The following is a 143,242-nucleotide window of genomic DNA, read 5'->3' as shown; positions in this document are numbered from 1 at the left end:
TTCATAAGCCAATGACTTAGCAAGCCTCCAGAAAGTCTCTTGGGTTTTGGCATCACATGACTGATTTTCAGAGGCATATTTGAAATGGACGTGAAGAGCTGCATAATTTTTCCATACAGCTGATACCACTCTAAAACAAGAAACCACCTGATGTACTGACAGAATTGTTCCAATCTTGTTAAGTTGTACACTAAGTTCAGAGTCACAAGCACTAAGTTCTCATTGATTTTTGGGAGATTGGCTGTAGAACGAGTGTACCTTGTCCATGAAAATTTTGAAGTGATTTATTCTTCCAATTTTTTCAATGGTAACCCCAATGCTAAATTCAACTCTGTGACATAGACAGAGATTTGATGAGATTAGAGTAGTCATTGGTTAAACTAGTCCACTTTTATCCTGACCGTGATGTTAGCACCATCACTGCATATACCTACAAAGTTCATACTCAAATATTTATTGCAGTAATCATGTTTCACTAAATAAGCTTTGATTGCCTTAGCAATCAGCCCTGCTTCACTTCCTTCTAATTCAATTAAGTAAAAAAACAAAAACAAAAGATCCTTGGAACAAATAACTGAATGTAATAGACAATCAGCAGTGATTCAGCTGTTCTGGAATTAGGCACCTAAGTCAGGTCAGCTACTTAGCTAGTCCATTTACTAGCAGCCAAAACCATCTCTCCCTCTGTCTCTTGCTCACACTCAATACCTCTTTCACAGTCACCCTACAATTCCCAGTCTCTTGTGTGGCTCTCTGGTGCCACCCGCCCCCACCAGTGGCCTGCATCTGGCCCTCCTTATTCAGGGGCTAGCAGTTAATAGGTGTTAGGTGTGCTCAGAGCATGCCTGTGGAATCCAGACCCACTGGCAAGATAGGCATTACCCAGTCTAGTTTGAGAATCCCGCTTTGGAGCTTCCAGGACATCAACTTGAGCTAGGCCTATGAGCAGATCATTAGCTGTGGGGCAGCTTCAGTTCATGAGTGACTTAGTGAATGCCTACCAGCAGAAACTTAGATGAACTGGGGACTTAGGCACCTGAGGAGTTATGTGACAACTGAATGGCTCCTTTGAAAATATTGGTGGCACCTAATTGGTGCTTAGACATCTGAAGTGGTAGATGAGCACCTCAGCACCTTTAAGGAATATATTTACACTGCAACTAGGAGCAAGACTCTTAGTCCATGTAGATATACTCACACTAGTAGGTCTTCAGCTAGCACACTAAAAATAGCAGCATGGACATTGTGGCTCAGGTGGCAGCTTGGGCGCTCAAGCCCACCCAACCACCTGGGTCTCAGCCTGAGTCTGAGTCTCTGCTGCAGCTGCAACACCCACACTGCTATCTTAAGCAACCTAGCACAAATCTGTCAACCTGCACTGGGAGGCTTGCTTCCAGCTGCAGTGTAGATATAACATGAGTAACTTGCTGAAGATCACACTGGGAACTGAACCCAGGTCTCTCAAGTGCCAGGTTAACTCATCCTTCCTCTCTCAAAGCAGTGCCTCTGAATTTCCTTCATAATTTTCTTTCATCATTTCTACACACAGAGCTGTCATAACAGGTGGCTTTTAAAACAGAGTAAGAGTTTACCCAGACCTTGTGCAAATGAAACATGTGTTGCATCATATTCTCATCCTAAACCATAATACCTTTAATCACAACTGAGTAAAATACAGATAGGCTTTCATTTACACAGGCTTTTTTATTCTTAAGTACATTGTTTGCTTTTCAATCATTTTCCTAGATATGGTATCCAGAAAAATAGGTAGGTACACAGGTTTTCTTAATCTATACATTTGCTTAAAATCTGTATTATTTACCTAAAATCTGAAACACCTCCTTCAGAAACACTGATGTCCCATGAAACCTGTATTTAAGCAATTATTTATATTTCATATTAGTTAAAGCACTTATTCACTTACCAGTAATAATACCTAGCTCTTCAATACCACATAGATCTCAAAGTACTTTGCAAAGGTAAATATAATTATCCCCATTTTACAAATGGGGAAACTGAGGTATAGAGCAATTAAATGACTTATCGAAGGTTACACAGCAGAGCTGTAGCCATGTCAATAACAGAACCCTGGGTTTCTGTCTTCCAAGCCACTGATCTAAGCACTAGGCAATGCTGTCTATTCATGTATTGAGTAAGCAGCATATCCAACTATGAAAGCTGTCCAAGGCCTTGAACCAGCAATGAGCATCACAAGGCTAGAGTTTCATTTACTTCAATGGGGCTTGACATGGCCTCAGATGTCCACCCGTGCCAAGCTGATTGCAGGGTCAGGGCATAAATTAAACATCATACATTTTCTTTTAAAAGTCCTACAGTTCTGCATTAATGATGAAATTCAGCCCTTGCTGTATCAGGACTGAGTTAATGGGCTTTCTGCAGGGAATCCTGTGGGAGTGGAGGATGTGATGCTGTATGGAATCTGGGGGACACTTGAGGATATCAATACTGTAAAATTGCAATGAGTTGTGCCAGATAGACCATATAAGGTATATGCAAAAATGTTATAATTTTCCAGAGATTATAATCTCATTTATGTGTTTGTATCACCTTTGTATTATAAATTATAGATATATATGTATGTCTGTATTTCAAACTTGTGCCATGCTTCTGGGTGACACCCCCAGACAGTTTGGCATCAGCACTGCCTAGCCTGCTTGGTAACCCATTAAGGATCATCATCTATACAATTGACCCATTGAGAGAAGGCAGATACACCTTTTGACTCAGCAAGGCATGCCAGGGACATGCCTATGGACAGAACTCTAAGGCTTTCAAGCCATGTGCTGGTCAACTAGTGTTTGAAACAAAAGAAGTACAGGCCACATGGCAAAAGATTATAAAAGGCAGCTGCATCTTTTCCATTTTGTCTTCAGTCCTGCTTCTTACCTCTGGAGGAACTTTGCTACAAACTGACGCTCTGAACAAAGGACTGAATGACCCATCCAAGCAGTGGTTGTGTTCCAGAGGGACTTTCAAGCCAGCAAAGTCACCAAAACTGCTAGGAACCTGATATATGGACTTTAAATCTTTGTATGTATGTGAATATTTTACCATTTAACATCTCTCTTCTTGTTCTTTTTTCTTTATAATAAACCTTTAGTTTTAGACACTAAAGGATTGGCTGGCAGTGTGGTATTTTGGCTAAGATCCAAACCTATACTGACCTGGTAATATAGCTGACCCTTTGGGGTCAGAAGAACACTTTGTATATGTGAGCAGAGTTTTTAAATAACTTTTCACTGTGCTGGACCTAGGTGCTGGTTGAGAGCCAGAGAACTTGAATGCAATAAGGGGGATATGTGATTTCTTTTTTGCTTCTTGATGACCAGTGTGGGGGATCAGAAGCACAGTCTGTACCGGTTAGGGAGTTTAACTTCAGGGTTACCCACCAGTCTTGGGAGTATCTGCTCTCCCTTTTTGCAGCCTGCTTTGACCTTGGGATTCCCAGTGAGGGTTGCCCAAGGCACCATGGGTCACAGAGGAATAGAATAGACAAGCCGTGAGCAGATAGTCCAGGGCTTCAGAGGCTCCTATTCTAGTCTGTGCATGGATTTGCCACCCCCTCTAATCTTCCTATGAAAAGGTTCCTTGTCACAGGATCTGCATAGTTATCAATGTAATGGCCTCTTCCAAGCCCTCCTTGATGCTCCCTCTAACAATTTATTTATAGCCAGTGGAGACCTTCCCTGAAAGTGCAAAGACACCCAGGAGTGGCTGCTCAGCTCGCGCTCCTCTCTTGCAGTGATGCTGCCCCACAGATGGGCTCAGCTGCTACCAAAGGCCTCCAGGAGTCCTCTGCTGTGAGATGAATTTTCACAGCTGGGCCTGCAACCCCTCACTTGTGCCTCGTTTTACATGGTCCAGTAGCCCCCTGTGTTTGTGGGATTGGACCCTAAGTTAGAAGATATTAGGCAGCAGCAGGTAGAAAATTGTTTGCCTAATCTTACGGTAATTAAAATATCAAACAGAATGCAGCACCAGAAAGTACATGGCTATGGTGCTGCTTATTTTTACATGAGGTAGCTAAAGCTTTCTCAACATCCAACTGACTCATTCGGTTATTTGTCTTACATCTTTATATATGTTTAGTCAAATATGGTGAACACAGACAAAGTCATTTTCCCAGCAAAAACTTCTTTTTGAAAAGAGAGACAATTCTGGCTAATAAATAATGAATTCAGATACTGTGGATTATTTCCTAAAAAGCTAAAACTGAACCAGCAGGAAATACAAGGGCAAGTATCTCCACGTGTCTAGATTTGAATGTGTACGTGGTTAGAGCAGCTTAGGAAACTTGTTTCACTGCCTCACCACAGGAACCCAGGCTGCGCTTTCTGGTGACAGAACGTCTGCTAGAAAGTCTGGGGCAAAGGGAGAGCACAGCACCACAAGCTGCTTCCAGTTTCACCTGGCGGCACAGAGCCAATCTGTGGCTCCCAGAAAGGGGATGGCTACACAACTGCTGGGGAGGTGCTTCCCAGCATGGGTAGACAGACAAGTGCTAGCTGTGCTCAAGCTAGACTGCTAAAAATAGCAGTGTGGCTACAGCAGCCTGGGCAGCAGCTTAAGCTAGCCACCTGAGCACAAACTTGTCTGACCCCCCTGGGTACTTATTAGGGTGGCGAGCCTGAGCCGCTTCCCATGCCATTGCATCCACACTGCTATTTTTAGCACCTTAGCTTAAGCAGGGCTAGCGCATGTCTGTCTATTCACACCGGAAAGCATGCTCTCCTCTGCAGAGTAGACATACCCAAAGTGGGAAGGGGAGGGTATGTGGCCAGTACATTCAGGAAATGTGCTCATTCAGCACAGCACATATCATGAACAGCCTCTACTGTAAATTAAAGCAGCTTTCTACTTATGGAATCTGGTGGGAGGAGATGCAAGGGTTCAAAGTTGCACACTCCTGCACCTGCAGTGCTGAATCAAGCCAAGCCTCTTTGCAAGTTTTGTTACAGTTATCTGTACCTATGGGATATGCCACTGATTCACTATGTTATCTTGGACAATCACTTCAGCTAAAATCCTGGACCTGGTAACTGGCCTGGATAGTGAAGCTAGGCATTTGGTAGCTGCACAGGAATGGGCAAGGGCTGGGGGCGAGAGGTAAGAGTTGATTGAGAGGATGCCATGAAGTTGCCAGTGGCTAAAGTAATCTACATGGGGGCCTTATATCTCTGTCCCTCACACCACTGTGTGGAATGTACGGGGGATGAGAAACAGGGTATCTGCTCAGCAACAGACAGCGGTCCCACACTCCATGCCTGCTGTCTCCCTTTTTCCTTGCAATGCAGGCCAGAAAACTCACAAGGAGCTGAACTCTGTGGGGTTGCACACCCGCTGCATAGCCCCAACCTCCAGTCCCCCCGTCTAAACTCCTGCATAGTGAAATTGACACTGTTTCAGCAACAAAACTCTATGAGCCCAATACAGGGGGCTAGATCTGCCCCTTACAGACAGATCTTCAACAACGCATGTGCACTTTTTCATGTGGCCAGCTTAGGCAAGTGCAACCTCAGACATGAGTTCATTTTGGCCTTGCAAGCTAGACCTTGAGTAAACATATTTGCATACAACTGTGCAAAGCTCAGCTTACACACACACACAGGTATTCGTGTGCCCTAAATCAGGTGGCCAGGTGCATGTACACCTTTGAAGACTTAACCTATCCATGTGTGCTGTGACTATCCAAGTGTGAAATACATATTATAAAGGAGATAAAATAGGAGTGATGTCATGGTAAGGGTCTACTATAGATCACCAAATTAGAAGGAGGAGGTGGATAAGGCATTTATAGAACAAATAACAGAAATATCCAAAACACAAAACCTGGTATTAATGGGGAACTTTAGCTACCCAGATATCTGTTGGAAAAGTAATACATCAAAAAACAAAATGTCCTAACAAGGAAGAATTGGTTGCGAATCTGAAGGCTAAAGGCAATTTAGATGAAAGTGACCATGAAATGATAGATGTTATGATTCTAAGGAAATGAAGGAGTGAAAGCAGCAGAATAAGGACAATTCACTTTAAAAACCCCAGACATTAACAAACTTAGAGATCTGGTAAGTAAGGTCCCACGGGAAGAAAATCAAAGGGAAAAAAGAGTTCAAGAGAGCTGGCAGTTTCTCAAGGGGACAATATTAAAGGTGCAATAGCACTATCCCAATGTGAAGGAAAGATAGGAAGAATAGCAAGATGCCAAAATGACACTATCCGGAGCTTTTTAATTATTTGAAAATTAAAAAGGAATCCTACAAAAAATGAAAATATGTATAAATTGTTAAAGATGAGTACAAAAAATAGCACAAGCATGTAAGGACAAAATCAGCAAGGCTAAGGCACAGCATGAGTTACATCTAGCAAGGGACATAAAAGGCAATAAGAAGATGTTCTATAAATACATTAGGAGTAAGAGAAAACAAAAGAAAGTGTAGTCCTCTACTTAGTGAAGAAGGAAAGCTAATAATGGATGATATCAAGAAGTCTGAGGTGTTTAATGTCTATTTTGCTTTTGTCATCATTAAACTTGTAAACTGTGACCAAATACTTAACACAATTAATATTAACAACAAAGGAGAAGGAACACAAGCCAAACTAGAGAAAGAAGTTAAAGAATATTTAGATAAGTTATGCCTTGTCTACACTGGCAAGTTTCTGTGCAGTAAAGCAGCTTTCTGCGCTGTAACTCCTGAGGTGTACACACTGCCAAGTCACTTTGTGCACAGAAACTTTGCAGTTGCAGCGCTGTAAAAAAAACACCCCGATGAGAGGCGCAGAACTATCTCCACCAGGGCTACAGGTGCCATAGTGCCAGTGTAGACACCCCAGTTGATTACAGCCCTGCAATTGGCCTCCAGGAGGTGTCCCACAATGCCTGTTCTCACCCCTCTGGTCATTGGTTTGAACTCTACTGCCGTGCCATCAGGTGACCAACTGTGAGCCCCACCCCTTAAATTCCTTGGGAATTTTGAAAGTCCCCTTCCTGTTTGCTCAGTGACATGTGCAGTAGTCTCAGCGAATCTTTCCAGGTAGCTATGCCTGCTCCACACACCAGGCGATCCCCCGCTTGGAGCAATGCTGAGCTGCTGGACCTCATCAGCATTTGGGGAGAGGAGGCTGTGCAGACCCAGCTGCGCTCCAGCCGTAGGAATTATGATACCTACGGACAGGTTTCATGATGCATGACAGAAAGGGGCCATGACTGGGACACACTGCAGTGCAGGGTCAGAGTGAAGGAGCTACAGAATGTCTACCACAAGGCGCGGGAGGCAAACTGCTGCTCCAGTGCTGCGCCCACAAGCTGCCTTTTGTACAAAGAGCTGTATGCGATACTCGGTGGTGACCCCACCTCCACTGCAAAAGCCACTGTGGATATGCCAGTCGAGAGTGGACCAAGCCAGGAGGAGGAAATCTTGGACAAGGATGTGGAGGGATATGGGAACCCAGCGGCAGAGGACGACTTGGTGTTCAGAGATGCATGCAGACAGGAACTCTTCTCTATCCTGGAGGAGGCTAGCCAGTCACAGTGATTGGAGCTTGGCAAAGCACAAACAGGAAAGGAGGCCCCTGGTAAGTGGCTTTAATTTGGGGAATCACTGAAGCAAGTTGTTGTGGGCAGGAGGGTTGCAGAAAGCAGGCTTCTGTCTGTATGATGCACATACCACCACATGCCTAATCTGAGCAGCAGAACAGGGTGTTGATTGACTCCCTCACTTCAGGGGAATCTGTCTCAGAGATCTCCATGAAACTCTCATGGAGATACTGGGCAATGCACTGCCACAGGTTCTTTGGCAGAGCTGCTTTGTTTCTTGCCCCATTAATGGTACCACTCTGACATCACAGGGTGGGGAGGATCATTGGTGCACACAGGCAAGCCGCATAAGGGCCAGGGTGGAAGCCACAGTCTTGGAGAAGACCCTCCTTTGATTCCCTGCTCACCCTTAGCAGCAAGATATCTTCCATAATAAACACAGAGTGTGGAAAATGTGGGGACAGGCCGCCTCTACACTGCTGGCTCTCCCCAAGACCCACATGTCAAGTGTACAGTACGGTCCTGGAACACTGATTTCCCTTGCCCCTGCGATTATTCACCCTTTTGAGTAATGCACTGTACTCCAAAGGACAAGGTTGCATATGATACCTGCACATACACAAATCTGCGACCCCACCTCCTCCTGGCAGCCTCCCTTCCCCATCCCACTCAGTGCCGTTGTGTTTTTTTTGTTTGTCTCTCTCCTCCGGTTGTTGTTTTTTAATAAAAGAATTGTTTTGGTTTGAAAGCAATCTTTATTCCTTTAATTGAAAGCAAACAGAGCCCTACAAAGCAACAAGCAATTTTCTTACACCTTCATAGTAAATTGTCTGCACCAATCACAATCATCTCCTAGCATTACAAGCACTGCACTCCTGAGCATAGTAACAAATTTTAGTGGCTTTCAGTTTAAAAATTGCTGCCTTGAGGCATCCCTGATCCTTATGGTCCTGTGCTGTGCCCCTCTAATAGCCCTGGTCTCTGGCTGTTCAAATTTAGCCTCCAGGCACTGAGCCTCAGCAGTCCAGCCCTGAGCAAAGCTTTCACCCTTCCCTTCACAAATATTGTGGAGTGTATAGTACGTGGCTATAAGCATAAGAATATTGTCATTGGCCAGGTCCAGCTTCCCATATAGGCAGCACCAGCAAGCCTTTAAACAGCCAAAAGCACACTCAACAGTCATTCTGCACTTGCTCAGCCTGTTGTTGAACCACTCCTTGCTGTCAAGGTGCCCCGTATATGGCTTTATAAACCACAGCATTAAGGGATAGGCAGGGTCTATCAGGATCACAGTGACCATTTCGACTTCCCCTACTGTGCTCTTCTGGTCTGGGAAGAAAGTCCCTGCTTTCAGCTTCCTGAACAGGCCAGTGTTCCGAAAGATGCATGTGTCATGCACCTTTCTGGACCAGTCTGCATTAATGTCCATGAAACGTCCATGGTGATCCACAAGCGCCTGGAGAACCATAGAGAAATATCCCTTCCGATTAATGTACTTGGTGGCTAGGTGGTCTGGTGCCAGAATTGGAATATGTATGCCATCTATCGCCCCTCTGCAGTTAGGAAAGCCCATTTTTGCAAAGCCATACACAATGTCAAGCACTTTGCCCAGAGTCACGGTCTTTTGGAGCAGGATGCAATTAATGGCCCTGCATACTTCTGTCAACATGAGTCCAATGGTTGACCTTCCCACTCCTAGCTGGTTAGCGACCGATCAGTAGCAGTCTGGAGTAGTCAGCTTCCACAGTGCAATCGCCACACGCTTCTCCAACAACAGGGCAGCTCTCATTCTCGTGTCCTTACACCGGCACTACCAGCATGGGTAGACAGCTGGGGCGACTCATCATACAGTGCCATGAATGTGGCTTTCCTCATTCAAAAGTTCTGCAGCCACTGCTTGTCATCCCAGACGTGCATGACAATGTGATCTCAACACTCAGTGCTTGTTTCCCGAGCCCAAAAGCTGTGTTCCGCTGTGGTCAGCACATCCATGAATGCCACAAGCAATCTCGTATTGTAGCTACTACATGTGGCGAGATCAATATCGAACTCCTCTTGCCTTTGTAATTTAAGGAATAACTCCACTGCCGCTTGTGATGTGTTAGTGTGAGCAGCATACTGGTCAACAGTGCGGGATCCATTGCTGCAGACCAAAGAGGCAGAGTGCACAGTACACAAACAGCTGAAAGATGGCGCCAAATGCAGACAGAATCACAGGGATTGCTGGGATGTGAAGCAATGCATTATGGGGCATTGGGACAGGACCCAGGATGCCCCACGCCCCCTCCGCCTTCCCACAACTCTTAGTGGCAGAAAAGAAAGAGGTGCTCTATGGGATAGCCGACCAGAGTGCACTGCTCCAAATACCGATGCAAATGCCGCAAATGTGAACACACTATTGCGCAGGCAGCTGACATTCTGAAGACACAAAAGCAGTTTCCCTTCAGCGCTCTCTGAGCAGTGAAGTAACTGCCAGCAATGTATTTCTGCCAGTGTAGACATACCCTTAGATGTATTCAAGTCAGTAAAGCCTATGAAATTCACCCTAGGGTACTTAGGGAACTAGCTGAAGCAATCTCAGAACCATTAGTGATTATCTTTGAGAACTCATGTAGAATGGTTGAAGTCCCAGAGGACAGAAAAAGGACAAATATATTACTTATCTTTAAAAAGGAAAATAAACAAGACCTGGAGAATTATAGACCAGTCAACCTAACTTCCATACCTGAAATGATACTGGAACAAATTATTAAACAATCAGTTTGTAAGCATCTAGAGAACATAGGATTCTAAGGACTAGCCAATAGGTATGTGCCAAAAACAAATCATGCCAAACCAATCAAATTTCCTTCTTTGACAGGTCTATTGACCTAATGGATAAGGAAGAAGCTGTAAACATTGTATATCTTGATTTTAGGAAGGCTTTTGACATAGCCTCAATTGACATTTTCACAAGCAAACTAGAGAAATGTGGTCTTGATGAATTTACTATAAGGTGCGTGCATAACTGAATTGAAAGACCATAGTCAAAAAGTAGTTATCTGTGGTTCGCTGTCAAACTGGGAACAGGTATTTAATGGGGTCCCTCAAGAGTCTTACCTGGATCTCGTATTTTTCAATATTTCCATTAATGATTTGGATAATGGAGTGAAGGGTATGATTATAAAATTTGTAGATGACACCAAGCTGAGAAGGAAGACAGGATTAGCATTCAAAATGTCTTTGACAAATTGGGGGATTTTTCTGAATTCAACAAGACGAAATTCAATCAAGACAAGTGCAAATTATTACACTTATGAAGGAAAAATCAAATGCACAACTACAAAATGAGGAATATCTAGCTGGGCAGTAGATTTCAGAAAAGGATCTGTGGGTTATAGTGGATCACAAATTGAATATGAGTCAAAAATGTGATGTAATGGTGAAAAAGACAAATATCATTTTGGCGTATATTATCAAGAGTGTCATATGTAAGGCACTGGAACCACCTGTCCTGTTCTACTAGGCACTGGTCAAGTCTCAGCTACCAGTAATGGTCTTGGTATAGTTAGTCCTACCTCAGAGCAAGGGGTTGCACTAGATCAGTGGTTCTCAACCAAGGGTACATGTACCCTTGGGGGTGCGCAGAGATCTTCCAGGGGATGCTCATCTAGATATTTGCCTCATTTTGCAACAGGCTACATGAAAAGCACTAGCAAAGTCAGTTCAAACTAAAATTTCATACAGACAATAACTTGGTTATATTGCTTTATATCACACAATATTTAAATTCATAACTTAATGTTTCTAACCACAGTTCATACTTCTTTTCACACACCAATCATTCTTGCAGCTCAAAATACATTAATTTGCTGAATATGATACAGTAAATAAACTGGTATAGACATGCATTACCTGGAAATAGCATCTGTGCAATTGTTTATTTATAATCAGATGCACAGCATCTCAGGGATTTAAAAATATGTGTTTTTGAGCTACAACTATGACCAGATTAGGGATTCCAACTATGTAATTTTTCTTTCTTTCTTTCTTTCTTTCTTTCTTTCTTTCTTTCTTTCTTTCTTTCTTTCTTTCTTCTAAAATGATTATTGCTACCATTCAAAACTGTACATTACAAATGCCTGAGTTATGTGCATGCCATTATGAACAAACCAATGCACAGATGCTGTTTCTAATATTGGAATATGAACACAAGTTCATTTATTGTGCATTGTATATGAAGTAAGTAAATAGATATGTACTGTATAGCTCTATGGATAATGAATTCTACAGTTAATACTGAATTTCAGTTTCCATTTGTAATATCTGACTTTTTCATTTGCTCATACTTTTTCAAATACATTCCTATTGAATTGAAATTTTCTATATTTGGTCTAAGCCCCAAAGTTGTTTTTTTTTAATAAAAAGTACCCTTCCAGCTGTTTTTGAGATTAGTAAGCATGAAAGAGATATACTTTCCTCATATGAAACGTTTACACCATTCTAACTCAGAAATAAATGAAGCTAAACATTTAGTCTTGGCTTAATTTTCTCAGCTGTCCACATTGAATAAGGAAAAACAGTCCCAGTTTGAAGAAAATTTGCTCCAATATTTTAAATTTTTGAACACTTTTGTGTGAAATAATCTAGCATAAACATTAAAAAAATTTTCCACAAAGTTTAGGCAGCTAGAACACTTTGTACCTGTTTGACCTCTTGAACATCAAGGAATCTGGCAAATTAAATGTAAAAAACTAGTTAATTTCATATTAAATTTGAGAAATCAACTATGGGATTTCAGGATATGAAAAATGCTAATGTTTCTAATGCAGGATTAATTTGGCCACATCACACATATGAAGCATTTTCCACTGACTTTTTCTCTAATAAATGTAAACCTTAAATTATGGTGAAATTCACCATTGATATGACATGCCTCCCCTCCGCCCTCCACACTTAAGCCCTCTCACAGAGTTGTAGGCAAAGTTTTCATACACTCTTGCAAGTAGACCAGTGTATAAGTACGTGATCTTGTCATGGAAGTTATTGTGAACTTTACCGTTGATTTCAATGGGTGCAGGACCAAGCCCTAAGAGTGCTTGGGGTATGTACCAAAGATAGTGCCATAGAATTTGTGGTTACGTGGACTGAGAGGCCCAGAAGTCATCACTGTTCCAGCCAGTGAGCTGAAAAAGCACAAGAACAAATCCGCACAGACACACCCCTGGAGCCCCGACCTGGGGTATTCTATCTGCTACCCAAGATCCATAAACCTGGAAATCCTGGACGCCCCATCATCTCAGGCATTGGCACCCTGACAGCAGGATTGTCTGGCTATGTAGACTCCCTCCTCAGGCCCTTCGTTACCAGCACTCCCAGCTATCTTCGAGACACCACTGACTTCCTGAGGAAACTACAGTCCATTGGTGATCTTCCTAAAAACACCATCCTAGCCACTATGGATGTAGAAGCCCTCTACACCAACATTCCACACAAAGATGGACTACAAGCCGTCAGGAACAGTATCCCCGATACTGTCACGGCTAACCTGGTGGCTGAACTTTGTGACTTTGTCCTCACCCATAACTATTTCACATTTGGGGACAATGTATACCTTCAAATCAGCGGCACTGCGATGGGTACCCGCATGGCCCCACAGTATGCCAACATTTTTATGGCTGACTTAGAACAACGCTTCCTCAGCTCTCGACCCATAATGCCCCTACTCTATTTGCGCTACATTGATGACATCTTCATCATCTGGACCCACGGAAAAGAAGCCCTTGAGGAATTCCACCATGATTTCAACAATTTCCATCCCACCATCAACCTCAGCCTGGACCAGTCCACACAAGAGATCCACTTCCTGGACACTACGGTGCTAATAAGCGATGGTCACATAAACACCACCCTATATCGGAAACCTACTGACCGCTATTCCTACCTACATGCCTCTAGCTTTCATCCAGATCATACCACTCGATCCATTGTCTACAGCCAAGCGCTACGATATAACCACATTTGCTCCAACCCCTCAGACAGAGACAAACACCTACAAGATCTCTATCATGCATTCCTACAACTACAATACCCACCTGCTGAAGTGAAGAAACAGATTGACAGAGCCAGAAGAGTACCCAGAAGTCACCTACTACAGGACAGGCCCAACAAAGAAAACAACAGAACGCCACTAGCCATCACCTTCAGCCCCCAACTAAAACCTCTCCAACGCATCATCAAGGATCTACAACCTATCCTGAAGGACGACCCATCACTCTCACAGATCTTGGGAGACAGACCAGTCCTTGCTTACAGACAGCCCCCCAGTCTGAAGCAAATACTCACCAGCAACCACACACCACACAACAGAACCACTAACCCAGGAACCTATCCTTGCAACAAAGCCCGTTGCCAACTCTGTCCACATATCTATTCAGGGGATACCATCATAGGGCCTAATCACATCAGCCACATTATCAGAGGCTCGTTCACCTGCGCATCTACCAATGTGATATATGCCATCATGTGCCAGCAATGCCCCTCTGCCATGTACATTGGCCAAACTGGACAGTCTCTACGTAAAAGAATGAATGGACACAAATCAGACGTCAAGAATTATAACATTCAAAAACCAGTTGGAGAACACTTCAATCTCTCTGGTCACTCGATCACAGACCTAAGAGTGGCTATACTTCAACAAAAAAGCTTCAAAAACAGACTCCAACGAGAGACTGCTGAATTGGAATTAATTTGCAAACTGGATACAATTAACTTAGGCTTGAATAGAGACTGGGAATGGATGAGTCATTACACAAAGTAAAACTATTTCCCCATGAAGAAAAGGAGTACTTGTGGCACCTTAGAGACTAACAAATTTATTAGAGCATAAGCTTTCGTGAGCTACAGCTCACTTCATCGGATGCATTTGGTGGAAAAAAAAAAAAAAAAAAAGTTTTTTTCCACCAAATGCATCCGATGAAGTGAGCTGTAGCTCACGAAAGCTTATGCTCTAATAAATTTGTTAGTCTCTAAGGTGCCACAAGTACTCCTTTTCTTTTTGAGAATACAGACTAACACGGCTGCTACTCTGAAACCTATTTCCCCATGGTATTTCTCCCTCCCCCCCCCACTGTTCCTCTGATATTCTTGTTAACTGCTGGAATTAGCCTACCTTGCTTGTCACCATGAAAGGTTTTCCTCCTTTCCCCCCCCTGCTGCTGGTGATGGCTTATCTTAAGTGATCACTCTCCTTACAGTGTGTATGATAAACCCATTGTTTCATGTTCTCTGTGTGTGTGTATATAAATCTCTCCTCTGCTTTTTCCACCAAATGCATCCGATGAAGTGAGCTGTAGCTCACGAAAGCTTATGCTCTAATAAATTTGTTAGTCTCTAAGGTGCCACGGGTACTCCTTTTCTTTTTGCGAATACAGACTAACACAGCTGCTACTCTGAAACCTGTGTAGGGGCTGTGACACAGTCCTGTAGACTGCCTGTATTGTGGAGGCATTAATTTCATCCCCAGTGGAGATCCTGCTAAAAGCCCAATTACTCAGACTTTGCGTAGGGGTGTGGTAGAGATGAGTTTCACCAAATGTTATTAAGGACTCAGCACTAATGTCATCCTTCAGGTAAAAATTCCACTGAAGTCAATGGGAATTTGGCCTGAATGAGGATATACAACTATACTATATACAGAATATGTAACATGGATGAATTACTATTACATTAAACCACAACTCTTTCCTAGAGTTTGGATAGTCCTGAAGACTAGTGGGAGTATAGTTAGGCCAAAGCTGAGTGCTTATGAAAATCTCACCCTTATGCCACACCATATCATCATGTATTGGGAGTCTCTCTCATTCTTTCTGAGGCAGGGACAGTGTTAATTTAAAAAAAAAAAGAAAGAGAAGTTATTAAGATAAGTAAATAGTCTCCAAATCACCCTAGGATCAGATGTGAGATTGGTGCTCTTACAGAAATGGTAGGCATATTGCACCATACTTATTCAGGTCAAAAATGGTTTTGCATGTACTGCAAACTGTCTGTAGTTTAAGGTTTTTGTTTATATTAAAAGTGAATGTGCTTTGATTCAAAGAGGAATTAATTACTACATCTTGTGATATACTGGACGTCAACCTAGATTATCCCTTCTGGCCTTATAATCTATTAAATGTATTAATCTTTCTCTCTGCAGGTGTAATACTGATTGATTTACAAAAAATAAATCTTTAGTTAGAATTCTTAATATCTGAACTTCAGTACAGGACAACTGCCAAGATACTATAGGTCCATTTTTAGGTCTAGTAACATAGTTACTTTACAAAATGTATTAATTTATGCATTATATTCTATGAGTACGTTTTAAAAGGACCTTGGAAATGACAAGCCAGTGTTCTGTGTTTTAACCCACTCAACATCTTTACTCTGTAATTCATTATTTATTGTCTTTAGCACTATAATCTTGCAATATTGTGAATTTAGTATCTCACAGCAAATGGGGGATGTGCTTTGCTTCTCTGGCTATGTGATGCTCTATCTGAGAAAAATACCTTCTAACATCTATAAAGGTTTTGATAAATAGGATGTGCTGCAGGATTTTTTTGATGAAGAAAATCAAGTGAATTAAAATCATTTGGATAATGTTATACATAATTTACAATAGAAAATGTGATACACACACACAAAAAGATTTAGGGTACAGAGTCTGGCAATTTCTTTAAAATTTCAAACAAGTCTAGACAACAAATGGATGGTACTGTTAGGAAAAAACTGGAAGGCAAAATATAACCCCCATGCCACCTGAACAATGCCCCTGCTTATCTCAGGCTATATTTTAGATCAACTTCCAAAGTACTTTTCTAAATCATAAAACTCTCTTGAGCTCTATTTCCTAAAGACAAACTGGTCTGTAAAGATACATCAGTCGAGCAGAAGATTAATTCCTGTTGCATAAAGTTGTTTTGGGCACAAAAGTCAATATTTAGAAGACAGAAAGCAGTTGTAGTATGCAAGTTAGCAGAGTGCATAAATCTTTGCCGCAGGTTATAGCAAGATTATGGTACTATCCATAGGTAATATGATGGAAGCATTGCCTTAGCAGAGCCTTCCTAATCGTGGTCATCCATTTAACAGTGTGAGCCAAGTTAACGAGGTCATACTGAATCACTTCTTGTCACTTTCCTTTTGGATGCAATCAGATCAAATATAAAACAGTAATATATTAAAAGAGGTCACAAAACACAGTAGTTCTGTAAAGAGTGGGCTGTCTGTATAACACTGTGAGACAGATTTTGCCTTAGATTAAGCAATAGGATACACTGGCCCTGAAAAGCAGAGTAAAACCCCAGAACCTCGGAAAACTATGTTGGTAAAATAACCTTGCTCAATCTGGCTATTTCACAAAATTCCGGTTAGGTTTTAAGGCTCACCAAGCAACAAAGTCTGCTTGGGGAGGAGGTACAATTATTTATTTAATTCTACAGATTCAAGTTACATTGTTCTTTTCTCCTATTTGCTTTGGCTAGACTTCTTGGCAACATTTGAAATGGTAGCATCAAGGGCATCCAAAAGGTTGAGGTGAGACCGCACTGTCAAAAATTCCAGCCAACTTTAATGCTGCTAGAGCAGTGGCTCACAGAAGGGCTTCTTCCCCAGAGCTAGCAACAGGTGGCCCTGCCCTTGGAAGGACACTTTGTTTCCATTTCCATTCCTCCAGTCCATCCCTCAAACCACGCCACCTTGCAACCCAACTAATGGGACAGCTGATAATACCCATTACTGTATTATCAGCCAGGCTTTCTTTTGACACAGGTTGGGCCTGATCTAAAGTCCAAGCCAGCTGGCATTTTTTCATTGGTTTCAATGGGCATTGGCTCAGCAATGTTGGGGGACTGATGGAAATAGCTTTCGTTTGATCTAAGTCCTATTGACAACATTAAGTCAACAGCAGAGGCTATTCTTTAAGGCCCTATCTTTGTGCTGTGATGTGCCTTTGGGATCAATGTTAACATCATTCCTCTTCCCTTTTTCAAAAAGTCACTGCAGAGAGACAGCACAGTTCATGTTTAAGTGGCTGGACTAGGAGTCAGGAAACCTGGGTACTATTCTTGGCTCCACCACTGGCTGGCTGTATGACCTTGGACAAGCCACTTTGCCTCTCTGTGCCTCAGTTTCCCCATCTGTAAAATGAGGACAAAGATCGTTACCTTCCTTTGTAAAGTACCTTGAAATCTTACATATGAGCTAAGTATTAGTATTCAGGATCATAGAGATCACTCTTTCCCCCCATTCATAATTTGCCTTTTTCCGTTGTTGAAACAAGTTATATATACCAATGATGTCAGATATCATTCTGGTAGTGCATTATCCTAAGGGCAGATTAGGTTTGACATGCAAAGTTACACCAGTTCCACTTCTTCCTGGACAACTATTTAAAAAAAACAGCCCACCCAAAAACATTTACTTGGCACCACTCAAATGAGTGAAGTTACTTACATGCCTAAGTATACGCACAATTGGGCCTGTAATTCTTATTTCAAGCAGAATTGCTGGTGTCAAGATACCACCTTTATTCTGACATTCAGAGCCATCATGCTTGACAAAATTAGGTACATGATTTTAGGCAAAGATGTTAGAAATTGTACATTTACTACATGCAGATAAATGGTCAAGCCTACTTGGCAAATAGGAAACAAAATGAAAAGATGTATGCCCGTTTCATAAATTTATCAGTACGAATTTACCTTGCTTAATAAATTCCACCATCATGATAACTTGTTTTAGGCCAAGACCAGAAAAAGCTAGCAAATATGAATTTCTTGAAATAGGAGGAGAAAAGAGGTCTACGTGAAATAAACAAAAAAGTGAACATTCAATTTTCTTGGCAAGATTTGCTTATATTGTTCATCAAATAAATGTACATTATGTCTTGCGCTGTTACTCAGCTGTGATCTTATAATGTGTTCTCTGCATCCTGTCAGACATATGATCTTTTGTCCCATAATAGACCCAACTATCTCACAACCAGCTGAGCTCAGGGTCATTCCTGGGTCATGCTGGTTAAAGATGGCTGTCAATTCACTGCCTGATTCTCAAATGCACTTTAAATCACCTTCATCTTACTTATGCTGATGCTTTCCAGTGATCGGTATAGACATAGTTACAACATCCATATGCAGTCCAGGGAAATGATTTGCAGAACTACTGAAAACTTATCCTCATATATGTTTGTGTAAAGTCCAGTGCAGCCAGCATTAGTTTAAAATGCATATTGCTATATTATATAAAACAAGAGCTATTTTAAATACTTTTCCCATAAAGTAAATAAACCATTATGGCTCTCATCTGTCTTGGAAATATAGAAGATTTTAAAATTTTGCAACTATCCTTTCAAAGTGGAAAGATAATTATTATTCAGTCAAAAATATGCAGCAAAAAGAGTAATTCTATGCTAAGACATTTTAACTTGGGTAATGTATCACCTGGTGTTTTTATTGTGATAAATACCTCTTTCAGATCCAGGGGCCTATACAACTTCTTAATGTTTGTCACAAGTCTCTATGGTATAGAGGAAAGACAGGCTTTAATTGTAAATTTACACGTGCTTTAATGCCAGTGCAGTGGCATGAACACATTTAACAGGATTGTCATTCCAGTTAATTACACTGATTTTGGCATGTACCTATCACATATAAAATTAATAGTGTCTTCAGATCAGTTGGAACATTACAATATGTTACATCTTTCTGTCTAAGGTTAAGAATATTAGGGAGTTGGAGACTAGCAGAAGACAAGAGTGGCTGCATAATGAATGAACGCTGTTTTTAAACAGCAAAATCTTCTTTTAACAAACACTTAGATCACTCAAAAACAATGAATTACCTGCATTTTTACTTTGTGCTCTTCAGCCCCACCCCCACCCACAGGCAAAGACAACAATCTTCATTAGGCCAACCAATCATCAAAACAGTCTTGGACTTTTTAAAAATCCTGGCCAAGTTCACTGCATGCAAACCTAGGCACCCAAGCGGACGGTAGCACTTACTGGCAATGCTGAGGAAGAGGAGAGGAGGAAGAAAATGGGCAACCATTGGAAGAATCCTTTCTGACAAGGTAAACTACCAGCCTCTATGACTCCCCTAGAGCAGAAGTCTGAGTCTGTGAATTCTACAATGAATGATAAGCGGGAAATGAATGAGATGAAACAAATAGCAAGCCAGTGTGACAGGAATGGCTATCAGTTCTCAGAACCAATCTCCAGTTAAAAACTATACCGTTCTGGAAAGGCAGGTAGAAGTACTGGAAAATTAAGTGTTCTGCTCCCAATATGAATATTTTGGGCATTCCAACAGGGAAGTGGAAGGAAGCGTGCACATCTTCCTTGATTCATAACCACAACATACAATTCTTGTGTTGTTTTGTTCAGGGTTTAAAAAAAAAATCCTATGCACTTGTGTCCAAAACAAAAAAATCCTCCATTTTCTATCAACCTCATCATGTGATAAAAGGTACCTTTTAAGGAAAATCAACCTTTAGCCACACAGGGTTACAGACAAACCACATGTGCATAAGACAATGTTTCAAAGGATTCAAGCTAATAATAGACAAAATAGGAAAGCATTGTTACATTACACCTGAGAAGGCTAGTAGGGTGCATCAAAAAAGGAATTGTAAACAAGACTAAGGAAAATAAATTGTTGCAAAAGGCCCTAGTGATGCCCCATTTGGGAATACTATTTCCTGATTTGAGCACTTTGCCTTCCCAGCAATTTCAAATTCTAGGTAAGTTCCAGAGAAAGCATCCTAAACTGATCAAAAGCAATGAATAGTCTTAGCTATGATGATAGTCTGGAGAACTTAAGCTGATAAGGGTTGGAGAAGAAGACACTACTGGTGAATCTTATCGCAGTGAACAAGTGCCTAAGGGTATGTCTACACTGTCATTAAAAACCCACGACTGGCCTATGGCAGCTGACTCAGGTTCACAACATGGCTCAGGCTAAGAGGCTGTTGAATTGCGGTATAGACATTCAGGCTCAGGCTAAAGTCCAGGCTCTAGGACCCTGCAAGTTGCAAGGGTCCCAGAGTTCATGCTGCATCCCAAGTCCAAACATCTACACTGCAGTTACACAGCCCCTTAGCCTGAGCTCCAGGAGCCCAAGTCAGCTGGCATGGGCCAGTTGTGGGTGTTTAACTGTGGTGTAGACATACCCTAAAAGATTATCTCAGAGTTGGCTGAGGATTTATTCATACTTAGTGGCAGCTGGAGAACATGTGGACACGCTAATATTTGTAAAAAAAGAAACGTGTAGGTTATATATAAGGAGAGCCTCTTTATTTATTTTCCCCTAAGAAGGCAATCATAACATTTGCCATTCTTTGCCTTGGAGGTTTGGGCAGAATTCACCTAGCTATGAGTCAAGAAAAGGTAATGTTTCCAACAGCAGCAGTATTTCAGAGTACCAAAAAGGATTCAGTGATTAATTATGGTTATTCTTATTCATATGCCCAGTTAAATTGATCTTCATATTTGAGGTCTAAATAGAATTTCCCCGGATCATATTGCGAGGGAAAGTTGGGGGAGGTTGCCTTCCTTTGGACACTGAGCAGCCATTGGGATCAAATGGCCATTGGTAGACCTCGTTCCTTTCTCCCTTTTTCTGTCTGAGCTCAGATTGTGTCTGTCTCTTAAGTAAATAACTGTGCACCAACTTCTGCAGTCCTTTCTCTGGCAGTTTTCTCACTAAAATTAACGGGTCTTCTGACTGAATAAGATTGGCAGGATTTGACCTTTAGTGATTAAAGGAAGTTTTTTCTTTGAAAGTTACTGGAGAACTTTATATCAAATATTAGAAAGTATGGGGAGCCTGGGGGAAAATGTACTTTTGACCATGATAATAATAATCCTCTTTCTTACAAACTCCTTGTTATGATAAGTGTACAATAAAGTCTGGATTACTTAATGTGTTTCTAATCACAGTTTACTTTTATTCATTTTGCTTGTGTCATCTGGTCTAATTTTTGGAGGGTTGATATTTATCCCTCACTCTGGAGAATACATAGAAACAAAAATAGATGTATATTTTAAAGTGTATAGAGGGCAGAGTTTGAGTCTGTTGGTTTTTGCATTGCTCCTTCAAAAGGGGTATTGATTGGAAAGTGTAAAAAAGGGCCTGCCTTAAGTATTAAAAACAAGAACATATATATGACATTCTCATAATCTTAAGAAGAACTGATATATACACTGCACACTTAACTTGGAAGTTTCATACATTTTACCATTTAAGGTGATCTTCAAAGGTGTTTAAATTGGGGGGGTCTTGACATTTTATTTAGTTCTGTAAAGTGATAGCATATGAATTAACATCATCCTTATCTAATTGGCATTAAATATATAACATGAATATACTCAAACACAATATACTGTATGTCTCAGATCTCCCATTAATCTATTGATGATTTTTCCGTCTGTCTGAGGAAAGGAGGACTTAATGAAATAAGAGACTACGGGTGAAAAGTGAGGGAAGCCTTCACCCATTCTGACTTGCAAAGCCCACAAAGGAGCACTGATTACACCCACAGCACATGCAAACATTTGTTTTGTTCCTAGATGGAATGGCTTTAGGCCTGATCCTGCTCCCATTGAAGTCCCTGTCAGATATGCAGATATCCTCAAGGCAAAAGAAATCTAGGAACAGGCTGAAATGTTTGGACATGCTTGTGTATTCACTGAGATGTTTACTATACATGCTGCAAACCAGAATACCAAGAAGAAAGCAAAAGAGCATCTGCTTTTGGACTGATTAGTGCAAGCCAGCTTTCCACAGCTTCATTAACAACTTTTTTTTAACTGAAAATTGTCATTTAAAATATTGTTCAAAGCTTTTCATTTTGTCATTCATCAGATTAAATCTGCTTTGTTGCAACCAAAACATTCTATTATGCACTTTAGCCAAAGTTCATTTTGTCTTTCAGTTAGGACTCATCTTTTAATACAACAGCAGGGGACTATAGAGTCAGTGCTTAAAATCAATATAACTATAAATTACATGTAAAAGGAAACATTGGCTTGAAACAGCAGATTTATTAGCAAAGTAGGTAGCTTCATATTGCTAGAGTACATTAGTTTTATCAAGTAAGAGAGAAAGAGACAGAGAGATCAATTACAACGTGGGTTCACTGTTGCTTTTAATGCTGCATTTTTAGTAACTACTTCTCACCTATTATTTTAACTTCTTGTAAAATGTCACACTGAAAAATAGATAGTCACTACTGAGTCCAGGCCTGTAGTTCTTTCTCATACAAATCTCCTGCTGACTGCAATGAGTAAGGACTGCAAGATGGATCCCTATTATAGATTATAATTATAACTTGGTTAAGACTGGTTATTATGGGGCCTATTCCTATTGCTGTTGCAATGAAAAGGACCATAGACTAAGACTGCAGCTAAGATTAGCCTGAACAATGTGCTCAGATACAGAAGCGGTTGATGCAGGTAAATGAGATGCCCTGGGGGCAATACATGTAGTTTGGTAATTTATTAGCTGAATATTGTGTTTGTGTAATTTGTTTTTTTATTTCAGTCAGTGCTGTAAGAGCAGGCAACAATTCTGGAAATGGAGATCAACACAAAAAGGGGCAAGGAATCTCCATACATGGGTCTGCAGTGGGATGAATAATGCAATACCTAAGACCTTGTCTATACTAGAAAGTTGCACCCCTTTAATTAAATTGATTTTAAACCTAAACAAGTTCAGTCCCTTCATGTAGATGCATTTAAATTGATTTAAATCTTGCTAATATCAATTTAGCTCACAGATCAAAAGGTTTAGATGCAATTACATCTTTGTATTATGCCTACAACCACGGTAGATCACACTCAGATTTGAGCCTATGGTTACAAAACGGGCCAGCTTCCCATTGCCAGTGGGAGTTGGCCTGCCTGTGGACTACAGGACTGCAAATCAGAGAATTATGAGTAAGGGCAAATTCTTTTCTTTAAATCGCATCTTTAAACCTTTCTCTTGCCATTAACTTGACTCTCTCTGTAAAGCATCTTGTGATACTACTCATGAAGGAAGGTATATACAAACAATGCAACTGTACTGTACCTTCTATGAGTCCTATATTTTCTTAGCAAATATATGACAGTTAGATACCAAAATATACAAAACAGAAGCTATTTTTTTAAGTCTATTGGAATCTATAACAGAATCACTTCTCTTTGACTACACAGGAGTATTCTGAGAATGACCATACATTTATTAGTATAGCCACATTTTGTAGACATTTAGGATTTAATCCTGCTTCCACTGAAGTCAGTAGCAAAACGCCAATGGGAGCAGGATTAGGCCCTTAAAGGCTAATGTTTCATTGCTTGAAGTGATGTCCCTCCAAGATAAGATTACTGTATAATGAAATACATGAGCACACTTTATGACATGCATCTCAGACAGGATCACCTTTGGGTTCTAGTTACAATTAGTTTTTACCCCATTTCTGTGACCAGGATGAGGAACTCAACACTGCCTTAACCCATGTATTTTATTTTACAATGGATCTGTCCCCAGATCCATGGATGAACCCTGGTCTTTTTGACATTCCAGGTCAAATCTGCTGGGATTCATTCTCAAGATGGACCATTGTCAAGATGGAACAATAGGGTTGAAGAGAATAATTTCCCATCATTTTTGCTTGTGTCTGAAAGAGTACTTTACAACTATGCTGAGAAACTAATCCTAGACTATGGCTGGATCTTATTCCTATTAAAAATAAATAAGCCTGATTAAAGGTCAGGATGCCATTGTAGGAAAAGCTTTGGCTCATTCATATTTCTGACTTGCAGTGAAAGCCAGGTATGAATTCCCTCCCCAATCTTATAAATTATCCCCTTCCTGGAGCCACAACCAGATTTCTTTTCATCAGAAAATCTTTTGAAAAAAGCACCTTATTAATTCTCTGAGAATCTTTCCTGATGTATTCTATTTATTTAACGTGATTTTTCCAGAAGTATTTTTTCAGAATTTACACAAATGTAGTTTGCAACTTGATGCCTGTGTGTGTCCAGGAGGAGGTAACCCCCACCCTCCATCCTTTCCTCCAGTTTAAGAAGAACCTGGTTTCCTTGTGTTTTCTCTGCTCTTTATTCCATGTCACCAGAGCTGAATGACTGTTGAAGATGAGAGAAGATGATCAGTCCGAAGAGGGAAGCTTCTTTCTTTGGTCTTAGCTGGAAGAGGGATGATGAAAAACATATGGGCTATGAAAAAGTCCAGTCCAATTTTCTGTTTACTAAGCTCGCTGTAAATGTCAACATCTGTCACCAAGTAACCCCAAAAGGTCCGCCCCTTTGCAGGACCCTGATGGCATGTCCAATCCCTCTTCTCCAGTGTACATTGTTGACTTCAGCAGCGTTGACAGAGAGAAAAGGAGGTTTTCCGGTTTGGGGTGATCGATTTATTAATAGACAAAGGAGATCAGAAGTGATCACTTTAGATACTCCATTAATCTGCCTGGGCTTTGTAGCTATCATTTTGGGGAAAGCGGAGTTTCTGGATGAAAAGCAATCATGCACCAATCATGAAGCCACCAATGAAAGCTGATGTGAACCCTGTTTCCCTCATCCCCCATATGGCCCTAATCACCATAGTATCTGAGCAGTATCATCCATAAAGTATGTCTTGTCCTTAATTCTATCCACTCTTGAGCTTCGATCATTAAACTTCAGATACCAGGGTCTGATCCTGCTCACACCGAAGTTCATAGCAAAACTCCCATGATTAATGTAAATAGCAGAATCGGGGCCCTAGCTTCAGCTGGCTCTTGACTACGGACCCGCATTTTAAAATAACTCCCCTACCTCCTCCCCACCCCCCAATTTAATGAATTGGCACAGGGCCTTGGGGAAAACAGCTGCTTAGAAAGGACCTCTAAATGTCATCACACAGTGGCCTATAAAGATACAAAGAAAAAACCGGGACTACAATACACTTAACCTCTCTGCATTAGAAGGTGGGTCTTTCTAGCTCCTTTCGGCTTCAGCTCTGAAGACTGAAATGATGAACCACTTAGAAGATGCTTCCTCATTCGTTTTGTTTTTAAGTGGTCGCTACGGGGACTGTGTGGCTGAGCACTTTCCTCCATCACTGTGGGCCAAGGCCTGTAGTCTTCACTCCGGCAGAAATCCCACCGAGTCCCTGAGTCAGGGCAGCAGGATTCGGCCTTATGAAATCAATGCAACGTGTGTCTGCAGTAGGAGTCTACTCTAGGAGTGACTATAAAGCTAGACTGTCTAAGGTTTCCCACAGGCAAGAACACCTTATGGCAATGATCAAGCAGCTCACTGCAGAGGGGGTCTGTGTTTTCTCAAGATTTTGCGTCGTAACAACTAGAGTCCGAGGGCTCCGAATCTGCTCCCACTGAATGTAATCGAAATTTTCCATTAGCTTTAATGGGCGCAGGATCGGGCCCTTGCTGCATACCCGCTCCAGTCATCTTTTACTGTGGACGCCACCCTGCATATCTTGCTCGGCTGCTGCTCCTTTTCACTTTTTTTCCGTGCAGAACCCTTGTAGAATCTGAGAATATCGGCCGGGTAATATTTACATTAAACAATGGGCACCTCCATAAACCAATTTGAAAGTTTACATAGGTGTGTAATGGTTTACAGCCATTCTAGGTTTGTGAAGTTTTATTACACTTAGAGCAAAAAAAAAAAAAAAAAGGCGGCGGCGGGGGGGGGGGGATCACTGTAAGCAAATAAACTTGAAAGGAAAAAACTTGAAAGAAAACCAGCGTAGTGTATGGTATTAAAAACTTTTCGCTACCTTCATGGTTTTTGATGTTTGTAAAGGCGTGTTCCTGGCTGGAATTCTCACAACAAAAAATAACACTAGGGGTACATAAAAGAGTAACTTGTAATAAAACAATTTAAATCTATGATTAAAAATAGATTTAATACATGCCTTCATCTGAATAATAATTTTAAATAACAACATATATTATATGAATAGTTGGAACTCAAAGGCTACACTACAGTTATTGATGTATACATGTTTAAACACTGGATGGTATTACACTTTAAAAACACGCCTTAAGATAGTACTTTAAAATAATCTTTTATGAAACATCTGGAGTTAACACGTCATTCGGTCCCAGTTAAAGTAAAAGGTGAAAATCTCATTGACTACAGAGGCTGCAGCCCAGCGCCTGAGAGCATTAAGTCAGCTAGTTATTATTGTGATTACTGTACAAAACGAAATTTCGTTATACATGTCATTTTGTATGATCAAATTCAAGCCAGCTGTACGTTCCAATGAGCTTTTTAAAATATGCTCACAAAGTATTCCTTCAAAGCAGGGTGGGTTTTTTAACTTTTATTCATTTTTTAAAACCCCAATGATTAAGTTCTGCTTTTTGTTCGTGCAGGTTGTTCGGAATAAATGGTCCAGGAAATGGAAGCCCAGGATATGTTTTAACTTAAAATCTATGTGTGAAGAAAAGCATAGCTCGTTAAACTAATGACAACACAGATTGCTAAGGAAGGAAGCCCCAATAGTAAAGACGGCGACCGAAGTTTGAGACATACGTCGCGAGTTCTGATAACATAATGTGTTCAGATCTCCACCCGAATCGTGGTACAACTGTTGCACCCAAGGTTCCCATTGGACCACACTACCTATCATATGCATGCAAACGGTAGAACAGCAAGCTATATGGATTTCCTTCATGTCGTTTGTTTACCATCTGTCTGGGATGCTGTTTTTCTTGAATTTCGGCTAGGTAATTTTATACAGTGTATTCATTTCATATTTTAAACTGAACTCCTACGAAGAAAATGGTATGTCCATGGATCTCGATTTTATTATGGTAAAGGCTGATTGCCAGCTGAGCACTTCTAATAATCAATAATCCTGATTACCTTTCCAAAATTTAGATATGCACTTGCAAGGAAATCCAAAAGTGATGAAAGATAGTTTGTAAAATAATAATTGAAATACCATGTACAGTATGTGAAGTAAATGCTTAACTATGTTACCAACCTATAAAAATAGCGCAGATCCCTTATTCGGGCCAAATTCTGTTCATATTATTCATGCCCGTAATCCCTTTAAAGTTATGAGGCAAATAGGACTACTCACGTGATCAAAATAAACCGGTTTTGTCCCGAAATTCTTAACCACAAAGAAGCACATCGATTTTATTATATTTTGGCTCTTAATTTTTAGTTTATTTTATTGAAAAGCTCTCTTGACTATAACAGGCGTTCTGTGCTTGAAAGAAGAGTACCTCGCTATGGCCCGAAATATTTTATGAGACATATGCCATAAAAGAGGAATCTAAACAGTGAAAACCAGCCAAGTAACATGCCGGGAAAGATATTGAATGTGTGCTTTTCAACGACAGAAAGAAAGAAAGAAAGAAAGAAAGAAAGAAAGAAAGAAAGAAAGAAAGAAAGAAAGAAAGAAAGAAAGAAAGGGTTAATGTTATGATACATTATATTATTATTTATTCAATTATTATACATTAAAATATTGCTGTTTTCGCTTCATTTATTTATCAATGTACTTAGGCTATGTCTAGCCAATTTCTAAATTAATACAATAGAGCTATTTTCGAAAAATATTATGAATACTTTTTTTTCTGAAACCAAAATCATGAAATTCTCTGTATTAACATCTATCTATCTATCTATCTATCTATCTATCTATCTATCTATCTATCTATCTATCTATCTATCTATCTATCTATCTATCCTCCGCTGCCATAGTGTTAGCTCCTGAATAAGTATTACTTACGCTGTGCTTCTGTTTCGTCATATAAATATATTATTTATACGATGTATATCTTAAAAGAAACCAACATGTCAATTTCCCGAGTTTATGAGCGATAATTCCTGAGAACCAATACCCTCATGGAAACGCTTTCAAGACTACATCCAAAACGTGAGCTGCCATTAGAAAAGGGCTAATAAATTCCTATTAAGTATGCATTTATGCAGTGATTACGTGAACTTTGACCTCTGAAGAGTTGCTGCAATTAGCCGCAATGTCCACCACTTTCCTCCTGGATCTATGTTTTTTTAACTCTTTTATTATTATTGTTATTATTATTATTATTATTATTATTATTTGGTAAATGGTGGACCGGAAGAGAATAAAAACACACGGTTTAGACAAATTAATGTCTAAATTAATTCTGAAAATTCCTCCTGCACGCTTCCCTATAGATAGCTCTAGACAGATATTAAAATCCCGATTCCATTATTGAAACACAAATGTTCTCCCATTCAATCTTGTGCAGTGTTTTCCCTGAAAGATAGTCTCTGAAAGACCTTTTTAAAATTCATTATATCTTTTAAAGGGTTTATTTTAAGAATCTATGTCAATCTATTTTAATAGCTACAGTATTTGTGGTTTTACCAACATTACGGATAATTGACGGAGAGACCGAAAAAGAAAGGTGGCGGGGGGAGCAAATTCTCAGCAAAAGAGAAGAAAATGTTTTAAGTTTTTTGTAAACATCGCTTAGCAAAAGAATAATCGGAAATTTGCCGCTGTCGTAGAGAGAGGCTGAATCTGTAATTGTTGCCTTTACCAGAGCCCTGAGATAAACCATTGGGACTCATTCTAAAGTGACCCATCACTGAATGCATTTCTGCTTGAACTTTCGGTGAACCTGAGATTAAACAGGGGTGAGCAGCTAAGCAGTTTGTTGTTAGCTGCCTTTTCAACAACCCTTTCAGACTGAGTAAATATTGATCTGTTTCAATCTGATAGCCCCAGAGGAAAACACCGAAGCATCTCAACAGCCTCCAAAAGTAAACTTTAAAGGTGAACGCCAGTATTATAGAAAGATGCTAAACTTCGTTTGACATTTGGACGCTTAAAAAAAAAAGACTATAGTAAAAACAAACGAATTGTAAGAGATTTAAAAGAAAATGAACCTCCTTGTCAGGTTAAATCATGCTTTTATTATTACCATGATTTTATGTCGTCCTCTTTACTTTCAGTTACAAACATCGGGCGTCGGAAGTCTAGAGATTTTCATTCCATTTTTCTTTATTAACGATTTGTTGTAGGGAAGCCCAAGATAAGACTTTGAAGCCGAACCTGTTAGGTCCCCTTGATGTAATCTATTTGGGCAGCAAAATAGATACCCAGGTTTTCGTTGAGGAAAGGTAAAGGGATCTTTGGAAATGAATCGCTTGCCTGCAGATTTAGGCAGTGACAAGCAGGAACTGCTACATTTTGTGTAGAACTTAGTGCTTGCTATCTTTCTGTTCCATTAAGCCATCGCCGGGGAGCCAGGTTGCAGAACCAAATTCCAACATGTTTGGATACAGTTTTAGATATTGAAATCACCTCATTGGCATGCAAATGGCACTTTAACACATTAAAGGATCGGGAAGAGAGCCATCTGTTTTACTTTGTAGCCTTACACTAATAAACAAAAGGTAAAGTATAAACCAGGCGGGGGAATGAAAGAAATATCTGCCCCTGCTTTGAAGTTCTGCTGCATTCACAGGGCCCTTTGGAGACAGCCCTGTGCTCTTGCAGATCTCTGTGCTCTTGATATGGCCGACGCGCCTGCAAATCAAGGCTTGTCTTTTTTGACACTGAAGTGAAGAAAATGTCGTTGACGCTCTATAGAGCCTCCAAGCAGAGTCAGCCGCTTTATGGGCAGCCCAGCCTTTGTAAAATTCGCCTCCAGATGTGCAGGGGAGAAATAAGATGTTATTTGTTTGTTTGGACTGAAATTCAAAAGCTAGCATCAATTTTATACCTCACATGTCTAGCTGAACATGTCTGTACTCAGCCCTGAAATAGTCAATAAAAAGAGGGAGGGGGAGGGGGAGCTTTCTTTTAATCTGCAAACTGTATTAACTTGAATCGAAGTATTTCAGGATTTCCTAAAATTTGCCTGAAAGAACTTGTTTTATGCATAGTGAAAGCATCCAATCGGTGTAGCTTATTGGGCTTTTTGGCAAGAACAAGTTGTGTGTATCACCTAGAGGTGAAATTCTCTTTGAAATAAGGGGCAAATGTATAGCATTAGAGTTCCATCTCCGTAAAGAAGAAGCATCCAACTTGTCGGGTTGTTAACGTCTTAAAGATGTCACTGGCAATGTAAAGAGGAAGGCGAATGAAGCTGCATTTCTTGGGTCAGCTTTATACTAGCGATAATGAAATGTGAATCTCAACTTTTGGCCTACGATGTGAAGAAAGACTGGCTGAAGACAGTTTCTGCTTTTGAAGACTGCTCTGTTTATAGATATGTCAACGTTCAGTTGGGGGTGAAAAGGTTAGCACTTGAACCAGGAAGTGCTAGTATTTGTGTTTCAAAAATAGATCTAGTTCATAAATTCCCTCGTGCTGCAACAGAGAGGGGAGTTTTCTTATAGTGTCTAAAGATAATATTGGTGAAACATGAAAAAGGAATCAGGCTTGTGCGATGGGGCACGGTTGAAAGGAACTACTGAGTTCTGACCTCAGCACACTAATGATTAGGAGAAATTACTTTTTATGAAGTAGCATATCAAAGGCCACATCAGTGAAAATGAAGAAACTGAAGTGTTGAGCTAAGTATGATTAACAACGGCCCAAAAAAAGTACCCAAACCAAGTATACCTGAAACTTGAATATATTTATTACAGACATTTTAAGACCCGTAAATTCTGCTCTGGATTCATCACTTACAGAATCTCAGAACCTTTAATGATTGTACAGAAAATCAGGAAGATGGTTTGCTCACAAATGACAACTGATAAAACTCAGTGTACCTTAAGTACATCAAAGCACTGTGCATCATGCAAAGTTCCATACACGAATCACATAAAATATACATTCATTTGGCCATTCATCACATTTACGATTTGGTTGAAAAGACATCAAGTCCAAGGAATGATTAATATGAAAATAGGAGTAGGTCAGGTCTTTTGGATAATATACCCTTAGGTCCAATATAATCCAGCACAGATGGGGGGAGGTGGGGTGGGAGCACACCAAGCAAAGTTTACAAAACCTAGTGCAATTGGAGCTTTTTTCTTCTATTTCATTAAAAGAAATGGTGCTATTATCTGAGGTATCTGATTGACATTAACAAATTTAGCTGATATGATCATCAGTTGTAACAATATATAATTGATTCCAACTTTGAGACTGCACCTACCCTATTTAATCTGATTATCTAAACATCGTTTCTAGAAAATCTGTAAAAAGATAAATCTCTTGGACAAAGTATTTACAACCAGCAAACAAATACACATGAAAAAGAATACATTAAATTAAAGGATGAAAGTTCTATAATTCGTGTAAACACTTTCAATAGTGCATCTCTTCATGAGGTTATGTACTCCATATATCCTGTCTTTATGTAAGGAAAAATATAGAAATGTCCTTGCAATTTTATTCTACTGAGAACTACTGAGAACTCTTTTAACTGTGCCAACAAATCTTCTGTAGCAAATAGCAGGAATTTAAAAAAATATGAATTTTGAATAAATGATCATCAGAAACCTGATTATGGAAACCACTTAATTGTTTAGTTCTGCATAGACTAAACAGCTGGGGAGCCTTCTAAAACCAAATTCTCTTGAAACAAGTTGATTGATGTAAAGATGAGGTAAAGATTAAAATATACTTTAAATCAATACAGCTTTGCTAAAGATGTGGCTTTAGAGTGGGAGTCATATATCTAAAACAGAGGGGGCCAGAAATATTTCAATTTGAGGTAGTTAGAGTGTCTGAGGTAGATGAAGCTGGTGAAGGGGTACATGGGGATGAACTGGACTTTTCTGATGATTCCTCTGTTTTTTCTTCACTTCCTGTCGGGGTAGCAGGGGAAATGGGTAGCAAGCCCTCTTTCTCTCTTTTCTTCTGCTTCATCCTACGGTTCTGGAACCAGATCTTCACCTGTGTTTCATTAAGTTGCAGTGAAGCAGCTATCTCCACCCTCCTGGCCCTTGTCAAGTACTTGTTGAAATGAAATTCTTTCTCCAGTTCTGTGAGCTGCTTAGTGGTAAAATTGGTTCTAACGGTGTTGGGCTGACCTACGTATCCGTACTCTCCAGCTTTCCCTGCAAAAGTATATGAAAAGTTCAATAAGTGATATATAGGTGACATAATCAGTATGTGTCTACAGGTAAAACGATATGGAACAAGAACTTCTTAAAAAGAGGGTCAGTGAGTGATGGAGTGTGAGGTGCTAACATAAAATCGGCCACTAGTGTGTATCAAAGGAAATTTGATAAGTTGTTTACCAATTACAAGAAATATTACCACAAAAAAACCCAGCATGGAACTGCCATTATATCAGGTGGATGAACCTGTCCATACTCAGTGGTCTCAGCTCTCCTTACCCATAAACAACAAGGCACCTGTACACTCTAGGTCAGAAGGCAGAAGGGTTTGGTTTCGTTTTGTTTTATTAAAGAAAGTGAATAGGAAAGAAACAGTCCCCTGCTCTGAAATCACGACTAACCTGTTTTAGGCGGGTTTCTTTTAACTTTCATCCAGTCAAAGGTTTGTGCTGGAGGCGAGGTCTCTGCAGAAGGAGAGCGACAAGCTTCTTGATGGCTGGCATGGAGAGGGGATAAGGAATTACTATAACTCGCTAGAGTCAGATTCTGCTGCTCTTGTCCGTATGAGGGGTGAATGTACTGAGCGGGACCCACCGTGCCCCCAGCATAACCTTGGTGGGGGTGGTGATGCTGGACCATGGAAGATGAGACAGTTCCAGAGTAAACGGCCGGGGTGCATGGGGGATACCCTCCACTTACATCTGCTTCCTGATTTAGTGCGTAGTGACTGTAACCCGCGGTGAAGTTCTGGGTGCCATATCCAGAGCTACAGCTAGAGTGCGAGTAGGACATGCCCAGGTTGTTGTGATGCTGGAAGGCACCGGTCTGGTGATGGTGATGGTGATGGGGACTTATCTGGACCCCCCTGCCAACCATAAAGCGATCATCCCCGTTGCAGTTACTGGCAGTGACCGCACAGGACTGGAAAGTTGTAATCCCATGATCTGGGGGAGGATAGGCTCGGGAAGAGCATGCCCCGGACTCTCCGCTGAGGATGGGGTAGTCGAGGAAGGAACTCATCCTCGCCGTGTCCATTTATCACCGAGTGACCGGGTCTTCGGAGTCCTGGGTGACCGTGCCAACTTTCTCACTTCCTCCATGGGGCCAGGAGAAAAATGATATGAATGTACAGTGAGAGGGGGACACGTGAGGACGGCAGCCAATGGCTGAGCCCCCTGCTAAAATTTCCCTGCTCCTGTTGGTGATGGATCACCGTTCCAGTGGCATTTAAATTCCGAGCGCTCCTCCATCAAGGTGACGCGGAGCTCCCACCACCTCCTCTCCCCCCCCCCGTCCTCCTCCCCCTTCCCCTGAGCCAGTTCATTGGGGCTTCAGAGCCGGGGCCAGAGAGACAGTGTGAGCCCAGGCGCTCAGCCTGCAGCAGCTGACGCGGCGGCGCCTCTGGAGGGGGGTGGAGGGGGGTGCTCCTGCTGCACGGATTACAGGGCTCGGAGACCCCGCCGGAGGAGCCCAGGTAAGACAGGCGCTCTCACGCTTTCTGCTCGCAGAGCAGTTGGTGGCCGCTCCCTTCCCCGGAGCGCGCTTGCGAGGATTTGGGCCGCCACCCGTGAATCGCCTTCACGGATGGCTCGAGAGTGCGGCGCTCCTGCTGGTGCAGGACCGGTCAGGACAGCCCGTTCCCCCCCCCCCCCCGCCCTCCGGCTGGCCGGTCCTTGTGCGGGGCCCAGCCGGGCGGGCAAGCGGGCTGTGCCGAAGGGAGCCCCGCGCAGCCTTTCGGGGCTGGGGGCATGCGGGGGGGGGGGCGTGGGGGGTGGAGACCGCGCCTGGGTTTCCCCTTTCCGGGAGCCTCCGCGGAGCCCCGGGCTCGACCAGCCAAGAGTTAAAGGGGCTTGTCCATCCCCGTCCCCATCGCGCCGATGTTATTAGCATGGAAATGAGGCGCTTTTGTAATTTAACCCCATTGTGCTGCAGGCAGGCGGGCTCGTCCGGCTTCTGCCACCGAGCCCAGGCGTGGGGCGCGGAGCGGCCGGAGCGCTGCTGCCTCGGCCCCTATTTGGGGCTCTGCCCAGCTAACCAGAGGTTACGTGAGCGCAGCCGGTTTCGGGGCTGGGGGGAAGGGGGGGCAGGAAAATGGATGACGATTGCAAACGTGGGCCAGGCTGGAAGCTTTTCCAGGTTCTGCAATCCATCTGCTGGGGTCCCGCGGCGCCTGTGACACACACACACACACACAGACAACACACACACACAATTCCTAACGATAAACACACCCAAGCACCGGATGACATGCCCAGGGGTAAGGGGGAGGGGGAGAGAAAAGGAGGTGAAGGGCCACTGCAGTCCCTAACTCTAATTCATTCTCTTTGTCACTTGGTGGCTCTCTTTGTCACTGTATACTCCACCACAGAGTATACAGAGAGTAGAGGGGAGAGGAACCAGATAGCTGCTGGCAGAGGTGCCCCCCCACCACATACACCCCCTGTGTGATCTATCTCAGAATTTACTAAAACTTTCTCTTGTTCCAGACAAGGAAAATAGGACCAATGTATAGAACAGCATGGATGATAGTTGGTATTTGGCATTTGATTTCACATTCACCTTATTTGCTCAGACAGATACCGGCAGTTACAGAGCCAGTCAAACATGTGGAGCCATCCACGTAACTTGGCAAATAGTTTTATTCTTGTCTTTTTCAGCCTGGACAACTGTGTGTGGATTTATGCAGATGCACTTCAACTTTGGCAGATTTTGCATTGTCACCATGCCCGATTGATTATTATTTGTATTTTAAAATATAAAGGGCTATTTCCCCCTCGACTCGCCAGCCCCCTCCCTCCAGCCACCCAGACATACTAAGTGCAACATCCTCTTCCAAGTGATAAGCTACCAGAAGTGTTCGAGGCTCCAGCTGGGCCACCCATGTATCCATTTCACCTCCACAGCCCCCCTGACGCCACCGGAAAACGAATATATGTTCCCCCGCCTAAGTTTATCCATAAAAAGATTTGTCCTTCTATTTACATTTTACAAACATGCCTAGATAACAGCCGTTTGAAAACGCTGGATTTCTTAAAATTCGTGAGTGGGGGTGGGAGGAAGTTCAGCAAACATATATGGAACGATGCTCACCCTTTTTGGCTGCAATATTGTCTTTTTTAATTCTTGTTAATCAGCTGTGATAACTGCTGTACAAATCAGGTGCGAACACAGGCTGGCATATCTGTTAACTATAAAAGAGATGGCTTTTTCCAGTTTTTTTTCTTCACTACTTTAACGATTAGCAAAACTATTTATTATATCGTATATGTATAATTTATTTATAAACATCGTTGATGTTATACCATCATATTAAAAGAACAGAATTGTTTACTAAAAGAACAGTAAACTTCTCTCTATTTAAAATCAATCTATTTGCAAATCTATCGGCACATATAATTCTTCTCTATATATTTACCCGTAATTTTTGCCAAATAACAGCTCCTCTGTTACTCTCCTCTGTTTCCTTTAAATCGTTTCCCTTCATTTCTGTACCATTGTTTTGAAGAAATCCGCGTCTTTTGTTACATTGTCTCTCTTCTAATGCCTCGAATGCTGCTGCCATTACAGAGCCTCAGTGCAACATAATGGGAAGGGGACACACCAGGGATAAATGGCTCTTCATCCCCCCAACGAGAAAAGTTGCCACCAGACACGGTCGCAAATGCACACAAAATTCAGAGCTGTGCTATTTTAACAATCAAACCTTTCTGCTAGCCCTCACCCTGCCTCCTTTGTGGGTTCGATCCATCGTGGTTTGCAGAAAGTCGAGTTTGCATCTCCAGCAATTCAAGCCTTTGAAGCATTTCTGGCGCCTGATGCACATTCTTGGGACATTCTCCAAATAATACTCTGTGTCTCACACTCACTCAAGATTTAGGGGTTACAATGAGTTTCTTAGAGGAATTCTATCTCAGGTAGATTTACAGACATTGATTTTAAATATATCTTGAGAGACTTTTACTGGTCTTTTACTAAACAATTCTGTTCATTTAAGAAGATGCTATGACATCACTCTGTATATACATCATATATAAATATCTAAAAGCCAATCATATATTAACAATTAAATCCCATTGGAACCCTGTAACAGGCGTTAAAATACTCGACGAAACTGCCCTCTTACAAAAGCGAAAGTGCTGAAGCAGCGAAAGAAAAGAAGGAGGCCCGAGGTTTTTGCGGCATCCGCAGTTTAGCCAATCCGTTGTTTTAAACGAGCAATAAAAATGAATTATGACTAAACGCCTACTAACTTAATGGTTTTAGAAGGGGATCCTCGGCTCCGGCAAATACGTAAGAGGATTTTTATTTGTGCATGTGTTCCTGCCATTGATCTCTTTGATGACATTCTCATTCATAGAAAGAGTGTGATTTATGAGTGTAGGAAGAATTGCATCCAACCCCTTCCAGCTATTGCCCACGCATCTCAGCTCTGCAACGTGTTGCGGATCAGAGAAACAACACACCTCAAATGAAATGGAAACAAAGTACTTGAGACAAATGAATCCATTCACTGTGTTTCAGATATATTCCGGAATACTCAAAATCAAGGGCCGACGGATCTGTGGGCAGCAAAACTACCTGCTAGCATCTGTTGCTTGATTTTAGCAGAGTAAAAAACGCTCACCTTCTGAACTGGGTGATTAATATCGATAATATTCTTACCAATTTAGCTGGAGTTTTTAATGAGCTTCTTTACTGCTGTAACTGAGGAAGTAACACATTTTTGGACAGTGGGCCGCTGAAGTGGTTCAATTGAAATTTAAACATGTTAACCATTAGCTTCCAGTTTTAATGATCAACCCTTGGCACCGCAAACCGGTTTAAAAATAAAGAGACTTTTTTTTGTTATGGGACCCCCGCAGAAATCCCCGAAAGAATGGCACTAAGAATTTAAGCCCGTCCTAAATGTATTTTTACAGATAATAACTTTTTTTATTTCCCTTCTCTTTTAGATTTCTTTTCTTGGGACCTTTCAGCACATGGGAGCTAATCCGAGGCGTACTTTGTTAGCATTTTTATTTTTAAAGAAGTGTTTCAGAAAACGACTTGCTGGACACCTAAACGTTGAGTTATAGAAAAAAACGATGCTTTAAAAGAGCCTTCCACCCCTGTAACGAGCCAGGTTCTATAGCAGGCACGTTCCCCATTTACAATAGATGCTATTTTGTCTGTAACGGCTAAGCCGCATATGTATGGTGTTTGTCACAGTTTAGAAAACCCAAGACATGTATTCACACACAGAATAACGTGTTATGTGCACATTAAAAGGAAGAAATCTTTATGTGAGCTCTGTGGGCGTTTTAGTTATTATTTTTGTTTGTGAGAATCATCCGGTACTTTGACTTGATTTATGAGAACCTTTGCAATAAAGAATTTAAATGTGATTTTTTCTCTCTCTAATAAATATATTAAATTACCAAAAAGAGAGAGATTGTGACCAGAATGTCTTAATTTCATCTCTGAAGTTAAATAAAGAGAGCGGGGTGGGGGGAAAATTACCACTTATGGTCTGAGTCTAGAGAGAGAGAGAGAAGAAAGCTACTTGTAGCAAACAAGAATTTATTCTACCAAAAATACTTATGACAACGCATCCTAATGTAATACAAAAATAAAAAGAAAGTGAAGATACAATTCTATATGATCACTTTCTTACAGGCCTCATATATTGCTTTCATAGAGGGACCTAGAATGTGGCTAGGTTAAACTGAACACAATTAAAACTTCATAAGAAACAGTAAAAATGGCTCTGGAACACAGTAAAGGGAATTAAAAAACAGAAAATACTGACCAGGAAAAGAAAAATAAAAGAAAGTAATTTGAAACAAGCCATAACCCTTGGCGACAGGACGTCTTTAATTTCTCAATAATTCAGATGCTGCAAGTCAATTGTAGTGAGTGTGTCTGTAAAAAAGTCAAAACTGTCAGCAGAAATATCTACAGGACTGTCCAGTGATCCTGGCAAACTGGGTGAAACTGCATCTGAAAGCTGTAGGCAGGAATCTGTGGAGAAAACGTTAAAGTCCTGTAAAGAAGGGACATCTAGGGCCTCAGGACTGTCATTGTTCAGGCCAGCTGCACAGTTCTGGGCCATTGTTGATAGGCAGTTTTGAACAGTGGGTGACTGATGCTGAAAATGTTTCAGATTTTTCTCATTGCTTGTTAAAGGCGAAACTGGGAAACTTTGGGACTCTCCATTGTGTACATTCTGAGCCTGCTGCTGAGATAGTGCATTTTGTTGAAAAGTGTAACCTTCCCTTTCCAAAAGAGCGCCTGAGACATTATTGAGGGTTTGCTCAAAGAGCGATTTCTCCTCCTCCTCTTCTGCTTTCTCGCTGTCCTCCAGACTCTTAAATTTCCCCTCACTGTTTTGGTTCTCCTTACACTGGGTCTGTCTCTTGTGCTTCATCCTTCTGTTCTGGAACCAGACTTTTACTTGTCTCTCAGTCAAATCCAGCAAAGCTGCGATTTCAACCCTCCTTGGTCTACAGAGATACTTGTTGAAATGAAATTCTTTTTCTAGCTCCAAAAGCTGGGTGTTGGTATAAGCCGTCCTCAGCCTCCTAGATCCACCGTTCCCACTTTCGGGGATTTCATGAGACTCTGTAAAAACCGATAAATGCACAGTTTGAATTTTAGCATCCCAGCATATTCCACCTCAGAGGGGGGAAAGATACATGTATATCTATAGAATAAAATATCAACTGCAACAAAATGGCCGCCCTTGGCTGCAGTAGATCCATTGTGTTGCACTCCTGTGCTCCCGACACTGTGGACCCCTTTCCACCTCAATACAATTATTGCATCTAGCTCCCAAACCTACCAGAGCAAACTTTATATTAGCCATACTACAATTTATAATTAATGCATCAGCTGCTTAGCTGAGCAGGAGCAATCTATCACTCTTCATTACTGTCAAATATCCTAACTCTAGGACAGCAAGACGAGAGGAGGTCAGCTCCAACTCAGATAAATCATCCCACGTTAAACAAGTTAGGGAAAGTCTGGGGTTTTAATAACACTGTGGAGCCCACCAGTTTATTTCCTCCTCCTCCTCCTCCTCCTCCTCCAAACCATTTCCATTGAAGTTGGGAAAGTAACAATCCAAGGGAAAGAGCTAGCTCTCGGGGAAAGTTTTTGAACTGACCTTTGTGGCTTAGGCAGGCTGGTCCAGTGGCTGAGGCTGACGCCGAAGCAAGCGGGAGGGTAGTTTTCTTGGAGGCTTTTTTCTCTTTCATCCAGGGGTATTCCGGAGGCTGCAGGGCGCCGGCTGGCACCGGGCTGCTGCTGCTGACATTGGGGCTCTGCTTGGGTCGGCTGCTGGTGGTGTGGCGAGGGTGGCTGCCTGGGTTCAGGCTGGGGATGGTCTGCTCAAAAGGAGGAGGAATCAGTGTCGAGTGTGAAAGCGTCGAGTTCTTGATTGATGAACTTTGAAATGTATCACCGACAGGGGGAAAAGATGTCAGGCACTCAGCAAGCGATGGCTGACTATTGATAAAACCAATCTCTCGCTCAAATTCGAAATTCATGGCCTTCAACTCGCAGCCCCCTTGGAGAAAAAGTTTCCTCTTATTGAGGGTTTTTTGGGGGGAGGGGGGAAAGGCCCAGGAAAAAGGAGAGAGAGAGAAGAAAAAAATATATCATAGAAGATCGCTGGTGGGGTGTTTTTTTTCTAATTCACTGATTACAGCCGTATGGGGACCGTGCTACTATTAAACTATTGAATTCATGGAGACAAGGTTGAAATTGGACCGAATTGGCTGTCACATGATTGCCTCTGCCCAATGACAATTTGGGCTTTAATCAAAAGAAGCCACTGTCTGTTTGATTGATCCAAAAAAGTCGGGAAGGAACGCCTCATTGGGGGCCAGAAAGGCTTTATTTACACTTTTTAGGGGGGAAATTATATATCTGTATCTATCGGCTTTGCGTCCTAATCTGAAATGATCTGTGCGTGAGTGTGTGTGTGTGTGTGTGTGTGTGTGTGTGTGTGTGTGTGTGGTTGCTTGTCCTGCAGACTGCTGCCCCTCTTGTCTCCTCCCGCACACTCATCTCATTGTTTGGGACTGTCAGGAAAACGCTTTGCACCTCGCAAATCATTTAAGCACCTCAATCTGACGCTTTGAGTCATTAACAAAGTAATCCATTAATCTTCAAAGTTTTGACACCTAGGGCCCCCACATCTCAGCCACATAAGAAGTTGCACCCAGACAGGAGTTACTGGCAGAGAGTCCTGCTTTTTTCCCGGGGAATAGCACTTCCCCCTAAGCTAGTTTACTGCTCCCGAATTGGCATCTCTATGCCACTTTTGCTTTGGGGGGAGAGAGTATGTACAGTATGGAGAACAATTGGCCGCCGATCTCTGAGCCCATTGTTTAGCAGGATTTTCCGCAGCAGCCTTGCTCCTATGGGAAGAATAACATAGAAACAGCTTTATGGTCATGATTTTTCACTGCAGTTGACTTCACAGAAGTGCACTATAATATATCTATCTATCTCTATCTCTATCGTATGGATATAGATATACTGTAAATATTCTAAGCAATCTAGAGCATTAGTTTGTAAACTACACTCGCGTCTGCTGACATGTTTTGCTTAGTAACCGTAGTAGACTGGGTCTGGTGAGTATGTTCAATTGCAGGGAAATATATTGGAAGGTAGTGTCAGATATGTATATAAATATTAATACGTCAGGGGGGAAATGCTGCAAGGATTCTAACTTGAATAACTGTGTATGATCCAAAAGCATTTGCTTTGTTTACAATGGTTTTGATTTACAACTTACAAAGCTATTAAACTACTGAACGCTGATGCTTTGAAACAACCTTTCCAATCCAATCGGGAAGAGTGGTAAAAGTATGATGCTAATGGCTATTTATTAATAATTATTTATTATTAATTATTATTATTATTATTATTAATAAACACAATGAACACATCCGGAATTTTAGTTTCCACAGCACGCAGGCCATATCTGTTTCGTGTAGCATTTTGTATGCAGATGAAAGACATCATTGTTGTTCTTTTTTTTTCTTTTTTTTTTATAGTCTAAGGAAGCCAAATCAGACTTGCGCTGGCAATAGCTGCTCTACTTCGGAATTGCATTGAAAGGAATGGCCAGAATCTTTGTAAGCGGTTCAAATAACAAACTGATCATTAGACCTCCACTCTATCCGAGACTGACCAAAACCCTTCGGTTTGAAGCTAATAAATCCACAAGATGAAGTATATCTGGGAAAGGCTGGGAAAGGAGGAATGGGGTTGGGGCATTTTAAAGGGGGGGTTGTTTTGTTAGGTTGTTTAAATAAAATATAGAACGAGACTTGTCATTTAATACCTCAAAAGGGATGCCTTATAAATATAGATGCTGTTGGAAAATGCTGGGGGTTTAATTTTCTTGCTTTTACTACAAACAAAGCTCTGGTGATGCCTGCCCGTGATCAATCTTGTCCGCCAAAAGGTTTGACAGCTACTGGCCCTTAAGAACACATTTAAACCTTCTTGCTCTTTCCAAGATCAAATGTGACCGAGCAAAGAAGGAGAGCAAGAAACGCAAGTAAACAAGGAAAAGGGCTCCTTTTAAAATGTACTGCTTCAGGGTTAGTCTCAGTACTGTGGGAATATACGTTTCTAGTTGGCTTGGTGCTGAGGGTTATTTTGACTTTAAAATATTGGAATTAACAGTAAGATGAAAAAACAATAAAGGGAGAGAAAGAGGGAGATTTCGAGTGTAACGAGCCTTTGTAAGTAAAAAACGTGTGGGTGTAGGTATTCTGCGCATTTATTTATTTATTTATCCTATTTATTTTCTTGTGGTCGGTGTAATACAAAAACCACCTGGAACAAAAGGTTTTTCTCTTCGGACAGTGAACTGCAAAATACTTGTAAAAATCTATTATTCTGCCTTTATAAATATGTGTTAATCAATAGATTTTTTTAAAAAATCCAATATAGAGATTTAAAAATGGAAACAAACTAGCTGTATTTTTTCTGGAAAGAGTAGGGGAAACTGCGCTCATATATGTATTTGGAATGAGAGAAAGGGAGTGGAAAGCCAAATTCTTTCTAATATTTTTATAAATTTAATTATCTGTGCTAAAAGATGTAACACATGAAGAATTAATAGATTCTGACATTTCCTCTGATTTTATTTAACCTGCCTAAAACAAGAGTTGTTTAAATAAACAGAAACATTTCCTAAATAATCCTTTCTGGATTTATCAATGGCCAAAAGATACTTTCTTCCTCTTCACATTAATGTTCTATCCTAGGTCAGTTTTGAATATATATTATGATTCAATGAAAAATATCAGACAGATTCTAGGCAACCTCTTCATCAGTTGAGGTATATATATATATAATAAAATAAATACATACAAAATCGCTTTCTTTGACTGAAATATTATATATATTTTTTGCAGAACACTTATATATAGATTCAGGGATACATTATAATATTTTCAACAAACTTCAAGCAAGGATGATTCTCAGAACAAGATAAAGGCTCACGATTAATAATATTTTAGAGTGAGACCAAAATGGCGACATTTTTCCCGTGCAGTAAAAGACACAGATACTGAACAGCATGGGTTAATATCTACATGGCATATGTTTATGTCTCTATATACATACATGTGTATATTTCACCCAAATCTATTAAGGTCCATCCTGATTTATAGTCTGAATTTTAAAAATAAGGTCACATAGTATTATGAAAGAAAACTCTTATTTTAGTATGTTGATTCGCTTCTCTGGATTCCAGTTAATACAGATTTCTATCGGAATAGCTTTGCATGTGAATAGCTTGCTAATTTATTATCGAAAGCCATGCAGAGAGTAAGTATTTTGCAATATTGCGTTTTTTTAAAGAAAGCTAGAGCGCTCTTGTATCCCCTCCCCCACCAGGGCCAGAAAAGGGAGGAGGTGAAGTGGGGTGGGAAACCAGATTAACAAAAATGAAAAAAATACTAAATCGGGTCATTTTTTTAAAATCATAGCCGAATAGGAAGCAACATATTGAGAAGAAAATATCCCGAACTACAGTGTAATCCTGTTTATGAGCCTGAACAGCAAGCTTTGCTTCCAAAAAGTGTACACAAACCTAAACAGCTGGTTTATTCTGGTTTCTTCTCTAGTGGGGTGATGAACTGTATTTATCACTATTAATTTTTTTTAATTTGTGCCTTCAAAATATCCATGTACATTATCTTATTTTTATTCTTAGCTCTCTTTGCTTTATTTAATTTCCCCCTCCTCCCAGCACAATGTAACAGGCGATGGATTGTCCGTTTTGACCCTGGGAGGAAAAGTGTGGGAGTAAAAAGCTCCCAACTTTCCAAAGGTCCCTCCAGTGCAGAGGCGAGAAGAGCCTTTTCCATATGGACGGCTGTTGGTGAAGTGGGTTCCTGCAGGGGGGAAAAAAAGCCCAACATGGCGAAAGCCAACATCTCTAGACCAAGGACCAGCTTACCCTTACGAGCACTGTCTCAGGAATCACTCTGTTCGGCGCGGGCACCCGAGCTTTATGTGGAGCAGTGCTGTTTGCGAAATAAACGTGGTTTTGTTTCTGACCCAAATAAATATTATTCAGACAAAAATATCCTCCCAATAGCAGTGCCTCTAAAGCATGCCGGCAGCTCAGCACCTAGCGTTATGGACACAAAAGGCGGATCGTTTGCATCCTTGGTATTTTCAACGCTGAAATTGTCACAGCTCATAAGACATATTGGGATTTGCCAATTCACTGCAGTTTTAAAACCTTGATAAGGAAAACAGAAGGGGCTGGAGGTTATGTGGGTTGGGTATCGGATATTTGTGTTTGTGTATGTGTGTGTGTGTGTATCTATATCTGTTCACTTAGTGATCACATGGTTTGGGTCTTTTTGAACAAATAACGGTTTCTTAACTCTTTATTATTCAGAATAAAAACTTTATTTTTGTCAGAATGTGAGCAGCAAGGAATGTATAACTTTCAAAACAAATCTAGTCTTTTCAGGTTTACACATTTTCCATTTAGCTGGATGTTACAAGCATAAATTATTCAATTTGTGATCAATTTTTCAAATTTTATTGCATTATTATATTTTTAAATAAAGGAGTAATAGTTTCCTTTCAAATGATATTTCCTACTTATGCCAATATGCTATCTAACATACGGCCAGGTAAATACCTCCTGAATATTCATGGTACAGAATTTTATATATATATATATAAATATGAACAGATGGGGATAAATAAAATTTTAAACACTTAGATTATTCAATGTTTTAAAAAAAATATAAATAAATCTGAATGTTCACCAGCATACACACATTGAAAGACTTAACACGTATTAATAATTGTCCAGGGAGCCCCTGTTCAAGCGCCTTTGATTTCTTTCTCGCTATTTAAAAGAAGTGCAGTAAAAAATTGCTTCCCCGTGGGATCAATCATGTACGAACAAATTCACATTTCAGAATTATTGTTATAGAAAATTTGTTCATATACCCTGTTTTGATAAAAGTGTAGAAGTAAAGTATAAAGCCTATGTATACTCCCAAAGCGAGACACAAGGCTACAGTTCAAGAAGATAAATATCCACTATTGAAACTATAGAGCAATTCAAGCAACAAATATTGCTACGTCACGTAAACTATAGAACGCTTTACCAAACAAAACAAAACAAAACAAAAACAAAAATAGAGGGAGATGGGAGGGAAGGGTGGGAAGTACTTTTAAAAAGTTGGGGACTTCATTCCACTTAGTAACTCATGTCTGTTACAGATGGGTGAGTTTGGGCGCTTCCTGAATTCTTCCCTGAGAAGGATGATGAGAAGTAAGGTCTGTGTATGTTGGGTGTGGATCACAAGATCCATGGTGGTGATTGTTGCCCATTGGCCCAGTCCCACTGTAGTCCATGTTGGCAGAGGAGGGATGAGGGAGATGAGTTAGACCAAAGATGGAAGGCCCAGAATTGGTCATGGTGTCCACATAGTTGCCCCCCACATAGACGGGGCTTCCCTGTATATGTGGATTTCCATAACTGTTGCCTTGAAGAGGATGAGTATCATATTCAGGAGTAACCGCTGCTGTCCCCGTGTATCTCTTTTGAGGAGGCGGACAATTATTGAGAGGAGCCGGATATGATGCAGGGATGCCATAGGCATTTTGATGAGGCTTGTTAAATGATGGAGGAGACTGGGGCTCATAGGGAACACTGTTTACTAAAGAATGCATAGAGTTTAAATACCCCCCAGGAGCTGGAGGCACAGGACTTCTGCTTGGGGACTGTCCTCCTGAAGAGGTCATCATGCCCTTTCCCTTTTGATCCTTTTTATATTTCATTCTGCGGTTCTGAAACCATATTTTGATTTGTCTTTCTGTGAGATTGAGCAAATTAGCCATTTCTACCCTTCTTGGCCTGCAAAGGTATCTATTGAAGTGGAACTCCTTTTCCAGTTCTACCAGCTGGGCACTTGTATAAGCTGTACGTGCTCTTTTAGAGGAGGCTTGCCCTGGAGGGCTTTTATCACCAGCACAGCTCTCACCTATGTAAATCACACAAAGAATACAATCAATATGGTGGAACCTGAACACAGTAACCAGAAACAATAGAAGCCATGGCTAGGATTAGTGTCTGTAGATCCCAGCTCTCTGGTATACAAATATCCTAGTGAAACATACATATTTCTTTCTATAACTAAAATATGCCAGGCTAAAAGCATTGAAAGGCTCACCATTATTTTCCTTCACATTTGAAGTGTCACTATATGACTATAACTGCCTCAGTAAACACAGCACTAAATATTGTAGTTTACCTGAAATAATCCTTATACAAGAAGAAAAGATTTTTAAAAAGCGAGTCTTATGAACTCTTTAATGCAAAAGTCTGATTAAATGTTATATATTATTGTTGGTTTCCTCAAAGCAGTCCAGAGGATTTAGATATTTCCATGAATGGAATCCCCCAGAATGGTCTGAAAATCTCATCATACACACATGAACTCTGTGTGTGTGTTTGTATGCACACTCACACTCATGTGCATATGTCCCATATGTACAAACAAAAATATAAATATAAACATATACATGTATATATACACATAAATATAAATATATATGTAAACACACATTGTTTTTATGAATAAAATAATACATGACATACAACATTGTAAATGGTAATATTATTAAACCATAAGAAATACATGAAAGAAAAAATTTGCTAAAGTTTTGGAATCTATTTCCACAGTACACAGGAAATGTAGGAAGTGGTAAATATAAACAAAATGCCTGGGAACAGAAGTTTGTGTTATCGATTTAGGTGTACTTCTGTAATAATAGTGTCCATATATACTATAATCCACCAGTAATATTTTTATGGACCTATCTTTATTTTATTCATAACTGATCTTTGTTTACCAGACTTGTAACTTTGCCAGTCTGCTAAAATAAGAATAGGTTTTGAATATAAGTAAAGCATTGATCCTGACTGCACATGATTATGAGCTATTTTATTCCATTTACAATTCAGCAGGGCTAGGTCACTGTCTTATTATTCTAATAGCACTATGCCAACAAAATATTCAGGATGTGCCTCTGGCTAGAGGCCTAGGCCTCTAGATGTTGACATGATTTAATAGAAGAAAGAACATAACCTGTGGAATGGAATGTTATAGACTAAGAGGTAAATAGAACATAGAAGCACCTGGAAACTAAATAACTTAGAAATAATTTGCAAGGCTGAGTTTAGCATTTTATCAGTCACTTTAAAGCGATCTAAAATACTTTCTAGAAGATACATGGTTAAAAAGTTATATTTGAAATAAGATTACTCCCACAATATTTCTTTAAAATATGACATATCTCAGACAAACTACAAATACTTGATCCCACAATTTGGCCTGCCAGACTAAGTAAGTCACTTATAATGTAAATACATTTCATACCTGAACTGGAGCTGCTGTTTTTCTGTTTTGTATTTTGTCGAGACTCTTTCATCCATGGGAATATTTGTTTGGACATGGTGGGTGAGTTAATAACTGGGCTCTTGGTAGTGTTAGCTGGGGCAGAATTGCTGCTGGCATTTTGAGGTGGTGAGACAGAGGGTGGAGGTGGAGGTGGTGCCTGCTGGGTTGGAGGCTGTTGCTGCTCTGAAATAACTGGGGGCTGAATGGGTTGGCTAGTGATGGTCCTCATGCAACTCTCATTGATTTCATTGGCCTTATGGTGGGACACAGAACTGCCAGGTGACTGTAAAGAGCAAGCAGGTCGATGATATTCAGTTTCCACAAGTGATGAAGATGGAGGATATTGCTGCTGACTAGCATTATAAGTGAAACCATTTGCTCCTTGGTAGGGGTAGCCACCATAGATTGCAGAGCTGTCGTAGTAGGTCGCTTTTTGCATTTCGTTGTTTCCCAATATTTATTTCACAAACTGACAGGGTCTTGACACCCTTAAAGAATAACATTGGCACCCCTCTGTCACGTGACGTTCTTCCTCCAATGGCCTCTCCTGGTAGACCTAGGGTGTAGCGAAAGCACACTAGAGTGAAGAAATAGTACAAATCCATCTTACTTTCAATAGCTAAGTGACATGAAAGCCATAAAAGAAAAAGTGGTCAGCAATATTTAGCAGCATGACTTGGCCTTAGGCTAAGAGAATTTCGATATAAAAGCTGCCTGAATTTACTGGCAGCTACAAATATGTGGTTTACTGCACCAGGAGAGGAGTTTTCCGGGGTTTATAACACCATGAATTGTTTTATCATTTATCACACAAGAAGCCCGGGAGGTTATTTAAATACAATGCTTCCAGATAAGGGTGATCAAGGAAAACGTATGTTACGCTAGGGGAGTAGTTCTCTCATTCACTTTCACTGCTGTCGGAGAGTAATAAACCTTTCTCCTGTACTTCACCGTAACCACTGCCATCTTATTTTTAATATTTATATTGTGGTTACAGTTTGGATAAGACTTTTTAAATATATATCACGTGGAAAAGAAAAAACTATTCAAAGCCTTTCCATTCAAGAACATCCACACGCACGCAGTTTAATGCATATTTTGTTTGTCTATAAAATACTTGACAAAAACAATACAAGCTGACACACATTAAATGGAAGAAGCGGTACTTGCAGATTAAGCTGGTACTACTTTAGATATTTAATGCCCTCCCCCCCCCATGCACATAAATCAGTTTTAACTGCAGTGAATTTAAACTGGGACACAGATTTAGCCACCAGGACCAAACAGCTTTACAAAGCCATCAAAGTAAATAATTTGGGGACTGCTCTCCAGTTGTCACTTGGGAGTTTTCTCTTAAGTGAACCTGGTAGAATCAGCCTGTTTGGAATTTCCATCTCTCATGTCTTTCACTTTTAAAAGAATCCCAGAAATGGATTGTTCTCTAGGAATGACGATTATAATCAAAAGTTCGTAAGGAATCAGGACACTTTTTATAGTTATTTTGGAGCTACTTCTTTTCATAGAACTACCAAATTCTACCTGTTAAAACATGATGGATTGGAAAAAACACCAGGAACCTGAAAAACCAGCGTTCATCTCCATGACCACGGCTTGAACTTTCCTTCCAACGTAACGATAATAGGTTCTGTCTTTGAAACTGCTATGTAATTTGATGTATGAGGGTCATTTGGCTGGAGAGAGGGGATGGACACACAAACCATAAAATGTTCCTACAGCCCGTGCGAATCTTTTTTTTTGTTAACTCATGCTGTTTACCTGCCTGAGAATAACCAGTTAAAGATGTGTCCTCAATAATGGGAAAGGAGATCTGAATGTTATCTCCAATCTAGGAACTCTTACACACACATTATTGTCAGAAATTAAAATCCTTTTCTCCACCGCCACCCACCTCCCTGTTGCTGACAAACAGCTACACCAGGTCAAAAATAGTGCTCCTGTCCTTTGATTTTTTTTCCCCAAGGCACCTAAAACCACATGACCCTTTGGGGCGAAAGTATTACACAATATCCACCAATAATTACAAATATATGTATTTCAAGTGAGGCAAGTTACTTAGAAAGAAATGGTCCCTTTGTTTTATTATAGACTAGTTAATTTAATAAACCCCTAAAAGGCGTTACCATTTGATTTTTCATTAATTGAGACCCATGGATGTTATTGAACTAATAAGTTGGTCAAGATCTGTAACACACATACTGTAAAGAAGATACATATAAACATATTAATTTCCAGTTCCTCAATTATAAAGCACAACCTCCCCCCCCCATATACTGTGCCTGATTCTTAGGCCCTAAAGTAGTTTTCATTTAGTTCCCTTGAAGCACACAGAGATATGGGACTCACACTCTCAGGAAAACAATATATTAATAAAATAATAGTGATCTTAGCGTCATGGTCGCGCATTTAAAATGCTTCACTTTATATTTGACATTTTAAAGTTTGTTACATTGACTAACATGTCCAGGGGGATAATGCTGAGTAGAAAGTCTGGTGGAGAATATTTCCAGAGCTCCGCAAGGAGCTAAAACAAAAATAAAAAGCAACTTGATTTTGAGAGAGAAATATTGTAGGTTCTGGTAAATCTCTTTGCAGACAGATCAACTCAGGTTTTGGTTTGCAAAGTTAAGCAGCTTCTGTAAAGTTATAGAAAACTGGGAAGCTGTGAGTACAACTTGGCCATTTCTCTTTTTTTAAAAGTGCCAGAGATATTAAAACCAGGGGAGGACAAAAGATTATCACTAAAACCGGTGCCTGGGCTGGCAGAAATGTTTCTCTTTTACTCGGTGAAGACAAAGGGCCTGACTCTGTCCTCGGTTATGCCCGTGCGACCCCACTGACTTCATTGGGGTCGCATGGGAGTGAAAGCAAAATTGGGCCCCAAAATCTTGGAGTGACCCTTACGCCGACAAGATTAATATTTGTGCGTTAAACAAGTGCCACTTTAACAAGCTCTCTGAAAGATAAAGAAGACACAGAGGAAAGTTGCCTTACTAGGGCAGGTCCCTCACTTTTTCCCCATTTCCCCATTATTCCCCCCTCCCTGATACATCTGACAAAATCCCTTCCTTCCAACCCCATTCCCCCGCCCCCCCCGCAGCCCGAACTCTGATCCAGGAGAGAAAAGCAGGCAGCCCCTAAAGATTTCCTGACAGATAAAGAAAAGTTCAGGGAAGAAGGAGAAACTGCCTTCATGCGAAGTGTGAGGGTATCAGTCACTGCCTGGGAGGAAGCTCCCGCTTGTGAACTCTTCTTGAACCGAGATTTAAGTCTATGGTCATAAATCACTGGGACATAAACTCCGCCATTCACAACTGATAGCAGCGTATTTGTGGCCTGCTTACCTTAACTTCTGACGACTGAGGCGGAAGCCAACATGCTCTTTGGAGGCTCGGCGACACACAACCCTGGGAGCAGAACTTTCCCCCAGCCAAGTCCCTTCGGCTCCGGGATGGGCACCGGCTCAAGTCATCTGCTCAAGGAACCCACCAGCCAAGACTGGAGGAGCACTCACTGCTCAGGACTCGCTGGTTCGGCTCGGACCCCCTCCCTCTCCCTGCTCAGCCCCCTAGGGCAGAAAGCGGGTCCCAAAGATAAGAGCTATCAAGTCTCAGGGCTTCCCTCATGTAGTGCCACAGAAAATGGGTATGTTTCTTATGAATATTACACGCAAAGGACGCCTGGTGGGGGGAAAAAACGCAGCCGCCTCGGGAAGTCCGGGGCAGGGTGGGGGTTGAGGAGAAGGAATGAAGGAGTGAGAGGAGAAAGGGGAGTGAAGGAGTGAAGCTCCCCCCGCACCGAGGCGTCACTAAAGTCCAGGAAAATTATGCTAATGAAGACAAACGGCGCTCACAAAGGGTCACTCTGACCAGTTTTTTGTGTGAATCGGTTTTTGGTAGATATGGAATATTCTCTACACGAGCTCCTCGATGCTGAAAGTTATGGAAGACCTAGTCAGTAATATTCGCAATAATAACAACAATAATAATTAATAATCTGTAGTTTATGTCTTTCATCCAAGCAACTCCTATCAGATCTGGGCTCTGAACAATGCTTTTAGTGGAACGAATGAACTAATTATAGTTAGTAATTAAACATGCATGCTTGAGAATACACACACGCAAGTAGAGATGTACACATGCGCATACACCCATGAAGATATCCACACATATATGCACAGACTGACATATTCACCTATGTGCAGATATGGATCTATGCATACATACACATAGATATACCTATAGAGATATCCACCCATATGTGCATGTGTATACTTTCACGTATTCACACACATACATTTGATACACACGCTACGCCTGTGTTGGCACACCTATCTGTATAGATTGCTGAGGTGTATCTGGGGGGGTTATGTTTTTAGCTTCAGTGTTTTTTTAAAAAATAAAATAAAATAAAATAAAATAAAATAAAATAACCCAAATTTGACAACAGAAATATACGAGCGTCAGCAACAACCGTGGAATTCCTTTCGGGTACATTACAATTCGAATCAAGTTTAAGACTATAATCCCGCATAAAGGAGCCGGTTTGGGTGAAACACATTAAGTGGAGATTTAGAATAATTACAAGGTGTAAATTTGTCGTTTCTTCGTTAATTAAGGTGCTAAAAATATAAATAGTATGCTTAAAACCGCAAGGGAGCACAGTGTCACCTTAAAGCAAAAACAAAGCAAACGACAAATAAAAAGCACTATAAGGCCAGGGTGGCCTCTTATGCATACCAATGGTTTTTGTCATTTATGGCTATACAAGATTTATGGCTTCATGCACCAAAGCTGTAAACAGAGCACTAAAACAGAAAACACTTGCTCCTTATGGCATATTGCGATGGCACAACATGAAAGAGGAAGTCGGGCAGCGTAGGAGAGGAGAAGAGGCAAAAATTCACTCGTATGCATTTTGCTTCAAACAGCCCCTTGAATGTTGCATTTGAAGAAAAGCTTCTTTAGTCAATAATCAACCCCACACTTTTTTTCTGAAACTGCTGATTTGTCTTTCTCCCTGTTTCCAGCTAACATAGCAAGATGCAATCAAAGAAACCCCTACAGAACCCCTACAGAACCCTCCTAGAGCAAAGAGGGGAAACCTCCGGACTCAGGAAACGGTGACGATTTTGGGAGCTCTTCAGGATACTTCGGGAATATTTGATGTTTTAATATTAGCGCGTTTAAAGTTTGGACTGAAATATGTATTTTGTTTTGGAAGGGGGAGGAATAAGGGGAAGACTCTTTGTTCTAAATCGTGGGAATTGTCAAGGTATTTTAATTCAAGAAATTAAATGGTTTATTGAGCTACTGCGATATAGTTTTCCTTGATACATTTTACTGCATAAGAAAAGAAAGTTACTTTGCAATAACTCTAGACAGGTCCTGTCTTTCTCGCTACCCAAAGATGTAATTTTAAGGTGCGCAGGTGATTTTTCTTTGTATGACTGGATTTGAATTTGATGTAACATATAATAATGCGCATATTTGCACTGCATGTTATACAAAGATAAATGCATGTATCTTTCACTAACAGAGGGCCGAAATTCCGTCCTTCCCTAATACCCCACAGAAGCCAATGGGACTGCAAGGGTTTAATTTGAGGGAAGAATTTCCTCTATATTTTGGTTAAATATTTGAGATTTGAAATGTAGTGTATTTCTGGAGAGTTTACATTGTATCGGAGTTCTCTCCACTCACGGAAATGTTGTCAGTCTCGGTGTAAAATAGCTAACATAAATCTTTACTGGATCCGTTCTGGCAGAAACGCCTAAGATTATAAACGATGTATAATTTCGGCATATTTTAGGGGAAAGAATATTCTACCTTCTTCAAATCGGGGAAAGGAGAGAATTGAAGAAATTACTGATAAAATGTACATCCAAGTAATTACACAGAGAGAAAGGATGTGAGTTGCCTTAGAAAATGAGTTCATTATCAAATATTGGAGACAAGCCTGTTTAATCAGCATTACCGTTTGTGTTATCGAACACCATAAAATCGCAATTGACACTTCATTTTGTATTTACTCAACACTCTGATTATTTACACAAGCAGAAAGGCTTTCGAAATATCCATCTACACAACTGTTCTTGGTCTTCCACGTTTTATATTGGGACTTTTTTATTTATGATTGTTTTAACTGGGTCAAAAATGCACTAGAACTAAGTTGTAAATCATCAGAAACGATGACAAGCAATAAGGCTGCAATTAAAGCTTACATTTTATTTTCACGACGCGTTTCGGCCCGTTTAAAATACGGTTTGACCTACTTTAGCTTTAAACACACTGTTGGGAGTGAAATACCCCTCCTTTAATTGCGTAAGAAAAACACTATGTCTAATAAAGAGGAACATGCTTCATTATGTGTGGGGGAATTGGCATTTCTTTGGGTCAGTTCTGCTCGGAGTGTATCTGTTGGCTGCTAAACCCAAATTCTACATTTCCGCTTTCTGGGACCGTGCAGAATGGCAGCGAGTCGTTCTAAATTAAACTCTGTCTTTGTGTTTTAGTAAAGAACGTTTTGTCTCTAATAGTTCGATTTTTTTCCATGACCCGCTCATAAATTGAGTAATTACAACTGCCCAGTAATTTGGGACAAAATGACACAGCCGCATCTAGGCGAGCACGCTGCCCCAACTCACTGGAAACATAAATCAAACCTCAGCACTCTGACCTTTCCCAAAGCTGGAACTCACTGGTGGATGTAATTTTATATAACATTTGTCCCCTTGTAGAACACAAAGAATCCCTTCATTTTTGGGTTGTTTGAGGTGCATTTCCCTCTGCACGATATATGTAGTTATATAGCGCAGGTTATGACATAGTGGTAGAGATAAGAAATTTAGTGATCATGTAAATCCTTACAGAAAGGAGATTATCCCCTCCCCCCTCGCTTTCCAGATCCCCCATTCAGAGTAAAACAAATTTCCAGAGGCTTATTTATTGTTAGAATCGGTGGATGGACATTTGTTCATAGCCAGATAATTCTTAGGTAAATCCAGGTTTGGTTTCACTAAGGAAAGAAAGGCAATCCCTTCTCAATTGGAATTGTTAACCTCAATACGGTAGAGAGCTAATCCAGCCCTGCTCGCATGGTAAACAAAGTACCACTAAGCATCATAAATAAAATGGCAGCACAATTGCATACTCATCGATTTTCGGAGCCGGAATCGGCAAAAGAAGCACACAGAAAACAAAACAACAATAACAACAGCCACAAATCGAACCCCGACTCCATTCCAGGGGTGTTTCTCAATCTCCTGAAATACTCTTGTATACACAGATATGTATATATTTCAAGAAAAATAAGATCCTCCCAGTCTCCACTTGATCATAAAAGACAACAGTAATGTAGCTTTAAAAGAGATTTAACAGAGGGAGATCCCTATAAAAGAAAAACAGAATCTCTAGGGGGAAAAATAAGAAACTCTCTGGTTTCTTTGCTGCGAAGAGAGACCTGAATATTTTCGGCAGCAAATTGAAACAAAGGGAGAAACGAAGCTTGATTTGGATCCACGCACACCCTTAAGCCTTTTCTACTGACCTTTGCCTCCACCAGCAATAACTCACCACATAAATGAACAATCAACGGAAATACCTTAAAATAAAATCCATCCTTTTTAACGAAGCATTCCGTCCTATCAGCTCGACAATAACCTTTCCATAAGGAACGAAAGCTGCAACCGAAATGGAAAGCTCTTGCAGGGGAGAGGGAGGGAAAAAATAATAGAAAGCAGTGCTTGCTCTGAACAGAAACTGGAAAAGCGTAATCACAGACGAAGCCAGCCCGGGTCTCCACTCCAAATGCCACAATAATGCGCTGTATTATGTGCTCACGTGGTCATACGTCAACTTAAATCCTTTTATTTGAAATAGGGAATCATTGAAGGAACAAGGTTTCTAAGCGCAGTCCTCTGATTTTTAAAGCCTTAACCAAATACATTAAGAAGAATTTAAAGAAAAAAATCAGGAACCGGAGATTATTTTTTCCCCACACTTAATATTTCTTTACACAAAATCACATTCAAGGTAAGAGGAATTATTTTCATATTATGTGATTACAATGAACTTTTATACTAAACCTAATTAACTGGCATTTCCCAAACAAAACCGCCACACTGATCTACATTTAATGATGGCGTGTTTTGCAATCCAATAATAAAGTCAAATCTTGATACTATTATTTCAGTAAGGAACTCCTTAATGACTGCTCTGATTACCAATCTTCCCTACAGGCTCCTCTATATTGCTATTGTATGGCGCTTGCTTAACACCCACACTTTACAACAGGGCAGCTGTAGAAACTAAAAAGACCTGCAATTACCTGACAAAGGCAAAAAGAGTCTCCTCTAATAATGTGGTTGATTTTTGTCGTTGTAACACCCTATGAAGAATGCGCCTGGCTTCAGTGTGGACGATCTGAATTTTGCAAAATCTTCTGGGACCTTCCTGTTAAACCTGCGCTTACGCATTTCCTATACAACTATTTGAGTGATGCACAAAATTATGGGCTTCTAAAGATGAAAAATTTAGAAACAAAATGATCTAACTATCCAGGAAAAAAGGAACAGCCCTTATATACGTCCCCTGAGTTAACCTATGAAATGACCAAGTTTCTAATCTGAATGAAGTCTTCCCTCAAAGATTTAGTTTTTCGTATTTACACAATCCTACCACAGACACAAGACATCACAAATTCAAAGAGCTCTTATAAAGATAGTTGGGATAAATAACATATTTCACACTTGTATTGTGCTACTGTGCCACTGTGGTGACTTTTACACTCTGAATTTCTTACCACTATTGTGCATTTTACAATATATCATTTGCCTCAAACCTTTCCCCACTCTAGCATTTTTACAGAAAACTTTTAGCTTACTTTTTATATTCTTTTATCACTTCACCAATACTTTATTGGCGATAATAAGATTGTATAAAAAGATTAATTTTATCGTCTACAGACTTTATGGTCAAACTGTATATAATAATCTCGCTTTGATTGTAAAGTGGAACATAAACGGTTATTGGAAGTTAAACCCATCAGTAATAGTATAGATTAGCAGACATTCCAACAAAGTCAGCGTGACATTAAAACAGAAGAAGAATTTGCAATTTTTCTAATGGAAGTGACTTTGATAGCAGTAGAACATTTATATATTATCCTCACTAAGAACCTTGAATTTAAAAAAGTCTGGAAAATATAGCATCTTAGACACACATAACAAATGCAACTCCAGAACTCTAATGCTCTTTTTAGCTGTATAGCAGAGTACTACATTTAAACCAAGAGTGAAATTTACTAGGGATGGATTCATGGCTATTTTAAATAAAGTGATTTTAGATTCCATAAAAGAAACACATAAAAAAGTTCTTCTGAAACAATACAACTGGAATTAATGGATAATGGAACAGATGCTGAAAAAGCACAGCAAGTCTTCCTTGGGTCTGTTGTAAAAAGTTATCGACTGCTTTGCGCCAAAAGCAGAAAGATGGCTTTAGAACTTGCAGTCCTGAGCAAATAGAAACTACAAAAGCAATAAATCACAATCATAAGTCAGAGGTACAGCTTAAACTTAAATGCCTTAACGCTAGCTATGGCTATAGGCTTAAAAAACCTATTTCTATGAACATATTTATTAGTATTAATGATCAAGCTAATGTTAAAACTACAATTTAACAATTAACTTATTGTATGTAGTGGATAAACTAATTAATTATTAAGAAAAGTAACTTCTTGATTTATGAATTACTTCTTCAGGATGTGCTCTAGAAGAATGGGGAGACTTTCTAACTTTACCTGGTCCTGGACCGCAGCTGAAAATAATTCCCTTTCACCGGTTCTGGAATTCATTTTCTTTGGTCAAGTATCAAGATTATGAGTTTTCAAACACAAATTCAAATGGACTTGAAAGTAGCAGAGATTTGATTTGCCTTGCATCCAACATATTGCTTTGTTCCTGGAGACTCAACATTGTTTTATTACCTCCATGATTTGGAGCCCTGAAAAGTTTGTTTTAAGAGCTGAAAACCTTACGTTTCTCAGAAGATTTACTATTGATTTTTTTATGCTTTGTGCACATGGCTTTGCGTTGAGATTCCAAGCAGCAATATCAACAAGCAGCTGTTTTAAAATGTGTGCTAATAAAGAGAGCCCCTTTGTGATAGATTTGAATCCAAATATTAGTATTAATAGTCCTTTTAAGTGGCTACATAAGTAGATTTCGAAATATTCTTGCTCTCTGTCTACCTTTCATTGTTATGCTTATGTCACTAGTTAAAAGGTAAGACTATCCCCTTATGTGAATGAAGAAATGAAAACACTATTTGATATACCGGTAGAATTTTTATTTCCGTTCTCTCCCAGTTGAAATTGACAGGGCAAAGTTGTTTATCTATACATATGTGTTTGTTACTGATGAAGTTAGTTCAACTGAATTTTGACAATTCCTTTTCAGGTTAAAAGAAAGAATGTATTTAAAAACGATACAACCTATTTAAAGACATTTTTATTGAGATCGAGTGGAACTTGTGAATATATGGTTAATTTACAAATCACAATTATTTCTGGACAAAAGTATATATGTGGGGCATGCGGGATAAAATTATTATTCTATTAAATAATGCTTTCTTTTCCTTTTCTTAAAATGGGAATGAATGGATATTTGCCGTGTCTCTTTGTAGGAAGGATTTCAACAGGCTATTAAATCAACACAAGTAGCCCTTGTAGCCCTATAATTTATGGCAGCCTTTAAAAGGTAGTAAACTACACTAATTATGTATCAGCATAAAAAATAAGCAGGTAAAGCTGGCAAGAATTTGAAACAGTTCTATATAATCCTCTCCTACCATTGCCAAAATAATATTGTCACCATGAAGAGCATTACATTTATTTGCACACAATGCAGAGAAGTCCAAAATATACAAAACACATAAAACCGATGCTCCTCTGGTGTATTTTGTGAAGCAAAAGCCAGAGTTTCTAAAATCAGAATATTTATTTTTATGTTCCTAATTCCAAATCACACAGGAGTCATTGCAAAACTACTCAAGGGAACCAAACAAAAAAACTACGAAAGCCACTCAACACTAAAATTGCTTCAACTACCTGTCTCTTGCTTTGAGACTTCGATTTTGGACGGAACTAAGAATGGACAAAGAAATTACCAACTTCTTTCGCTCTTTAAATTACTTTGCATCTTTCCTGTTTCAAATGCCTCTATGAGGACTGCTATTAATTCTGTTCCATATATTTCTTTGTCTGTCGAGACACTCGCATTCACCAGCCATAGAAGATGAATGGATTCAATCCGGAAAATTCCAACTCGGTTAAATATTTATCACAATAAAATCTCATTGTAACAGCATTTTCCCCCACATATGCAAGCACTAGGAAATATGAACTCTACACAAAACTATCCCACGACAGATTTTATTTTCCGAAGTCCTTACCTCCTAAAACTTCTAACAGTGGACTGAATTATTTCCTGCTGTTATCGCTCAGTAAATCGTCTTTTTCGGTGCACTGGATTTCTGTAAATAAGCAACAAACAAAGCCTGAATGAGAATCAGAAAGGAAGATATTTATTCATACAAAAATATGTGGCTTGCTTAATTCTTTTAAAAGACTAAAGTCGTGGATGTGCATAAAACTACTGAAGGGAATCCATTGATTGGTGTAATGTGTAAAAGATTATTTTATACAACAATAAAGAACTCTGGTATCTGAACACGCCTTTTGTGGTAGACTGCTATGCCTTCTGTCTCCAAGTGTTTGGAAATATTGTCATTCCAAACTCTTGTTACATGAATGTATGCTTTATTTTCCTCTGGGAAACCTTTGCTTAGGATCATTTAATCAAGAGCAGACATTAAACACAACTAGTGATGTTCATCTCTGTTGAATAAATCAAGAAAGTGGTTCCAGTTTGAATGTAGGACACGGTATACTAGGATTTTTATTCAAAAACTTAAGGATTCCAGCCCGAATCTATTCCCATTAAATTCTATGAGAGTTCTGCCGTTGACTTCAATGAGAGCTGGATCAAACCCTTCAACTCTTTACTAAAAGCTGTTGTGGAAAAAGAAGAAGAAGACGAAGCAGAAACATTTAGCACTTAGATATTGTAATTTTTTGTCGGTCTTATAATATTACAGACCCCAAGAAGCCAATAATCATACTCTTCAAATATTTTTAGATTACATTTACTAAGGTATTTATCAGATATAATAACGTACCCCATGCATTCATTATTCCTAATAAATCCTATGCATTGTGTCTTAGGATTGCCAGTAAATGTAAATGCTCATAGTTAATTAACACGATTTCTTAGAAGGGTGTCATCCGAGCCTTGGAAAATATGAAGTCTGTCTTGGGAGAACTTTTGGAGAAGAGATTTTGCTTTGCTAATTTAGTAGTTCCATAATTACTATAATAATTTGAAATTTGGTGTAGAATTACAAGTCTATAGAAAATAATGCAATAATAGCTTACTGGGCTGTTTATTTCCCTTTCATAAATATAGAGCGCTCACTGATAAAATATATAAACAAATTGAAACTTAATTTTTTCAGATGGCTATCTCCAGCTTGAATTCAGTTGCCTGCTGTTTTCTTAGCTCTGATATTCACATCATTCCAAAAAATACAGTGAGGGCATGGAGTACTTCTATTTTATGTTAAAACTCACTCTTTAACCATTTTGATCCATAATCAATAATCATGTTATCAACCTCAATAAAAATTGATCCGAATGTCTTGATTGGATTTACCCCCCTCCTTTAAAATATGGACTGTGCATCTGAAAATGGTGCCAACGACTTTCTGCTATTTATTTTGGAGCTATTAAGTTACACCACAATATTTTATACTGCCACAGTCCTTTAAACTATACTTCTTCTTGAAAGAGTTGCTAAGTAGCAATAAAGCACTTTACAAACGCTATGACTTTTTTTTTTTAATTTGTTGTTATCCCGAATTCTAATATTCATTGCGGCACTTTAACTTCGTACATAAATCGTTCAGACTAATGAGTCATAGAGAAATTTGCCCATGACTTTTCCTTTACAATGCTTGCTGCCTTTCCATTGCTTTCTTGGCCCTGCATTAGAAGCCGGTGATTTATTAATGCCAGGGAAATTGAACAAAGCAGTCTTCCTGCACTGTGGTATCCAGCCTTCCACAGTGTGAATTAGAACATTATCAAATGTGTTTGACTCCGTAACACTTAATCACAAAAAGCCATAATGTGACCACAAAGCAGCTAAAACAAAGATTTAACATTTCTAAATATTAAACTTGCTAAGTAAATACTCAGCAGACTTCAACAAAGTTAGTACAAACAATTATCAAGCTATAATTATCAAGCTATAAATACAGTACACACTAAATACTTACCAACATAGTCCCTACTGCTTTCTTAAGAAGTTTAGACTCTTTCAAGACAAATCGGGGCTTTTTTAAAAACTCAAATAGGAAGTTGAGTTTCACTTCAGAGAGAATCACTCCTAGTGAGAACTGACGGCCACAGATCCATTCCTGACTATCTGCATTAATTATTTAATGAGTCACGTGACCTTAAAGATTAAAATTTCAATATCTACACAAGAAAAGACGCAACACCTTTATCTACTAGTGCAGGGTTTCTGTTTTGCTTATTTAGGTCCCATTATCTCTGTTGTTTTTGACAGCTTTTCAGTTTCTTGGGAGATCATTTGAACATTAATAACATGTGCTTGTCTGCTATTGTAAGATCAGGCAGTCTCACAGACCTTAGCTTTAAATTAGCCATTTGATTCCGGATTTGTATTGTCTACAGCAGACTGTAACATGCATAATTATAGTCCATCCCTCTTCTAACAGTTATTACACACGATAATATGCTGACAATACTGATACCAAGTATATTTGCCCTTATGATTCCTTTAAAACTGACAAAGAATTGGCTTACCACAGTTTATCAATATTCATGTGGTATAAGAGGTCTGTGAATAATTCTTTTGCTCTGCCATTTGTACATCTCGTTGGAAAGTATAATAAAGAGTTAAAAGAGAGGTTTCCTTTCTGTATTTAGGAAATACACAGTTAGTGGGCTAAATGAATGCCTGGCATAATTCCTTTGGCTTCAGAGATATTAACCCAGGCATTCATTTGAACCAGTGGGCCTCATTCAGGTCTTGCTTACATTAGTGACTCTAGTGAACTCAATGGAATTACATTGGTGTAAAGTAGTATACGCTATGTCAGAATCAGTCCCAGGGTGTCTACAATGGAGTAAATGTAACACCTTCTAGTGCGGTAACTGGGGTTAAAACAAAATAAGACTCAAGCTCTTAATACTCTGTGTTCTATTAATGATATTCGTATCGGATATCATATTTCTCATACAACAGCAATCCATCTAAAAGGATACATATAATTGTAGATGTATTGGAGTACTGTTTTCAACAATCTCACAAAGTCTGCAATAGGGTGGAGAATGAATACAAAAGAGAAATCTGGGTATATCTGCTTCCAAAAATCACAGAATGAACCCCCAGTCTTTTTGTTTATTACTCTACAAGTCGATTCATGTCATGGCTGTCATGGAATAATATCATAGAGTGTCCTAAAGTAGAGATGCTAACGCAGCGATGCTGCCAAGCTTTCTGGCACCCGTAGTCTGTTGGTTTCAATGGGTCTTCTGGAATGAGTAAGCGCTGTTGGCGTGACTCCTGAGTAAGGGATTTCAGGATCGGGCCCATGATCAGACTTCTGGCTTGGAATGGAGGCTCGGGCTAGGGAGGGGAGAAGAAAGATGGAGTCTACTGACAAGCTTGTCAAGACCTCCACCTTCCTTCCTCCCCCACCCATCCCCCAAACCCCAGAAGCAGTCCATAGGGCTCAGAGTATACCAAAAAATGTCAGAGCGCTGGCTAAACGTTCAATGGAGAATGGGCATAGTTATTAAATACTGCGTGCTGCTTGTCACAGATGAGTTCCTCTTGTAATAAAACACCAGGTATATCAGAGATTGCAGTAGAAACTGGAAGGGAGACCTTGAAAAACTACCATTTTTCTTGGTGGGAAGGGGCGGGGGTTAACGGCTTGGCTCTAACTGTGACAATTAAAGAGACTCAGATCTGATTTTGTCTTTATTTGAAATATTGACAAACTTCCACCTTTAGCATTTTGTGCCGCTTTCCTTTGTGGCGAGAGCAGATAAATATGTGTGTGAGAGAGAGAGAGACAGCAAGCCAAAGAGAGACATTTAGGTCCAAGAGCTGGATTTAAAAGGATACTGTCTTTAAAGGTCAAGGGTTTGAAGGGTCAGTCTGCTTCTCTAAAAAAACAATTAATGGGATAGAAAATTTGTCCTTTCAGTGAACTCTTCTGGTTGCCCTAGCAAAGGCTGGACAATGCCAGAGTTTAAACTCTGAGATTTAATTTTCTAAGTGATTGTAACACTGATTATATCACACGAGAAGCATAGTAACACTCACATATCAAACACTATGCAGCTTTAAAAAGGGTGGAGTGGGGTACAAATGAAAATTTACCTTAAATGTTGATAATCTGCCATGTGATATTTTGCAGACCGGGGCTGATTCTCCAACAAGGCAGTATACATTTTTTTAGCAGACTGCCAAGATGCTGTGTCTTTACACATCACCACTTTTTTTTTTTCCAGGAAAATCCTTTGCGTCTTCACAGACTTTTTCCAAGAGAATGCCTTTCAGAACGGCTGTTGAATTACAAAGAAGTATTTATTGTAGGAGGTGATTAATGATACTCAGTAAAATTACTATTTTCAGCGCGTGGTTTCATGTAGTTTTACGAAGGGAAAATAGGTTTATAAGCATAGTCTTCAGTAATAAATTATTCTCAATTAAAATGTTTGATTTGGGATTTTGATAATTTCTGCTCATTTGGTTTTAAAATAAATTGGGGGGAAATGTTCCACACAACAAACAAAACAAAGAGCTGTACGTTGCACAGAGTGAGAGATAACAGCAGTTACCCCACCTTCAGATATATTCCGTTTCTTTTATATTGAGGCAGCTAACATAGAAAACGTTTTAGGATTTAGTAAACAGCAGCATGGTAACGGAAACATACTTTTCAGGGTGGTTAGTTGTTCAATGTGAAGACAACCCTGTTTGCTAAATGTATTTACAACTGCCATAGCTTTGATGCTGAATATACTCTTCCAGTGACATGTTAAATTTTTCATTGAAATGGTATGTGTTCCTGGGACGGGCAGTGATGCTCACAATATTGTTGTGCCAATGTGCTTTCTTACTGAGTAAATTGTGATATATTTAAATAAAGGAACTAAATCTTGCTCGCCTTACTCACGTGAGAAGACTCGTCGACTCCAGTTTAGTACCTGGACATACTTTCATGAGTATGGCAAATAAAATGTGGCCCCTTGATCTTTTTCTGGCAGAAAAACAGTGATAGAGTTTCCGCTTACAAGTTCTTCTGCTCAGTTAATAGGTTTCAATGTCAATGATACTCTCGACAAAGTGATATGAAAATGCTTATAAATTGTATACATTTTATTGTAATAATTCAACCTTTGGTATATTTCTCAACATCCTTGACAATGAGAAGGTTAGTAAGAGTTTGAAACACCTGAATACTGTTTTCCAGAATCATTCGGAACACATTTACCAGATTAAACCTCTGGGTTGTACCAGATTTCATTTAGTTATTAAGGCTTTCTGTTTACACCAAATACTTTTCAAAATAGATGCCTTTGAAATAAAGAAACTTTTGTCACCCATACAGTTCCCCTTAATTCTTCATAGTGAATTGACAAGTCACAATAAATACCAAGTGAACGAATAAATAATGACTGGTCAGATATTTTTAAAGTGTATCATGGTTAGCTGTCTTAGTTCTATTAAAGTAAATTAGTTCATTTCAGTTCACTGACTGAGTGTGAAAGCTCTATTTCTCTGTGCATAGGGTGGGAATAGCCATATACATATAGATGAATAGACAGACTGAACCTCTGGCAAGGTTGCTACAGGACACAGCTCATCTAGGCAATAAATAATACATATACTTGTTCAAGCAGGCTCTATGTTTTGTGAAGGCAGGCAACTAACAGCATCTCTTTAACTAAATTTGAAGTCAAACAACTGTATTGACAAGATTCATTAAAGTTAAAACAATGTGATAAGCCGTTATTTTTAAATAATTGTAGTTATATCAGCAAGGCATAACGTTTAGGAAACAGCATTACATGAACTTGTGTTTGAAGCCTTTAATTTTTTTTGTACAGAGTATTCTTTATTACCAATATTGGCAATATATACATCACACCAAAATTCACAAATTGTACACAAACCGAAACAGTTAGACGTGCCAGATATGAAGACAGCAACAGCCTTTAATATTTTTAAATAAATGCAATAGGAGACATGGGGGAAACGATTATATCACAACTACCGCAATGGCTACTCTTAAAAACAATTAAATAACTCTTGTTACATTAAACATTGCCTGTCAGACTGTAATGGGACAGTTTTCATAAAATCTCCATGACATAAAATTTGGTTTCTTCTGTCTGCATATACTGGAGAATCCACGAACATTGCACGAAACAACACAACTCAAGTCAATGTCTTACACAAGTGTCTCAAGAGTTATTATTTTAACTGTATTTTATTTTTAAAGTGTTATGTACAAAAGAGTCCTTCTTGGATACAGACTTCATCCATTACAGCATCCAGCACTCTGTCACACTGAAGGTACAGCATACTTTCATAAATACAAAAGACTGATGGGAATGGAACCATTATCTCTGTACAATGTAGACAATTTGTCCAGGTTTTGGTTTCAACATGTACCCTGTACAGGGCACGTTTCTTCTGATTCTGTATACAGTTGTTTTGGTCCAAATGGTCAACACAAAAATAGGCAACTGAAAAAAACAAATATAAAAATAATTATAGGGCTGATGAGTTGGGTGTTGACCCATCGAGTGGATGGTGGTGGCCCTGTGTCTGTGCTTTGGCTTGCTGACTAGCAGTAGATGGGTTTGAGGAGCGCATCTTAGTGTTAGGCAGTTTGTGATCTTTCTTCCATTTCATCCTCCGATTCTGAAACCAAATCTTGACCTGGCGCTCCGAGAGACAAAGTGTATGTGCTATCTCAATGCGTCGCCTCCTGGTCAGGTAACGGTTAAAGTGGAACTCCTTCTCCAGCTCTAAGACTTGTTGTCTGGTGTAGGCAGTTCGAGACCGCTTGGGTTCGCCTCCAGTGTAATTGGGATTGACTGAACACACACAAAAAAGCAATTGAACAGAATCATTATATAATAACTTGACACCAGGTTCAAATCAGAGACATAACTGCAAGACAATGTTTCACAGGCTATTGACAATAGGAAACAATGGAAGCGCAATAAAAAATGGTGATGGGCATTTGGGTGGAAGAAAAGCTTCAAAGGCACATGGCCCAGAGCCACTGGCAGGGCAATTAAATTTATGGGGGCTATAATTACTGCCCTAACGGTTTGGCGTCTCGTAAATCTCTCGATAAAGGACCCCGGATACAAAAGGTTTCTCACGTTTGTATTAGGAAACGCGCCCACATAAAAACCCAACCCAACCTTGCAGCACCTTCAGCGTCCTCCCCTCCTCCTCCTCCTCCTCCTCCTCTCAGGCGGTCCCACTCACCAGTGCTCACATGGATCTTCTTCATCCAGGGGTACACCACGGGCTCTTTGCCTTTGAGGCCGGGCAGGCTCTTGTCAGGCAGGAGGGGGCACCCTGGGCTGGCCCCGGCCCCTGCGGCGGGGGCTGCTTCGCAGTGGCGCTGGTGCTGCAGGACGTGGCTTTGGAGCAGGGGCTGGGGCTGGACACGGTGCCCCTTCGGTGGCGGTGGGGGAGAGGCCCCCGGGGCTGGCTGCTCCTGGCCCGGGCTGGCGCTGGCGCTGCTGTAGCTGTAGGGCGCCTCGGGGTAGCCGGGTGGCTGCGCGGGGTAGAGCGCCTCGGGCGGGGGTGGCTGGTATCCAGGGTCTCTGCTGGGCCGCTGGTAGTAGTCGGGGAGAGGCTGGCCCGGGTGCGCCGGGTGCTGGTGCAGGTGCGGCTGCTGGTGGGGGTGGTAGGTGCCGCCGCCGCTGCTGCCGCTGGCGCTGCTGTGCTGCGAATACTCCTCGCAGGGCGGGAATTTGGGCTCGATGTAGTTGGAGTTTATCAAAAACGAACTCATGGTCATTAATTTGTTGAAGTGCAAAAATACTAATTTTTCTCGCGTTGTCGTTTTTCTGGGCTCGCCGAGGCCCCGCCCCCTCCCCCCCCCTCCGCCCTTCCTCCCTGCCTCCCTCCCTCCCTCCCTCCCCCTCCTCCTCTCGCCGCTGTCAAGTGCCGGCTGCCAAAGTTTGGGCCTCCCCCCCCCTCCCCCCACAACAACCCGAGCGCGCAACACACACACACACACACACACACACACCACCTGACCGGCAGGGCCAATTGCTGCGCTGTTTGCGGACCCCGGATCAGGAAATGGAAAGATGGTGAGTGCCGGAGGAGCCCAGGGCGGCAGCAGCAGCAGCCCAAACCGTCTCCTACCCAGCTGGGGAGAGAGGTCCCAGCAATGGTAAAAACCTGCGCAGCCAGAAAGGGGAGCGAAACCCGAGGCGCATCCCTAGTATCCATCGCACCAACCCCCTCCCCTAAACCCGCCGTTCGACCAGATACCTCTCCCACGGGTGGCCTCGGACTCTTAGAACAGGAGAACAAGATTTTGCTCAAAGCCACGCGAGTTTGAGCTTTGCTACACTGTGATTGCTGCTTATTGTGGCCAGTTATTTCCCCCTCTTCCCTATGGAACGGAGAGAGAGACCTAAATTCGGCGCTGTCAGTCGCAAATTCATCCTGGCCACAAACGTTTTATTTCCTCTAGGATTTGGGGGAGGGGGGAGAAGAAGAAGGAGGGGGGAGGAAAGGTGGGGAGGGGAGGATCAGAAATCAACGAGAAACTAAAATGTAGTATGCAGGAAAAGAAATTGACGTTGCATAATAATCAAATACAATGACAATAGTTTACAACTCTCCTTTTCAAAATCACTTGATTTAGGATTGGGCATACATTATATATCAAGGTGGAAATGAGGCTGCTAGAACCTGTGAAATAGAGGCCAACTAATTGCAAATCAGTATTTGTTTCTCTATGATCTGTCCCCAGAGCTTTTAAACGTTGTTATTGTATGATAATTTAGTTATTTGAGAATTTTTATCCCTTTGTAGATTGCGAGCTGTGATAACATATAACTAGATTCGGAAGTTAATATAAAAGGGGAGAAAGGGTCAAATAGATTAGTTGGTGGTGCTATGTGCCATTAACGATATAGAAAGAAAGAAAGAAAGAAAGAAAGAAAGAAAGAAAGAAAGAAAGAAAGAAAGAAAGAAAGAAAGAAATTCCAATAAAATGACTAACTGGGAATATTTCTTTCCGAGTGTGAGCTTTTCCCAAACTACAAATTTACGTTTTGGGGTTTTGTTTGTTTTGTTTTGGGTTTGGTTTGGTTTGATTTGGGGTGGGGTTTTTATTATAGGAGAATGCACTGACATCTTTCACAAAGTAGCCTACAATACTGAAATTAGAATGCAGAAAAAACTCTATGACTTCTAAATTGCTAAAAATTAGTCTGCTAACAATATTTGCAGCTCAGGAAGGAAAAGAGGCAACCGCCTGACCGTAGGTAATTGAAATTTGGTAGTTAAACTAATTACACCATTATTTTAAAATAATAAATTACTTATTAATTCCATCTGCTGTTGTGTGTTTGGAGTTAATACTGAAATTTTTAGAATTTATTTTATATTTTTGTTGGTTCGTTGGTTGGTTGGTTGGTTGGTTGGTTGTTTTCTAGAAAATCGAATACAAATATCTGCCAGCCTCTTCAGGAGCATTTTTCCTGAAGGGATAGTCTCTCCTTCGAGAATAGAAAAATGCATCTAACTGAATATATAAAGCAAAAATTTTGGTACAATTTAGATCTTTTTCCTCATAGTAGCTATCATGGCTTCAATTCAGATTGTTGTCTTTTGCAGTTTTATAGATAACATTATATAAATATAAAATTATAATTTAATATATGTTAGGTCTAACTAGATACTTACACACGTATACTGCACTAATTTATATTATAGACATATAAATACACATATATTGCAGATCATCTGGTGTATGTTTGAACATTTCCAACATACTGTGATACTTACATAAACAATTACTCATTTTTGCTAATATCTAATGTCTAATTTGCAGAGAGTTAAAGCACATTTACTTACTCATTTCCTACTGAACGTCTGTGCAACTTTTTAACTGATGTGAAAGATGCCTTTCTCTATTTACTTTGTATGTAGAAGAAAATATGGTTACACAAACCCCACACGCATCTAACATCCACAACTATTCATTACAACAAATTGTAGTATACACAGGAAGCACTAGATTGTTTGGAGACTATTTTTCGGCAAAATCCAAATATCTATTAAAACAATAAAGCTAACCCGTACAGTGTGGCAAGAAGATGAGATTGTTAGAGACCAACAGTACGTTGTTTTCGGTGCACAGCTGTACATTCATACACGGATACAAATATACGTAGGCGCGCACAATTGCATTAAACTGGGTTACCCTAAATATTATCCTCCTAATATAAGGGAGCTCCTTAATTATCATGTCCAGAATACTGCAGTAACTACCGTACTTCAAAACCTCAAGTAAAATACAACGAAAGCTGGTACCTTATTTTGTATGCTGAGTGTTGTATTCGGAGAGCTTCCCAGGTTCTCATTAATAATATTTACCGTGATTACACTTCAAAGTATACTTGTTCAACTGTACTTCTTTCTACTGTGTAGCTGTGTTTCTCAGTGAAACAGAAAATAATACAATTTTGCACGCGATTGTAAATCTACAAGGTGACCTCAGCTGCTCAGATGAAGCCTGTTTTTCCTGTGGTTCTAGCAGCCTGTGAAGATGTGCTTATGCAGGATCTCCAAAGGCCTGTTCCTTGTCTTTGTGGTTTTGTTATCATAAACAAGAACCCAGCCAAGACCACCAAGTGTTATCTTACACACGGCCATTTCGACATTTTACTGCAAGATTTATGGATGTAATAAACAATCTCAGAACTATCCTCGGATATTTCCCGTTACCCAATTTGTAGCACCATCCCAGCTTTAAAAACAAACAAACAAACAAACAAACAAACAAAAACAAAACAAAAAACCTTTATTTTTAATTTAAAAAATCAGACCATATTTCACACGGTTAAACAATTAACATATGACCAAAAGTTTACCAGCTGAATCTTGCGATAGACGCGATTGGGAATTCACTGAAACGAAGTTGATTGTGCGATATCTAATCTTCATGCACCAACAGGCTCCAATCTCATGCCTACCCAAACAGTCTATCAGAGGTCTCGTGAAACATACAAGCACATCTGCTGACTTCCGTGCGTGCGGATAAAATAGTTTTACAACCAAAGACTTAAAAAATAATAATTCAATTACACTTTTTAACTTGTCCATGCACCAGAGAGGGTGGACAGAGAGAAAGACTCGCGAGCAGCCTGGCCTGAATCTGATTTGAACCATTTTGAATATATTTAGCCCCAGCTTTCCCTCTTGAATGCAACCCTGTCCCAAGTTTCAAAGTGACCGAAAAGTGACACCGTGTGCATTTTGTTTCTTATTAATCTTACACATTGACAGTCTTTGTTAAACAACAAGGCGTGCCCTTCACCAGCCGACATTTTCATATTTGTTAGACGCGGTGACCTGAAGTTCACCTCGGCCTTGGACTTAGTTTTTCTAAAAGGTCTATAACAGTGTCTTTTAGATAGCAGGGTGCTTTGCCCAGGTCACTACTTCTAAGGCAAAATTAAAAAAAATAGCGGGAAAATGTAAACGTTATGGAATGTATCAACTGTATCTCTCCTTTCTTCTTTGGGAATCATAAAGCCCCCAAGACAGCTACTCAGTTTAACATTTGTTAGCTATGAAACTAACATGCTAAACGGTTGCTTTAAATAGTCAAGATTGGGGCAATGGTTGAATTTTTGCCCCCAAGTTCATTATTTTATAAAGCGATTACTTCACTGGCACTGTATATGTTCTAACAACTGGATGTTTGGAGTGATTTGCTTGCTCTATACCGGCATGGTTAAATAAACACACACAAAATGTGATGTGTGTTAGAATTTTAAATGAATGGTCTTTTGACCAGACAGTCTACACCAGAGACCAGTGTGTGCTGCATTCAAAGAATGAACGTACAAAGGCAAGGAATCGTTCATCTCAAATTAATAACTGCTCTGTTTCCCTTTTTAAAAAGGAATCATTTAAACAATAATTGAAATAAGTCAATATTTATGGAAGTTGCAGTTGAACTCTAAAAATATTCTCGTTGATATTTTTATTTTAAACTATGTTGAATACAAGGATTTGCATCAAAATAATTGTTTTGGTAAGTAAGAAACTAGATTTCAGTTCCCTCATTTTGTGTAATTTAGTTATAGTAACAGCTTTTCGGTCAGGGAGTATCAAAGACTTGTTATTATTGGAAACAATCTGTCTACCACTCCTTAACAATATATATAAATGGTTATATATTTCAGGTTACTACCAAGACTTTCCTTTTTTCAACAAACAAATGATCTAACAGTACTAGGTAATATCTCAAGTGGGGGAAAAGTTCTTTTTAACCCAAAATATGCAATCTGATTATCTTATTACAAGTTGGCAACATAGGTATTTGATGAACAATATATACACGGTGTGTAATGACATTTATATATTTCCACACTGCTGTCATATACAAGCGGTGTAGGCATAATCTCCAATAATATCTCTCAATGATTTGAAATCAAACACCTCACAATTTATTTTCAACAACTCCTGCTTTCTGCAATGATCCCCCAATATCACTGACAAATAATTCATTTGTATCCAAATAACTAGGAATATCGTACAATCCATGCCTGTTTGTTCTTAATTCAGCTAAACATGGGTATAGATGAGGTACTTTTTCCCAACTGACTTCCTCATTATAACCTCTCCCCCATTCCCCAGACCTTTTACATCTGAATATTTTGGATAAACTTTCCCTCTTAAACAAAGCACTGCTTCAATATCATTTCGACCTGTATTTATGTGCTACACTGTATATTTGGTTTATAATTACCTTCCCAATTTCTTTTTGTAATACTGTGTGTTGCTTTTTATTGACATACTTAACTTCAGAGCTAAATCTTCAACACTGTCACTGTCTTAAAGACAAGAAAAATTCTCAACAACTTGGAAAGTGCTCTTTACCCAAAGAAATTCAGCCTAAAAATACTGATACTTGTTTAACTATCAATTTCTGTCTGAGAGTAATTCCAGAAAGCTTTGATAGTCCTGGAAATTATGGAACTGTATAGCGCCGTCAGGTTTTTTTGTAGAATAATCTCTGTTAGTATCACAAATCGCCCCATTATTCTGAATTTTAGATTTTCACCCTCGGAATAAAAATATAACCTACCATATGTCCTGTTTATGTTCCGTTTAGTGTTTACTACAGAAATTATAGTAAAAACAAGAGGCTGCTAGAATCGCCACACATGTTAATAGATGGATTAAATGTCTTATCTTCCTGACATTTTGAAAAGCGAAAAGTCTTTGCATTAAATCTCTTAAAGAGATTATTATATTAAGGAGTGTGAAACATTTTGTTACTTGACCATGGTATTTAAGAATACAGCTAGGAACGCGTTTTGGTGTTCTGCAGTAACATGCATGTTTACCTGGTGCATCTGAGCCAGAGATATTCAGACTAAAATGTGGCTGATAATTCAAGATGAAATACAACATGTATTACTCCTGAAAAGAGGAATTTTCTATCCTTTCCTTGGTAATTGAGGTCATTCAACCACTAGAGTTCACCTGGAGTCCATACTGTGATACACGCTTAACTCAAAGCTATTTTATCTTTTGTGCTGATAGTCAAGATCTCGACTATAACATTGACATCAAACTCTGTCTGGGCGAATGACTAAGAGTGGTGCAAAACGTAAACTTTTGACCCTCAACTTTTTGACCTGCAGTTGTAACGCCCAAACCACAAAGATATACAAAAGCTATGCAGCTTCTTTTAGGAGCAAGGGACTTGGACTGTTTGTTTCTATGGTTCTGCTGTTTCCCCCCCGGCTTTTTAAGTGTGTGGGGTTTTTTGTGGTGTTGTTGTTGTTGGGGTTTTTGTTGTTGTTTGTTTGTTTTGAGAAAACTGGATTTTTTAAAAAAATTTCTCACCATTGTAAAGTGCTGTTAAATCAGTTTGCAAACTCTTTCGCCAGCGTTGGAGGGACTAGATTAACTGAAAGGCGCTATATGGTTACAATTGCAGGTGAAAGTCTGGTAAGTTTTGGACATGGAGTCGGAAAGAATGTACTGTATAGCACTGGGGGAAAGATGTAGCTCTATGTTGCTAAGTACTTAGTCATTTCGCCTTTATTTAAAAATAAAGAAACTCTAATTGTTTGTGAAGCCTTGTCTAGGCAAACGAGTTGACTGTGAACTTGGTCTAAAGCGAGCTCTGCTGGTGATTCCTAGGGTGTGCAGATTTATCTTTTCTGCATTTACTTAACCTGGCAGTGAACTGCAAGGGCTGCCATTTGTTATCCAGAGACAGACTTCACCTCAAGCAAGGACTGTTTCACAAAATTGCAATAATTACCCAATAACCTTCATAACAAATATTATTATTGAAAAGACATTTTTTTGGATATAGGACAGATTCCGTATGTGCACTATAAAAGGAAACCTTTGCAAATCTTGCACATTCTGCATGTCATATGTGGTATGGTGTACATATGCAGCTATATATACATATGACTAAGATGGTTCATGAGTGTTTGTTTTCCTCCGAAATATTAGTGAAGATGCTTTCATTTATAAAGGAGAATACTTTCAAATATAAGCAGGCTACTGTAGGAGTCATATTTTTGTACTGTTCATAAAAACTCAAACACTGAACTGTGTCTATCTGAAGCTTAAAAGAGAGAAAAAGATAAGGGGAAAAGAGATTTCTTAGCTTGGTTAGAAGGTTTATTTATTTATGTATTTCATTTATTATATTTGTATTAACTGTGAGGGGAAAATACATTCCTTCAGGACGTAAGATTTGAAATCGAAAATTATGATCAGCCCATATGAATCTGTTATAGTCAATTTCCCATAGCGCACACAGAAAACATTTGTGTTCTCACCCTTCTACAGACACACCCTTATTAAATGTAAGGAAATGGGAAAATAGTAATTTCGCTATGTTTAATAATTATTATGTGTGTAAGGCTCAGACAACTCTACCAACCTAAAATTATTTGACTTTCACAAGACATGTTATACTTATAGTTTAGTGAAAGTTAAGACTTTTAAATTACTAGGTATATGCACAAACGGGTTGCCTAAACTTTAATTAGCCTTATGCTTGGACACGACACATACCCTCACGTATTTCTTTCAAAGGAGTTAGTAAATTATATTTTAATACCAAGTAGACCACCACTTGCGATGATTTCTGTAAAACAAACTCAGGTGCACTTAGTCCAAAAATACCGTAGAAAAATAATAGGCACAGAAAAGAACTAAATCTTGATTCCAAATTATAATTCTCTATGAAGGAACCAGCCACTTCCCCTCTGAAGACAGGTTCTGTGAAAGGTTTAGAGTTTTGCGTTTTGAAGGTATTGAGTTTTCCGTTCCAGGCTGGATTATAAAATCTTAATGCAATTCTGTTTTAAGAGGATTCAAGCTGTCATAACTTTGAGAGGGTGATTCAAGATTAGAAGTACTTTAAACTTGTAGTAATTTTTCAATCAACTTTATTTTGTGTCTCAAGAGTGTCTCGTAGTTCCTTGCACAATGTGCGTGTTTATATATCTGTAAATATTGGGATATTTTCACAATACCCAAACACGTCCACACTGTATCTTATCTATAGCATGCTTGAGAAGCTAAAATTCAAAGAAGTTCATGTTGGTAGCAAATTATTTTACTTCCTTCACTGATAATTCACAACCGCAGATGACATTAAGGTCCCTTAAAATAGAATTTAAGTACATTTGCCTCGAATTTTGTGCCAATTCTCACAATGGAGCTAAGAAACTAAGATATTCAAACTATTATCTTTAGTTTTAATCTATGAAATAGCAGAAATAAGGGCTTTTTATTCAGAAAACCACCAATATATGAAAGAAGTCAAAACTTTGAAACTAGCGTTTGTTTGATTTTTTCCCATTAAACACTGTCTGGGTATTATGATATATAATTAAATGTATTACTATGAAATATAACTTTGCTGTGTTCCTAATATTGAATCTGTTATATTCGTGTAACATGAAACTGCCAGCTGTTTGTTATGGGAATTATTCTAGTTTGTACTTTGGCTATAAAGTGCAATAAAGAATGCACTTTTAAAGTCTACCTTTTTTCCATTTTATTATAGCAATGATATGCAAATATCTTTATTTAGTGTTCATAGAAAGATACTAAAACACAAAAGTATCTAAAACTTTTTAATCTTATGTTGGGAATTAACTCAAAATATTAAAAGTTTGTAAACCTACCATATCTTTTGGAGTAGCTTGAGGGGTTAACCTTGACTATATGATAGTGTTTTATCAATGTTTATGCTTGATTATTTGAATTTTTTTTTAAAAAGGTAGAATGAATTTTCTATTTCATTCTTAGACCTTGCAGAGGTATTATGTTATAAAGGTGCAAATAATAATCTTCATAATTCTCCTGAGCTCTAACACCTTTCTGCCATTTTGATAATAGTTTCAGCTATCGTATATTACGAAAATTAACAATACTCAAAGAGAAAGGAATCTAACAAAATAAAGCCAGAAATCATCTAGTGACAAACAACTCAGTTCTTCTTTAATCTCGAATTTATGGCATGTCAGGAAAAACAATATCATTGCACTGTAGTTTTAAAGAACTCTGTTGAGTCTGGTGTACTCGAAAATGACCAAACCTTAGTTATGAAGTAGATAGATAGATAGCTAGATAGATTAGATGTCAAAATTTGTATTTAAATCCTGTGGGCCTAATCTTCAAACCTTTACTCAAATGAGTAGTCATCACCCCAATAGTCCTAATGGGTTCAGTGAGACTACTCACCTAAGCAATGATCTTGTGAGTAAGGATTTTCAGGATCTGGACAAAGAAGTAATGCATCCGATGAAGTGAGCTGTAGCTCACGAAAGCTTATGCTCTAATAAATTTGTTAGTCTCTAAGGTGCCACGGGTACTCCTTTTCTTTTTGCGAATACAGACTAACACGGCTGCTACTCTGAAAGAAGGACAGAGACAGAGAGAAAGTGAAAGTTCCTTTCGCCCTTTCATTCAGCCCTGAAAATTCAAAGACTAAAGTTAAATCCGGCCATAAAGTTTACTGCTGAGTAATCACACTCTGGTGAGAATAGTCTACTTAAATAAAAAGAATGTTGAAGTAAACACGCAGCTGGGGCCTACCTCACAATTGCTAGCCAGTAATATTTGTAGCTATATAGAGTCGGGGTTATTTACAATTGTCTATAACCTGGTCTGTATTTCATAATTTGCAGCACTGTGACCTATAGTAGCTTGTATTAACGTTACAAGTTACAGTCAATGTGTTCCCTTAGAAAAAACACCGGAAATACAAAAAATGAATATTGTCTCTGGAAAAAGGTATAACAAAGTTGTAAGTGGCTATGAGTGCCCGCACATACCATGTATACACATAGGGATACACAGTCATATAGATATAGCTATCTATACAACACAGAGCAGTAAAGAGGAATCCTAAACACGAAAATTCAATCTATGCCATTTTCATGCTTGCTTTGGTGTGCAAAATATTTTCCAATCCAAAGATTACTACCACATCGGCACGCCTACAGGTTATCATGACTCTATAAGGTACTTCTCAAATGATATCAATCCATGTAATTCCCTTTTTAAAAAAATCGCTGCAGTATCTACTCTTTGCTAAACAAAACCTTTCTAAACTGGAAAGTTTATGGAGCAAAGGAAGTAATTATCTTTTGCAGTAGTCAAAGTAATTAAAGTTAGGCCTCAGAATCCATCTCTGCCAAAGACGCTTGTTGTGGTTTACTTTGATTTGATTGTTAAAATATCGAGCTAGCTGCTGAACGTTAGAATCAGAGAAGGGAAAACTTTTCAACGCAACCTGCATCCTTACTAGATTATTCTGCATTTTTGTATTCAATGTGACAGTCCTGAAAGGATCGAGCCAGAGAGAGTCCAGTTCTCCACTGTACAAATAAACTTTAAGGAACTTGTGCATAAAACTTACCTTGACTTGTAAGGAGCCATTTTTCATAGAATACTGAGAACTTGTGATTTGGATACTTCTGTACCTAAAACTGACAATTTGAATGACCAGGAGGCACACGTAGCCTGCAAAAGAGTCAAATGAAGTCCAGCGTCAGCGAGATTATATGTTATGTGGTATATAATGTTGGATGTCAACTCCCCAAAACCATAAAACTTACTTTAATGGCACCACGTGACTTTTTATAGCCAGTGAGCCTATCTGTCTGTGCTATGGATGATTTTACGATCTAATTCATAGACAAAACCCTATTCATTTGGCACCCAAATGTCATATAGCCGGAACTGGGGCTTATAAAGTTTACTGTTTTATAACTTTTAAGGGAAGGCATCAGTGTAACCAGTCAGTAAATGTGCAAATCTCTAGTTGCTCTTAGAAGCTCAGAAGAGTTAACCATTCAAGCTCTGATGGGGTAAGTAATATTACATTTATAGAAAACTAATTGTAGCGAAAAAAACAAATATCTTTAAAGGGTGAAAAGCGGGAAGGTGGTTATAGGGTGTTGCTTACAGACGCAAAGATCTCTGATATGGCTGTCCTGCAAATATACTTAATTAAACCTCACGAGTAATTATATAGCAAGATAAACACGCTCTGGGGTTGGGAGTGTATTTTAACAAAGCACATGTTTTTCAACAATCACCAACCAGCTACCAGCTTATTCACCCACAGAGAGTGTTGATTGTGGTTCTGCAATGCAGCTTTCCACCTAACAAGAAACCATTAAGGAGGAACTTATGGTCAAACTTTCAATTAAATCGATTGGTGTCGGATAATTGCACTTGTATCATTTGCAAAATGTAGCATAAGGTCCTATCCAGGTAAAATATTACAAAAATCTGCACTATTTAAGAAAAAAGCACCAGATCAGGAAGTACAGCTTCAAAATCAGATCACGAAAACTTACAATAGAAAGTTTATTTATTTATTTTTGTCTGTTTGTTTCCAGTCAGTTTTTTTAAAAAAACAAATACAAAAAAAAAAGAAAGAAAAAAAAAAGCTGATCACAGTTTGCTCAAACAGCCAGACTTTGACTATATTTGTAACTTTGTTCACAAAAACATACATTACTGATGCTGCGCTTAATAAGAGCCACTTCTAGGAGTTCGTGCAAAGAGTCATACAAAGGCACAGCAAGGACATACTGCTTGGAATCACAGTTTTCGTCACAGATTCACTATTCACTACACGTAGGACAAGTTCAGTTGTATTTCATCATTTCACCTCTACAACAGAATTAATTACACAAGAATTATATAGGTAGTTTGAATAAAAATATTTTAACAGCTTGGAGCTATACAGTTATTAACACTTAAACACACATGCACAGTTAAGCAAATTGAGTGCAACACATAACGTTTGTACTAAAGGAGGGGAATTCTCTCTCTTTTTTACAGTTACTTCAAGTAACACAGCTCGCTTCATATAAATAAGTTAAAACATCTAAATTTTCAAGACAAAGCCATTCAAGACAAAGAAATGTATGGGAAGCAGATCTACTTATACACGCGATATAATGGTAAGAAACAGGCTCATGATTAAAAGATGAATTAGGGCGACAAGAACAAGGTTTCTTCACAGAAGTAACACAAGGAAGTTTTAGAAAGTCAACTTAGTACTGACATTATGCGCAGGGTCAACTAATACTGCTCAGTACTTTTTAATTGATCAATTTCTTAAGGACGAAAAGCCCCTCCTGCAGCTGCCATGCTCATGCTTTTCAGCTTATTATCCTTTTTCCATTTCATTCTCCTGTTTTGGAACCAGATCTTTATTTGTCTCTCTGAGAGGCAAAGAGCATGTGCTATTTCAATCCTTCTTCTGCGGGTCAGGTATCTATTGAAGTGAAATTCTTTTTCCAGCTCCAGGGTCTGATATCGGGTATAAGCAGTCCGAGCCCTTTTTCCTTCTGGTCCCCCTATGTTGTCTGTAACAGAAAAGTGAATGATTTAGTCTCTCCCAGCGACCTGCTTCTGTATTTTCTAAAGCAGCCCAGAGCATCAGTAGTACCGTTATTCTTGGTCCTGTTTTTGTTTTTGATAAATGCTCAACAAGTACCACCTTTTCTGTAGACATTTTTAGAAGAGTAAACCAACAGAATCCTGAGCTAAGCTGATGAATGCATTGTGGATCTGAGGCTAGGTGGGATTTCAGACATAGGCGAGCAAAGCAAGGACATTCAGATCTGTCACAAGATTTAGTTTTAGAATGCTTTGTAACTAACAAAATCATTCCTGGTTCATAATGAGAAGGGGCATGGCACGTTTTTTGTTTGTTGTTTTTAATTATAGAGCAGAAGGCAACCACATAGCCTTCCCATACCCCCCGGTCCTCACCCTTAGTTGTTGTTTTTTTCTGACTTCCTACCAGTGAAAACTCCCATCCTCACTATTTTGCTAAACTCTTTATATATATATATATATATATATATATATATATATATATATATATATATATAATTAGTTACGCTGTTCCACTGGACAGTCCTCATAATAAATTACACACCGTGACAAGCACTATTCACATTTTCCCAATTCAGATATATCTCTGCTCCCCGAGTTGTGTAGACTTTGTTGAGTTAGGGTTGCTACATTTACATTTTTAACGTGCCTACGAAACTGTCGTTCCCCACCGTGCAAGCACAGGGGTCTGATCAGGCTACACACTCACATCCACCCAGCCACCACGCATTTTACATTAAAGCCTCTTTAAAGAAAAGCAGGGTACGCTTTACCATGACTTATGTGCAGTTTTCGCATCCAGGGGTAGATCTGGGGCTGTGAAGGCTGAGCTGTGCTTTGGTCATTCTGGGCACTTGCCTGGTCGCTGCTTGCTGGGGTGTCATCCTCAGTGCCAGACGACGTGCCAACCCCCTCTCTGCTTATGTGAGTGCTGCTGCTGGAATTGGACGAAGTGCTGGTAGAGTTAGCTATGGAGTTTTTCACCCCGTGATGACTCTCGCTGACAGGCGAAGTGGCCACGGCGGTACAGGGCAGAGGGTCAGGTGGAGGCGAATGTGAAGACGTTGCAGGCTGGTTATACCTGGGCTCTGTCGATGCAGAGGTGGTAGTGGCTGGGTAATTGCGAGATCTTTCATTGGCACCAAAGTGGTTGGAAGCTGAGCGCCCAACGCTGAGATCCATGCCATTGTAGCCGTACCCGTACCTGCTGGAATGCATGCTCGCTGAATCCCTGTATTGCTCGCTCACGGAACTATGATCTCCATAATTATGTAACTGGTAGTCCGGGCCATTTGGATAGCGACCGCAAAATGAGTTTACAAAATAAGAGCTCATTTGTTTTTTGATATGTGTGCTTGATTTGTGGCTCTTGGTCGTTTTGTGCGTCTATAGCACCCTTGCACAATTTATGATGAATTATGGAAATGACTGGGACATGTACTTGGTTCCCTCCTACGTAGGCACCCAAATATGGGGTACGACTTCAAATCACGTGCTTTTGTTGTCCAGTCGTAAATCCTGCCTGATGACCTCTAGAGGTAAACTCGTGCACTAATGGGGGAGCTGGGTGGATGCTGGAGGGTTGGCGCGCGCGCCCAAGGCGCGCTCCCGCTTCCAGCTCCTGATTGTCAGTCGGACTCTTGCGCCACCCTCTGGAGACTAGTTAGATCTTCACGCTTCCAGTCAGGGTCTGCAGGGCTGGGGTCGACTCGAGGTTACAGCCCATTATAGCAAAATTATTGCATTTCTCTCACAGTTCCATTAGTATGTACCAATTGTAACGGGCTATCGGCTGCAGACCACAAGTCCAGCAATAAGGCAGGAGTTTGAGGAAAACATTTGCTTTCATTTTCAATAGCTTCCTTTTATTCTTTAATTCCTTCCTCTTCTGCTCTGCTATAGATTTTTAAATACAGAAATAACTTCGACCCCTTTTTAGGGTGATGCTTATTTAAGCCTATTGGAAAAATAGAAATCCTCACACACAGGCATCAATTACAGTCCTGTGTTCCAGTCGCTGAAGAAAAGCTGTACTGACGATTTTAAATGGCAGATACCTATTAAAAAGAAATATTGTATAGTAGTTTTCCAAGTGGGGGTCAAATTCTGTATAGTTTTATGGTCGGCGTCTTTTTTTTCAGATGAATACAATGTTGTGGCGGTCATTTGACATTAAAATTTTCGCGATTTGGGACTATTCAGACCGGTAACCCAAATAGTTTTGCCTTCCGAATAAAGGGGTCTTTGTGCATACTGTACACATATCCACACACACGTATACGTATCTATTAGTAAGTATTTTCACTGCAAGTATTTTGGACAGTGAAAGAGAACTCTACTTGGAATAATTTTAGAAGCTAGTTTCTATTACCTATTTAGTCTTCTGTGCTAGGAATCTCGAAAGTTAATAAAGATAGAAAGAAGAGCCACGATTTAACATGACAGACCATTGATGTTTAACTTTTTGAAACTCCCACAATCGTACTGCATGTTTAAAACCCTCTCGTTGCTCAGTGAAAGCTTTCTTTACTATCTGTGCCACATCAGGAGCCGCAGAAATCTGCCCGCCTCAAAACCTTTTATTTCCCCGTTCTAAAGTTTAACTCATAGTTTTTTCTTTAATACCAGCGCAGATTTTGTTCAGTTTAGAGGAATCAGCTCGGGGCATTTTAAAATCTCCCTGCGATTCGTCCTCGATTTTAATGGAAGTTAATAGTCAGGATTTGTAAATCGATTTTTTTAAAAAATGCCGTTACCTTCTCTGTGTTAATTAAATCTCGTATACACGTGTAAAACTTTTTTTTTCTAGAGACCCTAAAATCCCAAACACAGTAGAACAAGACTCCTGGGTTAGTAAAGACATCAAACCAGGATTTTCTAAATCAGGCGTCATTCCATAGTATGAACGTTTCCAATTACAAAAATCTATTCACTTATCTGTTGCCTACAGCCATACGGTCGTATCAGAGACATTCATACAGACATCGATGCTCAATTTAAAACATTTATAATTATAATCTGGGTTTTTTTCTGAATTACTTTAAGCAAGGTTATCTAGGCTTTGAAAAGGTGACCATATACCCTACATAGCTCTAAATCAAATACTTCTATTTTAAAATAAATTCTCAGTTGATTGCAAATGTATATATTTTAATCAAGCCTTTGGGAGTCAACAGACTGTGAAAAACCTATAGGATTTTAGTAGCAGAAGGAACACAAGAAAAAAAACGCTAAAAAGGAAAAGGCCTGGTAACTTTTATTCAGCAGTATTCTACTCCCCTGACTTTTCCTCTGTTTCTTCACTGCTGGGTTGTGTGGAATGTAGGAATTTGTTTTCCTTTTTCCATTTCATTCGCCTGTTTTGAAACCATATTTTAATTTGTCGTTCAGTAAGGCAGAGAGCGTTTGCAATCTCAATCCGTCGTCTTCTGGTTAAATATCTGTTAAAATGAAATTCCTTTTCTAACTCTAGCGTTTGGTATCTGGTGTAAGTTTGCCTCCCCCGTCTCCCATGTGTTCCATACACTGTACCTGTAAAAGTAAAGACAAAATTATGGCATTGAACAAGGCCCAATGATCACAAGTTAAGAAATAGTGGTCAGTGGCATTGCGCCTCCTCTTGCAGAGGCAATCACAACAGGGGTGTCTACTCTGATTTTCAGAAGTTTTCCTGATTAAACATTTCTAAAAGAAGAAGAGCATCATTATCATATTTGAAGGTATAATTCTGATATACAGATATTTATTGGGACAAGCATTTACCCAATGAACGAGAAATATTTAAAACGTTTATATATACATATATGTGTGAGATATACTCAAATATGTGTGAGTATGTATACAACTATTATAGTTACTATAACTATAGCAGAACTGTAATTAAGTATGATCATAATTAAAGCTCATAGAAGCAACTAAAGGTCCTAGAACAGCCCCTGGCATTTGCTCCTGAATATGGTGCATTCAAATGCAAAAGGGCTCTTCAAAATAAAAAATGTTTTTAAAAGTTAACTTTTCAAATAAATATAAATCATGATCTCATCTTTCAAGAGATAATTCGGGGGAAGGTGAGGGAAGATTTTATTTTTTTGAAACAGTTGAAGTAAACAAGGCGATGTGCTTATTCAACACAAGTGCTATTTGCTCCCATCCCAAAACTGTCCTGTTGTGTAAACTTCACTTTACGTGAGACAAAATTCGAGGTGATTTGTAAATGTTCAAACACTGTCCGAAAACGTGCTTTCAATAACCAATATTTGTATACTAATGGGCTTGGGAGGGTCCTACAAATAAATGGGGGTAGGCAGTACAGGGGGCATGTTCCTTACATCAGTCTTTGACACTGAAGGAGCGAAGAAGACGTTTCTTCGGGCAGGGATGATTATTAGTAATTTGTGAATACCTATTTTTCAGTTATTACTAAGAAACTGCACCAAGTCAGCCAAGTTTGGAGCAGATTGTTCCTAACTGCTTTAAGGCTGCCAATATGCCAGGGCTGGAATAACCTGGAAAGGTTTCGTGTTACACATTACCTCGCAGGAGTCATTGCTCTCCGACAGTTTGGACGCCCTTTCTGAAAGTCTTTCTCAAAGAAACTTTTCTCACTCTCTCTCTCTCTTTATTTCATTCAAATGACTTACCAGCGCAGGAGTTCATCCGCTGCATCCAGGGATAAACAGGGCTCGTGTACTTCCGGTCGCTGCCTTCCTCATTTAAAATTTTGCTTTGCACACTGTCGGATTTGTATGGTTGATCAGGAGAAAAGTGCAGATAGTCACCGTGTCCCCTCTGCTTGCCACTGCCGGAGGGAGAGGCGCTACTTATGTCCTTCTCAGAATAAAAACACGAGGCTCCATACTCATAGGATGCCCGATTGCAAGCAATGACCGTGTTGGACTGTTGGTAAAAACAAGGTGAGGTGTAGGTCTTGTCCTGCAGGCTTGTTGCCCCATAAGAAGCTGGGAAATGCCTCAGAGCATCATAGCCAGCTGGATAAAGGGGGATTTGCCCGAGGAAAGAGTCCTGGCCATTAGGCAGGCTCCCAGGGAAAGTGGGATTCACAAAATAGGAACTCATTTGCTCTCCCCTCTCCAGGACTGTGATTTGTTGTGTATTAGTACATCTGGCTATAACTATTAGTAGTCATCGAACTGGTTTGTTTCTGGATGGCCGAGCGCCAAAAGCGACAGCAGCAAATAGCACCAGCTGACGGCTCGGCGGCCAATGGGAGCGCAACGTGGAGCCCGCTCCCCTGGGACCCGCAGCGACCGAGCCAGCAAAGTTACAAACAACCCCGAGCCCGCACACCCGACAGATGGATGGCAACACGCACACCCCCCCCCCACCACCTTTAACGTGGCTAAGGGAACGTGGGAGGTGGGACATGTTGGGGGGAGGGGAATGAGGAGGGAGTGGTACTGTAAAAAACAAACAAACTGCAAAGCGTAAAAGAGTGCGGCCAGCGGCGGCCGCGAGCGCCCCAGGGGCAGTGTCCTGTGGCAGCTGGTGAAAAAGGGGCAGCTCTCCAAAGTTAGGATCTTCACTCTGGAAGATATGCAAATCATCACACGGCGAACTCCCCTCCCCCTCGCTCCCCACCCCGGGGGGTTGGCTACCCCCGTCCTTTCTATATTCCTATGGGAAAGGTAGAGGATGATTGATGTTAGAACTGAAAACTTCGGAGCAATTAAAATCCGTGGAAGGGGAATGAATCAGCGATGGCATCTGAGCTGGCCGACTTTGTAAACAAATATCTGTTTTCTTAACACAGTGCAAAGAAAATGAATTTATTAAACTAAATCTACTGAAAGCCCCCAAATAATATTTCCCTCCCGAGCTTGAGCACCAAGCATCTTCGCCCCAGTTCAGAATCCAGCCTTTGTGTTCGGATTGAGCCATATTCTCCTTTGTTTATTGAGGGGAATCTCGTGCATTAATGAACACTCAGATAATGAAAGTGGAGATTATGGATCGGACAGGACATGGTGGCCTCCTAGGTTTATTTATTTATTTAGATGTGTGTTTCAAAGGAGTCACTGGCAGAGGTTGGAACAGGTTTCCAGAGCTCCCGGACAAGATGTAGTCAGATAAAGTTACCCGTGTTTGTTTTCTTTACATCCAAAAAGGGTATTTTGCTGTATCTGAAACGACGATTTTAAAATTGTAGCGGTAGAATTATTCCTAATGAAAATAGCCATGCTAACGTGCAGAGGCAAACCGATTTCGCTGTTGTTTCTAATCATTTAATTACCCGCTGATGTTTTAACAAACATCTTAACGTGTACTGTTCTACTTGGAGGACATATAAGCCTTGGCCCAGGGCAGAAGCAGCAGCAGATGAAATGCACAGAAAGGCTTTTAATTCAGCCGACTCCAGCAGTTCCTAAAAATAACAAGGAGATTATTCCTTCCAAGCTGTGTTTACTCATAATACGTGACTATGACAACAGACTGAACAGCCGATTTTTAAACGTGCTGGAGTTTGTCCTAACTCTGTTTCCTGTAGCACCCAAAACTAGCTTTGGTAACGTGAGTTTTGTTGTTGTTGGAAGGTTCCGTGTCTCATTTCCGGAGGATGATTACGGTACCTATAAAACAGTAGTGAGTTAAAACATCTCTCCTCAATAGTTGGTATTGTTAACGTTCTCAGTTGGACTTTCACACTGAGATGTTGATTACCTTCCATTTTTATTTTTTCCCCCTTTCTCTTCTCCCACTTTAATCTATATACACATCTGCTAGACTAAAACTATATGCACCGAGGGAACAGCTGAACATTATGTGTAGCTGCACAGAAGAATCCCTATCCTGAAGAATTTGTACTATATGCGGGCGGGGGGGGGGGAGAACAGGAGTACTTGTGGCACCTTAGAGACTAACAAATTTATTTGAGCATAAGCTTTCCTGAGCTACAGCTCACTTCATCAGATGTGCTGGGGGAAACTGTGAATACAAATTAGGTTTTTAAATATGAGAAATTTTTCAGCAGAAGCTATACCGGAAACTTGCCATGAAAATTAAGACTCAGTGAATACAAAAATCCAACGCCCGTACTTCTTTTAAAAAGTTGTGGTCTGAGGTCTTTTCTTTGAAGACGCACTGGATTCATCGCGAAAAAATGAGAGGGTTATAAATATTTAAGTTTTATTATGTCGGTCTCAGATTGATTTTATCTTTTTTTAAAGGGATGGGAGGAAAATGATTTGCCCAGGGATCTTAATCGGCGGCTCTTGTTCTAGCCACAGTCAAAATCTCTAATGTCTCAGTATAACAAATGAAAATATTTCCCAGTTGCTTCCGCCGCACTACACCGCAAAATAAATGAAAATACACATTTGTTATGGTTAGGGTATGTTGCAGTAACAGCGAAACAATTTGCATGGCAATCGTGATTTCAGTTACATTCAAAAACCAAAAATAAAAAAACCCTGCCACCATAAAGCTTTTACCGTCAGCGTTCCCAGCCAGATAGGTTGAATAGCAGCTTTATGTGAACATTTATCTTCGAAAAGTGAATATGGAAAAGCTCACCACTGCACTTCTGCAACTGCGACAAAGTAAGCAGTCCTGCACCTCCCATTAATTTCTTAATTATGGAAAAATGTCAGCACACAGTTGAAAAAACGGGATTCGCGCTTGAACAAGACGCGGCTTGTTCTTTCTTTCTTTCTTTCTTTCTTTCTTTCTTTCTTTCTTTCTTTCTTTCTTTCAGTCAACAGACTCCATCACTCGAACAACGCTAGAGTACAGGTGCAGGGGCAGTTACCCTCTTGAGCTTAACCCATCCCCCTTCACATATTATCTAAATCCACTCACAAATCCTTCTCATATGCAGAGGCGCAATAGAAAACAACCTTTAACTAATAGCCTATAATCCAAACAGTTCTTGAAATCCAAACCATTGTTTAGATTGAACTCGTATTAGTAACCTCACTGGGCAGCCTCAATCTTATCCCATCAAACCAAGTCACACTTGGACATTTTACATTCTACACACATCAAAGTTTAAAAAAAAAAACCAAAAATCCCCCCTTCCCGCCCTAGAAATAGCCCTTGCGTGGTGGAGTTTGAATGGTTTCCCTAAGTAGGCCGAATTTTTAGGATTTCTCCAAGAGGATTGCAGACAATTAGCCTTTTACTTGCTGCTGCCTTTGGATCGCCTTGTTTCCACCACACAGTGGCAGCACTGAGAGTCTCTCGCTCCGCCATAAATAATCCGACACTCACTGCAGATACTGCAATGCAATGCAAATGTAATTCTTTATCAGCCCGGAGAACACAAACAACACCGGTGTTAACATCTAAAGCACTCACAGCTCATTCTTAATTACCGTAATGAATATCAAGATATTGCAGGAGCAGAAACCTGAACCAATGCAGAGGTTTCCAGAACACAAACATAGGAAGCAACGCCAGCTCGGTGAAAGACACGTTATTATGCCAATACCTGACTAAAATAGTCCGGGTCCAGATCTGTTTCCCCCCCTCCCCCCAAACACCGTGTTCCATTTTTTCAAAAACATAACTAAATTGACAGAGTACCTCTTATTTTCTTCAATTGACATCGAAAAAGCTTCATTTCAGGATCTGATGTAGGATTGATTGCTTAAAATCTAGCCTTAGATACAATTCATCCATAAACTACGTATGTAGAAAAATGTCTGTAATATTGTTCAAGCTCCGATCAACACATGACGTGACACAGTTACACTGTATGCAATGATTCATTTGATAAAGCAACCTATACACATATTTCCTCTATTCTGCTGTTACAGAAATATCCTTTCTCTCGCCTGGAAATGTTATGGAATGAGAAGATATTATGCCGATTGGTCTCTTTCTGAAATTGTAAGTGTATTTTTTTTAAAAAATTCTAAGTTGCAATTAACACAAATGCATTTGCTAATGCTGGGAAACAAAATGAATACATTTTCTTGGGCAAAGAAACTCGATATGATTTTATAAATCTGAATTACAAAATAATAATAATAATACACATCTGAATGTGATAGCAAATCTTTTTAAAAATACCTTTATTAAAATTTCACCTCAGCCTTGCTAATAACAAACGCTTGAATTTTTTGCATGCACTGGTTAAATATAAAGTTGGTATCAATTCATGTCTACTATATCTATTTTATATATATATATATATATATATATATATGTATATATATATATATATATATATATATCGGTCCCATGTAAGTATATATGGGTATTAAAATAATGTTACCCTGCTTATGGTAGTGTTACATACGTTTCTCACCTTTAGGTTCTGGCTCGCAGGAGCCCCTGCTACTTTGACAGCTGTCGCTTTGGCTGCACAGGAGACGAATCGCCCTCCTTTTGGTGCCAGAAGAAGCAGGAAATTAGCCAGGTTGCAAGTTGAAAATCTGCCACTCCAGTGCTTTGAATCCAATATGCCACACCTTCCAGCGGAGGAATTGGAAATTGCCATCCAGGATCTGTGTTCTAGGCGGCTGCTTATGCTGAACCTCCATACACTTTGTTCGCTATTGCCTTACAAAGAACAAATGAAATGGGGGATTGAAAGCCAGAGAGATCCGAAGCAGGACAGAGCTGAGCAAAAGAATGCAGCTCTATTCTCGCAAGGGAAATTATAAAAAAGTTCATGTTCACGGTTACCATCCACATGACCGACAGCGACCAATGGAAAAACCGAGCAACTCATAAAGTTGTATTGCAAAGTTGTAAATTTTCATAAACAACAACGGATTTATGGCCTTTTCCTCATCACTAAGAAGAGGCAGGTCTTAGAGAGGCGCCATCTTACCAGAGAGGCAGCCCTGGAGTTCTAAAAGACCTAGAGTTTGTTCTAATTTTATTAAAATTGCAATTAGTGCATTTACCAGCAACTGAACACAGCAGGGCTAGGGAACTACTCTGCAGATGATAGTATCATTATAGCTATATTTTTTCTTGCCCTCTAAGGAGAATTTCATGCATGATCTTTTTAAATTCTATATGAAAATACGGTATCTGTTTTACGAGTTGTAATAATGGGCAGGGAGTATATTTTTAAGTATAGGCGGTTCGATTAGGTTATTTGTTTTGATTTTACATTTTTTTCTATTGCCCTAATAGGACTGACACGCAGAAACACACCTGTCTTCAACATTTTGAACTTTTGCACTGCAGTTTGCGTCTATAATCAAATATCATTCTGCTAACGCGGATTTCCGCCTGCGTACAGTTAGGTTTCATGCCTACCGTGATTTGAAGATTTCACTGAAGCACATAGGAGCTTCTTGTTTAAGGAATGATCTCTGCTTAATTAATCAACTCAGGTGAAAAATCTAGATAGAGAAATTGACTGATTCCTAATAATTCATCGCCTATGAATTTTTGGGTTTGATTGCGGATAAAAATGGTATATTTGATCTAATTTCTTTATTTGGCCGTGTAAATTTTATGCTTCTTTTGAACTGTTCCCTAATAAAGAAACACAATTCATTGTCAACAAGCATATTTATTTCCTGTGTGACATAAAACACATTTATCGTGGGAGATATTTGAACACGGTATCACTTCCAAAGAAAGCTCACATACATTTTTTCTCCACTGCCAATACTTACACGGCATATCCAAATGTTCACAATGAACACATCGAAACACATTGTAACATACAATTTATGAATAAACTTTAGCCAAACCTTCATTAAGGATTTATACAGAGTTCTTAACAATACATCATGCTACAAAGTTACCAATTTAATTACAGACTTCCCAGTTTATGACGTGATCTTACAAATGATTTCAAGACAATATAAATGACAAAAATTTCGTTTAAATATACAGTATTTGCTATTGTAGGAAAATTCACGGTATTACATATTAACACATTCTGAAATCAGGACAAAAAGATTTTTGAGAGGCGCTAACATGGTCGTCTTAATTCACTTTTTAAAGAACATTTTCCGCTATATTAAGTAGGATGAGCCTAGAAAACAAAACGGCCTGTAACAATGTACTTCAAAAGGTAGAAGCCAACAGAAGATATTAAAGCGCTTTGTACAATATTAGTATGTGTTTTCTTCTTCACTCGGAATAGTAAAGGATTGAGAAGAAAGCTATATTGCAGCATATGGTTTTCATTTATAATTGCTTTGGAATAAATATATTATTTTTCAATTTAAATATATTCAGTATTTTCGGTACCAAATTATATACCAAAGCCATTGATGCGTGCTTTTCAAAGGACTACACTTAAGTTTCTAAAAGCATTCTGCAATTCACATTAGTATGTTATCTTCTTTTGATTAATAAAATACAGTATAGTTTAGAAGATAGGTAGGCGGAGCAAGAAATAGGTAGTCTGGAAAATAGGTAGTACAAATAATTGTTGTAGGATGTAGTGGTTTCTGTTTCATTATTTTTACAGGGGTTTTTTTCACTTCCTGTTTAATGTTGCCTGTTTGTTGTGATCTTTTTAAATAAAAGGAAACAGGAAGTGCAGAACTATTGATTCTAAATTAGGTAGTTTTTATGTGACCCTAATGCACTTACCCCTTAACAACTGATTGGGACTAATTGAGTCAGGTAGTTATGCTGGAAGTTAACGTTTTTCTGCATGTGCAAGTAGCAGTTCTCTCACGCAAATGTACCCATACAAAACACACCAAGGTTTGGGCAAACGAAAATAAAATTATTCGGATGATCTTATGAGAGATTCCAAATAGGTTGGACAGGAAATGTGCGCAGTATGGGGAGGTGGGGACTGGAAGACAAGTAAGGGGATCTTTTAATGTTTGAAAATGCTCGGTTTCAAGATGTTCATTAAAGGGAACAAAATTTTTAAAATAAAACAGTGAGTCTTTTCAACGAGAGCTTTTACAACTGTCACGTGCATACATAATACTAGAGATTGCTTCATCAAATGGGAGCTTTACTCGTCTTCTTCCTCCTCTTCTTCCACTTTCTCCACAGACGCTGTTGCTGACGTGTTCTCGTTGGTCGCTGGGGTGCTGGAGCTCTCTTCTTTATGCTCTTTCTTCCATTTCATCCTCCTGTTTTGGAACCAGATTTTGATCTGCCTTTCAGTTAGGCACAGAGCATGAGCGATCTCTATTCTCCGCCTGCGAGTCAGATAGCGGTTAAAGTGGAATTCTTTCTCCAGCTCCAGGGTCTGGTAGCGGGTGTACGTCTGCCGACCTCGCTTCCTATCTGGACCTGAAAGCAGGCAAACAGGCACAGAAGTTAGCCAGAAACCTGAAGATAATCAGTTCGATGGAAAGTTGGAATTTACAAACAGCCATCCAAGCAACTGGAGTAAATCCTCTTCCTTTATTCCCCCCGCCCCTAACAAAGGCATTTCTCTCAGACAGCATGCCCAGCTCCAACATGGCAAATTAAAGTTCTCTGAAATATACCAAAGTGGAGAGAAAACATTAAAGACAAAAACATTTTGCTTCCTAAAGGATGAACTTTACACTCGGCTCTGTTTCTGAAGCGTCATCCAGACTTTAGTGTTTCACAAAGGAAAAGAAAAGCAGGGTCTGGAACTTCCATTTATTTATTTATTCATTCCAGGGGCTTTTTAACAGATTATAAACACATACTAGCATTAGACTCAAGAACGGAGCTCACATTTTCCAGGTCCCTTTCCTTTTTACACACGTGTACAGACCCTGATCCCCAGGAAAGGCAGATGACACATTTCACACTAACCGTGAGCTAGAGCACCCCTGCCCCCTGAAATAGTCTCTCGTCCCTTTTTTAGCGCCCCTCTTTTTCTCTTTCCTCTCCGTTTTCCACCACATATGATTTTTGTACATTTTGTTGGGGTGGGGTGGGGGTGGGAACACTTACCCGTGTGGGGTCCCAGAGTACATAGCCAGCTCTCCATATTTCTATATCAAACCGCACAAATAAACGCAATACTAAAATTCCATAGCAAATTGACTTAAATAAATTTACGAGGATAGAACCCATTAATTGAGCAATAAAAAGTTTTATGATACTCATTTACATACAATGCCACGGGCTTCCTACGCAATGGCGCCTCTGCTATAATTAAAACCATAAAGGCTGTGCTGACAGTAATTTCGGCTACACATTTGCCTGGCTGCCATAGCTTTGCCCTCTCCATTCCCCATACCTGAAGACCTCATCCAGGGGTATATCCGGAAATTAGCCTCAGCCTGGCTGTGCAGGTTGCTTTCCTCCGCTTTCTCACAGCTGGATTTGGTTAGATCATTGCAGAGAACGGGAATGTTCTGATCAAAAGAGGAACAATGCAGGTTGTAGGCATCTGAGCCCAGGCTGTATCCGGAAGAGAACGGGTTTTGATATATGGTACTGTTCACATTGTACAAGCCAGGCATGGAGGAGGTGAAAGCACTAGCCCCTGGTCCATAGCCGCTTCTCTGAGAGTTGGTTGCAAAGGAGCAAGAAGTAGGCTCTGCATTTTGGAAAAGAGAAGCCCCCGTCGTATATTTGCTAAAAAGAGCGTTCACATAATACGAAGAACTCATAATTTTGACCTGTGATTTGTTGTCCGGTAGGCTTCAGTGTCGGTTTTACGAGGTAGCGTGATATATGATAACATTACACCCCCAGATTTACACCAAACCCCATTTTCTTTTGGACTGAGCTGCCTCCAGCACGTGACCAGTCATATGACCCCATCCTCCAATCTCCTCCTGCATCACAGGTGGTATGGATCAGGGTGTCTCACAGTATCCTATAATGGAAGGGGAAGAGGATCAAATATATGTCTAACAAATTAAAGACAAGGGGGCTTTTGGTTAAGGGTGCCACATGGTAGATGATATTTTGTAAGATCCCTATAAAGTATAGTAAGTAAAATAAACAGAGATTTATTTGATTCTATTATGAAACTTAAACCGCACGTTGTGCGATGCAGATCTCTCTATTTTAGAGCTGTATTGGTTTAGGTATGGCTGCGCACATATTGCTCCCTGCCTCTCAGTTTACTCCTCATTTTCTGTCTTTCTTCTTCTTCTTCTTTCTGTTTTTTTTTTTAATCCAAGTCGAGATCGCATAGCATTGGACTATATTATAATATGCGTAGGGGGCTTTTCCATTTAATAAAAGCTACAGTGCTCAGCTGATCAATATTTAGTGTTTGGGGGGGAAGCACATCTTGCACATTAAAAAGACTCCGCAGTAAACTGAAACCATCTCTCTCTCTCTCACACACACACACACACACACACACACAAGTTTAAATAATTTTGTTACTCACGCATGCATTATTTTTCTGCAGTAGTGAAATAAGTATATATTGCGTTTCCTACTTTTCTAACAGATGTATTGAGATACTGAGATATTACATTCTGCTAATCGCTTTCGGAAAAATGGATCAGGATGGGGTTGCTCCAGAAATCCGCTTTTAACTCTTTTGCAAACCAGTATGTCTCAAAGGAGGAAGCGAGCGCTGGATAACAATTCTGAAATAATATTGATATTCCTGGGCTCTTATAATAATGACACGCGTACATTACCGAACCTCGTGTGTGAAATTTAGTTCATCTCTTCCGATTTCAAAGGTGAATTAATATATCGATCACGCTTTTTATTTATAATACTCTGTTGCTAAATCTGTATTGTTACGACTGTATTCCTGACGGATTCATTACGTCTAATAGCAGAATAATTCCACTTTCCCCCCAAAAGAGGACACCTCTCGTCTGAACACCTTTTAAAAAACGATAAGTCCTGGAGTCACACATGCAGGGCTTCAGATCTTAACTAATTGTTTAATGCCTTCTTTGCCTTTCAATGTACCTACCTTACTATCCGAAGACGGAGACAGCAACGTTACATTTAGATCACGGGTAACTTTCCTCATTTTCTAAACACTCCGCTTTCCAACAATAAGAATGACTTTCCATTGAGGATGCTGCACCGTACCCTTCCTTTAAACGGATCATAAAATGGGTTTCCTTCTCTCAGACAGGGAGTCCTGGTAAAGACAGCTTTTACTGCCCTGCTATATTGCACATCATAAACTGGAAGAAGCACAATGGAATTGCCCCGGAAATTCTCCTTTAAATTATAGAGTTTAATGCCCTGTGTACAAAGAACTTCTCACCATTTAAAATTGTTCTTGGCGATATTTCGCACGGACCCTAGAGTTCACGTTTTGAAAACCTAAGGAAAAAAGAACGCTTGAGGACTGTTTACGTGCGAATATTGCAACAATCCCATGTAGGGTACGGAGAAAAACAAGTGAAATTGACTAAAGTGAAGTCATTTAGATGTTTGTGGTTAAGAGTATGCAAACGTTGTGACTACGTCTAGATATTTGTCAACAGCTAAACATGTACAAACCAGGTTATTATTAGCAATCTAAAGCCAGCATCTGAATAAACAGCTTCCTCTTTATTTTGCTTCAGAAATCTTACTCCTCATTACAGCTAGTTACAAAAAACGAAGAATTACAATCCCAACAGACTTTCTGGAAAGAAATAAAGGCCCAAGAAGTTAAACGAATGCGAAGCGACCAAGAAGACTACTAAGAAGATCAAAGAGGCTGAATTAGACGGCATTAGACCAATAAATTGCTCCTCTGGTGACAACATACCAAGATGCAAGAAGAAAGAAACAGCAAACATAACCAATGTCTAGACTTGGGTATTGATAAAGCAAGACAGGATTTTATAGAGGAGCCTTAAAAAGAACATTTAAGTGTGTCTCGCTTCTTAAAACATACTTAAAAGTAATCAGGATATTAAACATGGATACCGCCACCTTTGATTATTTTCCTTTCATCTTTCCAATGTCACCTCTTGTAAACAATATTAATATTTCACACCAAGTTCGCACTGAATAAGACACACCAGGAGCCCCAGGAAAGTGTTTTCCCCGCACCTATTCGGCAAAAGTCGCCTTAGCTGTAGCTCACGAAAGCTTATGCTCAAATAAATTTGTTAGTCTCTAAGGTGCCACAAGTCCTCCTTTTCTTTTTTACCTCTTTAATAGACCCTCAAACATGTCAATCTGCTGCGTTCTACACAGCATTGGATAGTGCTTTAGCATAGTTCTGAAACTGCAACTTTCCATTTTAATGAATTATTACATTCAAGAAAAAATCGTGGACAAGTAAATCGCACGCTTTCAGCTATCACAATATCCTCCTACGTTGTAAAAAGACCTTAGAATTTATTTCTTTTTTACTAGTAAAGAGCCGGACTATGACTTATGACATTCTGAGCTTTCCCCAGAATGGAAAAGGTAGTGATAAAATGGTGCGCAGAAGTTACACGCAACCTGGGAGCACTGCACGATTATCGGTTGTGTCTTAAGCAATATTCTGATGTAACGGTGACCCTGAACACTACTCTGTTGTTTCAAAACATGGTACCACTATAATTTATCCAATATGGTAATGGGACATATCGCGCCAAATTATTACTTACTTTTAATTGCATAAGCACATGTTCATTTCAGTATAATTTTACTGCTCAAGACAAATAATCAAATAATTATTTTAAAATACGAATCTATGCAGACATTCGATAGGCTTATTAGAAACCTAAGAAAGTGATGGTTCTATTTCAATCATATTTTATCCTAAAAATACTAAAATACTGAAAGTGATATGGAAAAAATAACATAACCCTCACATCCCTTGCTCATTTTGAGAATTGGTTTCAAGAAATTGCCTTTATAAATATTAATGAAATATATAAAACCAGTTAAGTAATGTGACTCCTAGGGGGAGGTTCATTTTCTTCGTTTTCCTTAACTTGAAAGATATAAAACTAATATTTTCGATCATGTGTAGAGGGTCCCTTTCTTTAGTTTTCTTTCGGTTAGTTTTTCTCTCGTTTCCACGACTGATTTGACAAAAGATAACCTAATTCCACTAAACTGCTCTCTGAAAGTAGTTAGCGAGGAACAACGCAGTCAAGAAAATCAAAACGGATAAATACTAAAATTAACCAGGGAAACAAAAAGAAGAGGCACGGAGAATTTAAGAATGAATTTGTAGAGACATCGCCTCAGACGGTTAGCATCGGTATGATATAATTAAACGAGTCCCACAGAGCTGAAATTGCTAGGATCCCAAGCAGTGTTTTATCTGTATCAAAGACAGCTGTTGAAGAATTTCAGTTGCCAGTAAATAATGTTCAAATTAAAGTTTGCAACCTTGCCGCTTCTTTCATGAAGGCGGTTAGGTTGTATGTTCAGCAAGGAGAGTTCCATTTGGGAATTAGTTTGACTCTTTGTTCGTTCCCCGTACAAAGCCCACGTCTTGTGAAATCGCATTATGGACTTGAGTATGAAAAACACCTCCGCCCTTCACAGAAAGCTAGATGACATTCGAATCATTATGTTCGTACTTTTTAAATCCCCGCTTCTCCTAAATATTAAAGTTCTCACGAGCCGTGAATGAAATCGGAATACTTTGCTTGTACATTAATGGGTTAATGATAAAATATCTAATATTTTTGAAAAAAGGAAAGGTGAAAAGGGAATTGAATAGTGTATAAAGGCGTCAGAGGTTTATGTTAACTAATTAGAAATGCTTTAATGCTTTGATAATTAAAAATAAATAAATCATCTGATAAAACCGGAGACTGAAATTTTACCTTTTCAATTACTGCGGTTAAGACGGGCAACACAGCAAGTCTAATACTAACTATATTATTTTTCAATGATGCATTATTCACAATAAGCCCAGAGTAAGAACTGTTGACCTTGGTTAACATCAGATTAGTTGTTTCAAATCCAGTTATTCTCCTATAAAGTCGACATTTTAGGAGCTTTCAAGTGATCTCGCAGAATGCTTCATGGCGGGTTTGTAAATGTTTTCATGGAATAATACTGCCATCTGCTGTTCTATTTAGGACATTGCAAATAATAAATGATGCAAGAACATTTCAGTTTGCTAACAGTTTACGTCTCCGACAGCGAATACTTCAATAATCTGCCCGGCAAAAGAGTAGCAATTATACAAAATGTTCCGGTCACAAATACATTAAAGATAAACGTTCGCCTTCGAGCTTAGATTTCAGACGAGGAAGGCTAATAAAAGGTAGTTATTTCCGCACCCCCGCTTTATCTAAAACAGCCAGACAAAACAAATGAAAAGGCTTTGGTAGAAAATCTTAATTGTGGCTGGACAGTTGTAAACCCATTAAGAGCCGAATTCCAGACAGTTTGCAGACCCGTCATTTATTACACACTCTTAATGCTGATTCTTTGAAGTTTCCTCTGTCTGCAACAACAGAGGGCGTCCCGAACATCCCAAAACACTGGAACAGGGATCAATTAGGGTCTTTTTTTTCTGTGTGAGTGTGCAACAAAACTATTTCCTCTTTACTAATTATAACCCATCAAAACTTATCAGAGATTTCTTTAAAAAGAAGAAGAAGAAGAAGAAGAAGAAGAAGTGAGGCTCAAAGATTTTCCTACCGCACTTTTGCACTTCTGTAAGCTTCTTGCGAGCGCCCTAAATTTTGTCTTTAACCCTGCAGCATTTTACACCCCATAAACGGTTACAGCAGTCATTTTCTTTTATTGCACTGTATGGCTCTGAATTTTCCTAGCAACATCTTCTGCCAAGAATTGTGACTATAAATGTTCTGGTTACTTTTGCCTTAAAAATGATACACTCACAAAGCATTTGTTCTACATATTTACAAATATGGTTTGCTTGGTCTTGAGCAGACGTGTATTCTGGATCGTATTTTGGAAGATTCCTTCTCTGGGCGGTAAGATGTCGGCCTAAAGCAGGGATAACTTTAACTGGCTCACAATCTTTGCTATTTGGTTTTGTTGCTCAGTTGGAAAAAAAATAACTTTCACCTGAATTAAACTTTCTTTAATAAGCCTTCTTTAATGTATTTGGCTTTGCTGAACTAGCCTGTTGCTAGGTACATTTTCTCAGTTGGACTAAAACAACGACCAAAGTAGACTTCATAAATAATACTATAATTTCTTGTCTGTAAACTTTTCCCCTTAGAGATAGTAAAAAGCAACGTGCTTATTTTACGTGTCATAAGTCACTTCAGAGAAAAATTTGCAGATGCAAATAAAGAAGAAAAATAACGGATTGCAAAAGTTTTTAAATGACATATTTTGCACATTACATTATATATGGAAGAGGATTTAAAATTAATATATTGGCAAAGCGAGCGTTTCTCAAACCTTTCGCAGCCAGTTCAGCTATGCCCATTTTATAATGGGGTAATTTACTGTGCCAACTAAAGTTAAGATGTGTAATCTATTTACATTGTTGTCCCTCTAAAAAGTCTTGACAATTTCGGTCTCGTTCTTTAAAAAAACCCTTTATTCAAATACGTTAACTCCAAAGCAAGTACCCCATAATATTTCAAGGGTTTCCTGCATATGTTTCTAAGCACTAGATTACATCATTGTATCTGGGTGTTTTTATGCACTCTCTAGGTTAAACAAAGAAAATTAGTACATATTATTATACAGGTTTTGCACTCATATATCTGTGCATTTAACCTGGATCAAATAAATGCCTATTCCCACCACAGTTGTTCTAACCATGCAGTTTCTACTGGTTTTTATGTTGCGTTATATAGATGAGCGCCTTCTGAATAATGTTAAAACATCACAAAGTATAAAAGAATCAATATATTTTATTTGGCAAAAAGTTAAATATCATTTCAACACAACAATTTGGTCAGTAGGCCATGAGGTAACTTGCAAAATATACAGTGTATGTTTTGCATAAACATAACTTCCCAGATTTTATACTCGATACAAATCTACAATAACCAAATGTAGCTTTTTATAGTGTATAATTTATTATCAATAAAATTAAACTTCATTACAATAAGCTTCAAATTATTTGATTAAAATTAAAACGTAAACCATAGGTAGTTACCCTTTTCACATATATGTATAGCTCCGAAATCTGATAACTGCTTACTGGTGCAAAAACAATATTTAAGCTAGTCTGATTATTTACTTTTCCCTTAATATATAGATTATATATACAGCTGACAAAAACAGTACTATATATATCAAATTTTCATACTAAAATGACCTGCTTGATAATAGTTTGAGAACCATAATTCTTAGATATCCCGGATATTTTTTTATTATTATTTTTGTTTGTTGAAATTGGTATATATAGATATATATCTATATATATAAGCTGGGGATAGATAGATAGATAGATATTACAATCAAAGGTTTACTGTCTAGTTATACAGAAAAGACTTATTACACTACAGAGCTATACTCTATGCAACTTTTATAATAAACAACCTGAGTTCAAATTGAATTCTAGCTTTCACAATCACATCTGGTACAGCACCCAAGCACATAAGTTGAGCCACAAACATAATTACCACAATAAAACACAGTGTTCAAGTATTACAGCAGACCTCTCTCTGCTGCGCAAAGGGCAAATTAAATTAACTACGTAGTCTAAACTCTACAGTCCGTAAATAGTTGTGCATTACGAAAAGGTAGTTTTTTTTGTTTTTGTTTTTGTTTCTTTGTAAGTGAAGAACAGGTAGATTTATACAAGCCCACAAACACTCTTCCGCGCTAATGCCCCCTTTTTCTTTCCTATTATGAAGTTAAAAGTATTCCGGTACCTCGGCAGTAGCACTGGCAAACCGACATCTCAGTGCTACTGTCACAAGGTACAGTAACGACTAGAATTTGCCATGACAAAAAAAACCAAACAAACAAACCCAAAACAAACAAACAAACAAAAACCGAGGCCTGAACAGAGTCGCATTGTGTGGGGAGGGTGGAGCGGGGGCAGGGAGAGTTTTCTTGTTTTTTAAAAAAGTAACCTGCGTGCCCTCATTATTCATCCTTTGCTCTGTCTTTGTTGATTTTCTTCATTTTCATCCTCCTGTTTTGAAACCAGATTTTCACTTGTCTCTCTGTTAAATTAAGGAGTCTCGCCACTTCGTATCTACGGTCCCTAGTGAGATACATATTGAACAAAAACTCCTTTTCCAGTTCCAGCGTTTGGTGCTTGGTGTACGGGCAGCGCTTTTTCCTGGTGGATCTTGCGTGCAGCCAATTTGCAGCGGGATTATCTACAATAAAAGAGCAGGAGAAAGTTCAGGGGACGGAGGAAGCCACGTCGCGCCACAGTTCGGTGCCCCGACTTTAAAAGCGTAGGTAGCCTGATATTAGGGTTTACGACTTTCCTTTCATTTCAGCAGACATACAGGATGGTTAGGCACAATGGAATCAAAATACAGACACATGGAGAGGTCACATAGAATCGCATGCGGCAAAAGCCCAGCCCCCGCCTACTCTCGCCTGGATATTGTTTATAGAATGTGATTTTAAAATAGACTGTCCCTCCTCCTCGCCGCCCGGGGAGGACTAGTGAGCTTAGGATGTCATCGGGAAAACGTTTCAGTTCTTAATTTTGACCTTCTCCCGTGTCACCACTGGAAGGTTTCAAGGAGATAGCGAGTCACTTATACAGCGGGCTCAATTAAGCCGCGGTTGCTTATTCGCCTGGTTTGCATACGCATTATTTTGTGCGTTAACATGGAGCCGTTAGATTTACTGCAAGAAAATGAAGTAAATGAAGAGGTTTCTGTTTTCATCCTTACAGTAACTACCCTGGGCTGTTTCTTGCAAGATACTCGTGACAAAAGAAGCCAATGCTTCCCAAGGATCTCCCAGAAGTACGTACACGGGGAAACCACGCCTGGCCGAGTTGTGCCTGGACATGCAGGCGGTCTAATTCACGTTTTAAGAGCTTAGACATGCACAGTTCCCTTTAAGATCTAACTACACCCGAGCAACGACAACTGCTAGTCATCTAGTTAGTCCAAGATGCCAACCTCCCTGCAGCCTGCTCAGAGACCTGAAGTCCATTACCCTTGTAGTTGCACTTACTTGGATCAATCTGTGGTTTTTCTCCGTTTGTCTCATTTTCTCCATTGTTTTCAGAGAACGCACCTTCGCTGGGTTGCTTATCTCTATCAGCTGGAGGAGAACCACAAGCATAATCAGACAGAGACAACGTGTGAGTGTCAAACGTGGTACAGTCACCCCTTCTGGCCGAGAGCGGTTCAGGTTTAATGCCGTAATGCCTGCTGGAAGGTAACCCAGGGAAAGACAATGAGCCCGGCATAGGCTCGAGCCACGAACGCATGTACCTGCCGTCAGGCGCTGCCATTGGTGCCTGGTGATGCACATATGGATGGTACACAGTGGGCACATTATTAGCGCTCGGAGGGTGAACGGGGTTCCAGGAAGTGCTAAAGACTGAAGTTTTCGACTGAAAACTGCATGGGGTGAATTCAGGGTGCTCGCTCAGGGCTGTCTGTCTCGTTGGCGGTGCCAGTGGAGCAGAGGCATATCTGGACTGCACCAGGTCTTCACTCTCGTGAATTATGAAAGAGTCCACATAATAATTGCTGAGCGTCCCTGAAGTCGACATTGCCATTCAACAAACACAGAGCAGGACCTGCTGAAATTATGAAACTGCAGATTTCATGTAACTACTTGGTCCTTGCAAGAAGTACAGTCACCTAATAAGTTGAAGGCTGCCTGTCAGCCCATTGGTTGCCGGAGTCACATGGCAGGGTAGCAGAACAATAAAGTATAAATCACTCCGCAGGCTATTAATGGGTCAGTGTTTTCCAGTCATAATTTTTATAGCAAAGCCATATGTTTTTATGCAAAGGGATATTTGAGTTATATGATAAACTTTGTTTTAATTGTGGCCAACTGAGATTAAAAGATCAGATTTTGTATTATTACCCTTTCTAAACGGACTATTTTATATCATAATTAATCATCCCATCAGTGGTTCGTGTTCCCAGCAAAAACCTTGTGATCGGAGACCTTCACATAAAATTATACAATAATTGAAGTCATAAAAAAGCAAAATAGCAGTTGCGGTATACTGTATTTAAATATATATTTATTATATTTCATAAGGAGTTATTGTTTCAGGAGCCACAGGCATGTTATTAAGTCAGTAACTATGAGCATATTCATTTGCATCGCTGTGTTTCACAGCAGTAAAAATTTACGAGTGCTTGGAAAGGTTAAATTATACTATTGTGTTTAGTTTGGGAACTAACTGTAAATAATACCGTTCCGTTTAGTTCCGAGCTAACTGGAGCTGGCAATGAAAAGTCAAATTCGTCTTAGTCTCTTACCGAAACTGATCTGCAGCGTAGTTCCTTACCACACAGACCAGAGGAGGAATATATAAATATTTTAAATCAATATTTAAATTTGCATTTTTATAGACTAGTCTTGGATCTTGGACTTTTTAAAACAATTGTTTTTTCACATTTAAAGACAACAAACTCCAGTTCGAAATCCCTAATGCACCAGATTCAAAACCACAAGAAGAATCTCAAAAAAAAAATCATATAACCAGATACAGAAGAATTAATCGATGCATTTGCATTATACTGGGAACACTGTGTTCCTGATAAATTTACCGGGTTTCGAAACTATCTTTTAATAGAAGGTGTAAAAGGAAATTTGAACGAATATGCACTCCCGGAACCTTGCCAATGACATATTAAAACACCTCACACACACACACACAAAATTATCACAGGAAAAGTATAATTAAAGCGAGTGAAGTAAAATCGACTTTAATAAAACAAATACAGTGGTTGATTTCTCCACCAAATTGTTTGAATGTATTTAAGCTGTTTGAATCTATTTCCATTTTTACGTCTGTTTGCATGGAAGAGATTTTTAGATCTGCCTTCCTGAAATGTAGCTAATACTATATCTAGAACGGATCTAAACCAGAACAAGAGAGGAAGAGAGGGGAGAGGGGAGGAGGGGGAGGAGTGTTTATCAAGACGATTAATTCTTAAATATGCACCAAACCAGCAGGGGAAAAAGCATTCTCTTTCTCAACTCCGAAAGGCACCCTTCTTCTCAGTTGTAGTGTAAAAAGGGCACTTGCATTATATTGTATCACATTCTGATTAATCAAATTTATGTGTAAATCTAGGTATTTGCTGGCACGTTCTTTGACTTCTGTGCACACACTACAGCATGAAAACTAAGCGGAGGGTTACAGTCCTATGCCCCCCCCCCCAAAAAAAGTGAGACGGCTCTCAGATCAAGTGCAGTATTATGAATTGAACTAATGGCTGAAATTTTTGAAAGTATGGAGATTGATTTCATTATCTTCTTCTGTTTATGTGTGTGCTGCTTATCTCCTGTTGTTGCAAGGAAAAAGAGACCAATGGGAAAGGGAAAACATCTCTGTTAACTGCATTTGAAAAATCTTATTCAGCATAGAGACCAGCAAACGGCAGAGCAACTGCATAATAATTAAATTCATGTGTGAATATTCTGCATGCAAAAATATGTTTCTCATTAGTTTTACATCACTATTTGGTCTCTTTAGCGCGCTCTATTTTTGTTTCTTTTCAACTTTTCCCAACAACTACATCAGAAAGCTTATTGAGATGTAATTTTTAACAACAGTTTCTACCCTGATTTGAAATCACAAGATATATATAAAACTATTATTTAATACATTACAGTCAGAAAAACTAAAAAAAAAAAAAAAAACAACCCTAAAGACAGCCCAGGCTAATGGCAGTCAGTTCTTTTCAAACCATTTTTTAAAATGCAAGTAAAGTTCTATGTACTCCTTAGAGCTTTTTCTTTATTTTTTCATGCATGTTCTGACATACCGCAATAGAAAAACAAGTCTATTACTGAAAGACGGAACTCCACGTCATTTGTATTTATTATTGAGTCAACTGGGGTGAAATGTGATTGCAGAACTTCCTTTTTCCATTAAGAAAAATAATCTTAACTCCAGGAGTCCTGGATGTTTGTGTTAGAATTTGGGTTCTGAAGCTGCAGCGTGTTTCATTTTTCATTACTCACACATATTACTCACCCATACACAGAATGCAAAAGAATATGGGTTAAACACCCTATGTATTCCGAAAATTGCTCGCTGCAGGATTAAAGGAGCATTAGGAGACTTAAAGACACCTGGAGTTACAATAATAATAAATAATAAAAAACGCTATTTTCAGGCAGGTTTCTGACTAACAGACTCAGTATGATCTCCTTTCTTTCCCCCCCCCCTTTATGGTGAGTTTTTCTTTAATCAATTTTAAATTCTAATAATCAGGCTACTGAAATTATTAATTTAATATAGTTTGCATCACTAATAATTTTAAACCATAGGAAACATAATCACGTAGACAGAGAGTCACTACCAGGAAAAGTTAATATAAATTGGCCTGTGTATATGGTATCTCGGGATATTTAGAAAAGGAACATTTTATCTGTAGAAATTTTAAAAAATGGTTCTCTCCTCCCTATATGTATGATCACAACAGTAAAGCTGCAATTTAGATACGATTTTTAAACCCAATGTAACAGAAAGGATATTGCTACTTTTAACTGAAGGGAAATAGTAAATGCAATGTATCTACTAATGCACTATAGAGCTTGTATATAGGCTTTCACATTTGGATAAATTTTCAGTCTTGATTGAATGGAAATTGCTGGATCGCCTCTTAAATAACTTATTTCCATTTAAAACTAACTAGTTCCAGAAATTTGAAAATGGAAATTTGTATAGAACTTGGGATAAGTGCTCATGAAATTAGAATTATACATTAAACATTTTAAATAAAGCAGAGGCAAGCCTATGTACACACACTATAACTTGATCGATCGATCGATCGATCGATCGATAGGTAGATAGATAGACTATGCTATATATATATATATATATAAACATATATATATACATACATACATACATACGTATACATCGTCATACATACAGTGTGTATACAGACATATACACTAGGAGTCATATGTCTGCAATTTAAAGGTTTGACGCTTTCTTTGTAAATGCATCCCTTCATATGAGAATCTAATTATAACACATCTACATAATCAGTGAAAATCCAATTTCCAAACTATTTTTATTCACTGTAGCGTATCTGAGCCCTGAAAAGGTTAAAAATGAATGATCAAAAAGGATATTCAATTTTCAAATACTTCCCAAGTCCTTGCAGCCAGAAGAAATCTTGATCATGTACGTTAAGGATAAATGTTGTGCCTGTGATCTGAACAAGGGCTGCAGCTCCTATTTCTGTTTGGTCCATGTACACAATAGCCGGCAGCCCTAGATCCCCTGCACAAGGCCCAGTGAGGTCGCTGTTGCTCATTCAGTCTCAATGGAATGTCGGCGCCTGGACACACAGTAATAATGATCGTAACCGAGGCCTTGTGAGCTATAGGGAAATGGGGTTTGGCCGATTTTAAATCACTTCTGGTTACCGGTTCACCTCCGGTAAGGTACTTTTGTGTGTTATATGATTAATCCCCGGACATATGTAGAAGCAGATTTAGATTTTAGGTACACTCAAGGCTGAGATGGACACGGAATAACACAACAGTGTGCATGCAAAAAAAAAAAGTGACACAATGACATAAAATATCTTAACAACAAAAAAAACCTAGACTCTGTCTCTGGTCTGGTTGCAATCGCCACCTTTGTTCACTTAAATTGACGCTATATTACAGGGACTCGGGATGACAGAGTGTATGAATATTGCCACGCAATTAAACTGTATCGCAATTTAAAAATCCAGCCCCCCCCCAAAAAAACAGAACAATTGCTGAGCAGAATGTAAACCGCACCTGACCTTGAATGGAGTCTACAAGATATATTAAAAAATTCCATAAGCAAGCAGGCTTACTCAAGAACTAGCTAACCTTGAAGAACTCCCCAAGATTTTCCCCTTGGCTGTTTATTGGGAAGTGAATGAAGCCTTCGTTGCAGATAGGAAACAATGGCATTGGGACTTGACGCCTACCGATAGCTTCAGCTGTAAGATTTCTTCGGTAGTAAGCCAACTCGCACTATTATACCTGGTGATGATTTCAACTGAAGTAATTAAGGCAGTTTCGTGCTGCAGAGAGAAAGCTGGAGCCCCAACAACATGAAACTACCTAAACCACAGAACAGTTCTCAGCGCTCTAATTATTACGCTCCCCATAGCCGTGTTCCTTACGCAAGGATCCCGCTATAAAAATAAAACCAGAAATGTGACCAAAACATTCCACCTCCCCTCGCTCCCCCAAAGCCTACACCGGTCACCGACTCCAATCTGGAAAGGATTCTTTAAAATGTGTGTGTGTGGGGGGGGAAGGGAGATAATCTCTTGTGAGTTTTTCTTCTAATTCTCCATGCACATGAAAAAGTGAAGAAAAGCCGTGCGCGGTAATGGTACATCATAAAAAGCTAAAGACTCGCCATAAGCCCGGGTTAAGTCTATCTCTCTCCCGCCCCCCTCCGCCCCCGCCCGCAAGAAAGAATTAGCTGTAGCCCTTATTCAGGCCCTATATTTTGTTCCCCCCTAGTGCAAAACTCTTTAATACTTAAACATGCAGCAAGGAAAGAGAAAGCATATTAAATAAGTCTGACAACATGCAGCCAGGTAGAAAGGCAGAGGATACTGACGTGTAAATGTGGCTAGAACCTGTTTGATAAGAAGAACAAGACCTTAATAATACCCTCATTTACATGTGCTCACCTTTATGATTTTCTTCTGAGCCATCTGCTAAAGCTAGATTTTTCACCGTCCTTTGGAGTCAAAGACGTCAGCATATTTCAAGGTGTTTTATTTTTCCAAAAAAAAATAAAATAAAAAATCAATACGCTACACTCAAGAAATAGTAATTTGCTTCCTCTGTCTATGCAGCTCCTCACTCAACTGAAACCACTCGTCCAAGACAGCAACAATCCAGATATACTAGCAAGTCATAAAACTGAACAAAAGCCGACAAACCTTACTGCACCATTGCTATATGGCCCAGACAAATTACGACCGTCTAGGTAATATTTAAATAGATTCCTAAAGTAATTGCAGGGTGTTTAGGCAACTATTCCTGTTGTAAAAGTTCTTGAAGACATAAAGTAGAACCTGAGGATAAACAGTCACAAAAAGAGGTAAAATTAAAAGGATTCATTCCACGTCTTTTATTCTTCTATGAGAACATAAACATCGTCTTTTCACGCACAGCAGCATTACAATATTAATTTATTCCGATTTAAGGTAAGTACTAGATAGAGCTAGAACTAACATTTATAATAATGATAGAATGCATTTGCTTAAACCAGTACCGTTATTTTATAATAATAGACATTTATACATATCTGTATTTATATTCCCCCCCTTTTTTTTGCACCCACACGTTTGACCTTTTTAATGCATGTAACTTCACAGTATAAAGAATAGACGGACACATTCTCCCTCGCTCTTTGGCTCAGCAAGTCCTTCTGATGTTCAATGAACTTAGCTAGCAAAAGGGACTATTTTTTTTCTCAAGATGGGGGGGATTGTTGTGTGCTTGTCATGCGTTACCAGCGGTAACGTCATTTATAGACAAAAATCCACTAATTTCACATATTTAAGCAAAACTACATTATGGTCAATATCTACACCAGACAGAGTGGGTGAAATTCAGAGGTAAGTGTAATAATTTAGTCCATAAGCAACACAAGATCTTTTATATCCTTAAAGAGAAGAGGTCTCATTTTCCTGGCCAATTTTAAAGCTTCAGATACTGGTTGTTATGTTAAAGGAAAAGAAAAAGAAAACAGAGCCTAACACCAGTTCCCCCGAAGCCCTTCTTTTAAAGTATGTCTGCATTTAATTATTGGAACTCCTGCCATTTGGGAGAAAAAAAGTTTAAGTCCCTTTACATAGAACTATTGTAAGGCTTCAGTTATTCGTTATTAAGCTACACACGGTCCACATATACCTTTTATCGTTTAAAATGGAAACTCGCCTTTAACCGGGTTTGCTTACTTTTTCAAGTGGAAAAAAAAATATTTGCAGCTCTTGAACTCATATGTCTCTGTTTCATGGTTAAAGAAGCAAATAACATCAAGGCAATTGTAATGGAACAAGGGCGGCACACACACGGAATTTTATGCATCATTATGGCTCCCCCTCCCCCCCCAGAAATAGCTGTAAAGAAGTTATGGACATACTGAGAATGTATAAAATCCTTAATCCATACAGGTGCAGATTACTAAAGCCTAGGAAAATGATACTGGCTCTTTAACCCATAAAAAAATGTGTTAATAGGTTTATCAAGAAAAATTAAAGTTGGCTGTGAGCTCCCGAATTCTATTCTCTCTGTTCATTTTCTTCAGTTTCATTCTGCGGTTCTGAAACCAGATTTTAACTTGTCTGTCTGTTAGGTGGACCGTGCGGCTGATCTCTAGGCGACGCTCACGAGTCAGGTACATATTGAATAGAAACTCCTTTTCCAGCTCCAGAGTTTGGTGCTTGGTATAGGGGCATCGTTTCTTTCTGCCACTTTTTGCGGTTAGCCAGTTTGCTGCATTTTCTCCTTTTGAATTGCCTAGTTTTAAGAAAGTAAAAAAGGGACATTACCAGATGACACGAGGCAAAGGGGTTCCTCAGGCTGGCCCCCTGGTCATAGTTCTAATTTAGGGAGTCCTTGTGGGCACCTCAGCCTCTTGTTTAGAGTAGCTGGCGTTTCCTTTAAAAATCTAGCCTCCAAAAGCCCGCGGAGATCATTAAAACTGAATGTCTGTGTTTCCATTTTTCTAATGAAACGAATTGTTGGCTCCTACAGTGATGGAGATACGTTAGTGGTGAGTTAATTTAATGGAAGTGGCTTTTTAAATGGCTCCCCCTCCCAACCCTTGTATTGCAGTTTAGTTTATTCTTTCTGTTTTTCAAAACTGCTCTAGCAAAAACTGCGGATTTAAACTTTATAAGCGAGCTTTGCAGCTGGAAGACAAGATGAGCTATTTCGCCTTATTTTCCTCTTAATTGGGAAGCTTCTACCCAGTTTTAAAAACAAACTAAGGTACCTTCGTAGGTGTTTGTTGCTATTATTTAGATATTGATTTGTTAGTGGGGTAGGTGATGGTTTTGTTTTTTCCTTTTTTGTTTAATAGAGCAACTGTATTATATCTAAAAAAATCAACTGTAAAATAATCAGCAACTTAAAAGTCTGACAATATCTCCCACTAGGGTTTTATTTTTGCCTATGGGATCACAATAATAAATAATAACAGCCCTGTTATCTGTTGAAGACACTGAAGGATATTCGTGGAGCATTCATCAGTCTAATTTGATAGCAGTGCGTAGAAAGAACATTTCAACGCGCCAGTTATTTTGAAAAGCATTCTGGATCGTAAAATATAACTTACCACGTTAATAGGTTTATTTATTGGCACTGCCTATTGCTTATTTTGGATGCTTTACAAACATCTATGCTATCTCTTAGGCACCCTCACATCATCTGGGAAGATGGATCTCTGTTTTTCTATATGTTTAAACCGCATGCAGATTACGGCTTGCCCAGAGCGGAGGCTTTAACATTTAAACTATAGGATGGACATTAATTTTTACTACATCCCCACGCCCAAATATTAAAAAGTTCAGAAGGTCAGTCTGAGCGGCGCTTCTTGCCAGCTCTGCAGGCTGCTCGAATCCTCCTTTCCATTTGTGATGTAACTATCATCCTCACACGGCTTTTATTTGCTTACCTATGGGTTCTTTCTCAGGAGAGTGTTTGCTGCTTTCTGACGGAGCTGGGGAGAGTTCTTCTGCGGTCGAAGGCGAAGCCTGAGCGTCTTCCTCCCTCTGGGAGACGCAAGCCAAGGTGTTGGGGGAAGCCTCCTCGGTCTCTATCCTCCCCGCTTCTGTTGGGACTGAAGGCAAAGATGGAGCCGCATCAAAACGAACTTGGGGCTGCGGTGTGAACTGGGAAGCAACAACTTGCCCAGCATTGTAGCTCTTGGAAGTGCCATAAGCTTGAGACAAGCGGAAGTAGCCTGGGACAGGAACCCCACTAGCGTTGCTCATGGGACAGACCTCAGCGTTTAGCCTTGGAAAAGTAGATAGATCTGTGGCAGCTGCACCTTTAGGACATTTGTCTGAATCATAGAGGCAGTAAGAGTTCTCCTCTTTAATGTTTTGAGCAAAAGAGCAGGAGGTAGCCTGCTGGCTTTCAGGCTCTTCCAGGCGACAGGACCTTGGGGGCTCTAGCCAGACCTCCATCCCTGACATGTAGGGATGAGAAGTGGGGACCATGCTTTGAGCAGCACCTTCATTGCGTTTGCTCAAAACTGGGAAAAGTCCGCAGCTTTGCAGCCCATAGGACAAATCGGACGCCTGTGGCAAAAAGACACTACTGTTGGAATAGTAGCCGCCGCCTCCTCCTCCTCCTCCTCCTCCTCCTTCCCCTCTGCCTGAGCTGATCAAGGAGTCTACCAAAAAAGAGTTTGCAGCCGGGCTCTCTGAGCATGACATTGTTGTGGAATAATTTGGCGAAGGGAGCCGATAGCCCTTTCTGGCTGACATTTCTTGTGCAAAACATGCTGAATATGATTAGAGATACCCCCGCACCACGGCAAATGCTTACAGCCAATGGTAACCCAAGCCCTACTAGCAACCCCTCCCAGTTTGGTTTCGTATGCAGAGAGCTGGTCTCAGGTCGACCTCTGTATTTAGAATATATATGTATATTAATGTGTAATATCTATTTCCATATAGAGGCACACCTAAATCTACCTATATCTATAGGTAGATAAAGGGTATACATGTATGCGGAGATAGAGTTGCACACTGAAAAGTATACAGCCATTTCCTACCTTATTTTAGTGTTAGCATACGTTATACTCTTCTATTATCACATTCACTGCTATAAGGTAGCAGAGCAGTCTGATGTTTATTATTACCTAAAATGAAACGGTATATAAATGAACCTTTTATTGTCACTTCTTTTCCTACAGTTGGGCTTTCCGGAAGTAAGGCGTGCTCGCCTCCTTGCACAGCATGTGTTTGTGATGTTATTAATAAAGCCAGGAATCCCCTGTTTTTACTGCTAGTCTGTGACATTTTATTTGATTGCCTACTTTTTAAAAATTGTTCTTATTTATCTCGCACCATTTGACGCTATAAAGGATTCTGGCTCCTGTAGCCTTAAATTATGAAGAAATTAGCAATTTCCAGAATAACATCAACACCAAATGTGAATTACTGTAAACTAATCGGAAATGTACTACAGATGAACAGTTGTTGGCTAGAGTACTGAAGAATCAATTAATAACTAATGTCATTGGGGCAGAACTGGTATTGAGATTGCATCTTCTCATACTATGGTTCACTTTGGATTTTTCCTAAGTCTGGTTAACATTTCAAATGAAAAGATAGACGTCACGGAAAGAATCCAAATCTACACAGTGAGAATGGTTTCCCACATAATACCACCCGCCTTATGTGTTTATTTGTTGGTAATTATGTTTTAAATTTTCTCATGTGGATCATTCACTATGAACCTGTGAAAATGTAGCGTCCATTTCCTCAGTAAAATACTAAGACAACTAATCCTGGGATATTAGACAATGCTGTACAGCCAATATGTAATTGTAGCGGAGCTCCTAGGCAGAGCACAGACAGACAGGCATGCAGACGGAGCGTTAGATAGACTTTCTAATGAAATAGCTGGATGATGGTTCACTTAAAGTTATATCATCTCTCATTTATGCTTTTTAAAAATCATACAAATGACTTGGAGAAATTATGGTATTTTGTGCAAGGTCTATGGCTGCGTGGGATTTTTAAATATTTTTTTAAAGCATTCGGTGACACATTCCCGCTTAGCATATGGGTCTTCTATGTAAAACACAAAGCTGATTCTTAGATCCTAGAAGCAAAGGATCGGTTGTCTTGGCTTCCCGATGAGTACCAATAACCGTTTGAAAAATAAATATTGCTCATTAAATCTTAATGCTCGCCTGATTCTGGCACCCAGCTCTGCCATAAAGCCAGCCGTAACCAATAAGAATGCCAAGGAAACAGTTAAAGTGGTCATTTGGCTTCCTTTCTGACCACGCTTGACTGTGTCAGTCAGAACCGGCAGGCGTTCAGCCATACACTCCTGCAGCGCATACCCTTGGCGTTCAAAGCATCTAGGAGAATATTACAAGAATAACAGTGTACTCTATACATTTCCCCTCGATCTATTGATCTGTCGAGCCTCACGTGGTTTAATATTTCAGTGTTTGTCTACAACGAGGCAATTCCTTTCCACATTTTGACATTCCCCTGGACAAGTTATTTTGAAAAGTACGGAAAACAGCAGGACACAAATGTTAGTTTCCATGGACAAATTAAGCTGAAGGGGCCCTCCTAAGGTTCTTTCCCCGTCAGCTGGAAAAGCTGTGAGCTGGTAGAGGTTGTTACAACTTTGCAGTGCCCATAAAATCTTTATGGAAATGCTGCTTATTTTTCAAACGTTATCTAACGAGCATTATACCGTTGCTTACATACGACTGCCAAGCTGGACGTAATGGTCGGATGCAGTGATCTGGGGACATCAAGCAGCCTATCGGAACCCCTCTATTTTTTTCTTTTCCTGCTGTAATATTGTGTGTATTTCCCAAACTCGACTTACCCCACAATGTGTTAATGTGTGATAGACAAACCTTATCAGATTCCTGTGAGGGCCATATCACTGCTAACAAAATTAATACCATATAAGGAACCAGTTTATTGGCTAGTATACAGGAAGGTTATTATCAATAGGCTTAACGTTATAAATACAGATCTAAATAAAATGAAATGTGACCCTTAGTTCCACGTTCCAAATGTATTTCTCTACACAAATCAGGTATAAAATTTACACCGGGGGAGTCTGCTCTTGCGGCATGTTTATTTTGTATTTGCCAAATTAAATAGAAATGGATTGCAAATCTAGAAACTATACTAATAGAAGAGTAACGCTTGAAATCCTTCCAAAACTGTTTTTTTTAAATAACCAGCTAGCTTTTAAAATTAAAATTAGCTTTGGAATAAAGTGAAAAAGGATGATAGAAAAAGTATGTAAAATCCTTGTCAGCCTAAATAAAATAATTACAAATTTTATAACAAGAATTGGATTTGCCTTTTTAAAAAATGCTAAAGCAAAGAAATCAGGGAGATGAAATACAGGACACAGACTAATCAAAGAAAGAAAACAGGTTTTAACCCAACTCTTTCTTTTATCCTTTGTAGCAAAAGATCTGCCACAGAGGGCTTCTTTTTTAGCATTAGTAATGCTGATTACTTTAACCCAAAGGATAGTTATTCACCAATAACTTGCAACAGGAAACAGAAATCTATGCCCTTTATTGTTTTGTTTATAGTAATGAACAGTGTTGCTTTGATGGTCAAAGCACTTAGTCTAGATCATGAACTCAACTCGGCTGTGTATTATCTGTGCTTTCTTTAATCGCTAACAAGGCCAAGGCAAATAGTAACTAACATCATCAAACCCAGTGAAGTAAAACTAATAATGTTCACTTGATTCTTAACTATAAAAGATAATGGCCAATTCTGGATAAACTAAACTAATTTGGCATGCATCGTGTGTAGCTACTACATTTTAAATACTTAACAATGTGTCTCTTAAAGATTAACCCCGACTTTAAAGAAATTTTGAATAATATTGTGTATTCCAAGGGACGAGAAATAGTTTCTTCTTAATTCTGTTTATATAAGCAAAACCATCTGGAGGTAAATACAAATAAGCAAGTACAGTTTAATAAGCATCAAAGCAAGAAAAAGTGTTATTTGGTGGAGAATCTAAATTAATTGCATACACAGACAACAAGATTAAAATAGAACTTTATCGATCTAACAAAAGTGTAATGAATGTATTAATAGAGTCGTTAAAGTCTTTTATTTGTTAGACTAAAAATTAAAAACTAAAAGAAATACATTAAAAAGGACCGCTCACCCACATGCAAACTCTGGTTCGAAACTTTGAAATATAGCAAGCTAAATAATGATTTATCTCTTTCTTATTTCCTAGACAAAGCAAAAGGTACAACACTGTTAATCGGCTGATGCTATTTTGTATGCTAATTAAAATATGCTTTTGTTTCTGACGTGGGCAAATTGCAATATGCTAAAATTTAAATCTTCCTGAATTTTGTCATGGGCGTGTGTACGCCGCCTATATGAGTATATAGAGGTAGATTACATTGTATAAATCTCAAAAAACTAATGCAGTCAGTGAATACTTATTTAATATTAGAACTGTCAGTTGTCAGGACCGTGTATGTGTGCCAGATTTACTTTACTTTCTGGATTTGGTCCAAAGTAGGCGGCTTTCAATCAGGAGGTTTAGAAACCGTGTCTATGCCAAGAAAGGTGATAAATGACTAGCTCGCTAATTTTTATCTTTACTAGAAATTGTTTCACTTTGTAAGGGACAAAATGCACCTTGGGATGTTTTAGCAGGTTATCCTTTTTGAAATTTAGGTTGTAATTTAATTGTATTACCGCCGTCTGATGGCCTTCTATCATCTGAATATATTTTATATTTTGTGTGCCATTTTACTAATTTTGATTAGCAGTGTATTTTGCACATAACTCTGATGAGCCCTTTCCGAAGTTTAGAACCCTATGATTACTATACAGTATAAAAAATTACACCAGAACCATTTTTAAGGATTTACCTATTCACTAACCTCCGTGAGAACGCTGTGCTTTCTAACGTCTATGTAGCCCTTAATAGGGTACAGAAGTAGAGATATGACTTTTAATGTAGATTTAGGACAGACAGTAATATTAAACATTTCAAGTTATATAGCTACTGTCTTTTTTGTGACTACCTTATCTTTAAATACAGTTTTGATGTAAAGTATATATATCCCTTTTCGAGGTGGAGGCAGCTTGAGAGCTAGCTAGCTAGATGGCTAGATAAATATTGGCCTCAAATTGCAATTTTAGACCATTAGATGAAAAAGGTGTGACAAAACATTATGAAAAACCACGCTATAGTATAGGAAGTGGTATCACTAGCAGGCGAAATAAAATTGTGTCCATGAATAATTAACGCAAAGTAAATACTGAGCTTCTTTTAGACTCTTTCCTACAAAACACGCTATCCCAAACCATGTGAAGTAATAAACAGTTATTGTAAGAAGCAAGCTTGTTTTTTTTTAAATATTGTCCTATGACCAAGACCATCAGTAAACAATTTGTAACCAGAGGGCGCTTTAACTACTGCTGGGGTCTCTTTGATTTATTCATTTGAGTACTGAATGGGGGGAAGGGAACAACAAGGAAAATATTTTATTAAGTATGCTGAGCCTAATCTGAGTGGTGTAAAATATAATTTACTAAAAGGGCTTTCGGTATTCGTCCCGCTTTATTTTGAGGTGCCTTTTTAAGCATTGACGCCTATCCGCGGAAGTAAAAAAAGATCAAAAATGCAATATATTTGCTTAATTAATACATAGATTCTGATAGTGATCTAAAATACACTCTATAAAATACACTCTGTGATTGCGTGTGGGTTTTTAACAATTCATTCGTTCAACTACGTTTTAAATGATCTTTTCGCGTAATATTGCAGACCAGGTTCATTAGTCTCTTTATTCGATTGCACAGTATTACAGAATTAGAAAGCAAAGTGTAAGTTAACTGTATTTGAATCTGATATTTAAAAGCAAAGTACTCAGACTATGGTACCATGTGTATTGAAATGCGCGGCTAAACTAGTGAATTCACATAGAGCCACACATTTTTCAAATACAGACTTACTAAAGAAGCGTGGAACTGTAGAAACAGGAGAAATAACCAGAAGTAGCTGCTAAATTATACGTTGAAGATACTTTAGAGACTACATCCCAACTCATGCCTTAGAAAATGGGGATGTTTGACCTATATCCCTCTGCAACAGTGTTCTATCTGCGACAGCTAGATAGTAAATATTTTAAATTTAGTCTTATTCAAACACTGACTTAATACGCAATCAAATATTTTATTCCTTGTGCAAGTGACTTTAACTATACGTTTACCAACATCTATTGCCAGCTGGAACTAAGAAAAGAGTAAAGTTTGCCTCAGACATTTTAAAACAAATATTGTCCTAGCCATTCCATTAAAATTTTGACCAATAAGCAAACTATGGTTCAAGTCCAATAAGAACATCAAAATTACCTGTCATTTTCAGTGTATGTTATCATAGCTCTATTTGACTGAAGACCCTTAGTGTTCTACACATAAATGTCAAGTTTCATCATATTTCCAGTGCAACGATTTGTATAATTGGAAGAAATCTACAGGATTCTTCTGAAAAATTTTCCCCATAAAGTGGATTTTTCCATACTGTTAGCCAAAACTTTATTAAGTAAAAAAAAAAAATAGTCGACTAAAACTTAGAAAGTCTCTTAAATATTCTTTCACGTATTAAGTTTAACCATCAATTTTTTGGAATAGTTTTCCTCCCTATAGTTTTCCTCCAAAATGCTTAACGGAAACAAAACAAATAAAGCTCATGCAAACTTTCCAAGAACTAGTTTGATAACAGCCCATTCCATTTTAATTTCTGTACATAGGGCAGATCTAAGCACTTACCTTCATACTTTTTCTAAACCAAAATCAATCGGGATTAAATTTTTCAGGAATGCCTTGCGAAATGTTTAACTTGATGTGTCAAGTAAGCAATCCACCGAAGCTACTTTTGCCAACCATAGCATAGAAAGTGCAATAATTTAACGTGCTGCTGCTAGAATGTAAAGTGAACAAAGGCCAAGATTTTTTTTCCAGGGGTTCTCTTCTCCCGCTGCGGCTTTGACATTGATCTGAAGCACGCCATCTTGTGGCAATCAAGCACCTGAGGAACAGTGACTGACTAACTAATTCAGACTCACTATTCCAGTAAAAAGATGCTAGAGAATGTGTCCAGACAAGTGTTATTCAGATCTAATTTCTATATCTAAGAAATTGCTATAGAACCTCTCCTTAGTTTATAGCAGGGCATTCCATATATGCAAATGAACAAGTCATGGACACTTTTTATAATCACATTGTCACAGCAACACAGAGGATGTGTTTTTATTGGGTTAGGAAATCAAATCCCAACCAGAGATACGCCATGGCTCAACTGCCTCCAGGAGTAGCCATGAATATCAGTTAATTTTTAACTAGGAAAGGAAGCTTCTTGCTAAACACTCATTGCCATTCATCTATTTTTCTCTCTATCTCTCTCTCTCTTTCCATCTGTATCTATCCGTCCAACTGTTTTAAAACTTGCATACTATTGTAGCATTCTAGACAGACAAACAAGCAAGCAAACTGCCCCTTTCCTCCTTTTTTAAAAAAATCCTTTGACGAGACGTTGTCTGACTGGGTGGGGGTTGTCAACCAGAGGTCCAGAGCCATTTAGCCCTTCACCTCAAGGTTATGGGTGATGTCCAAAGCAATACAGAAGTTCAAAGCCAGTAAACAATTCAAAAACAGTATGTACTTTCTTTTCCTGATTAAGATTAGGACAAAAATTAGAGATTAAAATGCCATTCTCCCTACCACAGTCTCATCTAGACATTGTTTTCCCAACTTTTGTTTTTCCCCCCTTCGAGATCAAGGACAATTTCGTACAGCCCAGTTCCACCACTCACACATGGAAGGCTTTTCCAAGAACACAATGTTCTTAGGGCTCTCACTCCTTTACACACACATGTCAGCTCATTTTAAACTTCGCTTTAGGGTTATGGTGATAAAATATTCCCGAACATTACTGATACTAAAAATAACTTTTAAATGGTTCGTCCAGACATGTGTGGTCTAAAATAAACAATAGATTTGTAATTCCTAGAAGGTAGCAAGTTATCGTCTTGTGTGTATTTTACAGCTGAGAACAAAGGAGTGATATTTACAGTGAATTACTAAAAGCATTATTTTTCCTTGTTTTTAATCCATTGAAATTTAGATTTAAATTTAGAGCCTCGGTCTGCAAGTTTATTCACCAGTGTGAACATTGTGCTTTGGCTGATAGTGAAGGATTAGAAAAAATAGGCATGTAATTTGCACAGTAAATTTTGATTGTAAAATTTGGATTAGCTAAAACAATACACAGTAATGTAGCACCAGAATAAAAATATAAATTTCCATTTTTTTATTTCTTTGTGCGTTGTTTCATTGTATACATGCAACCAAATACTTTTGCATATTAAAAGAAAACTGTATATACATATAGATGATAGATATTGAAAACAGTGATGTAATACAAAGATATTGCATTTTGTGAACTGTGTAAAAAGAAATTACATCCATTTGGTAAGCTGATTGTTCAAAAATAATTATCACCAATTTGTTGCTCATGTAGAGAAAAAAAGGCACCCTCTCACCCCAAAGGAAAAAAATATGTAAAAAATGTATTAAAACAAAATAGGTAATGTTTTTTTATTTACAAGTCTTGTAAAACACTGTTCCTGTATGAAATATACATTCACGTACTCTCAACAGCAAATTACCTTAACGATAGAATATCGTATCCTTTGTAAACTGATATAGAATTTTAAATATTTTTTAATTGCATTTTTCTCGCTTTGGTTCCTGCAGGACAATATATATATTTATATATATATATATATATATGTATATGTTTAAAATAACTCCAAACAACTATCGATTCTTTGTATATGTCGCCTGAGGGACGAAGTAGAGCTCATGACATTTAAAGTAGACAACAACACATGAAAACAAAATTACCATATTTACATTGTTCGGCTTCTGAATAAATTCCTTACAAGCAACCTTCTAAAGAAACAGAAGATTAAATTATTTTGGTGATTCAATGTTAGTGTATTGTACAAATCCAAGTTACATTTAAGTGTTGTGTGGTATTTACCAAACTCTTGTTCTCCACAGGTATTCCCTGAAGAAAGTTTGTGAGCCAGAAGCCAGAATCTTAGTTTTCTATTTCTTTTTGTCTTTTAAAACTTTGGATTTCATTTTGCCATTTTTTAACGTTTAAATATGGACGTCATGATTAGTTTCTAAAGGATGGCAAGGTATAGACAGTTATTATAAATAAATCGAGAGCTAATATGACAACTGCTAAACATTTTATTTTCAGTGATTGTTTCTTTACGATATATGGCAAATTTATGCCTGACATATTTTTAAAGTAAATAATCAAGTCTTTCATATCATCCCCCCCCCGAACCCAATAAAACACGATTATCTCCATCACTTTGTCTGTACTATAACCTTCTTGATTGGCCTTGTAAAGGAATATGTATTTATTTTTATTTAAATCAATTAGTAATGGAGCACTGCTCTAAGATAGAAATTCTCTTCCGAAGGAAAAAAAAATATTTTGCGAAGCTTTATTTTGCAGTGGTCCTCAGCACGTAAACTCGACATGTAATTTCCACACACACACATTCCACAGTAAAACAAAGGAACAAGATAAACAATAGTTAAACAGTGAATAGGCAAAGGTTCAGTTTCCACTTTTAATTACTGAAACCATAACAGAACGAACGGAACTGTCTATAAAGGTAAGAGGTATGAATTTTGCACTCAGAGCAACGATTGTGGCTGGCCTGTTGGCGCTAGAAGCCATGTGTGTTAACATCAAATCGATTCCAGTTGATATGCAAATATCAAAAATTAAAAAATTAAAAGTCCAGAGTTGATTTACATTTATGTAAAATCATAGTTCTCATAGTCCCGTCAGTTACACACCTCCTTCTTAAATGTAACCCTGTGGCTTGACCTTGTCAAGGGCGAAATTTGAATTTAATCTCATTTTGAAAAACGCTATGAGTTTTAAAGTAGTGGATTAGCTGAGTAATATTGTAATCGGTCCCTGTTAATTTTTTTTTCTTTCATTCTTCTGTTTTGAAACCATATTTTTACTTGACGGTCGGTCAAATTGAGCATTCGTGAAAGCTGGAGGCGTTTCTCTTTGTTTATATAGACACTGAAGAAGAATTCTCTTTCTAATTCTCTAATCTGATATTTGGTGTATGGGCATCTCTTTTTACGGGTACGTTGTCCACCTGTGGAATGAAAAAAGGCAGAAGTGTTTGAAACTTGGTACTGGAAAAAGCTCGGTCAAGGGGCATATATGTAAAGTGTTTTGCCTACTCCATGGGTATAACGGTTAGGTCCTATTCTACAGGCTAGCTCTTTACCTTATTGACCTTTTTGTGGGGAAAGGGTACGGAATATGCAGAGCACACATTTATTCATGTGAAAAAGCAATGATGGCAAAAAACGGGTCACTTCGGCAATGTGGACAGGCATAATACAGAACAAGTATTAGAGTACCTGCCTTATTGTTTGAGCCTGCACTTTTCAAAAGCTATATGCGATGCTTGGTACCGTGCACTGACAGACTAAACAAACAGCTGCACATAGACATTTCTGTGTTAATCACCGGGTTCACTTCAGGGGACATTACGTTAGTAAACACATTTTAGTAAACACATTTTCAACCCCAGTCTTTCTCCAGACCATTACAACTGATTTTTATTCTGTCTACAGATACTGGCCTTACATTTCCATGAATGTGTTTCCCCTCCTTTTTAAATCAGTGGAAATGGCACTGCGTCTAAGGCTGCTATTAAACCATTGCATTCTGATTGACTCCGCAGTTTTTTAAAATGCAGGTATATCGCTAGAATGGCAATGTCGTCTCTCAATGTGCCACCTTAGGCTTAAAGTTCAATACGCGGAGTAGTTCTGGTTGGAAGGTTTTCAAGGTTCAAAAGCTCTTTAAATTAAATATTGGTCTTATCCCTTTTTTTAAAAAAAAACACCCAACTTCCTTTTCTGATACAGGCCACTGTAGAGGTATTTTTCAAAGTTGTTTACTTGCTTTGCCTTTTTAAAAACACATATAAAAATCAGACTTTGACAGATTGAATAACAATTGTAAGTAACAGACTGTTGGACAGAAGGCAACACGTAATTGCCATAATGCCTAAGTAAAATGGCTTCCTTTAGACAAAAAGGCCAGCTTTAGGTTAATTTGTTTCTTTTAATATATTGCTACAGTTCAGGCGGCTACTTTATCTGCTAAACGCTATGCTAGTGCAATCGTTAACATGATGATGGCTTTGAATTCAGCCCCTAACTAGACTTCTGGTGCAACACATGGCTTTTATAAAATCACTGGATCACCTTGATATCAAAGGAGTCAGGATCCCTTTTTGGTGACTTTACAGGCACAAACGTACGTTATTATATTTTCAAGAGTTGACCACAGAGCCCTTTTTTATTATTATTATTATTATTATTTAAAAAAAAAAAAAAAAGGGAAGGAGAACGCTTTTTTTTTAAGGCATCCATTGGCCGGTGGGTATTTCACGGCCAATTTCAGCACTAAACACGTGATCTTGCCTCTTATAACAAAGTTTTGTTGGGGGAAATCTAAAGGCCCTTCATAAACCTTATATGCTTATAAAACAGCATATAAAAATTTAACAGCGGTGGTGCGCTAGATTTCAAACTCCCATTCATAAAGCGCTTGGGCGCTGCCTTTATACGTACTGGAGCTGCTGGATTTCTCCTCATTGTTGCCGGAAGATGACTCCGGGCTGCTGCTGCTCTCTGTCCTCCTCCGCCTCTCCTTCTCCTCCGCGGCCGCCGCTGCCGCCTCTCTACCGCAGCCGCCTTCCGAACTTGAAGTTGCAGGAGCTGTCGGAGGCATTTTCTCGCCATTCTTGTCTCCCGAATAGTCCGCTGAGGACAGGTTTTCCGTGGTGCCATACGCCGTCTCGAAAAACTGATCGAAAGCCTGGGGCAGGACCCCGTTTCTCCCCACCGTGCTATAGAAATTGGAAGAGACGTTGGTGGGGGGGTGGTAGACGTTTGCTGTGTTTTTGCCGAACATCTCGCCCATGCTAGCCGTGTTGGTGGCAGGCAGGCAGTCTCTGTGCATGATCTCCTCTGCTGAGTAGCAGTGGGGCAGATTGTTCCTGGGGTGCCATTTACTGGAGGGGTCAATGGCATACTCCCTGAAGGTAACTTCTCTCACAGGTTGGACCTGGGGTAGGTTGGAAGAGTAGGAGTATGTCATAGGGCGAGAAGACGGGGTCTGGGGCAAAAAAGAAGGGAGGCTGGAGAAATCAGGACCCGAGACGTAGTAAGTACAACTTGGCAAATACATGTTAGAGGAACAAGGAACACGCTCATCAAAATCCATCATTAGGCTACCTCGGGTTCTCCGCATTAGCTGAGCTTAACATGATTCTCTAATGCAGCTGCCTCTTTGAAGCAGATCCGTGAAGTAAGAAATTTGGAGACGTAAGCTGACGTGGAAATCTATCCCCATCCTTAGCAGGGAGGTGCTGGTCATGTGACCAAATGTTGAAATTGACAAGCTGCAAGTATGGGCCCTTTTTTCTTTGTAGCCATCTCAAGGGAAGCAACAGATCGTCACTTTGGTATTCTCACCAAAAGCACGTAATCTAAAATATAACTCATGTTTGCTTTGTGTACCCTTAGAGGACAAAAAGACGCATGACACTTTTTCCTACTTATTAGTTTCACCAATTGCACCAGATCGCTGTGGAGTAGAAAGAATTAGCAATTCCCACATGTTAGGTGAGACCTTTTTAATTTGTATATTTACCAAAAAAAAAAAAAAGAAATTAAATGATTTTTTCTTGCTATTTGATTTCTAGCATTGAATGTTTCCAAAGCAATTGTTCGGTATTTTTTTGTTTGTGCAGAATCTAGTCGCCCTGCAGGCTTTTGCTTGGAAGAATGTGCCAGGGTCAAGTCTGTACTGATTTTCATGGTGAATAGATTACATGCTCGCATTCATGTTCACTTCCGAAGCGCTTAGTGTCTTCCTTCACTTTTTAACATATTAACCTCAAATACCCTGTCCGGTTTCACCCAAGTTCGCCCCAAGTTTTGCTCGAGATATTTAATCACATTTTATTCCCATCATGCAGGTTCCCTTTTTGCCTTTTCTCCAAAACGTTGCTTTTTTTATTTCAATGTTAGGAAGTCCTTTAAATTCCAGACCACTGCGTAAAGAGGGCTGATCTCTTTGCCTAAACAGTGCTGCTAAATACCTGGGAAACCAATGGCTATCCCGATTTCACAAATATTGTACGTTTAATTGCCAGAAGCCTAGTTAAAAATATTGTATATCCTATTAACCCCTAGAAATAAACTTGCAGCACCCAGATACTTTTCTTTTTTCTTCAGACCATCGCTGGAGGTTGAGATCCAGATAGATCTATTTTAAAAACGTAGAGAAGCTTTTACTATTGTTACATGAAAGGGCTGATGTGGAAAGCGGACTGTACAGGGCAGAGACTAAAAAGTATTTATCTGCCAACAAAAATGCACATCCCATCGAATGATCTTTGCCAAAGAAAACAGAGAAATAAGCCAGCACCTTTTGAGGCATGAACAACCTTACACTATTGGGGAAAAAAACATTTTTCCTATTCTGCTGATCGATATCAGAATGAAAAGAAATATTTAGGTTCTGGCTCATTTTAATCAAAACAGCAAAACAGAATTAAACTAAGGCCACAAATAACTATTGTGAAGTTGGCGTAATTAAGAAATTGGAAATATTTCACCATCTCTGTTCCTGTGGACCTGGGTGAGCAATGGAAGGAAATCTAAAAATATTAAGACAACAACATTTTGAATTTTTTTAGGTCCACAATGTAGTGGAAATATTTATATATATCAGGGGAAAGTTCTATTGCAAATTTTGGAGATCTTCGGTATTTAAATGTCAACATTGATTTGTTTATTTATTGCTTAACTTATCGTAACCTTACTTAATAACAAATCTTATGTTTTGCACTGACTAAATATTCTCATTATGTATTTTCGCTAAATTATAGTTAACTATTACATTTGAATTCAAGCTGTAAATATCAACATTATCAAGTAATTACTTTGTAGTGGAGTAAACTAATTTATTAGCGTTAATGTTTATATGCCTTTTTTATTTTACAAGGGTTACGAATCACAAATCAAATGCTCTGGACATATCCCTTTAATGAACACTTTATTTTGGTGTGCTGCAAGAACTTTCATGCTCCCTCAGTGTTTGTGAGCTGAACTTGAAATTATTAATTAATCTTCAAACTTGACATATTTGCCAGAAAGTGGATGGAAATAAGAGATATGCATGTCATCAAAGTGCTACCTGAAGATTCCATTGTCGTTTGGGGATTGCAAAAATGTTTTTAAGCCGCAGAAGAACTCTGCAGCATCAATGCTTAGACTTCTTCCTTAATTCTACACATTTGCCTTTATTTAGTTTCCCCTTTAGCCTTTTTACAAAAAAAAAAAAGAGGCTATTTTGCTCTCTGAGCACTGTTCATCTCCCTTCTCCCTCCCTTTCAATTCTTGATATTAAAAATCTATTTCCCCCTTTCCCAGACAAAAGGAATGTATAAAGGATTTCAGCGACTTTGAGATAACAAAGGCGCCACCATTGCAGAGGTTCGCCCCGCCTCTGTTTGATGGCAAACAAATTCTTGCACTTGTATTAGGGCTTTTAAGGCTATAATTGAACACGGCGCGTCTAGGAGAACCGAAAACAGTTCTAGACTGACCTGCGGTTTTATAGCACTTTTGGCAGTCAACTTCAGCTTGTGTCAGAACAGACATGACAGAACTGACCAACGGTTAATCGGGAAACACCACCTACTTGGAATCGCTGCAGTCCCCTCTTAATTAAATAAATCACAAACGTTGGGGATAGAACGGGCTGCAGTTCTGAAAAAAGGTTTGTATGTGACTATTTCCTGCTCCTACTTACATTCAATTTCTGTCGTGCCTTTAAAGACTCTGACTTGCTGTTTTCGTGTATGCCTATCTGAACAAAGGGAAATCATGGGATGAAGGCAAGAACGCAATTAATAATGCAAGTCCAGCTAACATTATATTAAAAGACACTGCACAGCCGATGCAGAATATACTTGCTTACTTTTGATGGTTTGCTATGTATTTTCCCCGAGAAGTAGGGTACTTAGTCTGTTAGAACATGCTTTAACACAAGAGAAAACAAAATGCATCCTGACAAATGATTATATCTGTAGAACAATTAGAAACTATTATTGAAAAGATTTAAGGGTGCAGACAGTGTAAGAATAAGCAGAGACCCAAGGCGGAGTTAGCCCTCTGCTTTATTTGCTGCTAAGTGAAACAGACATAATGTACTCTTAAAGCCCCGGAATGTCTAGGTAATTGCAGTAAAACTGCTATTATGTTGCTGTTTTAAACACAATTATACTGTTTATTATTTTGTCTAATTTTGAATTGCTCTTTTAATACAGTCATTGGGACTTCCACGTTTAGAAAGCAAATAACACCGTGCATTGCCCCTGCTAACCTCGGTGAGAGCAGCAAAAACAAAAGAAGGCATTTCATTTTGAGAAGCAAAATCCATTCATTCCTCCTTTACAACTATTTCGTCTGGCTGAGAAAGGGCAACGTGTATAATCATGTTATGTGCTTTGCAACTGCGCTGCATGACATTCTAGATACATTTTACAATGAACGCAGATATCGCTGGTAGGTGAATAGACGTTTTTAGCAGATTGGTCGTGTCTATCTATACAAAGCGAAGAAAAATTAATCCATACTTTGGAGCGATATAAACAAAGCTAGGATGTCACGTCCAGAGTTTGTATATATCTGGTGTGCAGAAGGAACTTTTAAAAACAATACAGGGGATCTTTAAAAGGTCAAGTTCTATAATGAGCAAAATGTTGCCACTTAGTGTTTATTTGTGGGGTTTTTCATAAAAACAAATCGCACTATAATTTATATTAAACATTAGGGTGAATACTTGTGTTTCACAGTAGAAGTGTATACTAAGTGGAATTTATGTGTAAAACGAGTTAATTAAAGTATTACATCTTTACTGATTTTTTAAAAATTAGCATATTTTCAATAATTATGCTTTTTGATATCATTTTGATATCTCCAAAATTATGCACTAATTAATTATTACAGCATATAGCTATTGTATGCTTTACTTTCTATATACATGCAGTTATTATAGCAGGACAATATTAGGAATATGCAACATATGTTGGCCAACGAAAACATCATTGATATATAGTGCATAATGCATACATAGTGAAACATCATAACTTCTTTCTTTCTAATGAAAAATGTCTATAAGGTCGCAACACTTCGAAAAAATTGTCTTAAATGTAATGATTTAAATTTCCTGCCGATTGTTTGGATTAAACATTATTTAAGACTTACTAGTTCTACTTACTACTACTTACTACTCAGCTGTTTTTCTCTTTTCCTTTTTGACCACTGTACTACTGAGCTATACAGTAATAACCAAAATATAGTTTGTCACCTAAACACGTCTTTAACATTTTAAGAACAAATAATTGTAACAATAATGGATTTCAAACACTAATACCTCTGCTATTACAGCTAGTAGGGATTTATCAAAAGAGCAAGATGCATTTCCAAGATTATGATATGGAATAGTCTCTTTATTATTCAAAACCAGGCGCTACGTAATTGTAGTCATACTATGGAGGTGCAAAATTTATATATAAAGAGAAAGCAAATGTAAATACAAAACTGAGTCACAGTACAACTGTAGTCTTGGTATATTTAACGGCATTAAATTAATTCTGCCGAATAAGATTTTTAAAACAATTTTACTTACCAGGTTGAAGATTGTACATGATTTTATTAGCATTGAAAATGTTGCATGATAAAGTTACAATGTTTGGAAAAAATGATTTTCCTTTCTCGTGGTCTCTTTTATTACTTAAATAAGACTTATGAAGATATGAATAAAGCTACACGATTTTAGCATTTATCAAGACTATCTCAAATTCACTTAGATGCTCAATATCGAATAGTTGTTACTGAAAGTAAGGCAACATTCCGATAATTGTAACAAATATAAACACAGAGGTGTTTCTCTTTTAACAAGGAATTTATTCTACTAAATAGAATAATCAATTTCAAATGTTATTTTCCTGTTCTTTTTAACCAAAATATTAGATATTCTTTATAACATACCACAAGTACCCTTTTAAGGGCTGCGTCTTTCTCTCAATATTCTGTTTCTGAAAACGTGTTTTTCTGGAAAGCATTGAGACCCAGAGTATATATTTGCCTACATGTCATGGTATTTTTGTGTACAGTCTGTAAGAGAATCGAGGCAGGGTCAGAAATAAGGTGGGCATAAAGAGGTGTTATCCTTAAGGTCTAGGTATTTCTGAAATTGTTTGTCGATGGTACCATAAATATCTTCCCTTCTCTACTTGAGTGTGCAGCTATATTTTTCCAATACTTGAAAACATACAGTAACTTATTTATTTCCATGTATCCACATACAGGTGCAAGAGACTTCTGACAAATGTGGAGTGCAGGGAATGGGTGTCTAAACCAGTTGCTCTAAAGTGTCTGCGAAAGCAAAATTCTTCGCTTGTTATCCTTTGATATAGAAAGCCAGACACTTTTAACTGAGTTCCACTCATATTCATATCCACAGATGACTAGTATAATTAACCTCACCTGTAGTAAACAGGTTCCAATCACCTTTCAGGAAGATTTATTTTATGTGGAATTAATCAAAGTGGTTTAGAGACTATCTCAAAGATTTATTTAAAAAAGCCTAGTAATAAAACAATAAACCTATACCTCTGTCCTTACATAAAATGTACAGACTCGTGATCTCCTGATGCCAAGTCCACAGAGGTTTGACCCACAACCATATTTGCTTACAATATTGATGCGTCGTCTGGGAACTGCAATGCTGTTTATTTAAACAACTGAAACAACCCTGCCAGAACATTCCAGTGCCCACATATATTTAGAAGTATTGCTACAGGTGATGCCTTGAACTTGACCTTAGGTATGTTAATCAATGAAATACATGCTGGGAGAAAAATATGATTGTAGTGCCTCCTACAGAAGGTTATATTGTTATATTGGAATTCAGGGTTACAACAATGAAGTTCAGTTCTTGTGGTATATATAATATGCTCTTAATATTAAAATTTTTAAAGTTATAGGTAATAACATGTCGCTATGGGGAGACAAACTCTTTTTATTTTGGTTATTCTTGGGGGCTGAGATCCGCACTTTGCTGTGCATCCTAAAAATAAGTCGGTCACTTGAATTCTCAGCTAAATCTGATATTATAATACTCAGTGTTTTCGCTAATTCAAGCTGAATTTTAACAGCGATAGATACAGGGTTTTTAAACAATATTTTGTCCACTCACCAAGAAAAAATATCAGATTCTACTATGCCACCCTGCTAACTCTATAGGAGAGCCCTACTCAAGCATCATGAAACATACCGACCTAAAGACATTTCCTCATCAAGGATTGTTTCAGGGGGCGGGTACAGGAAGTATCGTTATACTGAGCCTGTCAAACCAACGACTTCGAACATTAACATATTTTGATGGACGCTGAGAACTGTATTATAATAAAAGTTACCTGTACTTATGTAACTTTTTAAATCTTATATTTGTAAAACACAAGTTTAAAAGAAGTTGTGGATTGTAAAATGCAATAGCTTTACCACACATGTTTTATATTGTTCTGTAAGGTTTTCTTCCTTTTGTGAATTTTAGCTATGCAAATAAAATACAAGGGTGCTTATACAAATATTTCCCCCCATAATCCTAATCTGATTTATTTTGAATATTCCTGGTTCATCATGTCTATTTGTTTTGTCTATTTCCCTTTCCTGACACACGTTTAGCAATGGTTCAAACATCAGTATAGATACAAATGAAACTATTTAGCAACCCAACAATACATTTTATACCATGCACGTATGTAAACTTTTCAAATTCCAACAAAACCAGCAGGGCTGAGATGTGGATCTCTAGTCGTTCCCTTTTTCCTGTTTTTCTGATTATTCAATGTGGTATTTTTATTTTGTTAAAGCTGTTTATATTTAGACATATGCCAACCATTAGCTACGGCTGAAAGCAATCCAAGCCTTCTTTGTATTAAGACCTATTCATTTTTATGTCTACCCAGCGGCATCCCGAAGGTTAAGAACAGACTGGCCTAAACTAAAAAAGAAAAGGAGGACTTGTGGCACCTTAGAGACTAACACATTTATTTGAGCATAAACTTTCGTGAGCTATGGCTGTACAGCGGCGAATTTCTGATATACTAAACAAATAAAACTATGCTTGGGGAGTTTGAATCAAGGTGATTAAAATTAAATTCGGATTCATTTAAATTGTCCAGTTACAAAATCCGGTGGAAATTTGTTTTCCGACATTCCACATATAGCCCAAACCAGGCAGGTTAAATAACCATCCTAAGGAAGTATTAAGGAAATTCGCCAATGGATGGCTTTATTCTTGTAGGGCTTTTCCCCTCTCCTTAATTCTCTTGCAAGATTAAATAATAACAAAAAGAGGCAAACAATGGGAAAAAATTACTCGGAAAGAAACTCAACCGATTCTTTTTCAATTACATTTGAGCAAACTCTTAGAGAAACAGACAAATGCAAATCCAATTATTCAGCACCGTCACTACATGCACCCTCTAATCTTGGATTTGACACTCCCAACACCTTCCATCTTTCTTTAATGCTAAAAGCCTTTTGTTGTTTCCACCTATGTGGTGCTCCGTAGCATCTTTGGGCAAGTTGGAGCCTTGCCCCCAAGCGACCATCAGAATTAATACTTTTATCAATGGCTTGATCGTCACCATTAGCGGCACTCATTCCCCCAAACTTCTGAAGCAAAATCTGTACTTCTGTGTATATCTTGGGAGAGAGATAAATTAGAGTTTTAAGTAGAGGGAAGAGGAGGAGGACTGGGCAGAAGGCTGAAAAACTGCCGCAAAGGCCCTCCAAATGACATTGCTGTACAAATCACCGGGCCCACACTGTTTTGAATTCAACATCAGCAGCAGGGAGAGGGAAACCATTGAGCAAGATCGAGGAATAGCATTTAAATCTTACCCCAGCGTCCGAGATCTTCTTCCCTTGTCCATCAAAAACCGGAGACTAATAGCTACGACTCCGCGATTCGATTGATAGATCTCCAGAAGCCCACTCAGTAGTGGTTTTCCTATACATACAGTACACCTGGTCCACAAAACTATTTCTTCTGGAACTCGAAAGGTTTTTAATCTCACTCAGGCACGCAAAGATACGGAGCCGCTAAGGTGCATAAGCTTTCTCACAGACTTCAGCTTAGTCTACTTGGAAAATGCACCAGTGTAACATTCTAAATATTTCTTTTCTCAGTCCTGCTAAAATTTCCAACTGAAATTCTAATACAACATGGTAATTGCAATAAGCTAACTGCAGTACAATTCCGTGTATTCCCACCGCCCTAGAGGAAAAGTCCAAGAGTTTTTGATCACTGGACACCCTGACGTTCCCTCCCCAATACACCGTGGGTCACAGTACAGTAATGACCGTGGATTGTGCGTTGTAGGACTTGACCTTTACTACGTAGAGGAGGGCGCTTTCTTTCACGCTGCAGGAGGAGAGGGGGGAAGGGAAGATGCTCTCTTAAGGGATCTTTAATCACAAATCAGATCTAGGAGCGGCAAAGACCACTGCATTTCAGCACGCCATATTTTCACTCGTACATTTTCACAGAGCGTTAATGAACATTTGCATTTCGTAGCTGCAGTTAATGAGCCAAATCCCTACAAAGGGGGCAATTAGCAAGGAAGGGAGAATAGGAGGCTTCCAGGAAAATAAGCATCAATAGACTAAAACACCCAAGCCAATCCCACATATTGGGGGAACTGTCCCGTCCGAAAATAATTGTAATGTCAGCAAAACTGGTCACATGTGCAAGGAGTCAACGTGATCCGAAGTTTATTTGGGAACAAGTATAATTTGGGAAAGAAAACGACTATCCTTCACATTTTTCTACTCTTTAACCACAAGAAAATCTTTGAGGACATCTCTTCAAATCATCATTTTAAGTTCATTTTAAGTTCCAATGACAACAAACCGCCTTTTTATAGCATCTCTTTTTTGTACTAAACACTGTTTTGATTTCATTGCTACCGCTGCCTACACAGACACTGAAATGTGTATTTTACTTAAGACACAGCAACATTTTGTAAACTTAAATTTATAGTTTGGAGGTCTAAATACTTACCGTTTGTTCAGACATGAAAAAAATAAAGTCATTTCCGTAGAAGCCTGACATAATTTTATATCCCAGTAATTACAGTTTTAAGCACCACAGTTGGTTTCTTTCGTAATGATTTCTTAGAAATCCAGTAATTTTAAACGGAAGTATTTTTGAGAAAGAGGAAAAAGACATACTTTTGCGTTAAACTAATTCCTTTTAGGAAATATGTTGCTGTCAAGTTTTATTTCCCGTTGCAAACCACCTTTGTTACTGCCAGGAGTTAAAGGCGGAGATAGATTAAATGCCATCTTATTCTCTTGCTGAGGAAAAAATACAAAACATTTGTTTTACTCTTCCGTCCTCATCAAATATCATAAAACATTTCTAGTCTTTGGGAATTCTAAATCCAATGTTCTAAGGACGTCAGGCATTAGAAGATTATAAATCAATATATTCAGACACTTGGAATTAAGGTTTATGTTGCTGAATCCTGCAAGTATGAGGCTGCGCTAATCTTTTTATCTTTAATTATGCTTTGCATTTTGCACTGAGACAGAAATATTACCTTCACATTACTGTTACCATAAATACTCTAAATATATAGCATTAGTTTGCCTTCTTTTTCTTCTATACAGCATTTTCCAGGGACCTGGGAAAGCAAAGTTAAAACGTCTAGGTGTCTTTTATTTGTTCTGGTTTTAAAATAAATAAAATAATAATAAATAATAAATTAACAACAACAACAACCTTCCCAGGATATTTTGGATTATATTTAAATGTAGGCAAATACAATGTTGAATGTGTATAACACTATCAAACATTACAGATACAATAACTCCCCCCCCCGCGCCCATTGTAATATATTCCTGGTAATGTTGAGAATATAAATGATGTTTTTCTCAGATCTATGTGCATGGGAGTACTTTGTGAAGTACTGTGTCGCGTTTGTTAATTATTTTCGTTGGTGATATATTTACCTATAAAACAGATATTACGGACATATTTTAGAACGTTGGCGTCAGATTGGTGAGACGGGAATATGTAATACAACAGCAATTTGTACCTGAAAATGTATATGCCAACAGCTTTTGAATGGTAAATTAAGGTAATAAATAATACACACACATACATGCATATATAGGTGTGTTTATGTATATACAAGAAGGCAGCATAGATAGATAGATAGATAGATAGATAGATAGATAGATAGATAGATAGATAGATAGATAATCGAAAATAAAGCAGACGATCATATGTTTCACAATTAAAAAGAAGAAAATGTAATCAGTGAAGTGCCTTAAAATCATGGCGTTAACCTATACCTCTTCATGTTTGCTGGCAGATTATTCGATAAGTAAGGTACAGCGAATTTCCCTCTCCCTACATTTCATAGCGCGGTCAATTTTAAATAATTATTCAATTAATAAATCAATAAGCGCAGCTCATTCTTAATTTGTTATTAAATCAGTCGACGCATTGATAAGTAAAACAATTACCAACTGATCATGCTAAATCCGTACGTGAGGTCAGTTATTGGACCAATTCTGCAAATCCCTACGCAAGTAAATAATTTTACTAGAGTGAATAATCCCAGCAAGATCAATAGAACTCACCTGACTTTTAACTTTCCCCTGTATGTTTGGTAGAGTCGGAGCCTAAATCAGAAGGTGGCTTGCCAGACAGTTAATGAAGGACGTAATGTGCCTTAAAAAAAGAAGCGCATTCTGCATTGCTAACTACGCTTACTGTGATAACAATTCTTAATAAAGCACGATCCTTCCATTTTTAGGTGTTGGTGTACTCCCATTAATTCACTAAGACTACACAAGAGCTAGACCCTGGTTTGAATTGTTGTCATACATCTGCGCCTTGGGCCTAATCCCGCTCCTGCTGGAGTCAATGGGATTTTTCTACAGTTAAACGGCAGCAGGAGAGGAACCTTTATTTGTTAGGAAAGAGGACGTTATCCTACTTCCTTTGAAGTCAATGGGAACTTGCCATGCATTTCAATGAGAGCAGGGTCAGGTCCAAAATGTTATGTTGCTCCTGTAAGCATCACAATTGAAATTGCACACTTTTTACACTATAAAATACATACACTGTAAAATATATAGACACCAGTGGAAATTTAAATCCAGTAACCCAGTTTCAGCACAGGGATACTTAGCAGATTTAGCTGGTAGGTAGTTAATCTGAACAAAATCTTCTTTCATTAGTTCTGATAAAGAGTTACTAGAAATTATTTTAAAGTGATTTTATTAAACCTATTCACATTTTTAAACAATTACTCTTGGGTAATATGTCACTGCTATTGCTTTTGGAAGAGTTTGCTAAACTATATATTAATATAATATATTTAAGTGCAAATTATATGCAACTTGAATTGTGCAATACATATATAAATTACGTGTAAATTGTATGTAATTTGAAGAATGTTGTATACACAGTATATAACTAAAGAAATAAAAATATACATACAAAGTACATACGAGTGTAAATGTGTTTGTTTGTATTTGTACTTCTTCAGTCAAACTAACGATTATAACAAAACCGAGAAAATATGCAGACACATTTTTCATCTATGCCAATATACCATATATTCTGGATTCGACAAATTCACTATCTAAACTAACACTTTTGATCACCGGAAATATATATGAATGTAGTAAATAAACGCTAACTATATATATAGTGAATGAGTGTATGTGTGTATATACATATATGCACACATACACATATAATTTACTAGATATAGATATAGTTATGGTTTTATATATATATACACATAATTACCGTTTATTTACTACTTTCAGATATATTTTCGGTGATCAAAAGTTTTAGACACGGAATCTGTCGAATTCAGAATTATAACTAATTCCAGAGTATAGTGAACGCTTTTACATTTCCTTTCACTACATCTTAGAGTGCTACAAAAACAAATTAAAAATTATGACTCAGTTCAGCTTCAGGGTGAGATTCTGCGCTCAGCTACACCAGTGAAAAGCTGGAGAGCTCCTGTGAAGTCAATGGCATTAGTCCAGAAATACTCCGGTGTAACTGAGCAGAACTGGGCCTTCAGATGTTCCCCTGCAAAATACAATGGTAGGCCATTCTGATTTCTCTCTTTCTTAGTATAAAAGCATAAGCATTCCACGGTTTATTAGGAAAACGTATACAGTATCATTCGATTGATGCATCAGTAGATGTTTGTTTTGTCCTACCCCGTTTCCCCATCAATAGACACCCACTTCTGCAGTTCTTATTCAAACAAAACTCACATGGACATCAATGGGACTGCAGAATACCTCCCTAATAGCCCAATGCAACAAGATGCTGAGCTCGCTTAACTCCCTTCTAGTTCAATCGGCACTGAGGGACCACAGCACATCTCAGGAGATGATTAGAATTTTGCACAATCCGAATCTGTGCTTCCGAACAAATGGATTGCAACACTAGTATAACTGTCCGAGACCCTTAATAATTCCGTCTCAGCAAATCATAAATGAACCTCTTGATACTTTGTAATGACAGGTTCTTCCTTTCGGCCTGTTCTCCTAACCCTTAGCTACAGAACACTTTCACTTCATTTCTTATGTAGTTATTTAAAAAAATAGAAGTCAATATATAAGACGTTGTAATTGAAATACTGTATGTTTTTATTCTCAATGATTTTCTTAGCAGTCCAGAGAAATGTAGGTTAACATATTTTTAGTAAAAAGAAAAGGAGTACTTGTGGCACCTTAGAGACTAACAAATTTATTAGAGCATAAGCTTTCGTGAGCTACAGCTCACTTCATCGGATGCATTTGAAGTGAGCTGTAGCTCACGAAAGCTTATGCTCTAATAAATTTGTTAGTCTCTAAGGTGCCACAAGTACTCCTTTTCTTTTTGCGAATACAGACTAACACGGCTGCTACTCTGAAACATATTTTTAGTAAGTGTCACGTAATAGTGGCTGACTTGTGAAAAGATACAAGTGACCGTAGTAAATATTAATTTTGTTACTGGATTGTTATGTGATTTAGTCTTATACCATTTCAAAAATACAAAAATTCACTTCCCTAACACACTATAGGAACCTGCGAGAAAAAACAAAATAAACTCCTGCACGTTTTCTACATAAATTTGAGTTCTTAGAAAGTCAGCTGGTATTCTGAAATATCAAAACGTATTAAGTGAAATCTGTCAGACACAAGAAGTCCCTGGAAAACAGACATTTCTGCCCTGTATACTTATCCACGATTTGCGTTAAAGTCAGACTTGTAGACCTAAGCTCCAGAAAGGCCTCTATTTTGACCTATGAAGAGGTAGATTCCTTTGAATTTCTGAACTGTAATCCTAGAAGTCTATAGTTAGTACGGTATACGATACTTTTATTTGCCGTAAAGGTTTCCCAATAATTCTAATTAGGGTAGCAGACCACCTTAGGAGACAGAAAAAAACGTTATTGAAGACAATTTCTTTGCATATCACAAGTCTTGTCAACTGGCAAAGACATTCACAAGAATCAAAGTCTGGTATGCAGCTTCTTAATAGAAATTATGGTTTTATAGACTCAGATTAGATGAAAACCGATTTCAGGACAGTTCAGTCTATAATATAGCTCGATAAATATAGATATGAAGTAAAATATCATATACAACATTATATGTTCTATTTTGTTTCTTACGCTTGATATATATGTGTGTGTGTGTGTGTCCCATCTGGACAAAAAGAGGTAAGACGTAAAATAAAGGCCAGGTGACCGGCCTTCGTTCCACTTGAGCTCTCGCTACAAGGACAAGTTGGAAACGCGAGGTGGCGCCCTTGATCTACTAATCCTAGAGACGACTATTCATGAGCTGTCAAAAGTCAAGGTCACAAATTGTCTTTTTTCGTCAAGGTCAAGGTTTAAGGCCTTCCTAGTCCTGTCACTTCAACAGATTCCAAAATCTTCCCGCGTAGACATATCCAGTCCTAGCAATAAACCTTAAACACTGCCATCTCTGCTTTTGTGGGTCTTCTAACAACTGTTTTTCATTTTCATTCAGGGGCTCCGGCACTACACTGATCTCATTTTTTCCCCCATTCAAAATACCTGACTCTTTAACCTGACTGAAACATTTATAGCTTAGTAAAGCTAGTTATCAAGAGTCCCCACCCCCATAATAATTTACAGGAAAATATATGAACTATTTAAGTGATCGAAAAGAACATTATTACAAGACAGATAAATTATTTTTCACGAAATGCATGTAAATATGGAAAAATAAAGAGTATTTCTTTAAGTTTTTGTTACAGTGACTATTTTATTAACAGTATTAATACTACTAGATCTATCTACACGTCTTGAATTTTCATTTTCAATAGAAATGTAAAAAATAAGGGTGCACAAATACATTTCCACAGTGCGCTTTTTTATTATTATTTACAAGATAGCATCTTATAGTGAATAAAAACAAAAATAATGTGCTGGTTGAAATAACTGTTTGGATTTAAAAGGTGCTGTAAAATGAATCCCTAAACTTCTTAATGTTGCCTCAGAATAGACAATAAACAAGGTAAATGACTAATTACTTATAGATCAAAATATAGAATATAGAAATCAAAATATTTCTGGGAACACAAAATGTATTTTCAGTTTGGAATTCTCAGAGATTTTTTTTTCCAGAAAGGACTTTTTAATTATAACAAAATGCCAATGTTCACGTATTTGCATCCACCCAAGCATTAAATGTTTTAAAATTTATTAGGGTTTACCTATTTAACAATTCTTGAAGACCTTATGAGGTGTAATATATGTACAGTTCTTTTAGAAAATATCTGTCATACTGTCTACAAGAAACAGTTCAAATGCCAAAAAATCAGCTATTGAAAATGAACTCAAAGAAAGCTATTTCCAAACAAGTATTAGCCTTTCTATCCCCAATAGTTTGCATTGTTTTTAATTTGCTCCACAGTTTCTGTCATTACTGATGCCTCTGAAATTCTTATTCAGTACCTTCTTTTCATACATAAAATGCATTTCTTAAACATACAGTAATTGTATTTTTTCACTATGATTTACCTGAGCAGTGATTCAACATGCAGTTTGGATTGCAATGGAAGAAAAAATATGTTTATATCGAACTTCTTATTTGAACCAGCTTTCAGATTATAACCATTAATAGTGTTCTAGAATACTAAGGTCACAGAAATACTTACAAGATTTTCAATAAAATGTGTATCTTAATTGAAACTGAGCATTTGAGAGGTGGGCATTTGGGCTCTACAGTTTATTATTTAAACTGTCTGGTCTGGATTTCTGTAGAACAGTCAGTCTTAACCATTTCCTACAATAATATTTTTTAAAACGCTATAATTCCAAAGATACAGATCTCTTGTTATGAAATAAGAGGTTCATTGTCTTTTTTAATTATTATTATTTATTTTTATCTGGACAAAAAATAGTTCTGAAACCTGTGACCTGCTGCTTCTCCATTTTAATCCATTAACTGGTAGTCTTCAATTTGTTGATAACTTTTTTCTCTTTGACCCTCCTGTTTTGGAACCAGATTGTGACCTGTCTCTCTGACAGATTTGTAGTTGCCGATATCCGTCTTCGTTTGTCCTTGGTAATGAATTTATTTGTAGCATATTCCCTTTCGAGTTCTTTTAATTGAACCTTTGTATAAGGCACTCGTTTCTTTCTCCCACGTCTGTACGAGCTCGCATCTGAGGGATGCGAAACGACGTCTGGAACAGAAAAACCATATACATAGGCATTATAAAATTATTACTGATTAGGACATCTTCAAATTGCACAGAGGTTAAATCTACAGCCAACTTTTACTCTACCATGCTCAACAGGCTTGGCCACTAAGCGACCGTTAATGATAAGAGATTTTTTTTCTATAGTAAATAGCACTCAACTGAAAAAGTCTTGATTCTCTCTCTCCCTCTCTCTCTCTCTCTCTCTCACACACACACACACACACATGTCCTGAAGGGACTTTAGGAAAAATTATACACTGTTTCAATAATTTATGAAGTGTGCAAGTTGCACTATTTATGGAAAATTCTTGTTAAGAGTGAATGAATAATACCTTTTTTAGCAGACTTTTCCAGCTATTTCCCTTTTTAATGCCATTAGTAATTCAAGCAATCATATCTTGAATTCTGGAGCAAAGTTACCCCTGATCATATTAATACCACCAGAACTAGTATAAGTGTATGTGCATGAGGGAATGCGGGAGGAGGTGCGAAGAGGTCAGTTTTAAGGTTAGCTGGAATGTTTCAAAAATAAAGCACAACTACCAAACCAAAAGCAGCAGTAGCAAAAACAACAGCAAGAGCACAATACTACTACTAACTAGGTCTAAGTGACAGTAAAAACATTGCAGGAGGACACAAGCCACGCAGGTGCATTACCCGGGAGAGTGGATTTCCAGAGGTGGGGTGGCTGGGTTTGATCTTTGGGGCAGTACACTTGCCCATTCCACCCACTGGTGATTGCCCAAGGCTGATAACTCTCCATGGGGAGTAAGGGCTCATGCCTGGGCTCTCCAGGACCTCCAATTGTGGGCACCACAGGCATATCCAAATAACTCGGCACGGGTTGGTAGGGGCCAGCGGCATAGCCCTGGTAGAAAGCCAGTTCCTTAGCCCGGGAAGTGAACTCTTCGCCCGAGACCGAGGTGTCCATATATTTGTCCGCAAAAGTGGAGCCGGGCTGCGCGCAGGACTTGATGCCGTTGTGATGGGTCATGCGGCAGGGGTAGTAGCCGCTGCCAAAGTAGCCATAGGGCAGGGCGGCCCCGGAGGAGCTCTGCACGGCCGCCGAGCAGGGGCTGCACTGTTTGACAGCTGGCTCAGCCATGCCAGAGGCTGGCGCTTCGCTCGACGTGTAGGCAGCCGTGCTGGGGGCGGCCAGGGATGCGGGATGAGCCATCAGATTCCGGCACTGGTTGGCCGCCGCCGCTGCCGCAAAGTTGCTGCCTGCATGAAAACCTTCCATGTTCTTATTGATCTCCTCCAGGCTGTTGTCGTAGAGGAACATGACGGGCTCGATCCAGCGGGGATGGAGGAGCACGGAGGCTGTCATAGCCCGATCAGCATTGAGACTAGTGGCTCTTTTTTAAAAGCCCCAAAGACTGAAAAAAGAGATACTAAATCTCCGAGACTTGACCAGAGCTGACGCGCCAGTGTCGCGCCAGGCGAGAGCCCATTGGCCCGCCCAGCCCCACGTGATATGCAAAGCAGCTGATAAACATCTGAGGAATAAAATGAAGATAATTAAATAATGTAATAATCGTGCAGGGGCTGGAATTCCAGCAGCGGGCGGCACAGACCCGGGGCTACCCGTTTCCACTCACAAGTGTGCATGATCAGGGGGAATAAAAGGTTTGCAAAGAAGAACAGGTATTTCCCCCCCTCCCCACCCCCAGGCGTGATTTCCCCTCAGTCCATTCTGTGAAATGATTTCAGCATGATCTCCATGCTATTTGCAATATCTCTGAAATTCAAAGCCCTCTCTGCATTTCAACTGCTATTTGCCGATCAGTCCTCTGGTAGGTTTTTTTTTTTAAAAAAAAATCTCTTAGTCCCACATCTTAAATTCATCCAGGTGTCGTCTCACCTGACGGTGTCATAATATTGGTTTCTAAATCTTTAAAAGAAAAAAAATTAAGGGCCACACTGTCCTTTGCAATAGCATCAGAATAGATAACATATTTTAAGAAAAGTCTGATGTCACACATTTTCTTCCTGCCTGTTTAAACTCGATTACACTTGGTTTGCTTTGTTTTTTTTCATTCGTTTCGATTTTCTTTTCTGGAGAAAAAAAGCATCAGATGTAGGATTAGAATAAATACATCAAGAAATACAGATCGGCATCATGGGTTTTGAGAGAGAAAGGGTTAACCAGATCTTAGTATTATTTCGTATTCTAATAATAAAACCTGGGGCCTACCAGTCTAACTGAATCTTCTCTGGCTGTAAAATATTACCGAGGATTATAGATTGTGCATTACTGTCCACCATCCTCTTTTTGTTGGAAAAAAGTTGCTGTGCTAAAGCTTATTTTTGTCTTGCCAATGTTAAAAGTAAGTAATGTGTAGAAAAGGAATCGCGCTTTCTTTTAATGCAAAACACTTTGTTTTCTAAAAAACAATGGTGCGTTTTAATATACACTGCTATTGCTAACAATTTTGTACTGTATTTGCACATAGCTGTACAGTACATATTAATATATAAACCCTTTTAGTCGAACTATTATTCAGTGAGTGAGTGAACTATACATATACAGTTGAATTAAATATAATGCAGTAATTTAAAATAATATGTCTCGAATTTACGTATATGGACAAAAATAACAAAGATGTTCATAGACTGAAAACTAAATTTTTAGCTGCATGTTTCGTTGTTGCATGTCTGACAGCGCGATCTATTATTAGCTATTGTGCTAACCATTGACGTTGCTGCATTGTTTTCAATGCTTTGCTACAAGCATAGCGTTAAGATATGCATTGTTTTGGAGCTGCCTTTTCCTTGAACAATGCAAAGAACTGATTTGCTAGCTAGTTTAGCTATCACTTTGGTGATTATCTATTTTCAAAGGCAGACACAGAGAGGTATGTATTGGGTGCGTGGAATGATATGTAACACATGGGACTGTTGTCGTTTGTCTGGTTATTTAACAATATTGAAGCGATTTCTATCAATTGTAGCCAATAAATAGTTTCCATTTTATTTCCTAAGATCTTTTCCGCATTCCTTTTGATGATCAAATGCAAATATTTATTCCCCATCATTTTTTCCTTTCATTCAGGCTACAGCTTTGAAACCTGTGGAGTCCCAAAAATTTGCTTAGCTGGCATTATTTGTGCAGATTTGTTTCCCCTGATTTCTTTATCTCATTCTTAAAAATACATTGCAATGAGGGGGAAAATAATAAAACACAGCTATATGGGCAGTGCTGTTTTACATACGGGTTAGACACGGCTAGAGGCCAAGGTCAAGTTGAAAGTTGTAGTCTAGCCAATGTGAGAACTGTCATTCAAAGCCTGAAGACCCTGTCTGATTTGTTAAAAAGGAGCAGCCATGAGAACACTAATCTCCCTAGTTATCCTCTCCCTCCCTCTTCCTCCCCCCCCCCTTCTTCTTTAGCTCAGCTTTAAAGCTTTTTCCGCCTATTTGTCTCTGGTTTTCAAGTCTCTTTCTACAGTTCTAGAGAAGCCATTTGAAATTGTAGCTTTGAGACGCGATGCAAACTGTACAAGAAGGGTGGGGGCATCCGGTATGCTGTTTTTGTTTACCCACTTGGCTTTGCTCCAAATCCCTGTGCAAAGGAGAGAAAAGAGATTAAATTAAAATGATCATACACACACACACACACACACACACACACACACACAAATTGTAGGCTGGAAATGGGGGCATGCATATCACGGCTGATAAGCCCAGTGATATAATTGCACCCATCTGTTAATTGCAATGACATGGATGAAAGTCATATTTGATAGTACCCCCCTTTCCACCTCAAAATAGCATCTTAACTGTATATGATCAATCAAAAAATATTCCTGTTTGTTCTGGTTACCTAATTGTTTTGCTAGCACTCAAGTTTAACGGCGTATTGATACTGAGAAAGGAGGAAGATGTCAGCAATTTCCAGCTATATTTTTAAATAATTTGCATTCTCATCTATATGAATAGAATTCTTTTATGTTTTAATGAGTACCTGCAACTAAACAGTAAAACTAACTGTGCCGTCTGAAGGCTGTCAGATATGGAGCAGAACAAATGGTATTCGAAAATAGTGGTCTTTGTAATGAACACTGGGTATAATAATACGTTTGAATTTCTTTCCAGGCTTCTATATAAACTATTATCTAACCCTAACTGAATACCTTTTGGTGTCCCAAAACAACGTTTTGGATGTATCAACTAATTCCACCAGAAATTATTAAATTATTACTTTAATCAGTTTATTTGATTTGACCATCCTCTACAACAAGCATTATTGGAAACGTAATATGATCATTTAAATGCACCTATATATTCAACGGAAGGACTAGTCAGAAGCTTCCACTAACTTTTGTCCCTTTAACATCAGGGAAGGTCAAAAATATACTAACAAGAGATAAAGTATCAGTATTCTTCTGAAATTTGATGGAGAACCTCTACAGTGCTTTATAATTTTGGAAAGAAATAAATCTCCTGAGAAGTTTCCTCTGAAATGAGTATTAATTCTATGGGGGGGGATAAAGGTGAGCACTATATTCATCAACAGAATTTATAATGTGCTGAACTTTTTCAGTCCCATACAGTTTTTATTGATCAGAAATTGTATTCATCTAGTGAATGGACGCCATGCCTCATCTCTACAGGCAACAGTATTCTATTTCAGCTGTGCCGGATACTCATTGAAGACCAGTCTTCTCTCGGTTACACAGGGGTAAATCCGGATTAACTCCATCAACTCGCAGATGTAAATTAAAGCGGAATTTGACCTTTATCACTAACCAGGACCACATCCTATATTGCTCACACAGGCAAGACTTTCACTGAAGCCAATGAGTTTTGCCTGAGTAAAGACTGCAGGATTTTGGCCTTACACCAAACATAAACTGTAAATATGCTACTAAAATGAGCATATGGTCACTTTTTAAAAAATTCTCACAGCTTTTCTTGAAGTCACACACAGTACTTTCAACTAAATGTCATGTTTTGAAAACAGGGAATTTATAGGCACAGAATTCCTAGAAACCGAATGGAAAAGGGCTTCCTTAGAAGAGTTCCTTTGTGTGGTAGCGCACACACATCAACAGTGCCACAGGTACGGCCACTTACAAATACTTTTATTTCTTATTACATAATAAAATCCAGAGAATCGCTCCACCCACAATCTGAAACTATAGGTATTAAAAGGAGATCCAATATTATTTTCCCACCCTTTTAATTGAGCTAATTAATAATCTTAAAGGAAAACGTGTGGGTGTTAACCCAAAAATATAGGTTAGTCACAGTTAGATCCTTCTAAACAAGCTAAAATAACTTAGTGGATGTAGGATGATGTTAATAACTAATAATAGTCTCAGTCTTTAAGAGACCAGAAGTCTTGGAAGACACAAGAGTAAAATGATAGTCGGAGCAGATCTTTAATCGAATTTGATTTTCATGAGCAAATGAAATTTACCTGCCATAACATTAATTTGGAGGAGGGCTGTCAACGCTGGCTGCTTCCATAATTTCTTCGCATTCAGTATTAAGATAAACATTGCTCAGTTAGTTTTAAAGACACTTTGTATTTCAGGATATTCATGTGTTTCTAATGTAACTAAGCAGCTTTACGAGCAGCATTTGCAGGACATCTTAACTCTCTCCCTCCCACTGCGTGCTGGGGGTTCTGAGATAATTGCAAAATAAGAAGAATTGTAAAAAGAACATGCAAAGTTTCCTGAAAAACTGTTAAGGCATTAACAAATACA

At 38.8% G+C, this 143,242-nt stretch overlaps 11 protein-coding genes and 3 long non-coding RNA genes across 23 annotated transcripts in view; 3 read left to right on the top strand and 11 right to left on the bottom strand.

The window, feature by feature from the left end:
* Positions 1-31,183: 31,183 nt before the first annotated feature.
* Positions 31,184-33,748, bottom strand: HOXA1 (homeobox A1). Its single transcript, XM_038390569.2, has 2 exons — positions 33,017-33,748; positions 31,184-32,612 (listed from the first exon to the last, which is right to left on the bottom strand). The coding sequence occupies exons 1-2, from the start codon at positions 33,648-33,650 to the stop codon at positions 32,257-32,259; spliced, it is 990 nt and encodes a 329-aa protein (XP_038246497.1). The 5' UTR covers positions 33,651-33,748; the 3' UTR covers positions 31,184-32,256.
* On the top strand, positions 33,688-37,901 carry LOC122458967. Its single transcript, XR_006279351.1, has 2 exons — positions 33,688-34,089; positions 35,273-37,901. It is a non-coding gene; the product is annotated as an uncharacterized LOC122458967 (long non-coding RNA).
* On the bottom strand, positions 37,586-41,256 carry HOXA2 (homeobox A2). Its single transcript, XM_038390413.2, has 2 exons — positions 39,760-41,256; positions 37,586-39,215 (listed from the first exon to the last, which is right to left on the bottom strand). The coding sequence occupies exons 1-2, from the start codon at positions 40,139-40,141 to the stop codon at positions 38,476-38,478; spliced, it is 1,122 nt and encodes a 373-aa protein (XP_038246341.1). The 5' UTR covers positions 40,142-41,256; the 3' UTR covers positions 37,586-38,475.
* Positions 41,257-41,523: 267 nt separating this feature from the next.
* Positions 41,524-88,335, bottom strand: HOXA3 (homeobox A3). Of its 7 annotated transcripts, XM_038388874.2 has the most exons (6): positions 88,198-88,335; positions 76,930-77,033; positions 63,114-63,298; positions 59,029-59,109; positions 47,537-48,113; positions 41,524-46,138 (listed from the first exon to the last, which is right to left on the bottom strand). In XM_038388874.2, the coding sequence occupies exons 5-6, from the start codon at positions 47,994-47,996 to the stop codon at positions 45,369-45,371; spliced, it is 1,230 nt and encodes a 409-aa protein (XP_038244802.1). In that variant the 5' UTR covers positions 47,997-48,113; positions 59,029-59,109; positions 63,114-63,298; positions 76,930-77,033; positions 88,198-88,335; the 3' UTR covers positions 41,524-45,368. The 7 variants fall into 7 exon arrangements, with proteins under 7 accessions (XP_038244802.1, XP_043365067.1, XP_043365068.1 ...); XM_043509132.1 differs by lacking the exon at positions 76,930-77,033 and having other exon boundaries at positions 88,198-88,288; XM_043509133.1 differs by lacking the exons at positions 76,930-77,033; positions 88,198-88,335 and adding an exon at positions 75,750-75,770.
* Positions 51,084-53,942, top strand: LOC122458966. Its single transcript, XR_006279350.1, has 2 exons — positions 51,084-51,220; positions 52,605-53,942. It is a non-coding gene; the product is annotated as an uncharacterized LOC122458966 (long non-coding RNA).
* On the bottom strand, positions 64,814-66,863 carry HOXA4 (homeobox A4). The gene is made up of 2 exons (XM_038388877.1): positions 66,246-66,863; positions 64,814-65,842 (listed from the first exon to the last, which is right to left on the bottom strand). The coding sequence occupies exons 1-2, from the start codon at positions 66,784-66,786 to the stop codon at positions 65,514-65,516; spliced, it is 870 nt and encodes a 289-aa protein (XP_038244805.1). The 5' UTR covers positions 66,787-66,863; the 3' UTR covers positions 64,814-65,513.
* On the bottom strand, positions 77,872-81,798 carry HOXA5 (homeobox A5). Its single transcript, XM_038388878.2, has 2 exons — positions 79,703-81,798; positions 77,872-78,895 (listed from the first exon to the last, which is right to left on the bottom strand). Exons 1-2 carry the CDS (start codon positions 80,262-80,264, stop codon positions 78,645-78,647), a joined length of 813 nt encoding a protein of 270 aa, XP_038244806.1. The 5' UTR covers positions 80,265-81,798; the 3' UTR covers positions 77,872-78,644.
* HOXA6 (homeobox A6) lies at positions 82,125-88,335 on the bottom strand. 3 transcript variants are annotated; one of them, XM_043509135.1, is made up of 3 exons: positions 88,198-88,335; positions 83,570-85,311; positions 82,125-82,460 (listed from the first exon to the last, which is right to left on the bottom strand). In XM_043509135.1, exons 2-3 carry the CDS (start codon positions 84,003-84,005, stop codon positions 82,201-82,203), a joined length of 696 nt encoding a protein of 231 aa, XP_043365070.1. In that variant the 5' UTR covers positions 84,006-85,311; positions 88,198-88,335; the 3' UTR covers positions 82,125-82,200. The 3 variants fall into 3 exon arrangements, with proteins under 3 accessions (XP_043365070.1, XP_043365071.1, XP_038244807.1); XM_043509136.1 differs by having other exon boundaries at positions 88,189-88,281; XM_038388879.2 differs by lacking the exon at positions 88,198-88,335 and adding an exon at positions 87,471-87,764.
* A 1,070-nt stretch (positions 88,336-89,405) lies between these two features.
* Positions 89,406-92,665, bottom strand: HOXA7 (homeobox A7). Its single transcript, XM_038393217.2, has 2 exons — positions 92,050-92,665; positions 89,406-91,121 (listed from the first exon to the last, which is right to left on the bottom strand). The coding sequence occupies exons 1-2, from the start codon at positions 92,423-92,425 to the stop codon at positions 90,838-90,840; spliced, it is 660 nt and encodes a 219-aa protein (XP_038249145.1). The 5' UTR covers positions 92,426-92,665; the 3' UTR covers positions 89,406-90,837.
* A 5,850-nt stretch (positions 92,666-98,515) lies between these two features.
* HOXA9 (homeobox A9) lies at positions 98,516-101,384 on the bottom strand. Its single transcript, XM_038393070.2, has 2 exons — positions 100,779-101,384; positions 98,516-99,958 (listed from the first exon to the last, which is right to left on the bottom strand). The coding sequence occupies exons 1-2, from the start codon at positions 101,329-101,331 to the stop codon at positions 99,720-99,722; spliced, it is 792 nt and encodes a 263-aa protein (XP_038248998.1). The 5' UTR covers positions 101,332-101,384; the 3' UTR covers positions 98,516-99,719.
* Positions 101,385-107,341: 5,957 nt separating this feature from the next.
* HOXA10 (homeobox A10) lies at positions 107,342-110,321 on the bottom strand. Its single transcript, XM_038393069.2, has 2 exons — positions 109,444-110,321; positions 107,342-108,284 (listed from the first exon to the last, which is right to left on the bottom strand). Exons 1-2 carry the CDS (start codon positions 110,258-110,260, stop codon positions 108,010-108,012), a joined length of 1,092 nt encoding a protein of 363 aa, XP_038248997.1. The 5' UTR covers positions 110,261-110,321; the 3' UTR covers positions 107,342-108,009.
* A 7,542-nt stretch (positions 110,322-117,863) lies between these two features.
* HOXA11 (homeobox A11) lies at positions 117,864-121,976 on the bottom strand. The gene is made up of 2 exons (XM_038391243.2): positions 121,238-121,976; positions 117,864-119,742 (listed from the first exon to the last, which is right to left on the bottom strand). Exons 1-2 carry the CDS (start codon positions 121,917-121,919, stop codon positions 119,510-119,512), a joined length of 915 nt encoding a protein of 304 aa, XP_038247171.1. The 5' UTR covers positions 121,920-121,976; the 3' UTR covers positions 117,864-119,509.
* A 1,848-nt stretch (positions 121,977-123,824) lies between these two features.
* Positions 123,825-125,076, top strand: LOC122458968. The gene is made up of 2 exons (XR_006279352.1): positions 123,825-124,457; positions 125,008-125,076. It is a non-coding gene; the product is annotated as an uncharacterized LOC122458968 (long non-coding RNA).
* An 11,351-nt stretch (positions 125,077-136,427) lies between these two features.
* HOXA13 (homeobox A13) overlaps positions 136,428-143,242 on the bottom strand; it is an 8,487-nt gene continuing 1,672 nt past the window's right edge. The window contains exons 1-2 of one of the 2 annotated variants that reach the window (XM_038391733.2): positions 138,183-138,855; positions 136,428-137,507 (exon numbers count right to left, since the gene is read on the bottom strand). In XM_038391733.2, coding sequence (XP_038247661.1) covers positions 137,263-137,507; positions 138,183-138,855 — 918 coding nt within the window. In that variant the 3' untranslated portion in view covers positions 136,428-137,262. Of the gene's footprint in view, positions 137,508-138,182; positions 138,856-143,242 lie in introns of those variants that run through there. The other variant, XR_006278576.1, reaches the window with a different exon arrangement.

Source organism: Dermochelys coriacea, chromosome 2, assembly GCF_009764565.3.
Source record: "Dermochelys coriacea isolate rDerCor1 chromosome 2, rDerCor1.pri.v4, whole genome shotgun sequence".
Taxonomy (NCBI): Eukaryota; Metazoa; Chordata; order Testudines; family Dermochelyidae; genus Dermochelys; species Dermochelys coriacea.
This window is presented reverse-complemented; position numbering and strand designations above follow the sequence as displayed.

Bases quoted from the DNA above. Each gene is read 5' to 3' on its own strand.
- HOXA5 (XM_038388878.2), bottom strand. From the start codon at position 80,264: ATGAGCTCTTATTTTGTAAACTCATTTTGCGGTCGCTATCCAAATGGC. The intron at 78,896-79,702 runs GTAAAGCGTACC...TTTCTGTTACAG, and splicing joins AAAACTGCACATAAGTCATG to ACAACATAGGGGGACCAGAA.
- HOXA7 (XM_038393217.2), bottom strand. From the start codon at position 92,425: ATGAGTTCTTCGTATTATGTGAACGCTCTTTTTAGCAAATATACGACG. The intron at 91,122-92,049 runs GTATGGGGAATG...GCCTGCTTTCAG, and splicing joins CCCCTGGATGAGGTCTTCAG to GTCCAGATAGGAAGCGAGGT.
- HOXA1 (XM_038390569.2), bottom strand. From the start codon at position 33,650: ATGGACACGGCGAGGATGAGTTCCTTCCTCGACTACCCCATCCTCAGC. The intron at 32,613-33,016 runs GTTAGTCGTGAT...ATACTTTTGCAG, and splicing joins AAGAAACCCGCCTAAAACAG to GGAAAGCTGGAGAGTACGGA.
- HOXA9 (XM_038393070.2), bottom strand. From the start codon at position 101,331: ATGGCAATGTCGACTTCAGGGACGCTCAGCAATTATTATGTGGACTCT. The intron at 99,959-100,778 runs GTAAGTGCAACT...CTTTTATTGTAG, and splicing joins AAAACCACAGATTGATCCAA to ATAATCCCGCTGCAAATTGG.
- HOXA4 (XM_038388877.1), bottom strand. From the start codon at position 66,786: ATGACCATGAGTTCGTTTTTGATAAACTCCAACTACATCGAGCCCAAA. The intron at 65,843-66,245 runs GTGAGTGGGACC...GTGTGTGTTCAG, and splicing joins GAAGATCCATGTGAGCACTG to TCAATCCCAATTACACTGGA.
- HOXA6 (XM_043509135.1), bottom strand. From the start codon at position 84,005: ATGAGTTCCTATTTTGTGAATCCCACTTTCCCTGGGAGCCTGCCTAAT. The intron at 82,461-83,569 runs GTAAGTCATTTG...TTACTTTTACAG, and splicing joins GCGGATGAACTCCTGCGCTG to GTACAGTGTATGGAACACAT.
- HOXA3 (XM_038388874.2), bottom strand. From the start codon at position 47,996: ATGCAAAAAGCGACCTACTACGACAGCTCTGCAATCTATGGTGGCTAC. The intron at 46,139-47,536 runs GTATGAAATGTA...TGATTTACATAG, and splicing joins AAACAGCAGCTCCAGTTCAG to GTGAGAGCTGTGCTGGTGAT.
- HOXA2 (XM_038390413.2), bottom strand. From the start codon at position 40,141: ATGAATTTCGAATTTGAGCGAGAGATTGGTTTTATCAATAGTCAGCCA. The intron at 39,216-39,759 runs GTCAGTTCAAAA...CGGTTTTTACAG, and splicing joins AGCCTGCCTAAGCCACAAAG to AGTCTCATGAAATCCCCGAA.
- HOXA10 (XM_038393069.2), bottom strand. From the start codon at position 110,260: ATGTCAGCCAGAAAGGGCTATCGGCTCCCTTCGCCAAATTATTCCACA. The intron at 108,285-109,443 runs GTAAGCAAATAA...TCTTAAAACTAG, and splicing joins TCCTGAGAAAGAACCCATAG to GCAATTCAAAAGGAGAAAAT.
- HOXA11 (XM_038391243.2), bottom strand. From the start codon at position 121,919: ATGCGGAGAACCCGAGGTAGCCTAATGATGGATTTTGATGAGCGTGTT. The intron at 119,743-121,237 runs GTACGTATAAAG...TTCATTCCACAG, and splicing joins GGAGAAATCCAGCAGCTCCA to GTGGACAACGTACCCGTAAA.